This window comes from Brassica rapa, chromosome A01, assembly GCF_000309985.2.
Source record: "Brassica rapa cultivar Chiifu-401-42 chromosome A01, CAAS_Brap_v3.01, whole genome shotgun sequence".
Taxonomy (NCBI): domain Eukaryota; kingdom Viridiplantae; phylum Streptophyta; class Magnoliopsida; order Brassicales; family Brassicaceae; genus Brassica; species Brassica rapa.
Genome location: NC_024795.2, coordinates 18,528,331 through 18,651,500, shown reverse-complemented (window position 1 = coordinate 18,651,500; position 123,170 = coordinate 18,528,331). Strand labels below are relative to the sequence as shown.

The 123,170-nt window shown below is 33.0% G+C and overlaps 19 protein-coding genes, 2 long non-coding RNA genes and 2 other non-coding genes across 40 annotated transcripts; 11 read left to right on the top strand and 12 right to left on the bottom strand.

Annotated features, from left to right (window-relative positions):
- The first annotated feature begins 7,415 nt into the window (after positions 1-7,415).
- Positions 7,416-9,602, top strand: LOC103830009 (probable aldo-keto reductase 6). Its single transcript, XM_009105707.2, has 5 exons — positions 7,416-8,123; positions 8,210-8,413; positions 8,545-8,717; positions 8,798-8,900; positions 9,014-9,602. The coding sequence occupies exons 1-5, from the start codon at positions 7,902-7,904 to the stop codon at positions 9,350-9,352; spliced, it is 1,041 nt and encodes a 346-aa protein (XP_009103955.1). The 5' UTR covers positions 7,416-7,901; the 3' UTR covers positions 9,353-9,602.
- Positions 9,603-11,775: 2,173 nt separating this feature from the next.
- On the top strand, positions 11,776-13,626 carry LOC103829984 (probable aldo-keto reductase 6). The gene is made up of 5 exons (XM_009105678.2): positions 11,776-12,303; positions 12,393-12,596; positions 12,721-12,893; positions 12,974-13,076; positions 13,168-13,626. Exons 1-5 carry the CDS (start codon positions 12,079-12,081, stop codon positions 13,504-13,506), a joined length of 1,044 nt encoding a protein of 347 aa, XP_009103926.1. The 5' UTR covers positions 11,776-12,078; the 3' UTR covers positions 13,507-13,626.
- On the bottom strand, positions 13,627-17,186 carry LOC103829993. Of its 7 annotated transcripts, none has more exons than XM_033278215.1 (9): positions 16,587-17,186; positions 16,297-16,494; positions 16,059-16,158; positions 15,237-15,290; positions 15,001-15,106; positions 14,602-14,684; positions 14,370-14,431; positions 14,161-14,247; positions 13,627-14,011 (listed from the first exon to the last, which is right to left on the bottom strand). In XM_033278215.1, exons 2-8 carry the CDS (start codon positions 16,476-16,478, stop codon positions 14,178-14,180), a joined length of 657 nt encoding a protein of 218 aa, XP_033134106.1. In that variant the 5' UTR covers positions 16,479-16,494; positions 16,587-17,186; the 3' UTR covers positions 13,627-14,011; positions 14,161-14,177. The 7 variants fall into 7 exon arrangements, with proteins under 7 accessions (XP_033134106.1, XP_033134104.1, XP_033134099.1 ...); XM_033278213.1 differs by having other exon boundaries at positions 13,627-14,053; positions 16,587-17,178; XM_033278208.1 differs by having other exon boundaries at positions 14,161-14,257; positions 16,587-17,169.
- A 1,315-nt stretch (positions 17,187-18,501) lies between these two features.
- LOC108871859 (protein farnesyltransferase/geranylgeranyltransferase type-1 subunit alpha-like) lies at positions 18,502-19,926 on the bottom strand. Its single transcript, XM_033278365.1, has 3 exons — positions 19,557-19,926; positions 19,349-19,458; positions 18,502-18,850 (listed from the first exon to the last, which is right to left on the bottom strand). Exons 1-3 carry the CDS (start codon positions 19,653-19,655, stop codon positions 18,826-18,828), a joined length of 234 nt encoding a protein of 77 aa, XP_033134256.1. The 5' UTR covers positions 19,656-19,926; the 3' UTR covers positions 18,502-18,825.
- A 177-nt stretch (positions 19,927-20,103) lies between these two features.
- Positions 20,104-20,884, top strand: LOC103829964 (cytochrome B5-like protein). The gene has a single exon (XM_009105659.3). The coding sequence runs from the start codon at positions 20,296-20,298 to the stop codon at positions 20,659-20,661; it is 366 nt and encodes a 121-aa protein (XP_009103907.1). The 5' UTR covers positions 20,104-20,295; the 3' UTR covers positions 20,662-20,884.
- On the bottom strand, positions 20,559-22,951 carry LOC103829974 (glycine-rich RNA-binding protein RZ1B). The gene is given in 7 exon segments (XM_018658848.2): positions 20,559-20,768; positions 20,802-21,252; positions 21,340-21,494; positions 21,496-21,597; positions 21,629-21,817; positions 22,604-22,665; positions 22,668-22,951. Coding segments are annotated over 6 exon segments (804 nt in total). The 5' UTR covers positions 22,720-22,951; the 3' UTR covers positions 20,559-20,768; positions 20,802-21,008.
- Positions 22,952-23,154: 203 nt separating this feature from the next.
- Positions 23,155-24,763, top strand: LOC103829950 (histone H2A.Z-specific chaperone CHZ1). 2 transcript variants are annotated; one of them, XM_009105646.2, is made up of 6 exons: positions 23,155-23,480; positions 23,582-23,811; positions 23,949-24,032; positions 24,111-24,206; positions 24,287-24,352; positions 24,426-24,763. In XM_009105646.2, the coding sequence occupies exons 1-6, from the start codon at positions 23,282-23,284 to the stop codon at positions 24,501-24,503; spliced, it is 753 nt and encodes a 250-aa protein (XP_009103894.1). In that variant the 5' UTR covers positions 23,155-23,281; the 3' UTR covers positions 24,504-24,763. The 2 variants fall into 2 exon arrangements, with proteins under 2 accessions (XP_009103894.1, XP_009103885.1); XM_009105637.2 differs by having other exon boundaries at positions 24,108-24,206.
- A 626-nt stretch (positions 24,764-25,389) lies between these two features.
- LOC117127390 lies at positions 25,390-38,128 on the top strand. Of its 4 annotated transcripts, none has more exons than XM_033277574.1 (3): positions 25,390-25,400; positions 28,351-32,575; positions 32,828-38,128. In XM_033277574.1, exons 2-3 carry the CDS (start codon positions 31,730-31,732, stop codon positions 34,517-34,519), a joined length of 2,538 nt encoding a protein of 845 aa, XP_033133465.1. In that variant the 5' UTR covers positions 25,390-25,400; positions 28,351-31,729; the 3' UTR covers positions 34,520-38,128. The 4 variants fall into 4 exon arrangements, with proteins under 4 accessions (XP_033133465.1, XP_033133466.1, XP_033133469.1 ...); XM_033277575.1 differs by having other exon boundaries at positions 28,330-32,575; XM_033277578.1 differs by lacking the exon at positions 25,390-25,400 and having other exon boundaries at positions 28,228-31,287; positions 31,730-32,575; positions 32,828-38,045.
- LOC103829940 (inactive leucine-rich repeat receptor-like serine/threonine-protein kinase At1g60630) lies at positions 25,435-27,950 on the top strand. Its single transcript, XM_009105626.3, has 2 exons — positions 25,435-27,099; positions 27,167-27,950. The coding sequence occupies exons 1-2, from the start codon at positions 25,797-25,799 to the stop codon at positions 27,796-27,798; spliced, it is 1,935 nt and encodes a 644-aa protein (XP_009103874.1). The 5' UTR covers positions 25,435-25,796; the 3' UTR covers positions 27,799-27,950.
- Positions 28,283-28,499, bottom strand: LOC117129195. The gene has a single exon (XR_004452822.1). It is a non-coding gene; the product is annotated as a small nucleolar RNA U3 (small nucleolar RNA).
- Positions 38,129-38,251: 123 nt separating the features above from the next.
- Positions 38,252-40,322, bottom strand: LOC103838911. The gene is made up of 3 exons (XM_033276027.1): positions 39,777-40,322; positions 38,742-39,614; positions 38,252-38,617 (listed from the first exon to the last, which is right to left on the bottom strand). Exons 1-3 carry the CDS (start codon positions 40,320-40,322, stop codon positions 38,252-38,254), a joined length of 1,785 nt encoding a protein of 594 aa, XP_033131918.1.
- Positions 40,323-42,441: 2,119 nt separating this feature from the next.
- Positions 42,442-45,914, bottom strand: LOC103829922 (DNA-directed RNA polymerases I and III subunit rpac1). Its single transcript, XM_009105609.3, has 9 exons — positions 45,153-45,914; positions 44,884-45,075; positions 44,675-44,804; positions 44,512-44,592; positions 44,246-44,436; positions 44,075-44,170; positions 43,888-43,981; positions 43,617-43,769; positions 42,442-43,526 (listed from the first exon to the last, which is right to left on the bottom strand). Exons 1-9 carry the CDS (start codon positions 45,309-45,311, stop codon positions 43,423-43,425), a joined length of 1,200 nt encoding a protein of 399 aa, XP_009103857.1. The 5' UTR covers positions 45,312-45,914; the 3' UTR covers positions 42,442-43,422.
- LOC117129200 lies at positions 42,447-42,662 on the bottom strand. Its single transcript, XR_004452832.1, has one exon. It is a non-coding gene; the product is annotated as a small nucleolar RNA U3 (small nucleolar RNA).
- A 3,960-nt stretch (positions 45,915-49,874) lies between the features above and the next one.
- On the top strand, positions 49,875-52,259 carry LOC103829915 (BOI-related E3 ubiquitin-protein ligase 1). Of its 2 annotated transcripts, none has more exons than XM_033278140.1 (4): positions 49,875-50,253; positions 50,864-51,025; positions 51,116-51,471; positions 51,589-52,259. In XM_033278140.1, exons 2-4 carry the CDS (start codon positions 50,929-50,931, stop codon positions 52,117-52,119), a joined length of 984 nt encoding a protein of 327 aa, XP_033134031.1. In that variant the 5' UTR covers positions 49,875-50,253; positions 50,864-50,928; the 3' UTR covers positions 52,120-52,259. The 2 variants fall into 2 exon arrangements, with proteins under 2 accessions (XP_033134031.1, XP_009103847.1); XM_009105599.3 differs by having other exon boundaries at positions 49,877-50,259; positions 50,869-51,025.
- Positions 52,260-62,298: 10,039 nt separating this feature from the next.
- Positions 62,299-64,808, top strand: LOC103829906 (2-carboxy-1,4-naphthoquinone phytyltransferase, chloroplastic). 3 transcript variants are annotated; one of them, XR_004450546.1, is made up of 13 exons: positions 62,299-62,559; positions 62,642-62,740; positions 62,820-63,023; positions 63,106-63,209; positions 63,284-63,355; positions 63,437-63,575; positions 63,667-63,776; positions 63,861-63,960; positions 64,048-64,086; positions 64,157-64,279; positions 64,365-64,430; positions 64,508-64,708; positions 64,750-64,808. XR_004450546.1 is itself a non-coding variant. In XM_018655435.2 (12 exons), exons 2-12 carry the CDS (start codon positions 62,651-62,653, stop codon positions 64,601-64,603), a joined length of 1,143 nt encoding a protein of 380 aa, XP_018510951.1. In that variant the 5' UTR covers positions 62,302-62,559; positions 62,642-62,650; the 3' UTR covers positions 64,604-64,729. The 3 variants fall into 3 exon arrangements, 2 of the variants coding, with proteins under 2 accessions (XP_018510951.1, XP_009103842.1); XM_018655435.2 differs by lacking the exon at positions 64,750-64,808 and having other exon boundaries at positions 62,302-62,559; positions 64,508-64,729; XM_009105594.3 differs by lacking the exon at positions 64,750-64,808 and having other exon boundaries at positions 62,303-62,559; positions 64,169-64,279; positions 64,508-64,725.
- Positions 64,569-69,922, bottom strand: LOC103831350. Its single transcript, XM_009107255.3, is given in 3 exon segments — positions 64,569-65,470; positions 65,818-66,050; positions 66,053-69,922. Coding segments are annotated over 3 exon segments (543 nt in total). The 5' UTR covers positions 66,230-69,922; the 3' UTR covers positions 64,569-65,337.
- On the bottom strand, positions 67,630-69,088 carry LOC103829896 (MATH domain and coiled-coil domain-containing protein At2g42470-like). Its single transcript, XM_033276021.1, has 4 exons — positions 68,985-69,088; positions 68,715-68,875; positions 68,307-68,518; positions 67,630-68,214 (listed from the first exon to the last, which is right to left on the bottom strand). Exons 1-4 carry the CDS (start codon positions 69,086-69,088, stop codon positions 67,630-67,632), a joined length of 1,062 nt encoding a protein of 353 aa, XP_033131912.1.
- A 7,410-nt stretch (positions 69,923-77,332) lies between the features above and the next one.
- Positions 77,333-80,531, top strand: LOC103829887. Its single transcript, XM_009105575.3, has 5 exons — positions 77,333-78,141; positions 78,216-78,867; positions 78,947-79,146; positions 79,238-79,482; positions 79,573-80,531. Exons 1-5 carry the CDS (start codon positions 77,873-77,875, stop codon positions 80,316-80,318), a joined length of 2,112 nt encoding a protein of 703 aa, XP_009103823.1. The 5' UTR covers positions 77,333-77,872; the 3' UTR covers positions 80,319-80,531.
- Positions 80,532-82,201: 1,670 nt separating this feature from the next.
- On the top strand, positions 82,202-86,923 carry LOC103829868 (uncharacterized protein At2g29880-like). Of its 3 annotated transcripts, none has more exons than XM_033278182.1 (3): positions 82,202-85,278; positions 85,911-86,239; positions 86,327-86,923. In XM_033278182.1, exons 2-3 carry the CDS (start codon positions 86,024-86,026, stop codon positions 86,837-86,839), a joined length of 729 nt encoding a protein of 242 aa, XP_033134073.1. In that variant the 5' UTR covers positions 82,202-85,278; positions 85,911-86,023; the 3' UTR covers positions 86,840-86,923. The 3 variants fall into 3 exon arrangements, with proteins under 3 accessions (XP_033134073.1, XP_009103802.1, XP_033134072.1); XM_009105554.2 differs by having other exon boundaries at positions 82,204-85,278; positions 85,865-86,239; XM_033278181.1 differs by lacking the exon at positions 82,202-85,278 and having other exon boundaries at positions 85,297-86,239.
- Positions 86,924-91,997: 5,074 nt separating this feature from the next.
- LOC103829875 (uncharacterized protein At2g29880-like) lies at positions 91,998-94,086 on the top strand. Of its 2 annotated transcripts, none has more exons than XM_009105561.2 (3): positions 91,998-92,164; positions 92,654-93,016; positions 93,108-94,086. In XM_009105561.2, the coding sequence occupies exons 1-3, from the start codon at positions 92,144-92,146 to the stop codon at positions 93,630-93,632; spliced, it is 909 nt and encodes a 302-aa protein (XP_009103809.1). In that variant the 5' UTR covers positions 91,998-92,143; the 3' UTR covers positions 93,633-94,086. The 2 variants fall into 2 exon arrangements, with proteins under 2 accessions (XP_009103809.1, XP_009103816.1); XM_009105568.2 differs by having other exon boundaries at positions 92,648-93,016.
- A 2,526-nt stretch (positions 94,087-96,612) lies between these two features.
- LOC103829861 (putative dynamin-related protein 4A) lies at positions 96,613-99,725 on the bottom strand. Of its 2 annotated transcripts, XM_033277693.1 has the most exons (3): positions 98,386-99,725; positions 97,740-98,316; positions 97,614-97,692 (listed from the first exon to the last, which is right to left on the bottom strand). In XM_033277693.1, exons 1-3 carry the CDS (start codon positions 98,792-98,794, stop codon positions 97,614-97,616), a joined length of 1,065 nt encoding a protein of 354 aa, XP_033133584.1. In that variant the 5' UTR covers positions 98,795-99,725. The 2 variants fall into 2 exon arrangements, with proteins under 2 accessions (XP_009103796.1, XP_033133584.1); XM_009105548.3 differs by having other exon boundaries at positions 96,613-98,316; positions 98,386-99,713.
- Positions 99,726-111,194: 11,469 nt separating this feature from the next.
- LOC103829854 lies at positions 111,195-111,628 on the bottom strand. Its single transcript, XR_625626.2, has 2 exons — positions 111,512-111,628; positions 111,195-111,411 (listed from the first exon to the last, which is right to left on the bottom strand). It is a non-coding gene; the product is annotated as an uncharacterized LOC103829854 (long non-coding RNA).
- Positions 111,629-114,532: 2,904 nt separating this feature from the next.
- LOC103829848 lies at positions 114,533-116,577 on the bottom strand. The gene is made up of 2 exons (XR_004450751.1): positions 116,265-116,577; positions 114,533-116,053 (listed from the first exon to the last, which is right to left on the bottom strand). It is a non-coding gene; the product is annotated as an uncharacterized LOC103829848 (long non-coding RNA).
- Between the last annotated feature and the right edge of the window lie 6,593 nt (positions 116,578-123,170).

Below are 123,170 nucleotides of genomic sequence, written 5' to 3'. Positions count from 1 at the left end.
GGGCAAAAAAAAAAATTTACCCTCTAAAATTTATATACAGATAATGTTTAAAATATTTTTAAAATTTAATCAGTAATATTTTGAATATTTTGTAATGAAAATAAACTATATACATATCAAATAATTTTGGACCCTTTTCAATTTTATATATTATATTTATAATTTATTATATATAAAAATATAGATTTATAAAAAAATTGGGCCCCTTAATTAGTATTATACGGGGGACACGGGCTTGGGCCAACACTATAGAGCATACCGTAAAGATATCATTTCAATAATTCAAGATCTATCATTTTGGCCAAGCTTTTTAACAGAACTAATAGAGTTATCACTAATTCTAGGAAGATTCTAGGACTTCAAGATCATGCACATACCAAAAGCGTATAACCAGATATCAGATATGTTGGCTAATATCGCTTGAGATTTTTGTTGGAATCTAATTTTTATCAATTATTCTATTATGGCCAGGACTCTCATAGCACTTCAAGATTGAATAATAGAATAATCTTTTAATGTCACAAAAAAAAACCTCGAATAACCCTAACTTTTCCTTTTTAACACATTCTAAACCTCTATCGGTTATCGTTAAAACAACTTAATTCATATACTGATCTTTGATCATTTTTCACCCACATTATTGCTAGGTCTGATAATTGCACTTTAATATCCCACTGGAGAATTCTAATCAATGTTTGGAATAAAAATCATTTGATGAGTGGAATTGCCTTTTCTAGTAGTCTTATATAGATGTATAACAAAAAAAAATTATTCCAACTTATGCGCTTGTTTAATTTTTGTTTTGGAGGTCTAAATTTTTTACATTCCAAAACTAAAAGTAGAACTTCTATAAATTAATACTCGATAAATTAATAATCTCTATAAATTAATAAATTTTTCCGGTCCCAACTTGGACCGGTTCAAAATTTGATACAAATCGATAAAATAATAAGATAATATTTTTTTAAGAAAATTATATGTAAATATATGATCCCATTAAACTCATAAATTAATAATTTATATATACATATTTTATACAAGTAAGAACCTATTACTATATTTTTTTTTTATTGTCAATGGAATTATTTTTATATTTTTTAACATTTAATATATTTTTGATGAGACTTAGTAATATTATATCTAAAACCACATTTAAGTTCTATCCAATATATATTGTATACACCATATAATATAATAAAATTAATATAACTGTCAAATTTAAAAAATTAATAATTAATATATATACACTAAAATCAAATATATAATTTTTATTTTATAATAAATATATCTTAAAATAAAAATCTAAACAAGTAAACTTTTGTAAATTAATATTTCTATAAATTAATAAAATTTTAAAGTCTCAATATTATTAATTTATAGATGTTCTTTTGTAGAAAGAGGCTAAAAATCAAAAGAAGAATGCCGATACAGAAATCATCATGACTTCAGATTTTGGAATATAGTTTTTGGAAAATTTTAAAGTCTCAATATTATTAATTTATAGATGTTCTTTTGTAGAAAGAGGCTAAAAATCAAAAGAAGAATGCCGATACAGAAATCATCATGACATCAGATTTTGGAATATAGTTTTTGTTAAAATTTTATAATTTATATTCTCTTAAAATCCATAAACTTTAGAAACTAAATAATACTACAATTCAGTGTACAATTGAAAATCCTATAGAGACTCCAATTTGTGTGTTGTCCTCTTTGCTTTTTACTAGTAAAACACTGAAACCAAGGTAGAAATAGCGTGGTGGCGACCACTGCTTTATCTTTCATTACAAGCTGGTCAATTTTCGACGATTTAGTAATTTATTACTGATGCAGTGACGCTCGAATTTCTAACAGATTTTGTAACATATTGCTGAAAATTCATCGATAGTTTTTGTTTTATACTCATTTTAAGTTATTTTCGATGGATGGCTGTCTTGACCGACTCGCACGATGAGATAAGACATACAACCGTTTTAGAAACCAACTAGTATCTTTCCCAGATTTTGATCCGTACGTACATATAAAGTTTTTTATTTAATTTATAAATATAGTTTTATAAAAATATATATGAATTGCTGATACTGTTTAAACTTTATTGTTATATGTTGTTGACAAACTTATTTTTTTTTCATGAGTTTTAAACGGCTAGATGTTATATTTAATTTAATTTAATTTAATTTTAAGGTTATAATATCTTGGGTTAAAAAAGTTTTAAATTATTTTAACAAAATTCTAGAATAAAAGTATTAAGTTATAATATCATTTTATTTTTATTTATTACATTTAATTTTTCAACGAAGATTAAGTTTTTTATTTTATTTTTTCCATAGTTTGAAGTTTAACTATTTTTTTTACTATTTCATAAATCATTCACAGAATTTATACAGTTTCACCCAATGTTCTAAAAATCGTTAGCCGGTGGTTAGGCGCCTCATAGAAAATTATTCTTTAGACGGACGTTTGGACCAATTTTTTTAACGCCTAAATCAATTTTTTAATAAATAAGTTTGAAAAAGTCGTTTCGTTCAAACCCTATTTACGTCTGCCTAGACCTATTTTTAGAACATTGGTTTCACGTAACTTTTTTAAAATTTTGTTAAACACTAACTCATAATGTCATTTAATTTTTAATTGTATTGTAACCAACTTTTTAAAACATAAATGACAAAAATAAAAATTATAAAAAGTGCCTGAAGTATACCAAAATTAGTATAAATAAAGTAAGTAGTTATTTTTATAGTTTCAGTATTATTTAATAAATTTCAGTTAATAATTCATAAATAATTTTGACTATGCATGTCGTTGATTGGTTTTTGGTTTTAGATTTTATATACTATGCATCATGCTTATACAGTTTACTCTTATTTAGTTTCAATATTTATATTTGTATTAAACATTCTTCATATTTTATCAATTTTACTAAGTTATAATTTTATTTTTGATATGAAATATTTAGTTTCAACAAGAAAACTATATTTTATTATCGTATGTTTTTATTAAATATAAGTTTATCATATGAATTTTACTTTTTCGACAAAAACTTGAACCAATTTGCGAAATGTGGGATCGATCCTCCAACTAAATTGTGTGAGTAAAACTTTAAATTATTTCTCACATGTCTTTGTAAACCAATTAAAATAAATATTAAGATGTACTAACTGCTATTTTACTTTCCAAACTTTTTTTCTCAAAACCCATTTATTCTCTTTTCTTTAGTTTTTACAAAAAGTAATTCTTGCAAACAATTAATTTGTCTTATAGAGAGGTGTAGTGGTAAATAAAGTTAAAAATTCCTTTAGTTGACGCAGTTTTTGGGTATTGTCTTAATTTTGTATATTTTCTATAAGTATATTAATATTTTCATATTAGTTAAACAATTTTAAAATTTAAATTTAAATTAATATAAATACTCATATTAGTTAGATTTAAAAATTGGATGGAATGAAAAGCGGGATCAATTCTAGTTAGATCGTTATAACTTTTTCAATAATTCAAAAATCAGTCGATAAACAATTCTATTTTAATAGAATATAGATTCTAAACTAATTATGAAACTATAATAACCTTTGACCTATCATTAATAAATCAACGATAAAAACATCATGAAGACATGATTTTATATAATGTAATGATACAAATATGTCTTGTATTCCCCCAAAATCATGCATTTATATATAGTAACACATTGCAATTCTTTTAGAATTGTTAGTATATATATATGTTATGTACAAAGTAAGAAGCAAAAAACTGTAAGATAATATATAAGTATATTATATAAAATCGTTCATAGAAATTTTCTAAAGATTGTATATAACTAAACAATATTAAACATAACTTCATATAAGCCAAGAATTTTTTTTAATAAGTTGAACGTGGAAAATGAATCAAAATGTAATATGCTTAAGTGGACTAATTTTTACATAACCAAATTATAAGGGTACGTATAGGGCTGGGTAAAAAAACCGAATCTTAAGAACCAAACAAAATCTGATTCGAAAAAATAAACCGAATCCGAGCCGAAATAGATTAAACATCTGAATGAGTTCAAAATTTTGGTATCCGGAGAACCAAAACCGAACTCGACCCGAACCAAAATAATTCGAGTACCCGAAATAGATTTATATATCTAAATAGATTAATTATTTTAGATTTATTGTATATTATAAACATCAAAAATATATAAGATACTTTTAAGTTGTTTAAAATACTTGAAAATAATCAAAAATAAATGTCAAAAATAGCTAAAATATACTCAAACCACCTAAAATACTTAAAATATCTATTTATTCTCTATTAAAATATTCAAACCAAACCAATTTATATGTTAAGTTTAGGTATTTTGACATATGTTATTCAAATTTATCTGTAATATAATATTTTATTTATAGATTTTAAGAAATTAAAAGTATATAATGAATTTTAAAATTTTAAAAATCATTTAAATGAGTTATCCGAACCCGAACCGAAATTTAGAAATACCCGAACGGGGCTGAAATCTTTAAACCAGAAAAACTGAAACCCGAATAGACCTGAACCGAACCCGAATGGGTACCGAACGTCCATCCTTAAGTATGTACATGTATCAATAATGAAATATAGATTAAGTTCAAAAAGTGAAATTAAAGCGTTTGGTTGTTAAAGCTCCTTTGGTCCAGTGGTTTAACTAAGTGTTTATTAATGATTTTATACTAGAATGTTTGGGTTTGATCCCCAGAAAAAGGTGGATTTATGCAAATTAAATGAAAAATGTTTTCTAGACCAGAAACAAATCCCACGAAACTTTACACCTGAATACACAACTAATCCATCAATATGACATGGCTAAGTGGCCAAAGAGAATTGAACCTAGGGCGAAAGCTTCAACCAGGAACCTTTTACCACTAGGCCAAAACCATTTGGTTTAAATTATGTAAGTTTTTAGTTTAACCTGGGAGTATCCCGGATCTATGAAAGAGCTCAAACTGATTTTTAAGTGGAGGTGCAACCTGTAAATAAACTCTCTCTCTGAGTATTCAAATGGACAATAAATAATGAATCTATATCTGCATGACCATATATGGAGCTAATAATTTCGCAATAAAAGAGAATCGATTCCTAGCATGTACCAGTACGTCAACTCTTCTTCTAATGGAAACCTTTAAACCGTCACAATGTAGTTTATATATAGATCTTACAATGATCATATGCACAAATATTTAAAATTTAATTCTGGACAATGTAACAATATCAAAAGTAACACTTCTTGTTATTCCAATAGTAAATTAGGTCCAACAATTATGTAAATTAGTAAATGTAACATATTTATATTTCTTTATTAATTTTTTTTTACTTATTCAAACAAGTGAAAAAGTACTTAGCAGTTTTTTTTATATAGAAAATTAATTTAAAAATTAAAATTTAAAATCTTATATATTAAAACAGAAGTCACAACTTTGATTCATGTGTGATTTTTTAAAAAATGGACCTAATGGACCTATTCATAGAAATTCATACTACATTTTAATTCACACTAATAATAAATAGAATTTTTAAAATATTTTAATCATAATATCTTTTGATATCTTTTCATTTGAAATATAAATATATTTATTTTAAAATCTAACAAATCTGTTTAAAAAGATTTTTACAAGATCTTCATTTTCAAAATTATATTTAAATATTTTCACTAATTTTGAAATTAGTTTAAAATATTATTATACATTAATATATTCAGTTATATAAAATGAAAAATAAAAAATCTATAATATTTTATTTATCATATAATCATAATCAATCATATTAAAATAAAATTATTATATTGAGCTAAATATAATAAAATTGTATTAAATTTATATATTTTACTTTCGTAATTATAAAATATTTATGTTCAAAAATAAAATCTAATATGTTGGTAAGATGGGTTAACATTATCAAACTATATAATACTTGTATAAAAATTAACATGTATTTCTTTAAATTTAATAATATAAAATCTTTGTAACTACTTTAATCATAATATATTATATATTATATTTTAAAAATTCTAATAAATCTATGTAAAAATATTTAAACAATAACTTAATGTATTTTAAGTTATCGTTTAGAAATGAAAATAAATAAATTATATCCTATTTTATCTACTTTTATAGTCATGATCATGTTAAAATATAATTATTATACTAAAATAAATATGATAAAATTATATTCAATTGATAAATTTATAAATTTTATTTTCATAAATATAAACTATTTATTTAAAATATAATATGATGATAGAACGGCTTAAAATTAACAAACTATATAATACATGTCTAAAAATTAACATATCTTACCCTTTTATATATACAATAATTAGAGCTGGGTTGCGGGTCAAACCCGCCCCGCTGACCCGCCAACCCGCGGATAAACTGATTTTTTTTACTCAAAAAATTTGACCCGCTTGACCCGCAAGAAGAAAATATGAAATCCGCACCCGCCCCGCTAAAACCCGCGGGTGATCCGCTAGACCCGCGGATAATATTAATAATATTAAAAATTATTAATTTAAATATTTTTTATTAAAATAACAATAAAATTTAATATTTTAAATATTTTTTATTAAAAATAACAATAAAATTTAATATTTTAAATATTTTTTATTAAAAATAATAAATATTAATCTATTTATAATTAAAATTAAATTATTTTTTAAAAATTTTCTATTTAAAAATAATATTTTTAAAAAAAATCTTTTTTTTTTAGTTTTTGCGGGTTGGCGGATATCCGCGCTGAATTTTAGCTGACCCGCACCCGCCCCGCATAAAAATCACTCAACCCGCACCCGCACCCGCGAACCAAATTTTTCAAATCACTCGACCCGCACCCGCCCCGCAGCGAGTCAAATGGGGCGGGGCCCGCGGATAATGATTCATATTCCCAGCAGTAACAATAATAAATTATCTAAAATGAATAACCATAAAAATATTGGTAAAAAGAAATCCAGTTTTGAAACATGGATCAGAATTTAGCATAAAAATATTTTTTAAATATATTTTCTCATGAATATATTAATTTGCTTAATAACTAAATGCAAATACAATAAGATAAATATATAATAAGAAGTGGTAAATACATAAAGTTTAAAAAATTAATTAATTATAACATGTAAATTATAAAATTATTGTATTTGAAATAGTTATATAAATATTTAAGTATATGATTAACATTAAAAATATATACCACTTATGTTCTAAAACAATAATTTATGTATAGAAAAGTGAAAACAAACACCCGTGCGGTTGCACGGATCAAAATCTAGTTTTCATTAAGAGTCATAAAATATTAAATCCTTTTATAAAACAGTCATTTCTTTATTATAATGCTAGGTCATGTGATTTTATTTTTATTTTTTGAGAAAAAGTCATGTGATTATTTTTTACTACTATTGTCATTCTTTATGTATTTAAATGCTAATCAGAGTTTAGAAAGCACAACATTTGATAATGGGAGTCACCTTATCTAGTTATCTTTAGATGTATATTTTCAAAAATATATTTATTATAGTGTCAATGATTATTCCAACTAGTGTGTTTAATATAGTTTTCTTGGAGAGGTCCGTAATTTAAAATTATAAAAAGATGTTGGAAAATCAAACGGTGAGACGGTGAGTACTGATATGAAATCATCAATGACGTCAAAATATATAAATTTTTATTCCTTTTATCAAATAAATAACAACTCAGAAAATAAAACAAACAAAATGTACAGTTCAAAAAACCTAATAAGACTTTTCTTTGACTAATAATTAAGAAACTCCGAAACACACTTAACCAGCCCATAGCAATGCCACACCCACTCCACAGTCTCCACTCCTATAAATACCCCTTTAATCTGCTTCTGAATCCACCAAAACAATTTCTTCAAATCTTTTCCTCTTTGATTACACAATGGCTGAAGCTTGCGGAGTACGGAGAATGAAACTCGGGAGGCAAGGCCTTGAGGTTTCAGCTCAGGGACTTGGTTGCATGGGTCTCTCTGCCTTCTACGGCGCTCCAACACCAGAGACTAACGCCGTCGCTCTTCTCCAACATGCCATTAAAGCTGGCGTCACATTCCTAGACACTTCAGACATATACGGCCCTGAGACTAACGAGCTGCTCTTGGGCAAGGTAAACTCTTCGTTTTGAACTTGGGATTAGGTTTTTTTTAAGCTATGATTCAGGGATTATGGTGCATGCCCATACACTTTTTTCAGGCTTTGAAAGATGGGTTGAGGGAGAAAGTGGAACTGGCAACAAAGTTTGGTATCATTGCTTCTGAAGATGGAAAATTTGGTTTTAGGGCAGACCCAGAGTATGTGAGGTCTGCTTGTGAGGCAAGCTTAAGGCGTCTTGGTGTTACATCCATTGATCTTTATTACCAGCATCGGATTGATACCACTGTGCCCATCGAAGTCACGGTAACGGCTTCTTGGTTTCAACTTTAGTCTAAACTTGTGTTCAAAGTTATAGCTTATTCATGGAGAAAAAGGGCTCTTTATCTCTTTGTGATTTTGGTTTAACTAATGGTTTGATGAAACTATTTGAAAAGATGGGAGAGTTAAAGAAGCTAGTGGAAGAAGGTAAAATAAAATACATCGGTTTGTCTGAAGCATCTGCCTCAACTATCAGAAGAGCACATGCGGTTCATCCGATAACTGCTGTGCAGATAGAATGGTCCCTATGGTCAAGAGACGTGGAAGAAGATATCATTCCTACCTGTAGGTCTGTGAGGAATCAGAATCGGACATAACTCTTTTCTCTTTTGTTTACATGTTTTTTAATTCATATCTCAACTCTTGTAGGGAACTTGGGATTGGAATTGTAGCTTATAGCCCTTTAGGAAGAGGCTTCCTGGCAGCAGGACCTAAGCTTGCTGAGAATTTTGAGGACCATGATTATCGAAAGGCAAGTACACTAAGGATTCAATAATACTCTGTTCCATCTCGTTTAAGCATATTTCAAGATTTGGAGTCACCTTAGTATGTTCTGTTTGTTACTATTTTTTTATGTGTCCACAGGGTCTACCGAGATTCCAAGAGGAGAATCTAAACCACAACAAGATTCTTTATGAGAAGGTTCAGGCGATGGCGACAAAGAAAGGCTGCACTCCTGCACAACTTGCTCTTGCATGGGTTCACCACCAGGGAGATGATGTCTGTCCCATTCCAGGAACCTCCAAGATTGAAAACCTGAACCAGAACATAGGAGCTTTATCTGTGAAGCTTACTCCTGAAGAGATGGCTGAGCTGGAATCCATTGCTCGACCGGATTTTGTGAAAGGGGAACGATATGACAACAACATGGCTACTTACAAGGACTCGGAGACTCCACCACTGTCTTCTTGGAAAGCAGCATAAACCGCATCTTTGGACTGCAGTCTTTGCTGAGTTTATGATCGGTTTGAGGGATAAAGGAGTTTGACGAATGCCGTTTTATTGTGCTTTTGGTTGTGTGTGTGTGTGTTTGAATAAGTTTAGGTTAATGGATGGGTCTGCGAGTTTGCAATAAGAAAAATTCAATGCCTACGAAAGAAAGTTTATGTAATGTTTGAGGTTTCCTGTCTTGCAATTTAATAATTTGATCAAGAATATTTTGGTCGTTAACCAATGTCACTGTTTTTCTTTTTCTTTTTCTTTCTTATTGCTCCAATGTCACTGTTTTTCATCTTACAGATCTCATTAAAATTAAGGGAAATTGCACCCTATATACATGAAAAAACATAAATACACTAACTAACCAAAATTCCCCCCTCTCTCTTACTTTTTCTTCCTATCTCTCTCTACTCTCTCTCCCAAAATCTAATTTTTCATTTTTTTTGGTTATTTGGCAATTAAGCCCTTAAAATTATATATATATTTTTTTTTTTGTGGCTCAAAAATATATTTGGGTTTTCCGTTACCCAAACATTAATTTATGACTTGAAATGAACACTTTCTTTCATGAACTTTGTGAATTTAAACAGTTTGCACTATTAAAGATTTGCACAAAAGTGGTAATTAAGAGGATGCTAACATAAACAAGTTAAAATTATGAAATATTCACTAACTATTGATATTTTTATTATTAGTTTCATTTTTTTAATTTTTTTGTTAAAATATATCAAAATAAAGTATTTTATATTTCAAATATTTATTTAAAAATAATAAGGGTTCATTATACCAAGATACTTTCTTGAATTTCTGAGTTGATATTTTTCTGGCACAAATATAAATCAATACTTTTTCCAAAATATTGGATCTAAATATTAAAAAAAATATTTTAATAACTATAATACTAATAAATAATTCAAACAAAGATATAATTTTTTTCATTTTCTGAAAGTAAGAATTCTATAATTTTCATTTATATTCTACAATATTTAGTTAACATATCATTGATTGCGTATTAAGTATTTATTTAATATTCTCAAACTAACTATTTTAGAATATAAATTAAAATGATATAAATATTATTTTGAAGAAAATAAAGAAAAAAATTAATTTATTTAATATGTATTTATAAAGTGTTAGTTACTAAATAATTTATTTTAAAAGTTAACATCTAATATTTTGTTAAAAATGTTGATTCATATTTTTGCCAAAAAAAATCAATTTATAGCTATTTCAGGTGGATATGAATAAAATAGTATGGTCAACAAAAATTTATGATTAAAATGGTTTTTCAATAAAAATTGAATGTATTTTTGTTTCTTTTTTGATAAATTTATATAATGGTTTATTCCAATCAGATCTAAAAATTGATGATTTAGGTGACATTTTTTCCGGATGAACAAATGAAGGTTTCTTCTTACATTGATCGTGTTTCCTTTAGTCAAACGGTTACTGAAGTTTAAGCTACATTACATGGAATCGTTGTTTTATCTATGATTCCCGCTTCGGAAGCGGAAGCGGATTTGGAAGCGTCCGGAATCGTTAGGAATCGTGATGGAATCAGGATTCCTGAAAAGTTGAATATGGAAGCGCAGAGGAAGCTTTGATTCCGGTTTCGAAGCGCCTGATTGAATAAGTCGGATTCGTTCAAAAATATAAAGCGCTTGACAAATACTCGCACTCGTTAATTACTGAGATGTGTATAATTTTCGTGTGAAAAGGTAGTTTCCAAGGTGAGCAATGATGGAGAAGAAGCAATTATGGTTTTCAAGTTACGCGTATTCTTAAACTATAAATTTTATTTGAATTTTTCTATTAGCCAAAATTAAAGGAAAAATAAATATGGATATTATATTTTTCTCACCGGTCTAAATAAACAATAATATATATGCATTTTTATGAAAATAACACGAGGACAACTAACATTTGAATAATATACTGATATTTTTTTTCCTTTACTTGATAAATATAATAATATTCACATGATATATAATATATATATTACAAAAAATTAACTTAAATTTCAATTTCATTTTAGATTTTGTACATTAAAATATTAACACTAAAATGATACTTATTCAGATTAATAATAAATAATAATAATAAGTATTGTTACTATTATATACATATATATATATATATATATATATATATATATATATATATATATATATATATATATATATATATATATATATATATTAAAACGCTTTCAACATGTTTCCGCTTCCTAAAATTTTATAAAATACCGATTCCATGTTTCCAAACGCTTCCGCTTCCGCTTCCGCGTATCCGCTTCTGATTCCACGTAACATAGAGTTTAAGCGGCATGTTTACATATAAAAGCTGATATTATGTGGCACTGGGAATACAGTTTGTTAATCGCATGGAGTTGGGTTATTACACGTAGCAGATGATGTAAGCATGATCTGGAAGACAAAGTAAACATCAACACATAAACATTCTTGAAAAGTCTTGAAAGACTACAGTTTTGGTTTTTCTTCATACAGTCAGACGTACAAAACTGAAAAGTCTTGAGAGCCTACACTTTTGTTTTGTCCTCTTTGCTTTTTGACTTCGAACCTACAGTCTGGCGCCTATCCACTTTATAAAATTCCATTGGCTTCTCCTTATGCTAAAAAAAAAAACCTTTTTGTGTTGAAACACATATTCATTGAATCATTTTGCTTAGTCCTGGAAAGGTTCATTCATCAATGGCGGAAGAAGCTTACAAAGTTCCTAGGATGAAGCTGGGGAGCCAAGGCCTTGAGGTTTCAGCTCAGGGACTTGGTGTCATGGGTCTCTCCGCTTTCTACGGCGCTCCGACACCTGATACAAAGGCCGTCGCTCTTCTTCGTCACGCCATTAACTCTGGAATCACATTCTTAGACACCTCCGACTTCTATGGCCCCGAGACAAACGAGCTGCTCCTGGGAAAGGTAAAGAAACTAGTGATTTGATTTAGAGTTTAGGGTTTAAGCTTCATGCAAATCATCAGAGCTGTTTGTGTTTTTTTTTCCCTTGACAGGCTTTGAAAGATGGGTTGAGGGAGAAAGTGGAATTAGCGACAAAGTTTGGGCTCGTTACTTCTGAAGATGGAAAGTTAGGTTTTAGGGGAGATCCAAACTATGTGAGGTCTGCTTGTGAGGCAAGTTTAAGGCGTCTTGGTGTTACCTGCATTGATCTTTATTACCAGCATAGGATTGATACCACTGTCCCCATAGAAGTCACGGTAAGGGCTTCTTTTGGTTGCTCTCCTTTTTCTTTTTCTTGTAATTTGCTTGCTCTCGTTTATAATTTGTTTTTCTTTTTGCTCTTTTATTTGTTGAACTTATGATTTATATATACTTTTAAAGATGGGAGAACTGAAGAAGCTAGTGGAAGAAGGCAGAATAAAATACATCGGTTTGTCTGAAGCATCTGCCTCAACTATCAGAAGAGCACATGCAGTACACCCGATAACCGCTCTGCAAATAGAATGGTCCTTATGGTCAAGAGACGTGGAAGAATATATCATTCCCACCTGCAGGTGTGTGAGGAACCAGAAGCAGCTATAGCATTCCTCTTTGTTTACATGTTGAAGTCATATCTCATCTCTTTTATGTCTAGGGAACTTGGGATTGGAATTGTAGCTTATAGTCCTCTAGGAAGGGGTTTCTTGGCATCAGGAACCAAACTTGTTGAGAATCTTGAGCACGGTGATCCTCGAAAGGCCAGTACACGATTGATTCACTACTCTGTTCCATCTTGTTTCAATATTTGACTTAGTATGTTCTGTTTGTTGATATTTGCTGTGGTCACAGAGTCTACCGAGATTCAAAGAGGAGAATCTAGAGCACAATAAGATTGTCTTCGAGAAAGTCCAAGCGATAGCAACAAGCAAAAGCTGCACTCCTGCACAACTAGCTCTTGCATGGGTTCACCACCAAGGAGATGATGTCTGTCCCATTCCAGGAACCACCAAAATCGAAAACCTCAATCAGAACATTGGAGCTTTATCCGTTAAACTCACTCCTGATGACATGGCTGACCTTGAAGCCATTGCTAGACCGGATTTCGTGAAAGGGGAACGATATTGGGACGTAATAACTACTTACGACCACGCTGAAACTTCACCATTGTCTTCTTGGAAACAAGTATAATTACTGAACCACAGAGAAAGTCCCCAGCTTTGAGACCCAATAGTAGTTTTCATATCCCATGTAATTAGGGTTACTCATGCATATATATAATTATAATATCTATATACATTCGTTTCTTTACGCTAATACTAGGGTGCATGTATTGAAGTCCAAAACTTACAAAGATGTGTTCTTAATACAAACGTAAATAACTCTCATCTAAAACCTTACACAAACGGCTAATCTATACAACCAACTCTACGACGGATATGTGCAACGAATTCATATCTTGGAAAGGTGTTTTAGTTAACCCTTTCCACGCAAAAATTAGCCGACAGCACAAAGGGTTCTACAAGATAATATTCGTTCGATCTTGTGTTCTTCGCAGGTGATAAACCATCTTCTTTAAGTCCATGTCACATCTAACAACTGCCATTTCACCAGTTTTCTGTGCTTATTTCCTTTAGCATTGGTCAAAACCAAATCTCTCCCACCCACCCCACCTCCCCCATCAGTTTCTTGGTTCCTGCTTCAGATGGATACTCGAAGGAATGATATAAGAGCTCGGCTGAGAGACAGATAAGAATATTCTATTTTAACATCAAACGTGAAGTAAACCAAACTATTTAAGGGTCCTATCCACACCATCTGCAGAGTAAATGCAAGATTGCTTACCCGTCGTGTACTCGTCATTAACATGCCAACAAGATCATTGTTGATTGAAACAGGCAGTGGTGACATCCGGCTGATGATACCAGGCATCTGCTTCATGCTGTAGCAATGATAAGTAAGAGTATAACAATTCAAGCTTTTATAAAGAGAAGGAGAGAGACGACAAAGGAAATGTATCATTAGTGATTCATCGTGCAAATAGATCCACATACTCATTCAAGATGGAACTGATGTTATTTCTTGCAAGATAAAACAGACTGATGTTATCCTGTGGCTGTATGCATAAAATAGAATATTAGGATGACCACTGCATGTGAAAAGTAGGATCAATGATTTTTTTAGTCAATTTTTTTCTGCGCATACCAATGTTTCTCTACCGACTAGCATTAGGCTCAGATTACCTATTTACTGTTGCTAAAAAAAAAAAAAAAGCAAATCAAATACCTTGAACGCAGAAAGGTTTGAAGAAATTTGACTAAAAGCTTGAGCATTCTGCCGTAGAAGCTCCATAACTGCATCACTTGCACCTAAGAAAACAGGAGTTTGGAATAAATATGAAACCTGAAAATGTAACAGCTTTAGGATAGTGTAACAAGGTTGATTTTTCATTCTAAAATGACACAACTAACTAAGAAGATAAGACAGTAATCAAGAGAGACAAGGAACTCTCTAACATCAACAAGATGAATCACAAATTTCCAGTATATTGCTCGAAATTCTAGACAAGATGCACCTTGTCATTCTGAAATAATCTTTTTTTACGGTTATATCATTTGCAGGAAAGAGAGAAGATAATGATGCCGACAATACTGTGTGTCTATGACCCAAGTAGTACTTACTAACCTTCAAAAGGCACGCGTGCACTCTGGCACATAGGGTTCATGACATATGTAGCATTTTGTTGTGGCACGGTGGAGAACATGTTCAGTTTTGGGGGTAAATCCACCACCTTAATCAATTAAAAAAGCCATTTGCAGCTAATAAACTCTTCTAAGGAAAAATATAACATAGGCCATCTACAATTATTATATGTTTACTTGATTACAGAAAAAGATATACATTTGGTTAAGCAAACATACCTTTCTATAATTAACATTCGTGGCACTATGTTCTTCTCCTTTTCTTCGTTTTTGCTGTAAAAAAGGATACCATTCTTAGCGAAGACAATTTAAAGATCATAGATAGTTGAAAGATAAAATAATAGCAAACTAGCAATTATTATAAAAGTTAAAAAAAAAATAGTAATGTTGAAACTTTCTGTTTGAACGAGTCACAAAAATAAGCCTAGGAGGTAATCTTTAGCACAAAAACTTGTTTAACTCATTTTCCCACTTTATTATGTGAATCTAAAACACTAAACTGTAAGGCATACTGCAGGTAGCACAAATAGTACCCCTTAATTAAAGGTTACATGTCAAAATCAATTTCAGAAAGTTCGGAAAGACCAAGGATTATCTAACATAAAGCGATATAAGTTTAAGGGTAACTACATGAAGCTTAGGGTCAAATAAAGTTCCAACATGACTCCAGAGCAAAGAGAAAGCCAGATCTATCGTCAGCAATACATGTTATTTCTCTCCTCGCACACCCTCAACCATACTTTAGACAGACCTTTATGATATGGTAGGGTGGGTGTATTTGACCCATAGAGAAACATAACTTTTAAGCCTACCTTATAGCCAAAAATATATATAAGATCTTTTCCTGTAGGAATTTATCTTTAACAGAGCATACATATTGGTTCCCTTATACTTAACAAATGCTTTAACAGTTATAGAAATATCTCTCGGACCACTAATTTCATGACAGCCACATATCGTATAAGTTAGAACTGCTGTTTCTTTCAACTCACAAGTAAAAGGACAATAACAAGAAACTTAAACTTAATGACAAGGAGTTACCGTCATCCATTTACACCTCATTGCTACATCCCGTACGCTTTTATCTGGTAGAGTTGATGCGATCTTTACATACTTAGTAACCTGTGGCTCATCTTTAAACCTAAAAATAGCAAGAAAAAAGGTTTCATGCAATGCAAAGCAAAAACTGCAGATAACAGAACAGAATATGTGCTATATTAAAGTTAAAGTGAGAGGCAAAGTCAGGACCTTTATCAAAGCGGAAAAGAAGAAGACTTACATTGAAAGACCTTTCTCCAAAGTATACTGCTCCTCAAGAGACCAATCGACAGCTAAAGCAGCAGCAGCAGCAGCAGCTTCATGTTTGAGTCCAACCGGAGAATTCAGAGTCAGATGGAATCCAGAGGAAGCAGTCATGCTCGAACTACTGCTCGGCACGCAGTAATTATCCATCGGAATCATTCCCGGAGAGCTTGAGCTAAAGAACCACCCCCCAAAGACATGTTCGATTTAGGGTTTAGCTATTACACCGAGACGCAAGCCAAAAAGAAGAATTGATTAAAGACCCACCTCGTTTATGGAGATAGAGCTGGAGATTGTGGAGACGTGATTCGCGAAGAGCGTCAGCGAGATGCCAATTTTCGAATTGCAGAAGCCAGCGAAGAAAGAGAGAGAGAGAGAGAGAGAGAGAGAGAGGAGTAAAATGGTGGTTTTGTTTTGTTTATGGAGCACAAGGCACTTTTTATTCTGAGTGTGGTTTTGCTTTTGGTTTTGTCCACTCTTTGAGGAGAGAAGGTTTGGTTTATTCCTGAATAAATCTTTTTAATCTTAGGCAATTTGTGTTGTGAATAACACAGTCACCTACACTTTCGAACATTTTTTCCTCTTTATTTTACAACAACAAGCTATTACAAAATCATAAAGTTGAGTATCCATTTTCTCAATGGAATATGACATTTTCTTCTTCTTTTTCTACACCCTATATGCCATTTTTTTTGCTTTAAGATGTTTTACATGCATTATAATCTATAGCTAACATATCTCTATACTATTATTTAAGAAGTCAGTTTCATATGTGTCGATTTCACGTTAACTTTCACAATGGTTGATCACACTGTTACTTATAATAAATTAAAAATATTATATTTAAAATACTATTATTCATTTTTTTATTTAGTTTTCTTTTTAAAATTTTCCAAAAAAACATATACATATGATAAAAAAGGAAAACTATTATAAAGTTAAAAAAATGAATTGAAAAACGAAAATATATGTATATATAAATATGATTTCATAAAAAATGGAAAGTTCACAAAATAGTAATATTACATTTAAAAATATTTTTAAATAACATAAAATATAATTTTAAAGTAATAAAACACTTTCTTTATATCTATATTTTCTTAGATGAAAAATATAATTTTTATATAATGTGATTCCATTAAAAACAATTTACACAGATAATCCCGATATTAGAAAACATAATATTATTTCTTTTAAAACATAATTTTAAACAATACAAAAAAATCAAAGTAATAGAAATATTATAATTAGTATTACTGAAATGTTTTATTTATTTTTCATATAATTAATTTACTATAATATCTTTCAATTACAGCAAAAAATATCGATAAATTATATTTTACTTATATAATATTATTTTCAAATACAATCACAATTTTTTTTACTACTTATTTATAAGAGATATTAAAAAATAAAATAAAATTTTAAAAAATAAACATCATTTGATCAAATAGTTACAAAATAGTTTAATGAAATAGATATATTATATTTTATCATTATTAAAGTTATTTGTTTTCTTAGTATTAAATTTTCTTTAAAATTTTATGTTTTTATGTTTGTGGAACTTAATAGAACCATAATCAAAATACCAAAGCATATTTGAATTCTCATTTAAAAGATTATTTAAAATAAATTTATGTTTACATTCAATAAATCAAAAGTATAAAGTTATTTAGAATTTATAAAACATTTTTATTTTACCTAAAATTTTTGATCCATAAAAAAATACATTTACACCAACACATGGGTTATATTTTAAAAATATGGGTGTAATAATTGACGAATCAAAAAATAAAATAAAATTATTCACTATAAATTATAAAATTTATGGGTTTAGAATTATATTAAACAATTATTTAACACATATAAATTTTATAAATATATTACCATTTATATAAGATAATTAAAAAAAAAAAGAATATCCGTCAAGCTCTAGTTTACTAATTATTTAAAAATCTGGTTTAAGTTCAATCCGAACCTTAATAACCAAGATTACTAAGCCTCTGTTTCTCTTTTCACACTTTAAATGCAATCTCCATCGCTAGATTTGTGTGTACAGTTCTAGACTTAAGAGCAACTCCAATGGTGTTATTCACCATTGGAATCCTTAACAATAGAATAATAGTTTTTTTACTTTTTTGAATAGGTAAGGATCCTAATCAAAATAATAAGTCCAATGGTGTTCCATTATGAATTCTTAGAAATGAACATGTATCCTTGTCATATTTCTCAGTTCACTTAAAAGAAGATCATAATTATAAGGACAATAGCAAAGATCATTGTAATAAAAATTACCAGAGTGGTTGTAGGAGTTAAGGTTGCAGAGATTGTTGGCCTCCTTGCTGAACTGAACCTTGGTGTTGCCTCTTCCGAACTGTTTGACCAAGAAACAGTCCAGGACAACGAAGGTGAGCCATTAAGCCCTGCTTCATCCATCCTGCACGTTTCTCCCTGTTTTTGGCCAGTGAGATCCAGAAAACGGTTCTTGAGCTCCACAGAAGAACATTCAGTCCATTGGTTTTGTCCTGGAACTTACATTGCAATCAAGTGTTATCATGTTTAAATATCTTTGACACCCCAGCAACAACAACAACAAATAAACGTCATCTTTCCACGGAACCGAACTTCCAAGAGCAAGCTTTCATCTCAAATATACAGAAGATGCACTATGTAACACGTCTTTCAGGTTCTAATGAATTCCAAAAATGCAAAACATATACAGTTCTTGGTTCAAAACTATTCATCAGTCAATTTTACAGTATATATACAAACACTACTCATCGCATGAAAAAAAGAAACAAAGAGTAGGAACTTTCTTAAAGCAGCAGATATGCTTAACACTATGGACTTTAAAATGTGTAAAAGAGCAAACTTTCATCTCACATATAAAAGTTAAATGATTCCCACGAAAGCATATAGTAGACGTATACAGTTGTTGTTTCCGGTTCCAAAACTATATTCATCAGTCAATTTCACAGTGTAAACAAATGTTCCTTAATGAAAAAATCAAAAAGGAATGAACTTTTTACCACAACTTGTAGTTCTTAGAGTTATCCTCAGCAATGCTTTCGATGAACTTGAGCTCTTCATACAAGTCGTGATCAAGCTCCTCCAGTACTAAGCGCCTGAAGTGCCACACCTTCAAAAAGGAACAACAAGAACAAGAAGAGTTACAATCTAATCAAATCAAACTCTTTTAGAAGAGTAGTACTAGGGCAAAGAAGAAGGATCAGTTACAGTGTAGTTGCCGGAGTTTAAGCGGAGAGCTTCTTCCGTGAGTCGCAGCGCGCGAGGAGAACGCTCGTCGGAGCGGTAAATCGCCCGGAAGTAATCCATCGTCTCCCGAAAGTCTTCCTTGTAAGCGATCGGAACCACCGGGTTCGGACCATCGTCCTGACTCAACGGGACAACGTCAGACCACTCCGGGCGCTCACTCAGTGGCACGGTCGTGTCGGAATCCACTCCATGACGATGAAAGGATTGGGAGGCGATGGAAGGGAAGTGGGGGAGGAGAGAAGAGAGGATGCCACGTATTAAGGATTTCTCTTTTTTAATCCTTAACTAAGAATTAATTCTTAAGTTTTTTCATTATTTTAATCAAATTTAATTATAAAGCATTAAGGATTTTTGTCTAAGGATTTGTTAGGATCCAGCGTTGTAGATGGTCTAAGTCACATATATGAGAGTTCTTTTAAATGAGTTAAAGAAGCAAAGCATAAACAATACTATGTTCCACACAGTCACACAAATCTGCACCACACTCTTCCTAATTGAAATCGATAAATCAAAAGACTCATCAGTGTACCCACTAGAGAAGAAGACAATGATAATTATTGTTGTGACTTTTATGCCCTCTCATATTAAGAAACCCTAAATCCAATCATTTGTTTGGGTTAGCAATCTGGATCTAAGTATCATTCTCACTCCACTTGTAAACTAAAAGAAACCCAATTCATCCTCTCTCTCTTTCTCGAAGATGATAGCTGTGATCGGATTGCTTCTGGGTTTTCTAGTTTCAGCATTGTTCTTAATCCAAGGAAAGAGAAGATCATCTAATGGTGGTCAAGAGAAGAAGCAATCTAGTAATGATGAGCCTAAAGATTCGAAGCCAAAGAGTTACAGCAAAAGTGAAGTCGCAGAGCACAACAGAAGAGACGATTGTTGGATCATAATCAAAGATAAAGTCTATGATGTCACTTCTTATGTTGAAGAGCATCCTGGTGGTGACGCTATTCTAGATCATGCTGGCGATGATTCTACTGATGGCTTTTTCGGACCACAACACGCGACTCGTGTTTTCGACATGATCGATGATTTCTACATCGGACAACTTCGTGGGTAAAAAGATAAGAGATTGTGTAACTTTTTGTCTTGTGTTTCTTCCTCTATTTTTTGTTGTTGTTGTAATGCCAAATTTCCTCTTTTTAATTTTCATGAAAAATGAAAAATCTCGAATTTCAACCTCGCTTGAACTGTGATGACCTGTTTCAAGTGTTGTCTAAAACGTATGGAAGAGTATGTGATGAGTGTATAGAGTTTGGAATGCATTGAGTTTCTTGTGGGAATCAACAAGTTTATTAAGAACATAACTATTTTAGTTCTACAATTCGAGTTCCATCTGAGAGAAAACAATTCTGATACATCCCTAATCTCAAAAAGACAAGCATTGATATCCGTTACGCGAATAAACTAGCAACGTTCATATGAAGAAGATCGGCCTCCAGATCGGCTAGGACGGTCATAAGGACCTGCTCTGCTTCTATAGCCTCTTCCCTCATCACGTAACCGTCCCATAGCTCCATACCTATCACTTGAGTATATGTCCCTATCATAGCCTCTCTCTCCCCTGCCGTACTCGTCCTCAAGATGATGATGATGGCGTTCAGGCATCCCATACCTATCACTCACCAAACGGTCTCCTGGTGGACCATACCTGCTTCGGTTGGTTATGCATCAAAAGATCAGAACTTTTCTAAACCAGTATACCTGTAGGAACTAACTAGACCAGAGAGTTACAAACCTCTCCACTGGATATAAGTCACGAGCTTCATACTTGCCTCCACCTTCAAAGCAGTCTCTGTAGCTACTATACCGTCCACCATCACGACGATCATCCATGTAGCGGTCATAGCGATCTCGGTGTCCATCATATGAACCAATTCTAGAGCGGACGGACTGCAGAAGGATCTCTGTACCGTCCTCGATCACCACCAGTTGATGGGCATTCTCGTGCCCAATGACCACGACCCCCACACTTAAAGCACTCATCTTCAGCACCACCCCTTCCTGCTCCTCCATAATATCTTCCATTTCCTTGTGATGGAATAGCCTCCATCCTCTCCCCCACCAGCCTTAGGCTCAGCCTTGTTCACCGAGATGACCCTACCACCCAACTCCTTCCCGTGCATGTGTTTAATTGCATCATCAGCTCCTCGGCGATCACTGAATGTAATAAACCCAAAACCACGTGCGCGGCCAGTATCTTTCTCCACCATGATCTACAATGACACACAAAAAAAGAACAATAGTGTGTTATGAAATAGCAAAAAACTACAACCAAAAAAATGCACATGCTGGTGGAAGTGGCAAACAGAAGACAATCAGTAAGACTCGGAAGTGACATTCCATACACAAACAATACTAACATGAACAATATATTTTCTAATGCATACCAAGTTTCATAAAAAATCATGGAAATATATATACTAAAAACATTACCTAGAATCAAACAACAGAATGTTGAATTACATCCGCATACTTGTAGATAAACAAATCCACAGGGGAGAGTCGCATTAATGATTCTAGCAAAAAGATGTGGGAGATTAGCCTCTAGCCAAAAAACCATACTCTAAGCCTTTGCATCTGGGCAATGTTATACCTGATCACTTTCTCATTATCTTAATGTGACTACATCAAAACCTCAGCAAACTAAAAAAGGAAAAGGCTAATATGCTCTGATCAAGAGACCATTATTGACCAGAAAAGTTATCATCTTGGAGATGCTTCCATATGCCAAACAATTGTACGTGTTACAGAACAAAAGCAGCAGAAAATGAGCAAAAAGAGTGTCTTCTTGCTACTAATTTTATCCAGGGAAGCTTTCAACAAGTCAATAAACCTCATTTAGATAGGTAAACATGACAGATATTCCACATCTCTGAACATCAAATCAGTTCTTACTAAAGAAGAAAGATATCATCCAAACTAAATCATAAGCTCCAACACGAGAGTCTCTGTAATTTGTGATAGGTCACATAGCACAAGCAAAGAAGGAGACTGTAGACCTGACACTCGATGATATTTCCGTAGCGGTGAAAAGTATCTTGAAGCTGCCTCTCAGTGACAAGCCTCCCACGAAGATTCTGTTGTCAAGAATCCTATCGCTTTCTCTATCTTTCATCTTCAGCAACTCTCACTGGAGCAGAAGAGACAGTTATTAGCCCACGATTATAGAACTCAAAAAACACCTTAAAGAAGTCATCTTTTTCATAAGAATCACTCTCGACAAAACAAGCCTAACTCTCTTAAACTCACAAAAGTCGAGAGAACTTTCTGTGAGAACAAAGAATCAAGGTCAAGAATCCCAAGTAAGAGAAGAACGAAACGCTAAAGATTTTGCATTGGTAAACCCAAAATACTCACCGCTGAGTCAAAGGTAACAACTTTCTCTGCGTTGGTAGTGTGATGGTGTTGTTATCTGTGAAGAAGCTTTGGGTTTCTTTTAACACAGAAATACAATTTCAAGAAGAAAATAAATAACGAGCCGTGAATTACGAAAACACCCTTAGGAAAGCCTTTAAATTACAAGAATAACCTATAAACCCTAACAAAGTAAAGTATCATCGCCTACCTTTCAGTCTCCAAGCTCCTCTTTTCTTTTCAGTTTTCACTCGAATCCAAAGTTTGGTCCTTTCCGTCAGATTTTCGATTTCTTGATTTAGATCTTTCCAGAGCAGAAAAAAATGATAAAGAGGCGGTTTTACAAGCTAGAGCATGGTGATAAAGACAGTGGATCTGACTCCTCTTGCTTCTCTTCTGATTCCGATCCTGAATCTGAAGAAGAAGAAGAGTCCGAGCTATCCCAATCCCAATCCGAATCCGAAGACGCCGTTGCAGAAGGTTCTGAAAGTTCTGATGATGAAGGAGAAGATGACTCCCCAGGTTTGCTTGCTTCTTTTCAATCGAACCATTATTAGTGATAATGTTTAGAGACAAGTTAGAAAGTTAAAGTGACAACCTTTGGCTTAAATTTTCTGTTATAGCTAATGGGGACGATGCTGATGTTGATGATGATGAGTCCGATGGTGATGCCTATCGAGGGAGATATGAGAAGACGTCGATGGAATACGGTTTGGAAGAACCACCGGAAGAGGAGGAAGAGAACTATATTATGGGTTGTATGATTAAGTGCAAATCGGTTTACAAGTGCAGATATTGCCCAAACACCATTTGTTTGAACGAGAGGACTATGCAAGAGCATGTTTCATCCAAGGTACCAAATTACTTAGCTTTATGAGTATTGGGTTTTCGGAATGAGTCTGAAGGATTAGGTGTGATAAGCATGAGGTTTGCTTTGTTTCTATCTTGTAGTTGTTCAAAAGGTTTTATTTTTATTTTGACTCATTTCAGAAGCATGCTCGTTCTGAGAAATTAATGAAGGAAGAGAAGCTCAGAACCGATGATGATGATGATGATCCAGAGACCCCATCTCAGGTTTTTTCTTTTGGGCATTTGACTATTTGAGAGTATGCCAACAAGTTCTTATGATGAGTCCTAATCAAATTATAGCAGGTAAAAGGGAACAGAAGATCACAAAGAAAGGGTAAGAGATCTCAAAAACAAGGAAAGCTCAGAAGCGAAGTGGATAACCCAGAGACGCCATCTCAGGTTTGGGTTTTATTGAGAAATTGCAAAACAAGTGCTTTTGACTTCTTCAGATGAGTGCTAACCAAAACTCTCGACTGTAGGAGAAGCAGGTAAAGGGAAACAGAAAATCACGAAGACAGGGTATGATTTCACAAAAACAGGAAAAGGTAAGCGTAGCTAGCCGGGTCATTTACCATGCTTAGTCTGTCAAAAGCCTTACCCGTTTATTTTAACATCCAGGGTTCGTCGATCACAGATGGAGAAAAAGCACATGCGACGCCAAAATCTAGAAAGAAAATGCGTCAAACTAAGGATTGAGACTAGTGTGTAGCTCCAGCAATATGAAAGGTTCATATTCATCTTTTCTTCAAGGAAACATAGTTGGAGAGTGGGTTGGCTATGAGTCAGATCTTTTGACTTGCAAGTTTTTGTCTACAAAATATGTTGCTTGTAACTGATATATGGTTTTGATTAGTTGAGATTTTGGTTATATACAGTTCTTGTGTTTCTGTTTTATGCAATTTGGATCTTGTCTAGACTTTGTGTTGTTATGTTCTTTTGAACCTCTCTTCCTATTACCTGGTTAGTCGTCTAAACCTTTTCCAAGCAATCATGTTGGTAAACGGCTATTTCTTACCCATCATATCACGATATGTTTATTGGATATGAAACGGCCGTTTATCCGCAATCATTCAGGATCAAAATCTGTTTCATCTTGTGATTCCATCAACTTTTCGACTGAAACCTTTCCAAGGCAGAACCAGTAAGATTTTGCAGAGACAATGCTCTGTTTTGTGGCATGAGAACCACTACATGGAATCTAACCCCATCTCTAAAGTTAGGAATAATAGAGGAAACTAGTGACATGTACAAATATATAGCCAAAGAAAATGTAAGTCCAAACATACATTTAGCAGACTGGATTTTGTAGCCATGTGTAGTTTATACTAATGCTGCCGCCATGTTGTAAAGTGAGTTGTGAGATCCGTAAGTGTACATGTATGCTGAAAATGAGAAATAATAAAACGTGCTTATAATAATACAAGAGGTTAGGAAACATAACTCAATAATTGCATTAAGCAAGAAGCCAAAAACCAGATTACTTAAACTGAACACACAACACAAGTCTATGTTTTACTATAATATGACCATTGTAGTTTATTTGCTTCTCCTCTGCTTTTTACTCCAAACTTTGTGTCATTTTCTCTTTCCCTAGTCAGCAGTCAGCATTTGTCTCCCAACCTGCCTGAATCTGTAGAAAGTTTAAAGTTTAAAACACTGGAGACTCATAAAAAGACGAGAAACTTTACTATTTGTTTATTCCTTGGTCTCCACTATAAACCATTATTGAATGATGTACATTTGTAAGTGCATGTAGATATATATGCAAATACTGTATAATAAAAGTATTCACGGATGCATTGTAAGAAAAAGGCAGAGTGAAGAGAGAAGTGAGATTTGAATAACTTCTCCACCACTGCTAAAAACAGCTCAAAGAAGCATTGGCTTCACGTGACATCTTACCTGTTACTGTCCGTGACCAACAACTTGGATAATTCATGCCATTACTAATCTTGAGTTGCAAACTTTCTTCTTCGATTTGATTCGATCATGGTCCCTTCTTGTTGTTTCTATGCGTTCTTTTTACTGGTGATTACTTTCTACTTGGTTTCTCCCGTGAGATCAAGCGACGTTGAAGCTCTACTGAGTTTGAAATCATCCATTGATCCATCAAACTCAATTCCATGGCGAGGAACAGATCTTTGCAACTGGGAAGGTGTCAAAGAATGCATTAACGGAACAAGAGTCTCAAAGCTTGTTCTTGAGAATCTGAACCTCACTGGCTCACTAAACGAGAAGAGCTTGAACCAGTTAGACCAGCTTAGAGTCCTTAGTTTCAAAGGCAACTCTCTAAATGCCTCAGTCCCTAACCTCTCTGGTTTGGTCAACCTCAAGTCTCTTTTCCTCAACGACAACAACTTCTCCGGCGAGTTCCCTGAATCACTGACGTCTCTCCACCGACTCAAAACCATTGTCCTTGCCGGAAACAGGCTTTCCGGACAGATCCCTAGCTCGCTGCTCCATCTCTCACACCTTTACACGCTTCACCTCCAGGACAATCTCTTCTCCGGATCCATTCCTCCTCTCAACCAAACAACTATTAGATTCCTTAACGTCTCTAACAACCAGCTCTCTGGCCCTATCCCGCTGACGCAAGCCCTGAAGCAGTTCAATGAGTCTTCTTTTACAGGAAACATAGCTCTATGCGGAGATCAGATTCAAAACTCCTCATGCAGAAGAGTCTCTTCCAAGCCTTCAGCAATTCCAGCGATGTCTATAGCCAACAAAACAAAGACCAAAACAAAGCTCATTGTAATCATTGTCGGAAGCATCAGTGGGGGTATTGTGATACTTCTCCTGGCATTGCTTGTTCTGATACGAAGACAGAAGCTAACCAAATCCAAGAGAGAAGAGTGCATAAGCAAAGCAGTGGGAGAGTCAGACAGAGCAACAGAAGGTGACAGGAGAAACAACAAAAGGTTCTCATGGGAGAAAGATGAAGAAGGATCATCAGTGGGGACTCTGGTTTTCTTGGGGAGAGGTGAACCAGACACCACGGCGGTGAGATACAGCATGGATGATTTACTCAAAGCTTCAGCTGAGACGTTAGGAAGAGGAACGATAGGGAGCACTTACAAGGCCGTGATGGAGTCTGGTTTCATCGTGACTGTCAAGAGGCTTAAGGACGCGGCAGGGTTTACTCGAATGGAGGAGTTCAAGAGACACGTTGAGATCCTTGGGAGGCTCAAGCACCCTAACTTGGTGCCTCTCAGAGCCTACTTCCAAGCCAAAGAAGAATGCTTGCTCGTCTACGATTACTTCCCCAATGGAAGTCTCTTCTCTCTTATCCATGGTATGTTTTTGCACACACACTCCTATCAGTTTTGGTTTTGTGTATATAATCTATGTCTTGTCTATAGGAAGTAGAGTTTCTGGGAGTGGGAAGCCTCTTCACTGGACGTCATGTCTGAAAATAGCTGAGGATTTGGCAATGGGTCTTGTCTACATTCATCAGAATCCCACCTTAGTTCACGGGAACTTGAAGTCCTCCAATGTTCTGTTAGGTCCTGACTTTGAGTCATGCCTCACGGACTACGGTCTGAGAGATCTCCATGATCCTCAAGACACAAGCGCTTCCTCTCTCTTCTACAAAGCTCCTGAGTGCAGAGACTCACGCAAGGAAACGACACAACCCTCTGATGTCTACAGCTTTGGGGTCCTCCTTCTAGAGCTTCTAACAGGTAAAACTTCATCATTCCATCAACACGGGTCTGATATCTCCAGATGGGTGCGCGCGGTGAGAGAGGCAGAGACTGAATCCGGCGAGGAGATGAATTCTTCTGAGGAGAAACTTGAAGCTCTTTTGAGCATTGCCACGGCTTGCGTGGCTGTTCAGCCTGAAAAGCGGCCTGTGATGAGAGAGGTGTTGAAGATGGTGAAGGATGCAAGAGCCGAAGCAGTAGTGTTGTCATCTTACAGCAGTGATTATTCACCTGGGAGATGGTCAGATACGGTTCAGAGCTTTCCAAGGGAGGATCATATGAGCATATGAAGCAAAGTTTGTGCGCCTTCTCTCCATCGTTGAAATAGAACTAGGGGTTCATGCAATCTGCTTCAGTCTTTTTCATGCTTACCAAAAACAAAAGAAATGGAAGTATATGTATACATTCTATTGGATTTAAATTGCATGAATATTACACACTCTACAGTGTAGCTTTGTATTAGATATTTGCTCAGAAGTTCTAACATTAGATCCTCTTCCAACATAAACCTTCACACCTCTGGATCCAAAAACAAAACATAATACTAAAATGGAGCCTACTGCAGAACGTCCAAAAGGATCAATCTGCCAAGTGCCAACAGATTCTTGGAATCACATTATAATACAAGTACAATCACTGTTAACTTTCGTTCCCACAAAATACAACATTATAGTCAAACCACAGCTTTCATAAAACAAAACATTTTGAAGGTCAGAAACAGCTATAAGCTAGAAAATTGAGGTTCATAAGACATGGGGTTTTTTTAAAAAAGGGGACCTGTCAGACAACCGTGCGACCACTCCGGAGAGGTCAAGACCAAGCCGGATAGCGATCCTCTACAGCACGGAGAGTCCGAGGACTGTCGTAGCCGTTAATCACACTCAGATCGCACGGCCATGATTCATCAACCAGGTTTAGGGGCCTGTCTCCTTAGAAATCAAGGATACAGAGGTACGAGCCTATAGAACAGATCCTGTTCAAGTAAGGTCGTGACCACTACCTTCTTCTCTTCGCTATATAAACAACACAGTTTCTTTCCGTGTGTTCCGATGTGGGAGGAATAAACAACTTCAGAGTTCAGACATACGAAGCTCAAAACATCCATACGTCATCGTTTAGTTTATCTCAATGAACTGAAACAAAAAGGTTTCTTTCTCTCAATCACAATCGCATTTGCTTACACTCTTTTGGATTTGGTTTGCTAAAATATATGTTTGATCGGAAAGCTAGAGTCTTTGATTTCAGCTACGGATTTCCTTTGAAACTGATTTGGCTTTTACTTGAAGAATACTTTTTCCAAAATGAAACCATAACCGGTACAAAACCCGGCTGGTTACTCATGGTCGGTCGGTGGTCAGTCGGTTCTTTTCATCCAACATTAAAAGTTTCAGAAAGAAACCAAAATGGAGAAAAAAATGATACCAATTTTATCGGTTCAATTCTACGTAAGTCTCGTAGAAAACCAATTTAACCTAAACAAATTTCCAAGTTGGTGAAGATATTATAAATTTATAATCAAGATTATTGAATTTCAATTTGAACCCAAACGAACCGATGCTAGAAGCCTGGAACGTTGGTATCTATTCTGCCATTATACGCAACAAGGGTGTTGAAACAATGATTCAACTTCTGATTTAAGTGGAGTGAAGGTGTTGAAAAACAAATATGAGGTAGTTTACTTTGTGTTGCATTTAAGCTATGTTCGTTTTCATATTTGGTGGAAAACTCGTTTTTACTATAGAAAACACAATTTTATGATTTTGATGCAAAAACGTGATTTTATTGTTTTGCAAAGAAAAGTCAATATTACAGTGTTGGCAGGAAATTTTTATTTTACGGTTAAGCATGAAAAACGTGGTATTTTTCGTGGAAAAACGTAGTTTTTTATGAAAGTTCGATTTTATAGTTTTGACGGAAAACTTTAATTTTACTGTTTAGTTTTACAATTTTGGCGAGAAAACATGATTTTATGATTTTGGTAGAAACCCATGATTTTCGGTGTCGACATAATATATAATTTTTGGTTTTAAATATATATAACTAATTAATATAAAATTAGTTATTTTATACTTATACTTGTACTGGCGTATATTTAATTTTTTCGGATTTTAAAATGTTAATTTTGCATTCAAACTATACATTTTTGCATCTAAAATATCTAAATTTTCCATATGCAGCATTTGGATACATATGCAATATGTCCAAACTAGCAATATATGAATATTTGCATCCAACATCAAATATGAACATAACTTTATTCAACTAGTTGAAAAAAGAAATGGAGATCACATGTGTATATTATATTTAGTTTTAAAATTATTAGATATTTTTAAAATAATTGTGCTTTTAAAACATTTTAAAACACCAGTTATAAATTAAACTACCATAAAATTGAATTACCCATATATTTTTTTATCCAAAATATTTAAAGTTTCATGGATCATTCGAAAGTACTGAATTACCTAAATATTTAAATTTATATGAATTACCCGATATTTACCAGAAAATATTATCTGAACCGAGCTTGGTGAGAAACAAGTAAAGAGACGAAACTTGTCGGTGGGTAAGTTTCGAATGCGTTTTATTAGATCAGAAAAATGTTTGTTGGTTACAAATGAGAAAACGCCGATGCTTAGAGAGGTGGTTGGGAAAATACAAAGCAAATAAACCCTAATCCTAGCCGTCAACTTTGTATGGTGATGTTCGGATTCCGTTCTTATTGTCCCTTCCACTTCTTATATAGATGGTCTGCATTTCTCTTTCCCTTAGATCGCCTTGTTCTAATGGGCTTTATCTTGTCGGGCCAAGTAACCAGGTCGTTAACTCGAGCCGCTGAGCTGGATGCTTTTAGTCGCTTTTTTGGTCGGCTAAAAGTAATCACAAACCAAGCTAATGCATTGTTCTCGAGATTCGTAAAGCCGAACTGATTCCTAGATTTGATGGACAGACCTGCTATCTAATAGGCTTTGTGGATGGACATAATTCATCTAATAGAAATATATAAAAATCTAATTTTAAAACTCAAAATGCCTTATATCTACAACTCTTTCTGATTGGAGGAAACATGAACCCTCAGAAGAAATATTTTGATATGATTAAAAAAAAAGATTGTGGAATCATTTTGAGCCGAGCGAGCCAAATAAACTCAAAGATCAACAAAACTTGATGCTTTAAGGTTTGGTAATAACTAATCAGTACCAGTCCACATAATCATGTTCCCATTTCAGTTCGACTTGTGGTTAAAACAGTATTTGACTGCACTACTGCAGTGACGTTAAAATATAGAGAAAATTACTAGAATGTTACACATTTTATGGTTTATTACTAGAATGTTGTACATCTTTGTTTTATTAATAGAATGTTTTCTCTTTCCTAGTAATTTACAATAAGGGGCTTTTGTTATGTTTTATTTTCTGAAACTAATTTTAAAGATCAAAGCCACATCAGTTATTAAAAATCCACATCACATCAGTTATTTTCTGAAACCAAACCGTCTCTATCACTATCACTATCATACATACGGTTTTGTCAAAAAAAGAAAAAGAAAAGAACACGAAGAACTGTGTTGTGTCGAAGAAGGAACCGCAAACCGAAATCCTCTCACCCTTCGAAACCCTCGTCGACATTGTTCTTTACTTCCTCGAACTCTCTCTAACTCTCTGTCGTTAAACTCTCTATAACTCTCTGTCGTTGAACTCTGTCTCGTCGGAGTTTTTAGAAACCGTCGTCTGTACGAAATCGCCTTCACCGCATTCTCATCAACGAGTTCATCTTTTCCGGTAAGATGTCGCGACGTTATATATTGTATTTTGGTTGAGTTTGTGGGTCAGTTATATATTGCGACTGAGATTGTTTGTGTTTTGGTTGAGGCTGTGATATGGGTGTGTCGAGGTTTTTGTTGCGACTGAGTTAGGGTTATGTTGACTGTGCTATGGGTTTGTCGAGGATTTTGTTGTGTCTGAGTTAGGGTTATGTTGCGGCTGAGATATGTGATTGTCTAGGCTTTTGTTGTGTCTGAATTAGGGCTTTTTGTTGTGGCTGAGTTATGGTTATGTTATAACTGAGTAATTATTATGTTATGGCTGAGTTATGGTTATGTTATAACTGAGTAATTATTATGTTATGGCTGAGTTATATATATGACCTAATATATTTTAATATTATGATATGGCTGTGTTATTTTTATGTTGTGGCTGATTTATTGTTGTGTTATATGATCAGATGGATGTTAGTCAAGTCGAACCACGTGATTACCCTCCAAGACTTTACCCTTCTAACCTAGAAGGTAAAGATATCAATCATAATTTCCGTGCAGGACATTTCCCCCACATTAAAGAAACAATAGGACTCGATGTGTGGGAAGAACTGGTGAACTCTCCCATTGGAGTAGTTGCTAGGCTACTTTCACGCGAAAGCATTTGGTCTGGTAGGACCGTACACTATCTGCTATGTAGACAGCTGCGAGTGCATAAAAACGAGATATGGTCTGTTGTGGTTGATGATGTTATCAGGTTTAGCTTGCTCGAGTTTGGTGAGATCACTGGGTTAAACACAGGTCCATTGCCAACAGAAAGTTTTGAACCTGATCAATACAAAGAATTTTGGGAGGAGTTGAAGGTGCCGCTTGGGATGGGACCCAAGTATGATGAGCTGAAGGCAGCATTAGAGTTCTGTCCTGGTTGGAGTTTTGAAAAGCGTAAGTGGTTGGGGATGTTATTTCTTCAAGCCATGGGACTGTACTGTTTGCATCACAATTCAAGGATACCCTTTCAAAGTGCAATAAGGGTATTCGACGATGAAGCCATGAGGTCGTATCCATGGGGTCGGACTGCATACGAAGTTCTTGTTGACTCTCTGAAAACACTGTGTCCAGATGGAAAGTCATACACAGTAAGCGGCATGAAGGACGTTTTATTGGTTTGGGCGTATGAGTCCATCGTCTGTTTCGGTGAGAAGTTTGGGAGAGTGGTCAACAATGAAGACGTTCCTCTTTTGCGATGGGGTGGAAGGCGTACACGTTCAAGTTTTGATACTGTCTTGTCTGACGAAATCAAAGATCATGGCGAGGTAATGTTTAACTGCTACTTATACGACTGAGTTAACAGCTACTTAATGGTTGAGTTTATTTTATATTGTTGCCGAATTAGTCTATTTGATGGCTGAGTTTATTTTATATTGTGACCGAATTAATTTATTTGATGGCTTGGTTTTGTGTTATTTGATGGCTGAGTTTATTTTATATTGTGACCGAATTAATTTATTTGATGGCTTGGTTTTGTGTTATTTGATGGCTGAGTTTATGATAAACTGGTGTTGCAGGTCCGTTTGAGGAGAATGGTTATGAAGGAGTCAATTGAAGAGATGTTTCCTGTATGGTCGGATGAACCTGACGACCCACAACTCGTTAGGTTGGTAGAAGACATACACGCAGGTAGATACGTGAAAGGTTTCTGGGAAGTACAGAGGGATGAGCAGGGGAAGGGGAATGAGAAGAAGAAGAAGAAGAAAACGAAGGGAGTTTCATCAGAAGCTGAGCCATCAACAAAGAAGCAGAAGAAAGAAGCTGCTGAAACGAGAAAGGGTTCTAGCAAGGAGGAAGCTGTATTGGACAAAGCGACTCTGACGAATCTTGTGAGTGCTCTGCAGAATATTTCAGCAAAATTTGACGCTTACGATTTTGACCGGAACCGGCCAGTGATGGACGAGAAGACCCTAGATAACGTGGTGAAAGCTGTAGTGCAGCAGAGTCTGAAAGTTTTGGGGGAAAGGAAAATTACCGACAACGATGCTAAACTCTCCTCCGCCGGCGTAGAAAAATCTTTATCGGTGACATCATCACCTCGTAGGAGGTCGCCACCGGAAAAGTCGGACAAAAGTCCAGTGGTAGAACCGCAGGCCCAGGAGGAGAAGTCTGTAAAAACTCCAGTGACAGAACCGCGGCAGCAGAAAAAGCCTGTCAAAAGTCCAGAGCCGCCGCAGCAGAAAGAGAAGGCTGTCAAAAGTCCGGTGCCGCCGCAGCGGAAGGAGAAGGCTGTCAAAAGTCCGGTGCCGGCGCAGCAGAAACAGCAGAAGTCAGTCAAAAGTCCAGCGTTAGCTGAGACCCCTGCAAAGAAGAATTCGGAGCTTGAGAAGGATACAGTGGTGAGAAGGATTTTGGGTGATGATTTTAATGAAATTGATTTCATCAGTGTTTCTCCTGCAAAGATTACTAAGGATGCTAAGGATGGTAAGGATGCCAACGTTCCAGCCTATGGACGCGGCTTACGGGGCAAGGCCAAGCGTATTGTTACTGTAAAGGATAAGGCTATCGAGGATAAGAAAAAAGCACAGCGGGCAGAGGCTGCGTTGAAGAGGAAGGAGAAGCAAGAGGCTAAGAAAAAAGAGAACGAGGAGAAGAAACAGAAGAGAAAAGCGGCTGAGTTACAAAAGAAACAAGAGGCTGGGTTACAGAAGAAAAAGAAGGAAGACGAGGCTGAGTTACCGAAAAAAAAGAAGGAAAAAGAGGCTGAGTTACCGAAGAAGAAGAAAGAAGAAGAGGCTGAGTTACAGGAGTCTGAGGAATGTGTTGTGACCAACGACGAAGTTCTTGCAGAAGATAACGCATTGGCGGCGGAGTCTGATGTCGAGCCAGCTGAATTGATTAGATCTTCCGTGATAAAGGAACTTCGGGAGAAATCAGTTAAGTTATCTCCACAAGGGTTTTCATTGACGAACCTTGATTCAGCACCAGATTTTCTGTACATTGGAGACAATGGACAGACGACTTGCATGAGGAAGAACATTACGCCTTCATCAGTAATATACGACCCTTGCGCACCTGTTGATCCGGCGCGACTGGAAAAACTGAAGCAACACATTAAGGCAATTCCACCCAAACCACCAGCACCTAAAGATAAACCAGAAGAACCCTCAGCTGATCATGAGAGTGACTTCTACAGCATACTCATGCATGAAAGACCGTGGCCTGACAAAGAATATGGATGGGTGTTTGATAATGTAAGTCTTTATTAAGGCTGACTTATATATTCTATAAAGGCTGACTTATATATTTAATTCATTATATTACGGCTGACTTATTATTTTTCTTTGTCTAGCATATCGCTGCGTATATGAACGTCCTCATACAAAGGTCCATGCGAGATCCCACTCCATTCTGGTCCAAGCGGATTGGTTTCATAGACCCTTGGTTGTTAAGTTCTTGGGCTTCCCTCGATTACAGACAGTTCAGGATGAAACCTGCTTCGTTCAAGTTCAAAGACTGTGGTTATGAAGCGTTGGTAAACGGGAGATTCCCCGAAGAATTTACAACAAACTTGAAGTGGTATGCAGATGTGGATCACGTGTACGGATGTCTTCAAACCGGCGGTAATCACTGGGTGGCGTTTCACGTGGATCTGATCAAGGAGAAGATAGATTGCTACGATCCAATCTATGGAGAGTCAACACCCGAAAGTGAGCAAAAAATGCTAAATGCTTTTAGACCTCTACTGGAGATGCTTCCCTGGATGTTGAATGAGCTTATTCCTGCCGATCTCCGAAAGCATTCTAGGAAGAGGTTCGCATTCAGACGGAGGAGCAAAAGATACATTCCACAAAACAACATGTCAGGTGATTGTGGGGTTTATTCGTTGAAGTTTGTGGAGTGTCTAGCGCTTGGTGTAACCTTTGATGGCATAAACGATAGTAATATTCAAGGGTTACGGGTGAAGATGGCAGCAGATATCCTCGAGGAAGGAGGAAATGTTGGAATGAACAATTTGTTTTCATAATGAAACTGTGTTTGTTTGTGAACCTGTGTTTGTTGTTATGTTAACTATTTGACTTTGGATAACTGTTGTAATAACTCAGTCGTATCGATTAGTAATACTCAGCCAGTACTCATTGATAACTCAGTCATACCTCAAACATACCCTAGAATCAAAATAATTAATAATTTTTCATTCGAATGTTATATATAAAGTCCAATTATCAAAATAATTAATAATAACTCAATGTGTGAGCATGATCTTTGTTGACTATACGAGTTTGGAATCGATTATAATCTTGAGGTATATGTTGTCTCTTACGAGTACCTAAAACTCTAGGCAGTGATATGAGGTGTGTGCATGATTCAAAACACGTAAACTGTTATTGTGTTATTTATTATGAATTTGTGATATTTATCATATCTTGTGGTTCGTACATCATAAATCATAACCCTAAACAATCTTATTCGGAACCCAAACCCTAAATAACTAAACCCTATACCCTAAACGGCAAACAACAAATCAGCCGTAAAGGTCTTAATAACTCAGCCTGTTAGTGTAAGTTAATATTTACATATGGCGCGAAAATTTTAGATATTTTATCTCGCGACCTTTAATGTTCTATACTTCCCCTATATATAGCCCCCTTCTCTTGCACCTTCTCGCCTTATCTCACTAGAAAACCTAAACAATATCTCTATATCGCCTTACAAAGTTATGATTGTTCCTGGTTATTCAGAAAGGTTAGAGAACAGAGTCAATGAGATACTAAACTCTGAAAATCGTGAAAACCTTCCCGTTCTATACCCTGGCCCGGGTGTCTTGCTTGACAGCGTAATCTGGTTTAAATTTCTAAGCGATCTCTCCCTGGCCATCCCGTCGATTTTAGCAGAAGGATGGGTTCATGATTGGCCGACATGGCGCGCCATTCCCGATCATTTTAAGGAACACTGGTTTTTTCAACTCGCTGTAAGGACAACATCTTTGAATTGTTTTTGATATTAGACATAATAACAGCACTTACATTTGGAAATTGGTTTTTTGTTGTAGCGCAAACGCACATGGGCACGAAGATATAATTTTCAAGTTTGGACAAATTTTAATCTGGTGGCCAGAACGGTGTTTCGTTGTCAGATGCGCCTCTTGAAGAGGAGGTGGGCACATGGGGGTGAGAAGCCTGCGTGGATGCTAACTAGAGTTTGGCGTGATCTTGTCCACATGTTTGAAGAATTTGGTCCTGATAATTTTGGTTTTAGAAATTGATTTGTTGTTTTTGTTTGTATTCAGCCGTCAAGTTTTTGTAAAGTTGTTTAACTCAGCCGTTAAGTTTCTATAAAGTTGTTTAACTCAGCCATTAAGTTTCTATTAAGTTGTTTAACTCAGCCGTTTAGTTTCTATAAAGTTGTTTAACTCAGCCGTTAAGGTTTTATAAAGTTGTTTAACTCAGCCGGAATTTTTTGTTCGACATACATAATGGCATAGCAAAAAACATAAAAAAGATAAGATTCTGATGCAGAGACATCTTCACCACTTACTTGTGTCCCTAAACAGGCTTATCGGTTCAAAATCACGAAAGAACAAGGAAATCTCTTTGATCCAGAAACAGCGCTCACACATGTTGTCGTCCTTAGTCACATCAATGTGCCATAGGCAGAGACATTGTCGGTCCACAACATTTGCACATTGGCAAAGGTAGAAGGACGGAACATAAGTAGAAGTGAACATGGCCTTAATTTGACGGAACTCGTCAGTATGCCACAAACCCCATCCCCATTTCGCATCTCGAACAAGTTTCCCGATCCTGTCAACAGTTGCTCTTGGAATTCTCCGAAAATACTGCGCATCACCGTAAAAGATTGCTTGAGTCATAGCGTGTGTATACACTGCACGCTCATATCCTGCATCTGCTGCACGCTTGAGGAGAGAAAGGCCATAATCTTGCTCATCGTATAAGTAGAAAAACTGTACACCCTTTACATAAATTGTGCTTGGATTGTTCTCAGCGTAGCAAGTTTTCAACAACTGAGATGGCATAATGAGACCCCAGGGAAAGGATAACACATCGAAATAATGGTATACCCTACGCATCTCTGCTAACGCCTTCATCGACCTGGACGATGCTCTGAGGCGGTAGAGATCTTGGAAGGAGTTACGGGCCACACGTTCAACCACCATTGCCTGAAGATCTTCAGACAATTCAAGCAGAGGGAAATATTCCATTTTCTCTGAGAGGACAGTTGTGTAAAAGATAGAGAGTTGAAGATGTGTAATTGTTTGAGAAGTACCTTATTTATCTGCAGTTAACGGTTGTAGTTTCGTATCGCGGCGTTTCTTATTTCTTATTTTGAGCGGGAATTTAATCCATAACTCAGCCGTGTATTACAATAACTCAGCCTTAGTTGACTTCGCGACGTTTCGTGTTTCTAGCGGGGAAGTTTTTTTCAACTGCGTTTGAATAAAAGAGCTGACATTAGAAATCACGACAATTATTAGGCGTGTGAGTAACATTATCTCAGCCAATGAAGATTAATTTCTCTTAATTTAATTCGCTACTTTCGTATTCCACTTTATAATCAATAATTACGTAGGGGCTATTACGTAACGTAGGGCAATTAAGTACGGACATTTCGTTTTTCGATGTCTGTGTCTCTCTTGAGTAATGGGAAGCGGGCAAATCAATGAAAATAAAAACCCAACCACAATACAAAATTTGAAAAACATTAACGCAGCCGTCATAGAACATTAAAACAAAAAAACCCAGCCGTATTACAACACAAAACCCAGCCGTATTACAATTAATAATCCAGCCGTTGTGCAAATCAATGAAAATAAAACCCAGCCGTATTACAACACAAAACCCAGCCGTATTACAAAACAACATGAAAAGCAATTGCTTATATCGGACAAGTTCTCGCATTATGTCCACTTTGACTGCAACGAGAACATATGTGCTCTTTCCTAGGACGTTTGTTTGCAAGTGCAACTTCTAAAGCAGATTTCATCCTATTTTTTTAGGTCTTCCCGGTTGTTGACGAATAAACGGTGGAAAGCACTGTACGTTAGCCACGTTATCTGGAACAGGTAGCGCTGAGTCAACCGGTATGACCGATTCAACGTATGCGCTAGCTAAATAAGTGCTTTTATAGTAAGGACTGCACAGTGATATACGAGAAACATTTCTTTCCTCTGCAGCTGCGATTGCGTGTACACATGGTATTTTCTCGACATCGAAACGCCGACATGTGCACTTTCGCTCAACCAAATTAACAACATTCAAAGACTCGCCAGCAGCGCTATATTTAACTTCAGTGTGATGGTCATCAATCCTTTGAACCGTCCAATCCCGGGAGGCACTTACACATCCCTATTAACAAAACCCAATATTCGTGAAACGGCTTACTTATTATTTATAAAGCTGGCTTATGCAATATAACGACTGACTTATTAGATTTAAAGACTGACTTATTTTACTGTTACGACTGACTTACTTGTAATAGTTTCTCCACACCGCGCGTGAGTGTGGTTGACTGCGATCTGGCATCCACTCTTCGTTCAGCAAACCATCTGGTCATCATAACCCGTATCGATTCCAATATTCGAACAATGTTAAGACCTCTAGCATGCGATAATGCTCTGTTCATTGATTCCGCTATGTTCGTAGTCATCAAATTGTACCTCTCGCCCGGGAAATAAACACGTGTCCACAGTCTGACATCAGCTCTTTCGAGGTAGCCGTGGAGATCAGGATTAAGTGCTTCAATCTCCTCGAAAATCATATCAAAGTCAGACATTCTAAAACATCTCGCCGCTTTCTTCACCAGCCGAAATACATCTTTTCCTTTGTACCGTCCCAATATGTTTTTATACAAATGATAGGTGCATATTCCACGAGCAGCTAACGGATACACATTTGTAATTGCTTTCCCTATCGAGTTATGCCTATCTGATATTATCGCAAGACCCTCATGGTCAGGAATCAACACTTTTAGTTGCGTAAAAAACCAATTCCACGAATCATCATTTTCAGTGTCAACCACTGCGAAGGCTATTGGAAAAATCTGAAAGTTACCATCCTGAGCTAGTGCTGTGAGTAGCGTCCCTTTATATTTACCATTAAGAAACGTACCGTCGACGACAACAACTTTGCGCATGAAAGGAAACCCATTAACGCTCGCACCAAACGCAAGGAACACATACATGAATCTTCCAAGCTCATCGATTTGAAGACGCGTAACTGTATTCGGATTTGCCCTTCTTATCATGTATAAGTAAGAAGGCAAGAGTTCAAAACCACACTCAGGTGTGCCCTCATCGATTTCCCTTGCACATTTAAGCGTCCGGTGTGATTTCCAATATTCCATCTGCTCACATGAAAAAACAATTTACATAACTCAGCCACATCATATCATTAAGACGGTCACAACGTAAACATAACTCAACCATAGTTTTGTAACTCAGCCATTTCTAACATAAAATAACCGAGCCTATACTCTACCATAACTCAGCCGTTGTAACATAATTACCTTTACACCAAACTGCTTAGTGATAGCTATTCCGACACTCTCAGGGCGAACGGCCGGACCAACGTCGCCGAGAAAGTTCTTGTACAACTCTCCTAAAATATCCGGTGTTGCATTTCGAGATCGATTAGAACGCTCAGTTACAGAACATGCATGATCCGAGTCGTAAATACGAATATAAAACTGCGGGGACAATCCTTCGGTAGATGCACGAACTCTCCATGTACATCCATCAACCCAACACTTAACAACGTATGTTGTCAGGTTTGATATTTCTACATCAAAATCAAATTGATGCCTCACTGTAAAAAGTTTCAGTCGTCTCTTCAAATGCTTTTTAGTCAAGTATCGTTGTCCTACCGCAAGGTCTAACGACGACATCTCCAACTTCAAAACCTCCAGATTCCCTTTAGATTCGCTCATCAAGAAGTTCTGATATCTCTTCTTGGAAGGTAGCGTTGGTGAATCTTCGTCTTCTTCGATAGGAGACTCACCGTATGTGCTGAAGTTATCATCTTCAGATGACGCACCGTCCGAGTCATCGAACATATCAAATCGACTTTCAAATTCATCATCTTCTTCGTTTTCTTTGCCTATTTCATCTTCTCCGGCTACGTCGTGTATTTCAACGTTACTAAAGCAGTCATTCTCAATTTCATCTTGTTCATCCTCCAAACTGCAACCATCGTAACTCCCATTCTCTATAGACTCAACTTCTAAAGCTTCTTCTTCTAAAGCTTCTTCTTCTGAAGCGTCTTCTTCTGAAGCTTCTTCTTCTGAAGCTTCTTCTTCTGAAGCTTCTACGTGTGAGCTGTCATCCTTTTTCTCTGTAATCTTCACACAGAGACGTAGTTGTTCGCTTTTCTTTAAACTTAGAAAACATTGCAATTGTCGAGTGTTGGACACGTAAACTGGTGGAGTGTTGTGCGCCATTGTTTTCAATGTTTTATTCGAAAACATGTAGCTAAGCAGAATATGAACCTTCAAATCATTCAAACCGTAATCGTCGATGACAGACTTTGTGAAATCTTCAAGTTTAGTTTTCTCACCTAAATGAAGAACTCTACACCCTCTACTGTCGACGTTGAATACATATCGTTTTTTCATAATCCATTTACCGGAAACAATAATAACGGGATCCATTACCATATGAAAAAGATGAAGAGGATAGATAACTGAGATGATGAAGAAGAAAAGAAAGGCTGTGTAATCATTCAAAAATAAGATGAAGAAGACAACTGAAAGGTCTCGTAACTCAGTTGTAAATTGGGCGACCGTTAGTGATGACATGTCAAATCCGAGTTGATGACATGGCAGATGACATGGAACATCGATTAATCAGCCGACAAACAAATCAGTAACTCAGCCAAAATAAGTCAGCCATCATGTTTACACTTTGTCAGCCGATACATGGAAACATTCTAGTAATTAATCTTTTGACGGTAAGTCAGCCGCAATAAGGATGAACAACCATATGTCAGCCGTATCGTTACGTAAATCAGCCATCAAACGAGAACATTCTAGTAATTAATCTTTCGCTCATACGTCAGCCGCAAAGCAGCTGAGTTTACTGTTTATCTATGCTTTAACGGCTGACTAATACAAACCCAGTCGTAACAGCATCCCATAACTCAGCCGTGGCTTCAATAACCCAGCCCATCCATGTTCCTTTACTCAGCTGAAAAAAAGTTTCTCAGCCGTTTCTTAACCACGACTCAGCCAAATTTTCCAGAAATCAAACCGCCGATGTATAAGTCAGCCGTCATTTGTATCATTAAGTCAGCCGTGATCACATAACTCAGCCGGATTTCTGTAAATCAGTTGTATCGGCAAGCTGACTTATAGTTTTAAGTCAGCCACTTTCACTTAAGTCAGTCGTATGTATTAAGTCAGCCGTAACGTAAAGATAAATCGGCCGTAACTACGTATCTATCGCTTAACAGCTGACTTAATGAAAATACGGACGCGAATTCCTCCGTGGCGCCGGTTTTTTGCCTACGTGGCAGCGAAAAGTAATGGCATTCTCGTAAATACGTTTTTTCTCATAACGTAAAAAAGGTACGCTTGGTATCGAAAATATTCTAGTAATAAAAAAAAGATCTGTATCATTCTAGTCAATACACCTAAAATATGTAACATTCTAGTAAACTTCCCTAAACTATATGATCAAGAAGAGTGTACAAGGACCTGTACGAAACTCCCAAAGTATGTTTAACATATCACAATGACAAAAAAAACAACAAAAAGGTTACTTTAGCGAATCAAAAGAATTGACTCGGGTGAATTCTGTCTAGTCATATACTCATATGTCTTGCAACAATAACTTTAAAGCCATAGCTCAATGTGTTGTGAGAGTAGATAATCACCAAACGAACCTCAAAACTCAATACTCTGAAACTTAAGCGGTTTGATAAGTCTTTAAACTACAAAATTCACCGAAATTAAACAATCTACATCACTCTGATCCCATATAGTTTGAGCTTCGAAGGATACAGAGTGACGATAAGAACAAGCAAGTATTGTAAAATGATTATGATCTTCATTCTTCATTTTAGACTGTTCGATCCGATGGTAAATGGATTCTGGGTCGGTGAAGATAGGCAAAAACTGTTGAAGAAATAGAGGTGAAAATTTTTAAAATCTGAGAGGGGCTTTAAAATAAATAAAAAAAGAGGCCTGTCAGACAGCCATGCAACCACTCCGGAGAGGTCAGACCAAGCCGGATAGCGATCCTCTACAGTGCGGAGAGTCCGAGGACAGTCGTAGCCGTTAATCACACTCAGATCGCACGGGTATGATTCATCAACCAGGTTTAGGGGCCTGTCTCCTTAGAAATCAAGGATACAGAGGTACGAGCCTATAGAACAGATCCTGTTCAAGTAAGGTCGTGACCTACATCTTCTTCTCTTCGCTATATAAACATTACGGCTTGCTTGTAAACCAGCGATGTGGGAGGAAATAAATAACTTCACATATCCAATACTACGCCGTATTTAAACTCAACGCATTAATGCCTTATACGTCATCGTTTAGTTTTATCTCAGTGTATTGCAAGCCGTGCTTCGTGAATCCATCTCATGAGATAGGTATGGTTGGTTCTTCTGCGTCTTCGTTTCAATTCTCTCAATCGAACTGAAGGGAAAAGGGTAATGAGACACCTGTAAATAACTTAATGTATAGGACTTGTTTCATCCCCAGATGGATCTTCTCTTGCCAAGATTATGAGCCAGTGGTTTAGACAAGTTTGTCCTGTTATGCCATGACAGGCTTGATCAAATCATGTTCATGGAGTGTACAATTTCTCTCAAAACTTGTAAAAGCTTATCATATTAAATATAATCAGTATTTCTCTTTAATCTCTGTTCTACAAGTTGGAGCAAGAAATTTATATCGTTCTGAATTTAACGGTTCAATTCTACATAAGCTCGTAGAAAACCAAACAAACCCAAAACAAAGTTTCAATTTGGTGAACCTAGTTAGAATCAAGATGACTGAATTTCAATTTGAACTCAAACGAACTGATGCAACATGAACATTTCAATGTTCTTAGTATTGAAATCAAGGAGATGATTTGATGCAAAACCCAAAACCGAACTAAACCGGAACCATGCCAGTAGAGAACTAAAGTACTAAACCAATCAAACTTCTTTCAGGAGAGGTTAGCGATAACACGTTCACATTTATCTTCCAATATCTTGACAGCTTCAGTGAAGAGAACATCCGGAGGCAATGATCCAGTAGACTCAATCTTAACTGAAACAAACATACACAAACTCAATCACATTTTTCTTTCAGACAGATCATGAAATGAAGAGCAAAATGAAATGTTTTTTTTTTGCTTACATATAAAATGGTTCTTGACACGTCGAAGAGACACATTCTCTATCCATTCTTTTTCTTCTACTCCTTTGTTTACTTCCTCTCCATAATTTGGCCTCACGCATTGCCTACACAACGTGCAATCACGTGGCCGTGCTACTGTTGCCCTCTTCCTACCTGTGTTCCATTTCCGCAAAGTCAGTTAGGATAATCCAACAGCAGAGAGTGAGAGATAGTGGTTGCAGCCAAAGTCAGCATCCTCTCCTATTGTTTAAAGGAAGGATTTTACTTTTACCATTGCCCATGTCTTCAATGTCAAAAACATTCTCCGGGCAGGCTTTTACAAGTCGTTCAGCATCTTCATCCTCAACTTCCCCTAGTAGAATAACCTATAAGATATTTTACGAAACAAGAATCATTACAAGAAAAGACTAGGATCAGGAGGCAAGACTGAATGAAGCTGAAGTTAATAAATTTGTCACCTCAGGAAGCATTCGATACCAAGCCGTGGCTACCGGTGACCACTTTGCATGTGTTTTACCAATGCCCTTAACCGCATGAGCCTCCAGCTCAATCTCCTAGATAAAGTTTTACAAGTGTTTGATTCATCTCTCATTTTGCAAGTAAATTCCTAAAGATATATAAAACAGTACCTGACCAGGGCCGAGCTTTGCGATCAGTATGTCAGGGTAGCTCGGAGAGATAGGATTATCAGCGAATTCAGGGAAGGACTCTTTTTGGCTGCGGCTGAAGGAAGTGTAAGTTTTAGGCTTAGAGTTCGAATCTCCTGATTCTTTAACCAACTCACTCCCCTTTGGTAACCAAATCAGTTCCTTCGTTAAAACTATAGAAAGACAGCATTCTTAATGAGAGATAGGAACATTTATTTAGTAACCAAAGAATGTAATGTAACCATTACCTTTCTTACGTCCTTCACCTTTTGCGCATTTCGCATGGAGTTTGAAGACAATGGTGTTCTTTTCATTTGGCTGGTCGTTCTCTATGGACACAGAGATAAATAATTAAACATATATAATTGCCTACAGATAAAAGAATCAAATGCCGCATAATGTATGTCTTACCAGATAAGTACTCGAAGAGCTTGGGGTCTGCAGCAATGGGAACAAGACCCATCCTCTGAGCAAGAACTTCATCTTGAACAATAGATGTGTTGTTTGCTATAAACACTTTTTCAAAAGCCATCGTAGGAAACTGCAGCACAAGAATAACAAGAAACACCTTGAAAACAAAAAAGACTAAAGAATCAAAGATTTAATTTTGACAGAGAGACCTCAGCTAGAAGGATCCTTCGGAAGGCATTGGCGATTGCTGCATCTATACCGATCATATCAAATGTCAATTCCATGCCATCTTTTGAAAGTTGGATGACATCAACTTTGAAATTCTCAGAGAAGTTTTCAAGTTTCACACTGTTGTCCACTCCCACGGCGTTATAGGCACCCGAGTAAGTGACACTCGCCGTCTACGGGGAACACGCACACAAAGATTAAAGAGAGAGACCAAACCCAACTCAAAGAAAGATAAAGTAAAGAGAGAGACATGAATAGGAGCGTCGTTTTTACAGAGGACACGAGTTCGCTGGAGTTGCAGATGCGGAGGAAGTCCGGTAGGGATGTCGGGGTGATCCATTATGTTGAAATTCTTGGCGAATATCTTGTCTTCTTCGCTCACTATCCTCTTTTCTCCTTTGGTAGTCATCTGTTCCGAAGTTTTAGGGTTTCAATGAGGAGTGGGAGATGAATTTGCGGCTTCTAGATGCCTTCTTCTAGTCTTAATCCTGACCAATCTCTTGTTTTTTTATAATTCTGTTTACCCGTTTCTCAACTGAACTGGTGGAGTTGTGTGAGAAACAAAACAGTAGGCAAAACTCGAAAAAGGTTAAAACGGCGGTCTGTGAGATGAGAGCGACAAAGGAGGGGGAAGAAGTTAGCTAGGTTTATCGACACGTGTGTAATCCTTTTGAAGGAGGGTTCTCGTGTTCGTTTTTTTCCCAGATTGAAATTCATTTTTTTTTTATCTGGTTAATTATGCTATTACAAATGATGATGAGAAACATTACATACACGATATTACCGTCGACAATTCTATCTGTCTAATTGTCTGAGTATCCATATGAGATCCATTCCTAACGATACTCCTTGCACCATGCTGAAGATCTCTTGTAAACATTTTCTCTAATTTTCTGCATAATTTCGTCTTCTCCGGGAATTGAAACTCAAACTTCTTCATGTAGAAATTGCGTTGTCTGGGGTTTGAACTCCAGACCTGGGTGTAGAAGCCTTTAAACCTTGACCACTAGGCCACGGTGCTTCCACATGAATTGAAATTCATTCATAAACAAAATACCAATATTCATACATAAGATGGCGGCAAAACAAAATAGCCCCAGAACCAAGAGTCCATAGAAAGCGGCAACTAAAACCCACACTGGAGCTACAGACCCACACTGGGGCGACATAAGTAACATCATAAAAACTAAACAGACGCTAGAACCAAATAAACGATTAACATATGCTGGAGAAAGATCAGAACACCTAGCAGACTTTAGAACTGAGTAAAGACCAATGATCGGGAGTTACCGCTGCTGCCTATAGCCCGCCACCCAGTAACCTCCACTTCTGTACCAGACCATACTTATCGCTGCTGCCTCGCCCGCCAAACGATAAGACCAAGAACCGGAGACTTCATAACTCGACAAGGGGAACCGCTGCTCGGTCCACACGCCTTGGATACATAAACGTCTAAAATCCTAAGAAAGAAGCTCACCCAAACACCATGAAATGAAGCCTTGCCAACCAAACATCTCCGTGACCACACAAGGAAGATGAAACAAAGGCCAAGCAACCACCGGACACCTTACGCCCAGAATAAAGACTGCTAGATCACAATCATCAAAACGCTTACTACCTTGGCGCATATCGATCAATTCTCTCAAACCCAAAGATACAAGATCCCAAACATAACGCAAACATAACCAAAACTAAACAAGAATAACCCACAACATACTGAAACACACAAAAACTCGGACTTTGACGACAGCTGCAAACCCACACCATGTCTTACCTCCGAGAACCCGCCAGCACAACTCTTCTTTCAGGTCGCTCTGAAGGGGATGCTTTTCACCTAAACAGCAAAGTCCCATAGGCGAATCAGAAGCTCTCGCTAGACGGATAGCCACGTGTCGTTACCAGGAAGTCCCTTCGACATACGCCAACAGAGAACTTCCTACACGCGCCTCCGAAGCCATAGCCACCAGAGCCCTTCCCGACATAAGCAGGCAAATCAGAGACACCAACTACTCGTTTCCGTCCCACAGCTCCCAAACAGTCCCCACCACCGCAGTAGAGGAAGATCCATGATGGGAGAGGCTCCTCGCCAAGTCACGCGCTGCCGTCTTGACAAAACAAAGGAGATCTGAACAGGGAAAATCAGATCTGAAGATATCTTGAGTCCTAAAAGCCGACCCTCTCATAACTACTACTCTGTTCGCCTCGCCATCTCTCCAGAGACCACCGGGAACTCAACCCTTCGAACCATGTGAACAGATCTCCGGATGTAGGATCCCGACGCACCACAGAAACGAGCATGTCGGCTTGGGAGAAAGAAGCCAGAGCAGAGGGCAAAGGAAAAAGAGGAGAAAGGGGAGGAGAGACCTCCGGAACCGACTCTCGCCGGCCCGGAGAAGATGGAGGCAGATTAAGGGTTTGTTTTCTTCAGGGGAGAGTTTTTTTTCTCGTATCTTTTTTGACGAAATTCTATTGAAATAGTTTTTTTTTCCTTCTTCTTGTTGAAATAATTCTATTTTATTTTTATTATTACTAGTGATTTTCTCCCGGTTTCTTATATAAATTTTAGTTTAATTTTAATATATTATATTACTATTTGAATATATATAATGAATATCTATCAATTTATTAGAAATATAAATTATAAAATGAAGTTAAAATTATTAGAGAGCAAACGCTAATAATATTGAAAATAAATATTATATGACTTAATAACTATATGTTGTTGATTTACTGTTCTTATAAGTTTTATTAATGCTTTAGACGTACTTTTCAATTAATTTTATTTTCCTATTGCAATACTTTTTATTATTTAGAACTACTTGTTTCAATAAAATTAAATATTTTTATTGATTCGAGAAAGTAAAATTTGGGCTTTGTTAGTTTACGGTGTTTCATTCTTTTTGATGGCATTCTTCTGTAGGAATACAAACCTCTCACCCAAATGAAATAAGATGTAAATATATAGATTGTATTTTTACTTGTCGTCATTATTTTGTTTTGAAGAGAAAACAGAAATTTAATAGATACTAAAACTAAATGCTTGAAATTAATGTATGATGTTTCAGTTTTAAATTTTCAGTAAAAGAATAATTATTTATTTGAAAATATAATATATTTTTTTAAAAGTGTATTTCAAATTCTAATCCTTCAATTATATATAATTTCTAATTATATTCTCACTCTTTCATAGAAAAATCATATTCATGAAACAACTGAAGGTGATGATTTGGTTAAAAAAAGTTAGTCAACCGTTAATTAACAACATAAAACGACGTTGTTTTGATATAACTATATTGCTATAGAGTAGATACTTAGATGGCTGTCATCAAGGTTCTAAAAATCGGTCTAGGCGGCGCCTAGCCCCCCCCCCCCCCCTGTCTAGGCGGCAAATCGGTCCCATCCGAAACGATTTTTTTTAAATCCGATTTATACCGATTTATATGATTCAAATTGGTTTAAACTGTTTTAAATCGGTTAAAATTAGTTAAATCGATCTAAAATTGTTTATATATGTTAAATCAATCAATAATATTATTACAATTCTACAAATTTATCTACTTTCTTTTGTTTTGTATATCTAATTTTGATAATTCATCACAATAATTTTATAACTAAACTTAAAATCTAAAATATGTCATATAAATGTATAAAATATATAAATAAATCAATAATTTGCTAACGCCTAAGCTTCGTCTAAGCTCCGAATAATCCGCCTAGACGCTAGTCCTCTATAAAGTGCCTAGTTACCGCCTGTCGATTTTTAGAACATTGGTGTCGTAAATCCCTTTAACCAGCTCGCATTCTATTTTCACATTTAGTCTATTACATAACAAAACCTAATCATACCGGTTCGAGTGTGTCAAACTCTGAATTTATATGGAATTGTGGAAGGATTAAAAAAAACAGGTTGTTTCCATAATTTAAGATTAGATCTTGACCCGCCCGACCGGGCGGGTATTTATTTTATGTTTTTGGTTTTTTTGTTTATATTAAATGATTTATTTGTAGTTTTTAAACATAAATTTATATTGAAAATTAATCCTTGTAGTTATAATAAAAATTTAAATTAAAAGTTTTTAATAAAATATTCTGATATAAATTTTATCTTAATTAAAATAATATAGAGGTGAGTCATAATTTTTTTCCAATTTCAAAATCTTAGCATCCCTTAAAAACAAAGAAAATAAATTTATAAATACATAAAATATATAAACATATTTGGAACTATAATTTCTATTAAAATAAATTTGTTAAAGAAAAATAATTTTGTGCTATTGTTGTTTATTTCTAGAGCTTGATCCATGACTGTATAAATATTTGTTTTCACTTAAAATGTTTTCTTTGTACTAATGGTATAACATATATATATATATATATTAAATTAAAATTTATTACATAATTGTTAATATAAAATTTTAAAACATAACAATTTTATTTATTACTTTGAATAATTATATTTTGTGATTTTAATTGTCTAGTATATCACAATGTATCATATAAAAATCCAATATTATATGAATAAACTATTCATATTTTATTTATATGTTTTATAAATTGATTATCACGTGTGATTTTTTATTTTATTATTTATTACTAACAAATATTAAAAATATTTAATATGTTAATATGAAATATATTAGGAAATATTTTGGTTAAGATTTGATTAAGTAAATCTATTATTTAAATTAGGAAAATACATTAGGAAATGACAAAAATACTCTAATATAGGTTCAATAAATTTCTCAATGGCATTCTAATGTAAATGAATGGTAAAATTAAGGAGTATTTCTATTTTGTATTTCTCTTTTAATAATATAGATGTTACTGTTGTCATTTTGAAAATTTCCTTATTTTAAATAATGGACTTGGTCAAAAAATAAAATATTTAAATTAAAAAGTTAAATGAAAATGTTACTGTATCTTTTGTTCTCAAAAGAAAAAAAAAGATTTTAAAAAGGAAAAAGATTGAAAGATGCAGGAAAGTGGAGTGAATGGCGTCACGAGGCACAACTCACGGAGATATGTGCAGAACCAATACCCACCGGCACCAGTTCTTATCATTATCAAACCTTTTTATTTTTTTATTTTTGGGATTCTATTTATATTTTCTCAATTGCTATCGATTATTTTTTTTTAAATTATTATTATCGATTTTGGCAGCCAACTTCTCCCACTCCTTAACCATTGTGACCCGCTTTCTCACGTCCATCATTCATTTCATCCGTTTCTTTTATTCTTTCATTCATCTTAAATCATCAGATGTTGCGTTTCTGTACGTTTCAACAAACCCACCACCACCTTCTGAAAACTCTCAATCGCAATTAATTGCCTCCTCTCGATTCCTTGTTTTTTTGCAGGTATTTTGTTTTTTCTTTCTCTGAACTTAATGATCGGAAAAGAAGCAATCTTTTATCTTATCTAGGTCTCTGTGATTTTTTCTTTTCATTTCTTTTTGTGTATGGTGATGATGATAGCTGTGTGTACTGTATCATTAGGTTTGAAAATTTTATTTCTGTAAATTGGATGTATCTTTTGATTTGATGGGCAATCTCTAAAAGGCAACCTTTATTCAAAGTTGGCATGTTGTTTCCATGTTCGTGAGATTTGATTATTAATTTTAGTTTAATTATTCAGATGAATCTTTGACCAGTGCCAATTAATCAAAATCTGGTTCATGTATCCCTACTTAATTGGCGAGATCATAGAAATTTAAATTTAAAGATGCAAATTTTATTCTCCATGTATTTCGTTATATTTGGTTGACCATCTGTGTGTTTATAAAGAATCAACATTTACTATTTTAAATAGCTCCAGGCCTTGGTTTGAAGGAGAGTTTCATCTCTAGCTGGATTGTAATCTGTGTATTGCTTAGGACAGTCAAAACTTTTTTTTGTGTATGTCCTGGCTTATCATGTCAGGAACACAAGAAGTATAGCTTTCAGCTCATTATCTTCATTTGTCTGCAGGTTTCTTAACTGTTGTTCTTATAAAAATTAAATACTTGTAACGGTTAAGCATTAGAAAAGATGTTGGGAGGCAACAATGAGACCCCTTTACCGCAGGATAGCCAGTTTCAGTACCAAACAAACTCTTCATTGAATCAGCTTCACTTGCTTGGAACCAGTAAGTTTCTTGATTTTCTTTTGTGCTTGGAATGTTGTTACAAACTTTATTATAGAGCTAAAACTTTTTTCCCTTTGTATGTGGTTACAGTGAGAGCTGGTTGCACTATTGATCCTATAAACTACTTTGCTAACGATAACCTTGCTACAATGTCTCGGAATAATAGCAAACGCGCTAGGGAGACCGAGACCAACCATAGTATCCAGAGACAGCAGAAGCTACAGAGCTCTTTGAACTATAACTACAACAACAATAGTGTTGCTCAAGATGAAGCCCCAAAGCAGAACTTAGTGTCCACTGGTCTGAGACTATCTTATGACAATGATGAGAGAAACTCTTGTGCAAATGGAAGCATCACAACTCCAATGTTTCAGTCACTCGGTGACAGTATCAGATTGGACTTGGATAGACAGAAAGAAGATCTTGATCAGTTTCTCAAATTCCAGGTACTAATTCTTTCCGTTATTTCTTATATATATATATATATATATATATATATATATATATATATATATATATATATATATCCAATGTTGTTGAGATTGTACTTTCTTTGGAAACAGGGGAACCAACTGGCGAAAGGTGTGAGAGATATAAAACAGAGACATGTCACGTCCTTTGTCACGGCCTTAGAGAAGGATGTGAGAAAGAAGCTTCAAGAGAAAGACCAGGAGATTGAAAACATGAACAAGAAGAACCGGGAACTCGTGGAGAAGATAAAACAAGTGGCGGTGGAATCTCAGAACTGGCATTACAGGGCGAAGTACAATGAATCTGTGGTTAATGCCTTAAAGGTAAACCTGCAACAAGTGATGTCACATGGAAACAACACCAATCCATGTGGTGTATTTGCAGTGGAAGAAGGGTACGGGGATAGCGAGATTGATGATAAGGCAGCTTCATACAACTACATGAACATCCCGGGGATGCCAAACACTGGGATGAGATGCAAGTCGTGTAACGTAAAGGAGGTTTCTGTCTTGCTTGTACCGTGTAGGCATTTGAGTTTGTGTAAAGACTGTGATGTGTTCACTGGCTTTTGTCCTGTTTGTCAGTCTTTCAAAACTTCTAGCGTTCAAGTCTTTTTCTCATGAGTAAAATCCATGAAATAGAGTCAGTCTTCATACTCTTGAAATGTTGATTATGGAAAAAAGATGATCATATTTGTATGTGATGTTGATGATGATAAGTTAATTTTGGAGAAAGCTGAAAACTTTGCTCCAGTCTTTTGCCTTTTGCCACTGAAACCATGTATTAAACAATTTTTCAGGGAGTCTGGAAACTGATACAAATTGAGTTGGAGTGCGACGTAGCAAAGATGTGGATTTAGATTCATGATTCAATGCTGAAAGAAAAAAAACACTAATCAATGTTTTAGCTGGTTTCTTCAACTTTGTTGAGAAACTTCTTTCTAAAGTCAAAAGGTTTTGTAGACCTACTAAAATGATTTTGAGCACTCAGCTTTTTCCAGCTGAAGCAAAATCTTGACCTGCTAAGAAAATTGTAAAAGTTTAACCATTTAACAGCATAGTTTAATAATTAAACAGAAGTAGCAACTTAAAAAATATTTAATTTTTTGAACAAAAAAAAAAAAATATTTAATTTAAATGATTTTATTTATTTTTTTGCAGAAAATTAAATAATATTTAAATGTACATCATTTCTTTTTTTTCTCAGAGATGTTTTTACCACTTAAGCTTGATGATAAACAGTGTTTTTATCGATTTCTAACTTATGATTTTTATCAAATCAAATAGGTGTTTCATGACCACTGGAGATGGCTTTAAATATTTTCAGGTTTTAGATTGATATGGAATAAAATGAGTCAATTTGAATGCAGACGAGTAGATAAAGATGCGTAACTATACATATAAGTTATAAGTTTAGCAATGAATGTAACATTTTTCCACCGATGAATTGATCTCATTGTCACAAGATAGAAATTGAGTTAGCTTTTTACTTTCAGTATCACCGGTTTGAGGTCAACCTAACGGATGGATTAAACTTTATACATGTTTTATTGAAGATTCATGTATCTAGCAGTTTAATACGAGAAAATAAGAAAATTTCTGTTTTCCTTATTTAAGTTTGGTTTTGTCTAAAATTCAATCCTGAAATGATTTTGAAATATATTTGCTATTTGCAACCATTGTTTAGGCTATGTTTCTTTTTATTTGGCTTTACATCACTCTGGAAATTTGTTAGCATCAAGATACAGTTTCATACTATGTTCTAGAGAAGAATTCCAAACTCTTTTATTGATTTCTTTGGTTATCGTGATTTACTTAGTGATTTCATGCGCTTTTATTTCCATGTTTGAAAAGTAGTTAAGCCTAGGGTGGATCGAAAAAATCTATGGATTTCTGAGATTGATCTGTTAGATTAGAAAATTATCCACTCGGTTTTTCATCTGGGTTATTTTGACGCATGCACTTGGTTGTACACCAAACCTTAAAAACGAGATAATCTTAGAAAACATGAGTTGATTGTTTACGTTGTTTGAGTCAATTTAAGATTATGGATGCGGGCGGTTGCGGTTTCTAGCGGTTTTAAGAGATTTGTACGACTGGTACTGCGGTTAAAAATTGGTGCGTTTGCGGGTGACTTATGAGGTTAACTACCAAATGCGGTAACAGTCAAATAATAAATTAACAATATTTACATTTAATATAATTATAAAATATCAAAAATCAAAATTATAATAAATATAAAATTTATATTTAGAAAGTTATAATTTTAATTTTTGAAAATTTATTGAAATTGTTTTTATTATAAAATTTTATAATATTAATTAAAATATAATTGATATATTTTAATATTTTCATAATTTCAATTTTAAAATTTTTATTAAATATTTTTACTTTTGTATATATATTGTTTAAAAAAATAGAAAAAAATTTACCCTCCCGCAACCGCAAACGCTAGCTGAAGCCAACTTATGAATTTATGAGATTCAGAGCTGTTTAGAGCGATTTGAGTGATTGTTGCAAACCGCCGACGACCGCTACCAACCGCAAAAGTTGCGTTTTGCAGGTGGTAGTGGGAAAACCAGTCGCCCCCTTAACCCTGGAAGTATAAATGTCTTTTATTTTTTATTAAAAATGATGGTAAAAGTGGTTAGTGTAAACATGAAAAGTGGTACTATATGTGGTATTTGTGGTAATTTTCCATTTATCAATATATTTTTGATTGAATGATTAGAATTTTTGTTACAAACTCAACTCAACACTTCAATTTTTTAAAAAAATTATCAAAAACAGCATATATCAAATTATACATAATCTTACAAAATAATTTTTTCATCCTAAGATAAAAGTAAATAAAATCTAACGTAACAAGATGTTCTTATTTTAGTTTAATTGTGATCAGAAGATTGATACAATCCAGTATATACTAAAATATGAATAACCAACTATTCTTAATATAAAAATCAAATCAAAAAATTCTTATGATTTAGTGTATAGTATTGTTAAAAGAATTGTGTATGAATTTTCAAAATATTACAAGTTATCTTTATTAATGCAACTCTAATTTAACATTTACTAGATTTTCACCCGCACGTCCGTGCGGATATTTTTTCATTTTATAAATATATTTTATATTATTAAAAATGTTTTAAATATATAATTTATATTTTAGTATTTTGTATTGTGTAACTCTATAATATTATTGTTTATATTTATTATTCGATATTATTAATATAAAGTGATCTGTTTAATACATTTTACTTTGTTATTAATTTTTATTACTTACTAATATATTTTCGAGTTAGGTACAATAAAATAAAAATATGAAATAATCAAATAGATAGCCTCTTTCAAAATATGTTTTCTTTAATTTATACATTTTGCTATAATACATTTTTAAAATTTATTTATTTATTCTATAGAAAACAAATATGTTTAAGATAATTTATATTTACATGTTGTGTTTCAATAAATATAGTATGACATATATTATTTTAGTGTTTTACAGGATTTATAAGTTAAAACACTGTTTTGTTTAAATAATATACCCTACTATTTTAGTAAATTTTATACATAGTAGCATCTATCATATTATTTTAGTAAAATTTATTGATATTGGATATTTTTGGATGTTATAACTATTAAGTTTTCTTTTTATTCATAATAAAGATTTCAAAATATTAGATTGCTTTAGTTCTTACAACATTTATAGTTTGTTTTTTCGTGGTGCATTTCAAAAAGTTATTTTTTATTATCTATGAGTTTATATTTTGTAAATTTTGAAATATTATGATTTTAAGTTTGAATATTCATTTTAATGTTTTTATATCTTGTCAAAAAACTTTTAAAAATATACTATTATTTTTGAGTTTGAAAGATTACATGAATTTTGTATTTGTTTTTGTTACTATGTTCATACATTATTTTATATAAAAATATTTGAATTTTGGTAATAGTTTCTAAATTTTTCCAACTTATTTTCTTATAATTAAAATATAAGAAAAATTATAATTAAAATTTGATTTATCATTAAAATTTTTAATGAGTTACTAAAATTTCATAGTTTTCTAATAACATATTTTTAAATATTATATGAACTAAATGTTATTATTACTATTATATTTTTGCATATAAAAAATTTTAAACAATATATTGTTGAGAGTTTCAAAATAAATAAAAATATAATATATAGTTGTAGATATAAAAGTTTAACCTATGTTTATAAATTTATTTTTGTATAAAAATATTATATAGTTTACGAATTTAACCCATTTTAATGATGAGTGATAATTTTTTTGAATTTTTTTTTTAAAAAAAAGCAATTTGTTAATTTATGTTATAATATAATTTTGTCATATTTAATTCATATAGCACTTCTATTTTTATATAATACAGAATATAATTATAAACTTTATAAAAAATACTATACAATTTTTATTTTCTTGTTAAATAAATTTTAAGTTAACAATGATTTATAACAATATTATATTACTAATTACGAAATTAATTAATATGTTATTTATAAATCTTTTTTAATTTTAAGTAAGATTTTGTTAGATTTTTTCACAACAGATTTTGTTATAATTAAAAACTAAAATTTAAATTTATAGTTGGTTTATTTTTAATGCAAATAATCAAATATATCATATTAACTGATTTTTAAGTGGTCCTCATAGGATAAAAATAGAACTCTAAATTAATAGATTAGATGTTTCCTATTTTTCTAAAACAATAGATACCCATTTATACAAAATTTCAAATATATTTACAAATATAAGAGGATGAACTGAACTACATGAAATTAAAATAATAATAATCCAACTTTAACGTAATTAAAACTCATTGCTTAATTTAAAATAATAGATGTAATTTAACATATCAAAAATAAATATTTGAAATAATACAAATATTATATGTGAAATCACATATCGAATTAAGATGAGAAGATAATAATACATAATATATTTTTATTATACATAGAAATTACAAAAAATAACTTAAATATTATAAGTATAACTTTTTTATCAATTACTTTAATTCAAATATTAAGTAAATGTTTGTATCCGTGCATGAGCACGGAAGAATCATTTAGTCTATATTATATATTATATTAAATAAGTGATTATAGATTAATATAATACAATTATCATAAAATAAAAACATTTTTAGAAAAGATAATTTTTATATATATTGTGTTCTTGTCTGGAAATTGTATTTTTCTATCATAAAATTTTAAAAACTAAGATATAAAAATTTAATAATTTACTATTTATCAAGAAAAAATTTGTATAAGAGGTTAAAATCAAATGATATCTTTAATGAATTTATATATATATATATACACATATATATATAATTTATTATATATTTAAATAATAAATTTATAATTTATATTAAATAGTTGATTATAAATTTATATAGTAAAATTATCAAAAATAAAATAATTTTTTTTAAACATGATAATTCATAAATACTGTGTAATTATCTGTAAATAAAAATTTTTAACTGTAAAATTTAGAAAATTAAGATATAAAACAATTTAAAATTAAATATTAGTAAAAAAATCATTTGAATAAAGAGATTTTCTAAAATATTTCTAATATGTGAGTATTTTAAAAAATTTGACATGACAAGAAACATATATATTTTGATGAAAAATTTGTCATATATAAAATATTTGTTGAAATATTTTTTGAGAATATAAATAATAAGGTATTATGCTGGTTATTGAATTACTAAAACATAAATTTTTTTTTTTTTTTTGACAACATCAAACAAAAAATTAACTAGAAACTCCTACCGGTCTGACAAGCCAAACCGGTGGGGTTGAATCGACATAAAGCAAAGCAGAAGGAGAACTCCTCACACCGCGTGCAAGCTTGTCCGCCAAGGTATTTTGCGCTCTAAGAATATGTCTGATCCGGAAGTGTGGGAAGAAAATCTTACTGCGGTTGAATTCTTCCATGTGTGTAGAGAAAGCAGGCCATTCATCAGGTGTCGACACCATCTTCACCAACTGAGAACAATCCGTCGCAAACACTACGTCAGAAAATTGGAGGGTCTTCATGCATTCCATTGCCCAAATTAGTGCTTCAAATTCAGCATGCAAGGGTGACAAACTTCTACGAAGATTCATTGCCCCTATCATGACATCGGTCGAGTCACTTTTTTTACAAAACCATCCTTGTCCCGTAAACATGTCTTCCTCTTTCCAAGCACCATCAATATAACAAACTCTAGCGCCTTCCAGGGCTAGAGTCGCAGATTGTTGTAAACTTCCACTATAAGAATTCTCAATAGGACCATTCACGGTTAACTGTGCCTCCATCCATATCTTACATTCCACATCGGCCCTCCGCAATATCTCCTGTGGATTGCCATCCTTATTTGAATAAACCTTGTCATTTCTAGCCTTCCAGATATACCATAATATCCATGGGTAATAATTGAAATCCTCCTCCTTTGACATTCTCCAAAATAGATAATCCATATTGGTGAAAATGGACGACGAAGGAAAGATTGCTGGAGAGGAGGGAATCCTAGAGAGTGCCCATGTTTGTAAAGCTGGGGGACACTCGAAAAGTACATGATTAGTTGATTCCTTTTCTGCCCCACACATACTACACCGTGTATCACAAACAATCCCTCGAGTTGTAAGATTCTTTAAAACTGGTAGAGTACCAGAAAAAAATTGCCACACAAAATGTCTCAATTTTGGAGGACACTTCAATTTCCAAGAAAAAGCTAATAATGGTTTAACATTTGGTCCATAGAAAATACACCTCTGAACTCTATCTGGATATAGAGATTCAGTTCTGAAGCCTGACTTAACCGAATACTTACCAGACTCCGTAAAATTCCATCACTAAAACATAAATTAATAGGTACTAGATTTTGACCCGCGCTTTGAAAACGCGGAATTATTTTTTTATAAAATTATTAACCCGTTTGTTAGATCATAATAGAAATGAAAAATGTATATGTTAAACACATTTGTACTTGATACATATTTTACAGATTTAATGGATTAACCTGTAAATATTAATTGTATATTGATTTTGGAAAGTCAACTTTATTTTAAATTTTTAAATATTGATTTATAAATAATTAAAATTTATGTAAAATTATAGTTTTAAGCACATATATTTACTAAATAAACATACATTCTTATATTTTACACACGTTTGTATATCTATTTTGAATTATAGTTTTGCAGTGTATTAAATTTTAGGTAGTGAATGCTCTTTTGCCTGCACCATACATTAAATATTAAAAATTTAGAAGCAAAATATTTTTTTTTAATTTTTTATATCCTAATTCTATTATAACCATAAAATTTGAAATATTCAACCATAAGTTTGTGAAAATCTGAAACTTTGTTTAACGATGATAGATATTTAGTTTCTAAGTTCTTACTTATTTATTTTTTGGGTTCTAACACATGTGAAAACACAGAATCATAATTTTAAACTAAAATTTGTGCCAAAATGTTAGATTTTTATTTCAACAAAATTCAATATTGAAAGGGATTAGTTACACCTGATTTCATATATTTAATAGATTATTTTATTAGATAATTTTATAATATGTTCCAAAATGCAAGATCATAATATTTTAAGAATATCATTTTAACCCGTACCAAAACGCAATATCAGAATATTTTTTTATCAGAGAGGGGACCCTTGAGGGTATTTATTCAAAATGTTGTTATTGATTTATTAAGTTTCATTAATTTAATTAAAATGAAATTTATTGTATTTAGGTAAGATATAGGTGGGTGATAAAATGATAAATATATTTATTTCAACAAATATACCAAATAAACATATTCTAATGAATACATATATTTAATAACTATGAATTAGATTAAAACTACGTGGAATTTATTATATGAAATTTACTGACCCGTAAGACATAATACATTATAAAATAGTATATAATCAATATGGAGGGGTATATCTAACATTTTCACAAATAACAAAATAAAGATTGTTATTACTAAATTTTGGACAGGTGGAAATGGAACCAAATGCTCATGTAGCTAATTTGTAGACCAATACAATACAATATTCAAAATATTGTTCAATTTTAAATTATTTAAGGTTTTTAATATATTGACATTTTTGATATTTTTTATCTTATTAGATTAATGGTAATTACTATTTGTAGACCAATACAATACAAAAAAAATTGTATGATATTTTTTATCTTATTAGATTAATGGTAATTACTATTGTAAGTAAAAATGTATTTGTTTTTTTAACTACATATTAATTATTATGATCGATCTATATTATTAATTTAAATTGTCTGTAATTTTTTAATATTAAATAAAATATTCACTATTATGATCCAGATAAATGTTTTCGTTTCAAAAATAAAATTTGTAATCAATTCTATTATAAATCATTCATGATGTTGATAGTTTAAAATTTCAATTTTTTTTAATTTGCTACGTAATTGTAAGTGGGTCAAATTTAATGGGTCATATTTTAATGTGTTGATTTTCATGGTCAATAAAAATATAAAAATGGACTTTAATTTTAATCAAATTTTTTTTGCAAAGGTAGTAAGAAATCTAATTACATAGTTGGTCCAAGCCCAAACGTTAGAAACAAAGTAAAACACATACCTTTTTTTTTCTAACATGTTTCAGACAACGTTTCTGTCTTAAAAAACAAAAAAAATCTCGAAAATAGCGCTTTTGTTAATCTCGATTCTCTTCAGCGAACCTCTTCCCTGGTAAATCTTTTGATCTTCATTCTTCATCCTTCATAGATAGTTGAAGCTACACATTTTTCTGAAACAATTTATTGATTTGTTTTGAATTCCATGTCAGATGGCTTGGATGTTATGGATCCGAAAAATCAAAGCCGATCTGAAACAATCAAAGGTATATCCTTGTGAAATCGTCCGATTTGATGGCTTACCTGCATAAAGATGAAATCAACCAAGCGCTCGTAGCTTAGTGGTAAAGGAGGTACAGCTGTACTGCCCGCCACCCGGGTTCGAGTCTTAGCCACAACGGATTTAACATCCTTTCCGTTGGGGCGCTGGACACCTTTCGGGGGGATAGTTGAGAATGTGGCTGCCCAGATACCAGAGTTATCAAAAAAAAAAAAAAAAGAAAAAAAAAAAGATGGAGATCTACCATAAAAGCACTTCAACAGATCCGTAAATGTAAATCAAATTTAACATCTTTGTCTTTCTCTTGATCCATATATAGCTAGTTCTGTATAACGTTTACGAAGAACAAAAACAAAACCAGAGAAATTATAAGAATAACATAGATGTTAACTTACATGATTTCATGAAAACAAAACATACACACACAAAAAACAGATCGATATCAAAGCATATATGTTTTACTTTAATTGATTAACAAAACCATATAAGATTTGACTGAACATACTTTTGCTACAATAACAAAACGTACTCTTTCAAGATGATGAATAATATTTACCTTTTTATCTGCAAATATAATTTCCAAACTCTCACCAAACCCGGCATTGGATGGTTTCCAGGTGTGTAGACTTGGATCAACCATGTCCATTTCCATGGCGTAACCTCATCAAGGTATGATATCTTTTGCTTGGAAGACATTATAGCTATTATTCGTTGAAAACAACGTGATTGCTTTGAGGTTTAGAATGCAGTATATATAAGATTGGTCAAGGACGATAGTTTAGCATATTCCCATTCAATACAGTTAGCTAATATTTTGTCAATATTACATATCTTGAGTATCAAGTTAGTTTAAGTTATGGAAAATAAGATTTTCTAAATCAGCATATTCGACAGTTTTTTAGAAACTTCCTATCTATTTGACAAAAAATTATTTGTGGAAGATTGGTATATATAATGATTAGCTCCTAGTTTTCTGTTCTAGTATATTAGATTTTAATGTTAACGACTTTTAATTTTCTAGTTTATATTGTTTGTTATTGATTTGAAAAAGATTTGCAACTATAATAATAACTGGAACAGTATTTTGAATTGTTATAACAAATTTGGATAATAGCAAATTTGAATATATAATTTTTTTTTTAAACGCCCAGCTTTAAGTTAATTAATAGTTATCTATAATTGCAGTTTTGTTGTTTTTTCAATAGATGAGGAGTAAAAAATAAAATAAAAACATTAATATTTGGAGTATAGGGTTTGTGAATTAGGGCTTAATGAGTTATGATCATATACGTTAGGGTTTCATAATTATGAATACTGACAAAATTTATAGCAGGCTTTAGGTATATAAAATACCTGTCAATGTGAAAACCTCGAGACGTTGAATCTCATATGTTATTAGACCATGATAGTGTAAGTTTCGATACATAAAACCTACGTACAACCATCTACTTTATAAGCAATGAAAAACAAATGGTTATTGATTGGTTACGTTAATCGAAACTATAACAATTTTTTTTATGTACAGCGAAATAATATGGATTGGTGACGTTACGATCAGCTAAAATGATTCGGTTGAACGACAAAAGAGAAATGAGGCATGTTTGTTGGAAGAAAAAGAATATCGTGTAAATATATAATTTAATTAAAAGCATATGTTTAAATATAGTCAATGGCATGAGGCTGTAAATACTTTTAAATTTAAAGGGCATCTCAAAAAAGGGCATTCTGTTTTAATAGTATTGATTTGTAAGAATATTATGTTCCGTAACATTGCAAACTTGACAAACCTTTAAAATCTTGTTTACAATGTTAAATGCCCAGGCCCATATTCTATTTGCCGATTTATGAAAAGAAACACGTGAAGCTCACGTGATTTTATCTTCTTACAACAAGCTTGTCTTTGTCATCCACATGATCTCTCATTCTCTTCCTCAAAATCCGACATTCAAATTCACTGTATAAACAAATTCGAAAACTTTCTCTCTGCTTTGGTTAGATTCCTTCGCAAACTGAAGAATTAGCAAAACTGTAGCGAAGTTGTTTTGCATTGTTTATGGGTTTTTAGTAATAATCGAACTCCAAAGAACACTTCCAACCTCAAGGCTTACCGAAGATTATGACTCAAACTCATATTGTAATCAAAGCATTCGTGTTAGAAAGGTAAAGCTCCCAACTTCATATTTTTCTTGATTCTTGTTATGTTGCTGTTAACTGAAAACAACTTTTGGTCTCGTTTTTACAGACAGCTAAAATGATGAAACTAGTTTCTCTCTGTGACATTAGTAATGGGTTTGTGCCCAAAACGTCAACTGATTTGTTTGTGAAACCAAGAATCAGAAAGGTATGCTCAGTGAATCAGAAATCTGCTGAGACAATAGTGATTCATCTACTGTGATTATTACTAAAATTTCTTAGCTTAGCTTCCCAGAGGAGATATAATCACAAGGCTACGGGTGTTTGATTCGAATGCACGGGAGAATCTGAATGCTAAAAGAACAAGAATAAACTTTAGTGTTGGGCCAGTCTTTTGCAAGACTTATGAAGAAGAGGAAATTCCCAAAGCAAAATTGATATGGAGAGCAATCAAACTACCCATTTACTCTGTCGCTTTGGTTCCTCTCACCGTATGTTTCCTCGAAAACCCACTTTCTTCCCTCCATTTTCCATTATATGCTATATAAAATATTCACTATTCATATGCCACAGGTTGGTGCTTCAGCGGCCTATTTGGAGACTGGTTTAGTCCTAGTTAGACGTTATGCTACTCTAATGCTCTCATCAGTACTTATCATTACTTGGCTCAACTTAAGGTGATTTTATTGGTTCCCTCTCTCTAACACCATCTTTCATGTCTTCACTCTTTCTAAACATTGTTTCATGGCAGCAATGATGTTTATGATTTTGATACCGGAGCTGATAAGAACAAAAGGGAATCCGTAGTGAATATGGTTGGAAGGTATGTTTGCAACTTTGAAGTTTATGTTTTTTTTGTTTTCCTTATCTTATAATTTCTTTTCCACTTGTTTACTTGGTGAAGCCGGGCAGGAACCTTTGCAGCTGCAATCACAACTCTTGTGCTCGGTGTTTCTGGTTTAATTTGGATATCTTGGACAGCAAGTAATATCCGTGCAATACTATTGCTTGCCTCAGCTATATTATGCGGCTATATATACCAGGTGAATGCAACTTCCTCTTGTGACGAATGTGATACTATAATCTAAAACGTTTTTTTTAACCTGAACAATACTTTTGAAATTTTTGTTATAGTGTCCGCCATTTCGGTTAAGTTACCAAGGATTAGGAGAGCCTCTATGCTTTGCAGCATTTGGTCCATTTGCAACTACTGCCTTTTATTTACTTCTTGGTGGTGGCTCAAGGTATGTTGTTGAACTTCTCTTCTAAAGTTCTAACCCAAGTAAATACCTCTTTCCATAAGTTGGTTAAATACTGTATTTTGGCAGCGAGATGAGGCATCTTCCATTGAGCAGTAGGGTTCTTTCATCGTCTCTCCTTGTTGGTTTTACCACATCTCTCATCCTTTTCTGCAGCCATTTTCATCAGGTTGGTTTAAAGAAAAAAAAAGGTTGTTTAATGATTTCCAGAAAAGGACACACTCAACAATGCTGATTATCTTTACATTTGACATAGGTTGAAGGAGATTTAGCTGTGGGGAAATTTTCACCTCTGGTACCAATGTGAAAAACTTAGACCAGGTTTAGTAGGGGCTATAATTAATTAATGTGTGTTTTGATTTGAGTGTTTTACACAGGTCCGGTTAGGGACTGAAAAAGGAGCTTTTGTTGTGAGATGGGCTATTCGTTTGCTCTATTTTATGCTTCTTGTTCTTGGTTTAACCAAGATTTTGCCAGTAACTTGCACAGTAAGTTAACACACAGATTTGAGAGAACATGAATGAGAAACAACAACAACTAAAACCTCTACTTTTTTTGTTGTGTGTGTTTCAGTTACTGTGTTTTCTGACATTGCCAGTTGGGAATTTAGTGTCAAGCTATGTCGAAAACCACCACAAGGTAAATAAAAAAAAATGAAGAAGCAATAATATCTAAGATTTGAAGATTGAAAATACTTTGTTTAATTTTGAATGCAGGAGGATGAGAAGATATTCATGGCTAAGTATTATTGTGTAAGACTCCACGCTTTCTTTGGAGCTGCTTTGTCGTTGGGACTCGTTATCGCTCGCTAGATTTCACTTCGTTGTGTGTCTTTTGCCTTGTGTTGCATCTCAAATTGTTTATTTCATTTTTATGCTAAAATCAAACAGTTTTTAAAACTAGAAAGATATTCGTTAATTAACACATTAACATACACCTTTTTTTTTTGTAAACACACATTAACACACACCTGGTTTGTTTGTTTCTCTCTTTATAAAAGGGTCTTCATTTTGGGTTTCTTGTATTACTACAAACTACTGAAACCAGATATTTTGAAAAATAGAACCACATAAAAGGATAACAAAAGAAAAACAAAAGAGAAAAAGACCAAAATAGCACTAAATCAAGTTTTTGTTCCCAAACTAGCACTCAAGGCCAAAAATCACAAAAATAGCACTTAAGGGGTGGGGTTTAGGGTTTAGAATTTAGGGTTTAGGGTTTAGGTTTTAGGGTTTAGAGTTGAGAAGTGAGGTTTTGGGGATAAGATTTCAAATTTTGAAAAATAAAAAAATTTAAATTTTTCAAAAGATAAAATGCTATTTTGGTCATTTTAGTTTTTGAGTGCTATTTTTGTGATATAAACTTAGAAATGTGCTATTTTGGAGATTTGCCCAAAACAAAAACGAAAACATATTGCAGATCCATAATCAATCATAAATTGTAACCTCGAACATGGATTCATAATTCCATAATCATAATCACAATCATAAAGGATAGTTTGGAATTTCCAGAAAGCGAAAACATAAAGCGAGTCTTGAATCCAAAATCAACCTCGAACATGGTTGGATAACATAAACTCTAGTGGGTTTGGATTCAGAAGCCGAATCTTGCAGATCACGTAATCTTGATTCCATTTACTCGCAAGCCTATACTCTTCCATCACCCAAACCCTCTTGTCTCTGATGGTCCCAAATATTGCTTTCAAGAGTTAAACGTAAAAGACACAATGTTTTGTTGGTAGTATTGACATACCTTTTGTCTTTTTCTTTATTTGCTTAAATAGAAAACGTAAACAACGACAAAGATGGAGTCATAACTCCCACGAACATGGAAATGGGAAAGGTGGAAGAGTTGGTTCCTCAACACAAGGAGACCAAGTCTCTTCTTATCAACAATAACAAGAAATTAGACAATAGCTCAAATAATTAATAATTCAAATACTTTCGGTTTGGAATCTTCCTCCGGTTCGATGTGCGTTGGTTTGGTTCAATGATAGCTTCTTCTTCTTCTTCTCTTGCCACTGTACTCGCATCAGTCTCTTGCTCGTCTCTTCTCCTTCTCCTCTGCCTTCTCCCAGCTGAACTTAAAAAACGATTTTGGCTTCTTCTCGTTCTTTTCACAGAACTTGAAAACTTTCTTGAACCCTAGAATCTCCTCGTTCTTCTCCGACTTGATCAGTTTATCACGACCCATGATCCTCCAGCAACCAGAGTCACATCCATCGGTTTTACCAGAACTCTCTGTTCGGTTAACGAACGGAACAAGTATCGTCCGTCGTGTAGGATCAAAGGTTCTTGAGTATTGAAATGCGTCCGTGGGTTGACGCAGTACACGTCTTCGCTTCGGAGGAAGTTGCTAGGCCACTCGTTTCTTTTATCGATCATCATCTTCAGATAATAACCGACGATTTCATCCTCTGGTGGATAAATCATCGTCATGATTCTTCTCTTCTGCAGATATGTAGTGAAACTCAGATTCTCGAAGTAGAAGAAGAAGAAGAATTGTAGAAAGTGATGACGGTGAAGTGAGAGAAACAAGAAACGCAATAAACAAATGAGAAGGAGGACCTAAGAAGACTGAGTTTCTTGGTAAAGAAGTTACTTATATAGACGTTCTTTATTTCGTTGGTATTGACAGATTTACTTTTACTTGTGCAACGGATACTTGACGGAGTTCTTTATATTTCTGTAGTCTTTTAAGTAATAGTTTTTTTTTTACTATTTTTTTTTTGAAACTTTGATTTTTTTCTTTTACTATTTTACCATCTTCTTTGTTTTAGATGTCTGCACCATAATCATTCTAAAAAAATGATGATATGACTTTATTAAAAATAATGACATGATTTTATCTAATTATGACATGATTTAACATAATTATAATTATGACACAAAATTAAATTATAGAAATTTAAATATAAAAAATAAGCATACTGTAATTACGATAATTAAAAATTCTAAGCAAAATAATTTAAATCTTAGATAAAATTTATTATAAACTTACACAATAATTTATTTTAATAAAAATAAATTAAAATATTCATTTATTATATTAATATTTTATATATATATTTTCAATTTTTCTAAAGATAAATTTATCTATATGTGGTAAAATTGAAAGAAGATATTTCATTCATATACTTATATTTTATGATTAAATTGTTCTATATACTGTTTTTGATTTTTATTATAAAAATATAGTATATACAAGATAGTATACTTAAGACATAAAATACCAGAATATAAATGATGATATGTAAATAATGTTTTCTTTATATTTTAGCATTTATAATATTTTAAAATCTACAAATAAACTTTTTTTGCAAAATTATATGTGCTTCATATTACCAAAACTTATCTATTTTTACAAAAAAACATATTTCAAAAGATACAATATTTATTTTAGAAAATTGTATCTTTGGACCAAACATGGTTAGGCTTAAATATATTAAGTTTAAACATAGCTAAAACATATTAAATTATTCCAAAAATATAATATTGCTTCCATAGCAAATGAAAAAATAAATGAACTATAACTATGGAGTTTCCTTGACATTTGGTTTATAGTTAAGATAGAAGTTGTATTACTATTCTCCCACATGAGTCAATTCAATAATTATACGAATACTTTGTATTTAAATGAAAACAAGCATAGTAGCCCACACAGTTCATAGAGCTGACCTGAAAAAGAAGCGAAACGGTCACCGCTTCAAAAGCTATCGATTTGACTCAAAACAAATATCCAGAAGCTTTAGTAAGAAGACTTCATTGCCGAGACTCATGCCTTAGAAGAATAATTATCTTCATAAAATATCATAAACATTTTGTTACTGACTTTCCCTTCATTGACGAGACTCATGAGTACCAGAAACATATATAGTGCTAGTTTTGAAATCCCCAAGATCAGACCTGCTCTGAGTTCCACTTCTTGTTGAACTCAACTCAATGATATCCGACACGGTCTTTTCTAAGGCATACACTTTAGTAGCATAAGTGGCAGATTTTTCCTTCTCGATGTTCAGTTCAGCTGTGAGATTCTTGACTTGTTTTTCGAGTTTTTGGACTCTTGAACAATTATCATATGTTGTCGTCTTCCTCTCCAATGAAACTTCAGCTTTGAGATTCTTGACTTGATTTTCGAATTCTTGGACTCTAGAAACATTATCATATGATAACATCCTCTTAAATGAAATGTTATGAAGCTTTGTCTTCAACCAATCTAGCTCGAAGCCTGCTTCTGTAAGCACGATCAACTCGTTGCCAGCGATCCATATCTCAGTCTCAGAGATGCTATGTGGACGTTTTTTCAATGTCTCGATGAGATGTAGGAGGAATATCATGTATGTTGTCTTCACTTGTTGGTTCTTTGGTTTGAAATTTACCGCAATGTCCGGATGCTTCTCGAAAAGCCTACTTACTAGAACAGCCTGTCAACATGAGAAAAGTGACATTATGTTAACAATGAATGGGAATCGAAAAAAAAACGAAGACAACAAGAGGCATATTCTTGCAATCATACCTGAGAATGAAGAACTTTGAAACCTTGCACATCTAGCATCTTCTTCCTTGTTACTTCTTCTGCTTCATCAACGACTTCGATTACTTTTACTTCCACTTTAACGATCAGTTTTTTATTCTCCAGAAACCCTTTTTCTTGAAGCTTTTTAAGAGGCAAGGCCTTTGACCGACCCCATGCTGTGGTTAACTGATCGCAGAACAATGCGCACAGTTCTGCAAGAAAGATACAAAGGCTAATATAAATAACATATATACACACTTTACGTGTCTGACAAGTTAAAAATTCAAACTAGTTAAATGATTTAGTTATAAACATAATAACATAGACAACTTACTGACTCAAACTAGAGGATTAGATCAAAAGTAAAAAACACATACACACACTTTATGTCTGCCAAGTTAAAAATACCTTTTGTTCTATAGAGCTCTTTGCCTGATTGATTCAGCAGAAGGAAGGAAAAACTAGCTCGTCTTTTCCATCCAAGTCTCAATGATTCAGGATTCGCTACACCTAAGTACATAGACAAGTGATCATCAACAAGCTCTCCATTGGAATAAACTTGAATATACCTGAAAACAAAAGAAAACAGACTAAATGTTTTTGTTATAAACATAATAACATAGACAACTTACTGAGTCAACCTAAAGGATTAGATCAAAAACTAAAACACTATTTTACCATTCGCAGCCGCCTGCCAAGAATTGAGGTGACCGTCTCCCAGCTTCCTTCTCTGAAAAGTTATCTATCTCAAACGTGAAACTCGTCTGCTTTTTATCCTCCATTTGGATACACCTTTTCTAGCAAAAGGAAATTTTCTCACAAACTTCAATTGTAGACACCCAACAATTGCCAGAAACAAACAAGGTTTCAAATAACATATCACAAATCTGACAAAGAAATACATCTCAAAACTATGAAAGTAAAAAGACATACAAATATTCTAGCCTAACCTGTCATAGATCAATTTTGCATCAACTTCCAAAGAAAACAAAACATATAACCCAGAGCAAAACATGATTTATATTTTATACTGGGACTTTACAGGTAACAATTGATTACTAGTCCTCCAAACCACTATTGAAAGAACACATAAATAGAAAATCGGAACACAGGTAAAAAAAAAATTGAAATTAAAGACAATAAGAATACTTGAAGGAAACCCAAAACAGACGACTCACAAAGTATGTACTAGAGATCTTCAAAGTTTCAGAAACCGCCCAAGGGATCTCCAAAGTTTAAACCAGCTCAAGAGAGAGAGTAGATGAGAAGAAGATTTAGGGTTAAGTGTCTTTCTTAAATGGGAAGTGGAGGTTATGTGTCTTTTCTCACCGTCCTACTGTTGATCATAAAAGAAGAAGAAAAGGTAATAAAGAGAGAAATCTGGAAAAGAGAATAAATCTCCACTCGTCAGATTGAAATTTCTGTCATATCACCTCTGCATATTCAAGTTTCCAATGAACAACTAGGGATTAACCCGGGCGTAATTTACTTTTTTCTAATTTAAGTTGTTAAATTATTTATATTTAGGCTATGAAATATATTTATATAAATGTTAAGAATGCATGCCATACTTTAAATTTATTTTTAAATTTTAACACGTTAAATTAACATATTTTTTACTATTTAAATATTTTTTTGTAATTTTGTTGGCTATCTAGTTATCATATTTAGCAAAACTATTTGTTGAGTGTTGGAATAAATGTTTTAGATATTTAATTAAACTCCAGAGTATTTTCGGATCCACCACATGCTCAACAATCGATCGATCCGTAAAAAGATGGTTGATCTCCTTGGCCAGGTAAGTATAGTTTTAGCAAAAATATCTTTGATTTTCAAATATTAAGTATATAACTATTCTTTGAATATTTTTTTTTGAATTGTATTTTTTGATTAAAATATTGTATTATAATGTTTATGTAAAATTTTTTGTGATGTTTGAATTGTGATGTTCGTATACTTAACCTAGATGATATTGATGTTTAACATTATTGTTTTCTGGAAATAGAAAATAATGATATATCAAAACGTATCTAATACTTGTTAAATGATAGTATAATGTAAATTACATCCATTATTTGAAAATAACCATTTGTTGTTTTTATTTATTTATTTTAATCAGAAATTATTTTTATTTAAAAACATTATTCATATATAATATAATAGTTTAAGTTTGGAAGATTAATCTATATATATAAATTATGTATATTTTTTTAAAAAAATTAAGATATTATATATAGAGTAATTGAATAAAAGCTGAATTTCTTATCTTGAAAATCAAATATTTATATTTTTGTCTTCATGTTATACTTACCAATCCATCATTGATATTTATAACTCAGTATGTTTAAAAAAAAACTTAGTTTTAAGTAATAAACGAATTTAATAAATTAAATTCATCACCTATAATGTTCTGTAAACTATATTTGAAAACTCTCAAAAATTATATTTTAAGCATAATATTACTATTATTTAATTTAAGTTATTTTAAGCATAATATATGCTAAATCAAATTAAATTATATTTACAAAAGGACCATCCTAAACCGGTTAATAAACAAAAAATAATACTAAACCAACATGAACCAATACCTGATTCGGCGAGGAAGGAAGTGTTTCGGGATAAACGCTTGAATGGTTATTAACTGTAATGGTTTGATCATGAAAGAGTTAGTATGAATATTAACAATAAAATTATGGATTAGATTAATTTAAATTTGTAAGAATACTTTTGTGTCTATGAAAAGCAATTCAATTCCCATTAATAAGTTTGGCTTTTGGAAGTTGCGGGTTTTCCAACAATGAATCCAACTAACAAAAAGTTCGTTGTTATAAAAAATCTCCTTCAAGGCCATTAAAGGTTTTTGGGACCGCAAGAATTGATGGTGGAACCATTTTTTTGCTCGAGTGCTTTGAAGTTTTCCTTGATTGTGTGAGGTTGATGTTGATGGGATAATCAGTTTTATAGGAACTTTCTTGATGTAAAACTATACATTTTTTTTGTTTAATGTGGTATTTCCATTTTTATATAATTTACTACCATTTTAAGATAGATGTACATTTTAAGATAGATGTTTAAATCTTAATGTACTCTTTTCATTTTTTAAAATGTTTATTTCCATTTCTTATATTTTTACTTACGTAATATCTATATTTTATATTTTAAAATAGATATTTAAATCTTAATGTACTTTTTCCATTTTTTTTTAATTGTGTATTTACTTATATTATATATTTTACATTTTAAGATAGATGTTTAATGTTTAATGAACTTTTTCCATTTTCTTAAAAAATGGTGTATTTACTTGTTATTATATATATAATTCATATATTATATATTTACATTATTTACTTATTATTTATTTTCCTGTATATGTATTTCTATTTCCTGTACTTTTTATTTACTTAATATCTCTATTTTACATTTTAAGATAGATGTTTAAATGTTAATTTACGTTTTTCATTTTTTTAAATTGTATATTTCTATTTGTTATACTTTCTATTTACGTAATATCTATATTTTAAATTTTAAGATATATTTTTAAATCTTAATGTAATTTTCCATTTTTTAAATTGGGTATTTACCTATATTATATATTTACTTATTAATTATTTTTATTTATATTGTGTATTTCTATTTCTTATACTTTCTTTTTACTAATAATTTTATATTTTAAGATAGATTTACATTTTAAGATAGATATTTAAATACTAATGTACTTTTTCCATTTTTTTAAATTGTGTATTTCCTTTTCTTATACTTTCTATTTGCGTAATATCTATATTTTACATTTTAAGATAGATGTTTAAATCTTAATATATATTTTCCATTGTTTTTAAGTTGTGTATTTTTTTTTCTTATACTTTCTATTTACTTAATATCTATATTTTACATTTTAAGATAGATGTTTAATATTTAATGTATTCTTTCCATTTTTTTTTAAATTGTGCATTTACTTATTATTGTATATATAATTCGTATATTTATATATTTATAATATATAGTTATTATTTATTTTTCTATATATTGAGTATTTCTCTTTCTTAATCTTTATACTTAGTTAATATCTATATTTTAAGATAGATGTTTAAGTTTTAATGTATTTTTCCATTTTTAATGTAAAACGACAATGTTTAATAGAAGAATTTGGACAAATAGTCAAATAGTTATATTTATGTTTTTTTTTCTTTTTTTTATAAAATGGTAATGTTACATTATGGAGATAAGCCGTTTTTTTAGTGAAAAATAATAATCTTACATATGTTTAATGTAGATTTCCATTTTTTTATGTTGTATGTTTACATATTATTGTTATTTTTAAATGTAAAATGGTAATCTTACATATGTTTAATTTAGTATTTCCATTTTTTATGTTGTATGTATACATATTATTTATTATTTTCAAAATTATATATAATGTTTTTTTACAAAATAGTAATGTTACATTATGGAGATAAGCCGTCTTTTTTTAGTGAAAAATTGTAATCTTACATATGTTTAATGTAGTTTTTCTATTTTTTATGTTGTATGTTTACATATTATTTTTTAAAAATAAAAATGTAAAATGGTAATCTTACATATGTTTAATGTAGTATTTCTATTTTTTATGTTGTATGTTTACATATATTTATTATTTTCGAAATTATATATAATGTTTTTTTGTTTTTTTTTTATAAAACGGTAATGTTACATTATGGAGATAGGCCGTTTTTTTACGTGAAAAATGGTAATCTTACATATGTTTAATGTAGTTTTTCCTTTTTTTATGTTGTATGTTTAGATATCATTTATAATTTTTGAAAATTAGTAAAACTATATTTTATGCCACGTGTCATCTTTCGGAAGTAATTTTTTTTTGCTGATGTGGACGCTCTATGGAGCCTCAAAGTTGTATGTATACATATTATTTATTATTTTCAAAATTATATATAATTTTTTTTTGCAAAATAGTAATGTTACATTATGGAGATAAGCCGTCTTTTTTTTAGTGAAAAATTGTAATCTTACATATGTTTAATGTAGTTTTTCTATTTTTTATGTTGTATGTTTACATATTATTTTTTAAAAATAAAAATGTAAAATGGTAATCTTACATATGTTTAATGTAGTATTTCTATTTTTTATGTTGTATGTTTACATATATTTATTATTTTCGAAATTATATATAATGTTTTTTTGTTTTTTTTTATAAAACGGTAATGTTACATTATGGAGATAGGCCGTTTTTTTTTAAGTGAAAAATGGTAATCTTACATATGTTTAATGTAGTTTTTCCTTTTTTTATGTTGTATGTTTAGATATCATTTATAATTTTTGAAAATTAGTAAAACTATATTTTATGCCACGTGTCATCTTTCGGAAGTAATTTTTTTTTGCTGATGTGGACGCTCTATGGAGCCTCAAAAGCTCCCTTTTATTAGTAGAAATTAATACTTCTTTGGATTTAAAATATATGTTCCATAGAAAAATAAAAAAATGATTGAAATATATTTATGTTTTATTATTTATATTTATTCAATTAATATTAAATTTAAAATAATTATAAATTATCTTAAAATTTTAAAATGACATTTTTATGTAAAATGATAATATTTAAATGATATTTTTGTGAAATAGATGGAAAATTGTTTTTATTGGTCAGTTATAGATTATTACTCTATAACTACATCTAGGGGTGTTCAATCCGGATATCGGTTCGGTTTCGGTTCGGTTTTTTTCGGTTTTCGGTATTTCGGTTAGTAAAATATAACTACCATTCTAAATCCATATTTACTTCGGTTCGGTTCGGTTTATATACCGTCGGTTTTCGGTTTATTCGGTTTTATACCAAAAAACATAATTATTTTGTTTGAGATCATATTATATGAATTTTAGAGTCATATTGTCAATACAGTCATTTATTAAAAATATATTACATGTTCAAATAAATGAACAAAAAAATAAAAATGCCTCTACCATCAAATAAATAATCAAATCTATAACTAAAATCAAAGCTTGAAATTTTGAAAATAAAAATATGAAACAAAATAGAAACATGAAAGAAAAGTTTTTTCACTCTTCCATATTTAGTGTTCATTAAAGTTATACTTTTTCAATTGAAAATTTTCCATTAATTATTGTCCATCAAATTTATAATCTTCATATTAATTTAGTGAAGACTAAAATAAATCAAAAAGATCAAAAAAGACTTAGAAAATAAGATGTATGAATTGCGATGTATTGTTATTTAGTTATAGTTCAAGCGTTTTACAAATTAAGGTTTTTTATTACTATAAAATTATGGTAATAGTTATTAACACAAATTTAACTTATGTAACAAATAGATTTTCATGTATTGTTATAAAATAGATACATATTTACATGTTTCTACTTTTAATCGGGTTTGTTCGATTTATTCGGTTTAATCGGCTATATACCAAACCATATCCAAATCCTACGGTTTTTATAAAATTATATCCATTCGGTTTATATGGTATATACCAAAACCAAACCATATTGTCTATTTCGGTTCGGTTCGGTTCGGTACGGTTCGGTTTTACCATATTGACCAGCCCTAACTACATCTAATCACCTAAACAATATAGACTGACACAAATCTGACATAAAGTAATATGATAAGCTCTAAAACAATGTTTTGAAACCTGATTCGGACATTGAACAAACAATTTACTAGATAACCGGAGGAATCATGGGTTAATAAATTTTTCTTTTCGTTCTTTTTCTTTACAGTGAAACTGGAAGCTATGTTATGTTAGTGTTTAAAATTGATCTTTCTTCAAAGCTTATTGGACACATGCTATATGGCTTACAATAACTTGGTTAGTTATTGATACATTCTCATAGTCCCTACCGGTATACATGGATTGTTTCACTTCTTTATGCCATTTGCATTGTTTTCTTGTAACTTTGGTGTTGTGAGTTTCTTTAAGTTTTTGAGGCATCAAAGTTTATGTTCTCTTCGATTTCCACAACAATCAACACTTTGCTCTTTAAAATTGAGATATGGAGATTTGATAATGTTCACTCACTGCTGCAAGTGTAGTAGCATCCCGATGACATCTTGTAATGTCGAGCTTATCCATTTACAGCTAAAGCTTATTTTAAAGCTTTTAGGGTGCCTATTGACATTTTTATTTTTACTTTTATGTGTTTCTTTGCATGTTGTTAATTGGATCCAACAAACTACTTATTATGGGAATTAGAGATTTTTTCCGCGCTTCGTGCGGATTGTGTCTTATAAATTTATTTTATTTATAATATTATTTGTCGGTTTTTTTCTTTTATATTAACTTCTTGTTTTTCCAATGTTAGTTTTTCTTAATTTAAATTTATATGTTTATAATTTTTTATTTTTCTTGTCGTAGATAGAGAATTATATTCTTATTGATGGTTTTTTGTATGTGACAGTGACATAAACTTTTTGAAATTTTAAAATAATGTTATATATAGTACGATTAACACATTAAAGAAGAGAAACATATTCAGACACATTTTACACAGGTTTTATATGCATAATTTTAAACATTATATATGTATATATTATAAGTTTGAAACATGTAAATGTTTTCTAAAGCTAAATACTTGTTCTGAGTTTACATAACTTATCGAAAGTTTTATTTCTTTTTAAATTCAAATCACAGAAAAAATATTAAAAAGTCACTAAGATGAGTTTTTTGGGCTTTTAAATCAACACTGAAAAATTACATGAATCAGATAACAACAGTTTTATAAACAACTGGATAAAATTTGACCGAGCCAAAGATTTTCACACAATATGTTCTTTCTTCTTCAAATTGCGAAGAGCCTATAGGCACAAAAAAAAAATCATAATTTTTGCTTTCACTTATATAACATTTTTTCTCTTTTACACACGAAGTTTATTACACTGCTATAAGCAATGGAGAACTCTATTCATATAAGATTCACATCTATGCATTTTGACAAAGAAGAATTTTAGCCATCTTTAGTTTCAGAATGGACCAACTTCAGTCATATACACTATATTTTCTCTATGATTCAAAACTTACAATTTTAATATATGTGCAGATTTCCATGTGAAAAGACACGCATGTCATCTATTACTTTTTCCAAAGTAAACACTATAATCCTCGTTTGGTTAGCTCCACAAACTAATCTCTTTGGATCAGTTTACCAAAAAATATAGATACTAATGTCAGAAAATAATATAAACACTATCAACAATAAATATTGGCACAAGACTATTTGGTTCAAGGAACATATTCCACGTAATGCGTTTATATCATGGCTGGCTTTGCGGAGAAGACTGCCAACCAAGGATCGCTTGAGGCGTTGGGGGTTAAATGTCTCCGGAACGTGCGTTCTTTGTAATCTGGAAATAAAGACTCACCATCATCTCTTCTTTGAGTGCTCTTTCTCTCGCTTGATATGGGAGCCTTTTGCTGCTGAAGTTTGGATTTCTCCTCCGGCTGATCTACACTCTATTGCAGCCTAGATCAATCAACCTCGCGTCAACGCAGATGCACATGCTACTCCAGTCATCAAGCTCTACTTTCAGTCAGACATCTACCTGTTGTGGAAAGAGCGTAATGCTCGTGTGTTCACAGCTGTCTCCTCACCTTCATCAGTCATCCTTGTCTCTCTCGACCGTATGATGCGTGACCGTCTCCTCTCTTACCTGGTAAATTCTTCTTTCTCCTCTTCTCTACTTTTTTTTATCTTTCTTGTATAAGATTTCCTTAAGGCTTTTTTTACCTTGAGTTGTTGTTGGTTGTTTTTGTTTCCTTGATGTAATAAGTTGTTTAAAAACAACAGTGTAACCTTTCAGAAAATGATAATCTTAATATCTTACAAAAAAAACAACAAATATTGACTTATTTATGTGAATATATATTTTATTTTAAATCATTATAGTGGACGAAGAAAACACCATAATTTGTACAACAAATTTTCTTAGATTCACCTCATCATACTCACCATTTTACCATTTTAATTACATAATTTTACATGAGCTTCTTCATCATTCCCGGTTATTTTCTCTTTATTTATAACTACAATATAAAGTTATAAACTATATATTATAAATTAATAATTTATTTATCCTTGAAGTCTAACGATTAAAAATAGAACATAATTCAATATAGATATATGATTCTATTAATAAATTAGTAGTTACAAATTTGAAATTTCTAGAAATATCAAAAGTTGTATGTTAGTTAATTATCTTCTAAATGACATTTATTTCTAATTCTTTTTGGATGAGAATATTTTGGTTGAGGTGGATAGTTTCAAAAGTCTTGAATTTAGTTCTTTTATATAGTAGGATAAATAATAATACTCGGCATTAAAAAAGAAAGAAAAGATTCTCTTATACTATGGCGCGGGCAAAATTTAACAAATAGAAACAAAAGGGTGATTTTAAAAGAAAATAATAAGTGAAAGACCCTTTTTGTTATTAAACTTTGTCCTCTTGCTTTCCAGTATTCTACCGTTTGTCCGTTTCTGTTGCATCCATCTTCTTCCCAAATCACTCACCCCTCACATAAACCCTAATTTTCAGAGCCACTGTTTCCTCAAAACCAAAGACGAAAATGGAGATTATCGAGTCTCTAGAAGAGATTCCAGTACAAAACCCACAAGCAGAAGACTTTTCGTATTCCGATTTGACGTGGACCAAGTTCGGCACAACGGAGCATCACGACGAGGTAGCACTCATCCCTTACGCGAGGGTCGAAGAGTTCATCATCGGAGAATGCTCAAACCCAGAGTGCCCAACTCGATTCCACATCGAAAGAGGAAGGAAACGCTCTCGAGGCAGCCTCAGGGAGTACAAGCCCGATGAGTATCTCGAATACAGACTGTATGTCTCTCTCTCTTAATCTCCATTTCCTCTTTCGAATTGTTTTTTTTTTTTTAAACTTGTTTGTTATAAAGGTATTGGTGCTCTTTCGGCCCTGAGAACTACGGAGAAGGAGGCGGCGTGTTGCCCAGTAGAAAGTACCGTCTCAACACTAGGAACCGAGCCGCGAGACCTCAGTCCATGAGAGGATGCACGTGTCATTTCGTGGTGAAGCGTCTCTACGCTCGTCCTTCCCTTGCGCTTCTCGTTTACAACGAGAGACGGCATGTGAACAAGGCTGGCTTTGTCTGTCACGGACCTCTCGATAGAGACGCCATTGGCCCTGGTGCTAAGAAGATTCCTTACATATGCAACGAGATTCAGCAGCAGACTATGTCCATGATCTACCTTGGCATCCCTGAAGAGAATGTTTTGGAGAAACATATCGAAGGGATTCAGAGGTATTGTGGCTCTGATGCCACGGTTGACACTCTTGCCTCTCAGTATGTTCATAAGCTCGGGATGATTATCAAACGGTCTACTCATGAGCTGGACTTGGATGATCAAGCTAGTATCAAGATTTGGGCTGAGAGGAACAAGAAATCAATCTTCTCTTATCAGGAGTCTTCCGAGACTGATCAGTTCATGCTTGGGATTCAAACTGAGTGGCAGTTGCAGCAGTTCGTGCGCTTCGGTCATTGTAGTTTAGTTGCTGCTGATTCGACTTTCGGGATAAAGAGACTTAAGGTAACAACATTGATGATCTTTGTTTTCTTTCTTATGTTTAATGTGCTTTTAGTACTGATCTCTTCAACACTATTGGCAGTATCCTCTATGCACGCTTCTTGTATTTGATTCAAGACATCATGCTCTACCCGTTGCTTGGATTATCTCTCGTAGCAATTTGAAATCTGATGTCGAGAAGTGGATGAAAATACTGCTCCAACGCGCACAGAGTGTTGAGCCTGGCTTTAGGATCAATGGCTTCATCATTGACGATGCTGCAATGGAGATTGATCCCATAAGGTATGCTTCAACTCTGTGTAAAGTTCTAAAATAGGATCAGGAGTGTTGTGTTGTTACTCATTTCTGTCCTTTTTTTTTTCTTCCTTTTCAGGGACACGTTTCGTTGCCCTATACTATTCTCTCTCTGGCGTATTCGTAGATCATGGCTTCGGAATGTAGTGAAGAAGTGCGATACCATTGAGGTCCAAAGAGAGTTATTTAAATGTTTAGGAGAAGTCGTGTACAGCATTTGGGATGGAGTAGATACATCCAAGGCTCTAGAAAGGTTAACTCTGGATTTTTCTGATCAAACCGCCTTCATGCACTACTTCACATCCACTTGGTTGCCTAAAATAGGTTAGAACTTCTGGTATCACTGCTAACAAGTGATTCATGTGACTCTTGGTTTAGTGCTTAATGTGCTCTTTGATTATATTGTTTTGCCAGGAATGTGGCTCTCAACTATAAAAAGTCTCCCACTTGCAAGCCAAGAAGCATGTGGTGCTATAGAAGCTTACCATGTAAAACTCAAAGTGAAGCTGTTTGACGATACACATCTCAATGCTCTTCAGAGAGTAGATTGGCTAGTACACAAGCTGACAACAGAACTCCACTCGAGTTATTGGCTTGATCGGTATGCTGATGAAAGCGATTCTTTTCAAAATGTCAAAGAAGAATACATAGCTTCTACGTCATGGCACAGAGCGTCGGAGATTCCAGACTCTGCTGTTATACTAGACAGTAATAACACCGTTGTTGCAAAGGTTCGGTCTCAGAGGGATACCAACGTAGCACGAGTTGTGTGGAACCCAGGTTCGGAGTTTGCCTTCTGCGATTGTGCTTGGTCTTTGCAAGGGAACCTATGCAAACACGTCATAAAGGTTAACACAATGTGTGAAAACCGTGAAGGATATGGTGACTCAATGTCATTGCGTTCCTTCAAAGAGAAACTGACAAGCGTAAAGATGAAACCAATGGATGACTCTATAGCCTTGGACATTTCCATGGCACTGACGCTGCAGATGTTTGATCAGATAAAGCAGTTGGTGAAGTTAAGCGGAACAGATGATATCAGCAACATAGTCAATGATTTGCCGGTGAAATGGGGCTGTAAGAAAGGCAGAACAACTGTAGGCATTCCTGCTTCTATTGCTGCCTTTACAAAGAAGAGGAGTCAGAAACGGAAGCGATAGAGATGAGACGATTAATGGTTGCGTAGATCACTTGTATTTGTTCATTTAGAAACCAGCATGGTTTTGAGTAGCTACAGGGTTAAGAAATTTTGTAGAAGGTTAGTAATAGTTGATAAGTTCTCTTCTGCGCTTTTTTATTGTTGCCAATAATTTTACAAGCAGGCACAATTTTATTTTGGGAAAATTGATTTTATAGGACAAAAATTCACCATCTTTTTCCTAAGAGCATCCCAGTTGGAGGTGTGTGTAGTGGACAGGTTCTACTTACTAGGAATAAAAAACTAGAAAAAGTGGTGTCAGAGAAACAAACAAGTTCTTGGCTAAGAACCTGAAAAGAAAAGTAAGTTATCCTTTTTACACATGCTGTTTTTTCATTGGCTTACACTAAGGCCCTGTTCGTTTGTACATCTGGAAGATGCATCCAGATGGTCCATCTAGATGTCCTACCCAGATGCTCCATCTGGGTGTTGTTCGTTTCTTCATTTCGTCCATGCATCCAGATGAATCATCCGAATGCAACTATGTTCGTTTGATTTTCATTTTTTAACTTCCATCTGCATCCAGGTGAACTTGTTAATAAAATGACTAAAATATAATTTTTAATGTTTCGGCGGAAAAATAGCATTTTAACGGTTTTGGCTGAAAATATATTTGCGGTTTTTGAGGAAATATGTGTTTTTCGCGAAAAATGCATTTTTATGGTTTTGACGGAAAATACGTTTTATGAGTTTGGCGGAAAATACGTTTTTGCGGTTTGGATGGAAAAAGTGTGTTTTGAAGTTTTGGCGGGAAAAGTATTTTTTCACGATTTTGGAGGGAAAAGTTATTTTTTGCGACTTTGGCTTGGAAAATCATTTTGGCGGTTTTGGCGGAAAAGTATTTTTTTGGTTTTGGCGGGAAAATACATTTTTCCGGTTTTGGCGGGAAAATTCAGTTTTCCGGTTTTGGCGGGAAAAATGCTCTTTTCCGGTTTTCGCGGGCAAATGCGTTTTTCCGGTTTTGGCGGGAAGATACTTTTTCCGGTTTTGGCGGGAAAATTTGTTTTCCGGTTTTTGGCGGGAAAAATTCGTTTTTCGGTTTTGGCGGGAAAATGCGTTTTTCCAGTTTTGGCGGGAAAATGCGTTTTTCCGGTTTTGACGGGAAAATACGTTTTTCCGGTTTTGGCGGGAAAATTTCATTTTCCGGTTTTGGCGGTAAAATTGTGTTTTTCAGTTTTGGCGGGAAAATGCGTTTTTCCGGTTTTGGCGGGAAAATGCGTTTTTCCGGTTTTAGCGGGAAAATGCGTTTTTCTGGTTTTAGCGGGAAAATACGTTTTTCCGGTTTTGGCGGGGAAAATTTCGTTTACCGGTTTTGGCGGAAAAATTTTCGTTTTTCGGTTTTGGTGGAAAAATTCGGTTTTCCGGTTTTGGCGGGAAATTGTGTTTTTTCGGTTTTGGTGAGAAAATGCGTTTTTTCCTGTTTTGGCGGGAAAATGCTTTTTGCGGTTTTGGCCGGAAAATGCTTTTTGGAGTTTTGGCGGGAATATGCGTTTTTTGGTTTTGGCGGAAAAATGCGTTTTTTCGGTTTTGGTCGAAAAGTGCGGTTTTACTGGTTTAGCCGAAACATGTGTTTTTATGAAAATGTGTGTTTTATGTTTTTTTGCGGAAAACCGCATCTTGCGGTTTTGGCGGGAAAGTGTGTTTTTCAGTTTTTGCGAGAAAATGCATTTTTTGGTTATAGCGGAAAAATGTATATGCAAAAAATAGAATTTACGATTTGAAAATAATATTTTGATTTTAAAAGGTCATTTTTGTCATTTATCATTTTGGACTGAACTAGATGCATCTGCATCCAGATGCACCATCAAGACTCACCTTCATTTGGGTGAGAATTTGAGATGAGTTTTAAAAAATTCAGCTGGGTGATCCATCTGGATGTAGCATTATAATGCACAAAACGAACATCAATTTGCATCTTCACCCAGATGGATCACCTGGGTGAGCAAACGAACAGAGCCTAACTTTGTGATTTAAAATTTAACCTTTAACTAAATTACATTAAAAAAATATTAATATTAAACTGGCTAGAAACATACTCCCCTTAATGTGGGGATTAAACTTTTTGTTATCATTTTTTCTTTCTATTTATTAAAATTAATGAAATAAATAATTTTACAAACAAAAATTATATGAAAAATAAGAATAATTAAATAAATACCAATAAAAATATGGGAAGACGAGCTATTTCCCAACAAGAAGTATTGCATAGCACCACATGTCTCCCAGAACTATGCTTCGTTCCCGAGAATAAAATTTGAAACATATTTTTCCACCAATGTTGGTTTTCTCACGGTTTCTGTAAACTCAATATTAAATCCGGATTGTCTAATAATAAACCGACCAAAACTAAACCAAAACGAAATAAAATCCGACCTAACGAACTTAACTCGATCCGTCATTTTTACCCAACTTAAATACATCCGAGAAAACAGAATTCCCAAATCGATTTCAATCAAGAACCCTAAAATTGTTGCTCTCGATTGAAGTTGCAGAGAAGAAAATGTCAGGGCTTCGTCGAATACCTCAGGAGCATCGACCAGAGGAAACGCTTCTCATCGTCGGGGTGGAGTAGTCATGGGAATTTGAAGAAATGTTGTGGTGATGAAACTGTTCCTCTCATGTCCAAATCCGACAAATACCCATACCGAAGGTACTACCGTTGTGCTACTGCTGCAAGAAAGAAGATGGAGAAGGAGCTATGTGATAAGGTGGAACAGTTGTTAGCTGTGAAGCCAAAGGTAACATGAAGAGAATGATGGTAGTAGGTATTGTTGGATGTGTGGGTGTGCTAGGAATCATGGAGTTATGCATAAGAAAATGGTGACTATGATAAAAAGAAAATGATTGAGGTTGTTGGTTTTTAGTGCTAAGTAATATGTTCACGTGGTTAGATTATTGTGTTTGGTCGATCTTGTATGAACAAAATGGCTGAACTTGTTATGTTTCATTGGTATCCAATGTTATCCTAACTTTTTATGATTGTTGTGTTTTGTTGTCATATTCATTGAAAAGAGACAAAGATAACATAAACAAACCAAAGTTGGCCACTTTAAATGTTAAACAAACACACAAAGGCTTGTACAATTTCCCATCACCACGTTTGATGTGAGTAACCTCTGCGGGCTTCTTCTTCAAGCCTTTCTCTTCTTCGTCATCACTATCAGGAATCTGATTATGTCGAACGGAAGGCTCGTTGACGAACTCTCCGACCAGGTGCTCGATTTCAACATGATCTCTTTCTTCTGCTTCTTCATCAAAGGTTTCACCATCTCCAGCATCTGCATCAACGACCGCCTCTTCTTCAATCCCTGTTCTCAAACTTCAGTTTTCTTAATTCTGAATTGCGATTTGGGAATTAGGTTTTCTGATTTCAACAGTTACGGGAAAGTTTAAGTCTTTCAGGTATTAGGATCTCGGGTTAAAGGGTTAACTGGTTCTGGGTTTCCAATTATTGGTTTAGAAGAAGTAATCGAGTCTTAATCGGGTCATCAATTGGTCTAGTGCGGGTTTTATTAAGCTTTTGGTTTTAATTCAATACAGTAAATCGACAATTGAATTTTATAACATTAGAGATTTCTATCTTTCATATCATGGAAGTTTAAGTGTTCATCGTTACTTTGGTGGGAAAATAAGTTTCGAACTTTATTCTCGAAGATATATCGAACGAGACATAGTCTTAGGAGACATATGGTGCTATGTGATACTTCTCGTGAGGAAATAGCTTGTTTTTCCTAAAAATGTAGTAGTACTTTTTTTTTGGTTCTAAAGTTTATTAAATAAAATTTTCATATTTTGTTTTACGAACTGGAGATTTGATATTTTAATGAAAATGACAGTAAAAATTGAACTCCATGTAGTCTTAGTAAATCTACTTTGATACAAATTGTGTGTGGCATATGTAAGAATTGGAGCTTTTTATTAAGATGTGTATTACAAGAAATGCCAATTAATTATTTGGAGTAAAAGCTTTGAGTTATAAATTATTAAATCACAACAGAGAACCAAATGGTCTTGGCCTAGTGGTAAAGGGTCCACAGTTGAGACTACTGCCCTGGGTTCGATTCTCCTTGGCCATCCGGGGTACCTTAAATGGTAAGAAAACGTGGATCCTGCGGGCTTCGTAGTGATTAGTCCTTCGGACACAACATCTAGCAAGAAACATCTAAGTCTTTGTTTTTGTTTTTCTAAAACTACCATACAAAAGGAAAACTGTAAAAGACTACATTGCCAAACTAAAATTTGATCTATATAAGAGCCAAAAAAAATATTCACGCTGACGGTAGATGCATATGTCAAACTCTAGTTTATAATTATAGTTTAATATACATTCTACAATTCTAACAAAATCATACATGAATGTGTGATTTGTAAAAAAGACAAGAAAATATTTAGTTAATATGTTCTTTTAAGAGGATGTTCAATCATTGGTTTGAAATCTATTTTCTAGGTTTTGTGATCTTAGGAGATTTGATATTTAATATAAACTCTTGAAAATCTATGTTCTTTAAAAATGACTTTATATACAAAAATTTAAAATCACATATTTTTAAATAACACTAAGTTTTGATAAATTATTTGAAATATTAATTGAATAATATCAGATCTAAAATTTACTATACATGATTACAAATACAAAATCTAATCATTAAAATGTTTATTTTAAGTGATTAATTCAATAACACTAAAATATTATTTTAAATGATAAATTTAATAGCACTATATTATATTTGGATTCTTCTAAAATCCATGATTAAATAACACCCTTCTAATAAACTCTGATAGATTTTTAAAATACACACAAATGTATAAAGCAGATGGATAGCCGATTCCTAAAACTTCTTAAATACTAGGTCACACCGATCTAACAGTACAATCTTTCCAGAACCCATAACCGCCGATCTATATTCCTGTTTCACTGCCAGGTTTAGATCTCTCAACTCATCATATTATCTCCACTTTTCCTGTTTTTCTCAAAATTAACTGCTGATGATAATCATTTTATGTAACGTCTTTGGCGAAAATAGTAGTTTGATCAAAACACGTTTAGTTTTAAGTATAAAGTAAGTCAAAACCGTCTTAAAATTCTCTATCTGGTTTAATACCTCTCAATTCATGTCATTGTCTTCATCTCTTGCTTGTTTTATGAAATTAGATCATGTCCATCTTATAAAAAGGTATAGACAAAAGGAAACTCAATTTCTGGATTGTGTTTTGGTTTATGTATTAGTGGTTTAATCACAAGTTTTTAATAAGTTTTATGTGGTTCGGTTTTTAGTTATCTAGTCATGAATAATTGTCTCAAGTTTGTATATGATCAATGGTACCTTTCTCTATTTTCGTCAAACTATTCTTTCTCGAGGAATTTTATATTTTCAATTTCTTGTTTAATGGGCTGAATCTTACAAGCTAGAAACAAAACCAGTTGCATCTATATGTCTGAACTAAGTGCATTCCAACTTATTCGAAACACGTTTTATATTGACTTTCTTTGTTTTTCAAACACGTTAGTTATAGGTATTGGTGACTGTAAGTGTAACAATCATCATGATGGTAGATCAAAGACAAGGAAAAGGTGAATACATTCAGTGGAGACCAGAAGAGAGCAAATTGTTGATTGAGCTAGTAGCAAGCTGCTTCAAGGAGGGATGGGTTGATCCCAATGGAAAAATGTTCAAGAAAACCGTTGAGACAAAGATACTTTCAGTTCTTAACGAAAAATTTAATAGCAGGAAGACTTATAAGAATTTTATTAACCGAATGAAGATATTGAAGAACCAATACCGAGATTTTGTCAATCTTCTGCATTTTGATTCTAAGGTTCAATGGAATCCAATCACAAAGAAGTTCACGGCTCCGGATGAAGTGTGGACTGCTTACCTTAGAGTAAGTTTCTTTTTCCTTTTTTTGTTCTACTTCTTCGTGTAGTTATTCTATTATACATTGTTGCTAACACATCCTTGTTTCGACTAGGATTTTCCTAATCAAAGACATGTACGTAACGAGACATATGAAGAATATGAAAATATGAAGCTAGTATTTGGGGGAATGAGAAGATTTGCGAGATTACATTCTCAACCATCGAAAGTGAGAAAGAACGAGATAATGAAACAAGAAGTGGATCTTACTAATGATGATGACGAGGTTCATGAAATCCGTGAAACCGAAACTGATTTATTTGGTGATTCATCAGACTATGCATCCATCAAAGACAAGAATCTTTTGGCAAAGATTTGCACAGAGATAAGATCAGTTGAGTCGGCCACTAAACAGATGATTCACATAATGCAAGGAAGATCAATGGTTGAGGAAAACAAGAAGATCAATGTTTGGGAGGCTATAAAAGAGATTCCTAATTTGTCCAACCATGTCCAATACAAAGCTCTTTCCATGATTCAAAAGCTTGAAATGAGAGACATATTTGTTAGTATGTCTGTTGAAGATCGTCTTGGTTGGATTCAGTGGAATACCCAACCAAAAACTTAACTCCAAGCTACATGCATCAATTTGGTTTCTGTATTTCCATCGTGGAATATGATTAGTATTTTTTTCAATAAACTGGTTAAATTTTATTGAATGAATTTTTATTTTGCTAAAACATTTGTAGCGTTTTTATAAAATATTGAAAATATTGAAAAATACTGAAAGTTAACTTAATATATTGAAAATACATAAATTATTCAAAAAGGCAGATTAAAAACTAATAAAACTACCTAAAATGGCTAAAATTAGTTGAAATACCTACAAATCTGGTATAAATAACCAATCTTCGAAATTGCGCTAGGCGCGAGTCGGGCGGCGATGACGGACCTAGCGAATTATCAAAAATTGGTGATTAATCGGACTCTCATACCTAGCCTGATGGTAGGTTCTAGTTAAGCAAACTCTATCTGTTCTTGTTTCGAAGATTTATTGGAAGTAATTTTAATTCATAAAATATATTATAAATTTATAACACAAAACTTATGCTCCAAAATATATTGAAATTTCTTTTAATACACATCTAGTTCAAAAAACAAAAGCTAATTTCTATACACGGGATACACCAAAAAGATATTGTCTTGATCTTAAAAAGATACAAAAGTTAAGTTCTAATCTTCAAAGATCAAGTTAGAAGTTATATCTTGTACATTACACCTGCAAACAAAAAGAAAAACATTCGATTTGCTCTTAGGTTGAAATTGAGAACTCGTGATATAGGGTTTGTTCCACAAATAAAATCCCAAACTCAACTAAGGGGCGACTGGTTTTCCCGCTACCACCCGCAAACGCAGCTTTTGCGGTTGGTAGCGGTTGTCGGCGGTTTGCAACAATCACTCAAATCGCTCTAAACCGCTTCAAACAGCTCCGATTCTCATAAATTCAAAAGCTGGCTCCAGCTAGCGGGTGGTTGCGAGTGGTTGCGGGAGGGTAAATTTTTTTTTCTTTTTTTTAAAATAATATATATACAAAAGTAAAAATATTTAATAAAAAATTTATAATTGAAATTATGAAAATATTAAAATATATCTATTATATTTTAATTAATATTATAAAATTTTATAATAAAAAAAATTTCAATAAATTTTCAAAAATTAAAATTATAACTTTCTAAATATAAATTTTATATTTATTATAATTTTATGATTTTTGATATTTTTATATTTATATTAAATGTAAATATTGTTAATTTATTATTTGATTGTTATCGGATTTGGTAGTTAACCAGTCATAAGTCACCCGTAAACGCACCAATTTTTAACCGCAGTACCAGTCGTACAAATCTCTTAAAACCGCTAGAAACTGTAACTGCCCGCATCCACAAACTCCCGCAACCGCAAACGTAACCGCTGAGTTTGAACATGTCCTAAGTATAGTTAAAGAAAAGATCAGAGCACTTTGGAATAGGAAAAAAGGGTTTGGGCTTCGTGTTGTTGTTACAAAGAAATATGGATAATCGGCCTATTGGGCCTACTCAGATCAAACAATTATACGGCGATTTTCTTATTATTCGGTCACACTCAGGAATAACTCGTTGACCGCCTGGCCTAATTGGGTGTTCTCGCCACGACAAGGTAACTCCTAGCGAATACTCGGCCGGCCGGGTTTTTGAACATGGAAAAATAACGAACAAAGTCTCCAAAATACTCTAAAATATTTAAATAACCTTAAGTTACATAAGAGATTAAAAAAGTTTAATTAACTTTGGATATTGTTTGATATGTTTAGTGTTTCAGCTAGCGGGTTTGGAAAGTGGTGCAGAGAAATCTTACGGACCAGCTACACTACAACGAATTTTCGACGAACACAATTTTTCGAAAAAAAAATCATGTCAGGATTTGTCTAGACACACCCATGAATTCTCGACGGATTCCCAATGAAACCTTCCTTCGTAATTCATCGATGAAATTTTTTTGACGAATCAGAGTTTGTTGGGAAAATTTTCAATGACCATGGTCCATCAGGAATATTGTTGACGTCCATTTTTCTATCGGAATCTAGTAATGATGATGACCCTCGCCCAATGGTAATAATTAATGACTGTGGTCCGCCAAAAATATTTTCTACGACTTAGCTTTCATCAGGAAATTTGCTGACGAAAGGATTTTCAAAATAAAGTCTTTTTTAAGTTTTGTTAAATGTAATATTTAAAATTAAATAATTTATAAAGATGAAATTAATTAAATTTCATAACTAAAATTGTAGATAAGAGAAAACACTGTATCCTATTGGTTAAGGTTTAAAGGTTTCTACACTCAGGTATGGGGTTCGAATACTAGGCAATTTCTTGCATACTGCATATTATAGAAGGTTTATGTTTCAATTTCTATAGAAAGCGATTTGTTAAACAATTATGCAGAATACATAAGAAATGCTTACAAAAGATCTTCAACATTGTGTAAGTAAATCCGTTCATGCGTGGATCTTCATAGGACAGCTCATATGATGCAGTTAGTCGTAGATTCTCATAAAGCAAGTAGTATTGTCGGTTGTTGAATCGTTTATTTAATCTTTCTCATAATTGTAATATCATAATAAATCAGCCTTTAAAAAAACTGTAGATACATAAAATAATGATGAAACCAATGGATGACCTCTATAGCCTTGGACCTTTCAATGGCACTGGCGCTGCAGATGATTGATTGATGAGATAAAGCAGTTGTTGCAGTTAAGCGGAACAGATGATATCAGCAACATAGTCAATGATTTGGCGGTGAAATAGGGTTGTAAGAAAGGCAGAACAACCGTAGGCATTCATGCTTCTATTGCTGCGTTTACAAGGATAAAGAGTCAGAAACGGAAGCGAACGCGAAAGAGATGAGATAATAAGTGATTGTATAGATCACTTGTTTTTGGTCATTTGGATCACCGGAAGAGTTTTGGGTAGCTTACTCTTTCCGTATCATTTTAAGTGGTGTTTAAAAAAAAAATTGTTTCATTTTAAGTGGTGTTTTAAAAAAAAATTGTTTCATTTTAAGTGATTTTTTAAAGTTTTCATGTAAAAAGTAAATGCAATTTTATGTTTTTGATTATTTGTATTCTGCAGTACAATTTTTTATTGGTTGAATTATATGTACTTATTGTTGTTTTTATAAAAACGAGAAAGATTGAATAAAATTTTGTAATTTTTTAATCGGTGCGCAAAACCTTAAAACCCACTTATTTTGATACATACGGAGTAATACTTTGATATGTTCTGCACCAACCACTGGTGTCACTTTGTTTTTTTTTCCTTGTGTTGTGCAAGTGTAAATCTTTCTCTCACTTGATACCTATCATACATACCTAATTTACCTTTGTAATTGAACAAAATCAAATTACTCGAACGATAAGAAATATTCATGTCGTAATTTCCGTTAATAAAACTGAACTTCTCAGACCTAAAGTCAAAGCAAACTATCATAGAGGTTCGGCTGGGTGCATATCTGATATACAAAACACCATTTATGCATATATCACCAATCACCATGTATTCCAAAATTCTCCTCAGAACTGAATTTGCTTTCGATCCTTCTCCATAAACGTTTTCCAGTTTCTAGTGTCAAAACATGATGAGTATTGGAGGTGGTCTTACACAACACTTTGAACTGTCTGCCAATTGGATCATAGCCGAAATAAAACCTTTCAGTCTTCGTGGGATTACTCTTAGGCTCTTTCACTTTGGGTAAGTTTTTTTCTTTTAGAGGTACTTTGGGTAAGGTTAGGAACTCTCCTGTCACTGGGTTGTAAATCACATGCACCTTTCTTCTCCATTTAGATGTAAGAAATACTAATCCACATACCAGAGTGTGGTAACCACTTACCGGGTGGCTACAAGAGAAGAGTTCTCATTTGGATTTTGAGGCTGAGGTGTAGTGATAAGATCATGGCCAACAATGGGACAGGGATATGGCACGTTGGCTCATGTATTAGTGGGAAGTCTCCCACTTGTTCAACATGTTCTCTAGTTGTTTAGTTGGAAGTTATTTAGTTGATACTGTTATTTAGTTGTTGTTTCCTATTCGACTCTCCAGCCGGTGTAGCGGCGAAGCACAAAACAGACCCGGTTAGGGTTCTCCTTGTCGGGCCAGGGCTTCGTTTGGATCTTTGATTAGGTCAGTCGGGTTCCCACAGCGAGGAGACCTGGTGGGAAATTGGTCCTCCCAGTGCTTAGAAGACTATTGGTCCTTTTGAGCAGGTTAACCTCCATCTTTTTTTTGCAAGATTTGAAGACTTGATCTAGATGTTGTCTACATCGCAGTCCGTCTTTTCCCGAGTGGTTGGTCGCTTAGTGCTCTTGCGGGTCCATGCGACTTCTCATCCTCGGCCGTTGGACTCTAGTGGATTTTTAGAGCTTCATTATCATTGGAGAGCATAAAATTTAGGAAATCGTCAAACACCAGCTACTCCGCAAGGTCACGAGAATGCCGGTAGCCGATAAACGAGGTGAATGCCATCCTCTTGTGGTTACCATTAAAAGTTATGAACAAATGTTGAGAACTGTGTTTGATATTTTGAGGATTACAAAGCGGAACCCGCTGGTATGGTGGTTGAGTGAAGCTAGTTAGGTTAATTTTACTTGGATGGTTGAATCAAGCTGGTAATCGACATTTGAATTCTCAATTTCGAATTGATAAATAATGTAAATTATTAAAAGAGTATACTTAATGAAATCTATAATTGTATTATAGTTCCAATAATATTTCTTGTAAAACACATACTAACTAAATATTGTTTCTATATTATATTTTATATTAGATGAATACATGCATTCTAAATTTCCAATAAAAACATATGTGAATGTGTGATTTGTAAAATAGATAAAACAATAAGTAACTGATATGATCTTTAAGAAGATGTTCAGTCATTAATTTTAAAATCTAATTTTTTTAGGTTTTATGATCTTAACGGATTTGAAATTTAATATTATTTCTAAATGACTTAATGTACAAAAATTAAAATCACATAGTTTTAAATAACAATAAATTTTAATAAATGATTTGAAATATTAATTGAATAAAATGAGATTTAAAAATTTATGATACATGATTAAAAATATAAAATCTAATAACAATAACATTTTTACCAATAAAAATCTAATAGTAATAAAATATTATTATAAATGATTAATTTAATAACATTATATCTGGATTTCAGTTCTTTTAAAATGCATGATTGAATAACACCCGTGTAATAAACACTGAAAGATTTTCAAAATACACAGAAATGTATAAAGCAGATAGATAGCCGATTCCTAAGATCTTCTTAAATACTACGGCACACCGAGAATAACAGTACGATATTTTCAGAACCCATAACCGCAGCCGATCTATGTTCCTGTTTCACTTCCAGGTTTAGATCTCTCAACTCATCATATTATATCTGCTTTTCCTGATTTTTTCCAAAATGAACTGCTAATGATAATCATTTTATGTAACGTCTTGGCGAAAATAGTAGTTTGATCAAAACACGTTTAGTTTTAGGTATATAAAGTAGATGAAAACCTTGTTAAATTAGATCATGTTTATCTTATAAAAAAGGTACAGACAAAAGCAACTTTAATTTCTTGATTGTGTTTTGGTGTCTGTGTTAGTGGTTTCGTCGCAAGTTACATTGTGATGTTTTTAGCTATCTAGTTATGAATAATTGTCTCACGTTTGTAAATGATCAATGATACGTCTTTTTCTACTTTCTTCGAACTATTCTGCTTTATTGAGGAATTTATATTTTCAGTTTCTGGTTTAATGGGCAAAAATCTTACAAGATATAACCAAAACCAGTTACATCTGTCTGAACTAAGTGAACTCCAACTTATTCTAGACACTTGTGTTTTAGTTTTAGGTATCAGTGACTGTAACAATCATCATGATGGTAAATCAAAGACAAGGAAAAGGTGAATACATTCAATGGAGACCAGAAGAGAGCAAATTGCTGATTGAGCTAGTAGCAAGTTGCTTCAAGGAGGGATGGGCTGATCCCAATGGAAAAATGTTCAAGAAAACCGTTGAGACAAAGATACTTTCAGTTCTTAACGACAAATTTAATAGCCGGAAGACTTATAAGAATTTTAACAACCGAATGAAGATCTTGAAGAACCAATACCGAGATTTTGTCAATCTTCTGCATTTTGATTCTAAGGTTCAATGGAATCCAATCACAAAGAAGTTCACGGCTCCTGATGAAGTGTGGAATGCTTACCTTAGAGTAATTTCTTTTTCCTTTTTTCTTATTTCTACTTCTTCGTGTAGTTATTCTATTTTACATTGTTGATAACACGCGTCCTTGTTTTGTATAGGATTTTCCTAATCAAAGGCATATGCGTAACGAGAAATATGAAGAAAATGAGAATATGAAACTAGTATTTGGGGGAATGAGGAGACTTGCGAGATCACATTCTCAACCATGCGAAGTGAGAAAGAACGAGATACTGAAACAAGAAGTGGATCTTACTAATGATGATGATGACGATGACGAGGTTCATGAAATTCGTGAAACCGAAACTGATGTATTTGGTGATTCATCAAACTATGCATCAGTTAAGGACAATGATCTTTTGGCAAAGATTTGCACAGAACTAAGATCAGTTGAGTCAGCCACTAAACAGATGATGATTCACATAATGCAAGGAAGATCAATGGTTGAGGAAAACAAGAAGATCAATGTTTGGGAGGCTATCAAAGAGATTCCTAATTTGTCCAACCATGTCCAATACAAAGCTCTTTCCATGATTCAAAAGCTTGAAATGAGAGACATATTTGTTAGTATGTCTGTTGAAGATCGTCTTGGTTGGATTCAGTGGAATACCCAACCAAAAACTTAACTCCAAGCTACATGCATCAATTTGGTTTCTGTATTTCCATCATTGAATATGATTAGTATTTTTTTTTCAATAAACTGGTTAGATTTTATTGAATGAACTAGATTTTATATTCACACTACGCGCGAATCTATTCTAATTGCCTTGCTCTTTTATAATAATTTTTAAATCCAAAACGTAATGAATTTATTAAATTTTAATTTAAAAAATAAATAAATATATTGTGTTATTATTATTGTAATTTATTTTTGTTTGTAAAAGCGTACTCTTTAAATTATTATATTTTCCTATTTCTTTATTTGTATTTCTAAATGTATAAAATCAAATTTATGTGTATTTATATAATTTATAAAATTATAAATTTTATATACTATATTACTTTTAATGCATATAAAATGTTGGAACACTACTGTTAGTATTTGTATTATTCTCTTTAGCCATATCTTTTGATTCATACAAAAAAAAACTATATCTTTATTTAAATGACATAAGAAATAATGTTTTTAGTATTCAAGTTATAGTTTTAGTATCACAATAAAGATTTGATGAACCTTAGTTACTATTAAATACTTATTATTAAAAATAAATAAATATTTAGTGAATTGAAGTAATGGTAATTAACATTTTATTTATTAGGATAAAATTTTTTTTTGGAAATATTTTTAAAAGATAATCTTTTGTTCTTATTGTCTAAGTAATATGCTTTCTTTTTCGAAATGTAAGATGTTTCTAAGAGTTTTTTATATTTAAATACTGTTTTTCAATTTTTAGGTAATTTCAACTTTTAAAAAGTTTTTAACCAATTTTTAGGTATTTTCGAGTTAGGTACAGTTAAATATATTTTGTAACTCAATAGTATTATTGTTTATATTTCTTATTCAGAATTATTAATATATTCTGATTTTAATAGATTTTACTTTGTTATTATTTTTTATTACTTACTAATATATTTTTGAGTTAGGTATAATAAAATAAAAATGTGAAATAATCAAATAGATAACCTCGTTCAAAATATATTTTTTCTTTAACTTGTATATTTTGCTATAATATATTTTAAAAATTTATTTATTTATATTATAGAGAATAAATATGTTTAAGATAATTTATATTTTTATGTTGTGTTTAAAAAATATCTTCAACGTATATTATTTTAGTATTTTACGGAATTTATAAGTAAAACCATTATTTTGTTTAAATAATATAGTCCTATTATTCTAGTAAATTTTATACATAGTAGCACTTATCATATTATTTTGATAAGTTTTATTGATATAAGATATTTTTGGATGTTATGATATCAAGTTTTCTTTTTATTTTTGTTTAATATTTCAAAATATTAGATTGCTTTAATTTTTATAACATATACAGTTAGCTTTTTCGTGGTGCATTTCAAAAAAGTTATTCTTTATCATCTACGATTTTATATTTGTAAAATTTGAAATATTATAATTTTGAGTATGAATATTTATTTTCAAAATTTTATATTTTGTCAAGAAAACTTGAAAAATTACACAACCCGAGTTTGCAAGAGTATATGAATTTTGAATTTGTTTTTGTTACGACATTAATACATTATTTTATATAAATATTTGAATTTTTTGCAATATTTTTTTATAATTTTCTCAACAGGTTTTGTTATAATTAAAAAACTATAATTAAAACTTAATTTGTCATTAATATTTTAAATGAATTATTAAATTTCATAGTTTTATAATAACAGTTTTTTTAAATAGTATATGAACTAAATGTTATTATATACTGTTATATTTTTATATATAACCATTTTAAAAAATTTATTATTGAGTGCCTAAAAATAAATAAAAGAATAATATATAGTTGTAGATATAAAAATTTAGCCTATGTTAATAAATTTATTTTTGTATAAAAATATTATATAGTTTACAAATTTTAACACATTTTATTGATGAGTGATAATTTATTTAAATAAAAAAATTTTAAAAATAAAATTTGTTAATTTGCTTATTTAATTTAATTTGTCATATTTAATTTATATAACACTTCTATTTTTATATAATACAGAATATAGTTATACAATTTATACAAAAATACTATATAATTTTATTTTCTTGTTTAAAATTTTAGTTAACATTGATTTATAACTATATTATATTACTACTTATGAAGTTAATTAACATTTTATTTTATAAAAATATTTAAAATTTTAAATATGATTTTGTTAGATTATTTCTCAACAAATTTGTTATAATCACAAAAAAATTAATTCAAATTTATTGATAGTTTATTATTAATGTAAGTAATCAAATATGTCATATTAACTAATTGTTTAAGTGATTTTATTATGACTTGTTAATAGTAGATAAAAAATATGACCCTAAAGTAATATTTTAGATTCCTAAAAGTAACACCCAAATCCCTAAAAGTAACAATCAAATCCCTAAAAGTAATCACCTATCAATTTACTATAATACAATATAACAATGTACTTAAGTGCTAGTCGGGTTCCCTCGGAAATGTCCGGATTACCTGGATTATCAAAAAATATAACAATGTAATAACAAATTAAACAACTTACATGATTTGAAACTATGTAAGAAACCAAATGGGGAAGAAGATATGATTCAATGTAATGTGTTAAGAAAATTTGATGGACATTCCTTGGGATTTCGTGGAAATATTTTTACTTTTGGCGGTCAAATGGAAGTTTTGGCCTTGCTTTTCCCGGGTATATTTTTTTTTTTTTTTTTTTCTGACGAATTCCTAACAGAACATGCTATCTATCGAGAATCCATTAGGAATCGAATCTTATTTAAAATATTCAATGTTGTTGGGTTCCAAAAAAAATATACGGAACCATAACATGCAAAACAATATTCCAATCCCTTGAAAATCTGTTGAAAATTCGCTGGCAACCTTGGACGCACTACTAGCTCACTTCAGGTGTTTTCATACAATATATTTGTCCTCATTTCAGGTCCTTTTGTTTGTTTTGTTTACCTCACCGAACTAAAACATTTAAAAACTTAACATAAACGATAAACCAAAGTTCAAGAGATCACAAAAGCCACAACTGAAAAAAGAAACTGAAAAGAGAAACACTCTCGAAGAACACATGATCTTCACGAGAAAGAAGCAATAGCTCAACGGTCGCCTTACCCCGAGTTCCGATAAACAATGGCCGCAACAGCGTCCTTTGACTCCTTGAGCAGCTTGATACTGTTCTTCAGCTTCTCCCTTTTGCACGCCACGGACGGAGACTCATCAAGCATCTTCTCAACTTCTCCTCCGCCCCTAGGATCCACCATTTCCGCCACTATCTCCTTCTGAAACTGACTGTTGACAAGATTCTTCACAGTGAACTGAAGGTAGAGTGCAATGTTATCCACAACCCGTCGCACGACGATGGTCCAGTAGGCTGTAATCCTCACATTCATGTCGAACGCTTGGCTAAGCAGCTGAGAGTTATACCCCCTCAGATGCGAAATCCCCACATCACCGTAGTTTGAATAATTGCTCTGTACATGACTGACGAAGCTTGCTTGATTAGCAATCTTCTGTGTGTATGCTGTCATGTACTCAGGGTTACATGTGTAGTCCGTCTGTTTCTCCATCTCAACGATCTCAACCACTCGGCTCACAGACTGTTCCTTGATCTTGGTTATTAGCGTTCGACCGGCTCGTTTGATGGAAGGTTGAATCTGGGGAAAGTTGTCAGAGTATTTGGTGATGACTGACGAGAGAACAACTTCAACGTAGTCCCATATCTCTCTGATGAACTCCACCGGCTTAGCGTGCATGCCATCAACACGCTGTGAAAGAATAGCTAAAAAGGCTGTTCTAGGGATGAAATTAGGCAGTCCGATGCATTTGCATTCTTCTAGGACTTTGATTTCATCAATCAAGAACTCGTTCGCCGCCTCCGGCTTTGCTTGGAGGTTGTCTGAGAATTTGCTCAACATATCAGCCAAGCGAGCAGTAGAGTGCATGCTTTGATCATCTGGATATTCAGAGAAGTCTCCTTGGATAAGAATTCTCAGGAGACACTCTTTGACATAACCAATGATATTCATGAACGTCATCAGAGCTTCCCCTGAAGATGTCATCACCATTGGTAGCTTCTTCAACTCAAACTCGCTTGTTTCCATCTTCTCGTTAATCTTTTGTACAATGACCGGCAAACAACGGCCAATCATCGTCGCCTGGATTTGAATTAACTTTTGAGCTAAAACAGGGATGCCAACAATGTCGTGGTCGATCATGCAAAGCAGCGGATGAGTCTTGAAAAGTAACTCTTCTTGCATCCTAGCTTCTTTGTAGGTTTCTTCCCCTACACGGTTCCTGACGCAGACGTAACCTAGTCCAATGTTCACATCGTCTGCCGTTACCTTCTGCAGGAGACCTTCAGGAGCCATGTCGGCCTTTGTGACGACAGCTAGAGTCCTTTCCCCTGTTTTGTCAACTTGCCTAGACATACGGATGGACTCACAAGTGGTGAAGTCTACCGTAGCTGAGAGAACGTTGAGAATGATGGATTCTTGTGGCTCGATGTACTTCATGATCATCCCGGAGATCTGTTCATAAATGTTTTCAGGCTGCCCGTTCACAGGAACCCGGGTTATTCCGGGGAGATCCACCATCGTCAGATCAGGAACACCATTTTTTTTTACATGGAGGGTCAGGGGAGTGTCTGAGACACCTTTACCAGATCCTGCAACATATATAGTTTAGATTATGAGAATCCATTTCTTTGTCTCAAACATGTTAAGACACAACTTACCAGCAATTGCCTCAGTTGCGGTGCAAATAGATTCTGCGATATGCTCCTCGTCAGTGTCAACTCTTTCGTCGCCGAACTCAAGCCAGATCTCAGGTTCAGGGCTAGGGCTTCTCTGTAGTCTCATAACAAGAGGAACCCTAGTGCAGATTCCTTGCCCACGAGGCAAACTGATTCCTGCCAATGATTCAAGAACACTGGACTTTCCAGAGGACTGGTCTCCAACTACGACAATGGTCGGAAGCTGGATCCCTTCTTTCATCACATTCAGGTTCCTCAGCCGATCCACTGTGTCAAGCAACGGCCTGATCCGATCATTGTAAGAAGACACAATGGGTGCTTCAGTTGGGACAATAGTAAGAGCGGCTTCCACATTGATGTCATAAACTTCTGGCATTTTACTTCCTCCCATTTTTACTTCAGATGATTAAAGAAACAAAAAGACTCAGAAAATAGTAAAAAGATAAAGACGGAGGAGAGATGTTTTCTAGTGGGTAAGACTATGGTTTGTGGTGACTTATATAGAGTGCCTTGTACTTTGGTACAAGCTTGAAATTAAGTTGTTTTTGCTGCAAGAGATAAATGAAAAAAAAAATTTGCTTGGATTCTCTCAATCTGGTATCTAACAGCTTTCACTGCGACTTTAGCGCCACATCAGGGATTCCTCTTTTCCAAAAGATTTTAAATTGAGTTTGTTAGGTAAATGATAAATTTTGAATATATATATATATAATCATTTTCGACCAAAAAAATATATATATATAATCATTATTTTATATCTTATTATTTCAAAAATCGGCATTATAAAACTCTAATTGGTAAATATGTCGAAGGAAAAAATTATGCTGAATTCTTTGTTCCTCAAAATTTATACCAGTTATGTTAAAATTTTAGTCAAATTATTGAAAGGAAGATCCCATTTTTTTCTTCAAAATTTCCCATGGAGAAATGAATTTATAAGAAAAAATTTCCTATGCAATTTTGAGAAGGAACAAATTGAACAAAAAATTCATATTCTTTTTATTTTTCAATTCCTCAAATGAAATTTCATTTTTTTATTTTTTTCATATTTTTCATTCTTCTAGTCGTCACCAACTGAAGTTATAGTGTTCACGGATTAAACTTAAACTGGTTTAAAGTAAAAGCAAGAAAATTTGTTTCATACTCGGTCACAAGTTAAGTTATTATTTATGATTTTAAATAGTCAAATCAAACATCAAATTATTTATATATGTAAAAAAACGTTCATCAAACTATGTACTTATTATTGTGTTAAAAGTTTTAAAACACTCATATATTAGAATAGTTTAGAAAATATATTTATATAAATATTGTTGTTTGACTAATATTTAATTATAAACTGTTTTATATCTTAGTTTTTTAACTTTATAATAAAAAAATATTGTTTTCAGATAGCAACACAATATGTATAAGAATTCTCTTAATTTTTAAACATATTTTCACAATTTTATCATATTAGTTTATAATTAATTATTTAATATAATATATAAAGTAAATATTATTAAAATGAAATGCGTGTTTTATTATATATAAAATTAATTACGGGTTTTTTAAAAATTAATAAATTACTGATTCAACTAAAATTTTTTAATAAATCATTGACTAAGCTAAAACCTAATAAAAACATGACAAATAAGCAAAATTAACTAAAATCATGGAAACCATGACAAATAAGCAAAATCAAAATAATTATATATATAATTACTTATTTTATAGTTATATTACTTAAATTAATAAATTATGGACTCAACTAAAAACTATTAATAAATTAATGACTTAGTTTAAACCTAATTAAAACATAACAAATAAACAAAATTACCTAAATTCATGGAAATCATGATAAATAAGCTAAATCACTTAATAAATAATAGTATAGATATACATAAGGTATATTATCCAGTTAGGCAACAAAAAGAAAAACTAAAGGTAATGCAAAATTTGCGACAAAAATAAGTAATTGACAACTGAGAATCTAAAAGATAAAATTTCATTATTTTTGTTTTTATTTATCATTTATCAGTAGGGTAAGTATGGTTTTTCTTTTAACATGTTTTAATGTAAATATATTTTTTCTACTAATATTTAAATAAGTTCCAATCATTAATTATTTGTGCTAGTAAGGAATCATTATTTTTTTATGTCAATTCCTAGTCCTGAAATACAATATAATATCTTAGTCTAACTTTTATACAATGTTGAATTTGTCACATGACGACATAAACCCCTTTAAAACTAAATGTCAGATATGCAATCCTAAATTCTAATATCCATTTAATAATTTAAACTTTAAAGTGTAAAAGTTATCCAAACTCAAAAGAAAAAATATATTTTATTTACATTTCTTAAGCTGCAAGTAAATGTTTTAAAATAGAATGACCCACTTCGAAAGCATATTAAAGTAAATAAAGCTTGTGTATTTTAATTGGTTAACTTTGCTTTAGTTGTGTACGGACTTTATTTTTCTTAGTTTTACACAACATTTTCATCTTTGTCAAACGGATTTCCATGGTATACTTTATATGGTATAGGATTTCCATGGCTCAATGATGTCAATATTTATCTCATCCCGAAAAAAGAGAAATCGAATGAAATATCCGAGTTTCAATCCATCAGTTTTTATAATGTGAACTACGAAATAATATCTAAAATCTTATGCCAAAGATTAAATAACTGATAATGGAATGATAACACATGAGATGTTTTATTTCGTACAAATTCCAACGAAAAACCTAGAAAAATGGAAATAAAGACAGACATAAGTAAAGTTTGAAGAATGGAAATAAGGACAGACATAAGTAAAGCTTATGATCATTTGGAATAGGAATTTATCAGTGCGGTCATGAAAACATGAGTTTTTCAGACTTATGGATTGAGTAGATAATACGGTGTGTAACGTCAGTGAAATACCATGTCCTTTTTAATGGCCAACCAAGAAGAAATACAACCATAGCCATGTTCGTTTCTTAACCGCAAGACACAGCGGCAGCAGCCAAAAATTAAACATGTTATCACGCCATCACACAACACCGATGAAGCACCGACAACTTGTTATCCAGTCGCAGCGGCAAGTAACTACAGTAAAAAGGGACGCTGAAATTTTTAGCGGCATTGCGTCTAGTTTTTTCTGTCTCCGGACATCCATTAGCTTCTACTTCAGCTTTAGATTCTATTATTCTGGTCACCGTCGCAGTACTTTTTCTTGCCGCAGCCGCTAAACGCAGCTGTTAAGAAACGAACATGGCTCATGAAGAGGATTGCGTCACGGAGATCATTTGTCTCCTTTCATTTTTATCCTATGCACAAAAGTGCTTATTAGCCTTCTAAATCATACGGAAAATCAAGGCAAGATAACGGGGATGTGCGTCTCACGAACTAGCCCTCTAGTATCACACCTTCTCTTTGCTAATGATAGCCTGTTTTTCTCTAAGACGGAGCCCCGTGAATGCGATGGTCATAAAAGCGTTTAAGACTTATGGGAAAATTTCAGGACAGTGTATTAACTTCGAAAAATCATCATTACTCTTTGGTAAGAAGACACCTGGACATGTGAAAGATGCTGTAAAAAATTCAATGGGAATTGCAAATGAAGGGGAGAGATCTTATCTTGTATTACAAAGGACATCAGTGGCTCAAAACGGAAATTATTCGCGTTCTTGAAAGAGCGATTGCAAAATCGGGTTAATGGTTGGAGATGATGATGGCTTTCAAGGGGAGGAAAAGAATTGCTGATAAAGTCTATTCTTCTGGTTTTACCTACGTACATAACTTATAACCAAAAATGCATTTTCTCGCAAAAACGGAAAAACACACTTTCCCGCCAAAACCGTAAGATGCAATTTTCCGCAAAAAAAAACATAAACACACATTTTCATAAAAACACATTTTTTGGCAAAACCAGTAAAATCATACTTTTCGACCAAACCCCAAAAAACGCATATTCCCGTCAAAACTCCAAAAATCATTTTCCGGCCAAAACCGCAAAAAGTATTTTCTCGCCAAAACCGGAAACAACGCATTTTCTCGCCAAAACCAAAAAACGCATTTTCTCGCCAAAACCGAAAAACACAATTTTCCCGCCAAAACCGGAAAATGAAATTTTCCGCCAAAACCGGAAAACTGAATTTTCTCGCTAAAACCGGAAAAACGCATTTTCCTGCCAAAACTGAAAAACACAATTTTACCGCCAAAACCGGAAAATTCGTCAAAACCAGAAAAACGCATTTTCCCGCCAAAACCGGAAAAACTCATTTTCCCGCCAAAACCGGAAAATGTATTTTCCCGCCAAAATCGGAAAAACTGTATTTTCCTGCCACAACCGAAAAAACTGTATTTTCCCGCCAAAACCAAAATAACTGTATTTTCCCGCCAAAACCAAAATAACGCATTTTCCCGCCAAAACCGGAAAAACGCATTTTCTCGCCAAAACCAGAAAATGTATTTTCTCGCTAAAACCAGAAAAATGTATTTTCCCGCAAAAACCGGAAAATGTATTTTCCCGCCAAAACCAAAAAAAATGTTTTCCACCCAAATCGAGAAAACAAACTTTTCCCGCCAAAATCGCAGAAAAAACATTTTCCGCCAAAACTTCAAAACACACTTTTTCCGTCCAAACCGCAAAAACGTATTTTTCCGCCAAACCCATAAACGTATTTTCCGCCAAAACCATAAAAATGCATTTTTCGCGAAAAACACATATTTCCTCAAAAATCGCAAAAATTTTTTTGGCCAGAACCGTAAAAATGCTATTTTTCCGCCGAAACGTAAAAATTATAGTTTAGTCATTTTATTAACAAGTCCACATGAATGCAGATGAAAGTTAAAAATGAAAAGCAAACGAACATAGTTGAATTCAGATGATTGATCTGGATGCATGGACGAAATAAAGAAACAAACAACATCCAGATGGAGCATCTCGATAAGACATCTAGATGGACCATCTGGATGCATCTTCCAGATGTACAAACGAACAGGGCCTAAAAACCACACTTTTCGAAAAAAACCGTGAAAACACATTTTCCCGTCAAAACAAAAAAAAACGCATTTTCCCGCCAAAACCCAAAAACACATATTCCCGCGAAAACTCCAAAAAGCATTTTCCGGCCAAAAACGCAAAAATCATTTTCTCGCCAAAACCGGAAAAGCCCAATTTTCCCGCCAAAAACAGAAAATACAATTTTCTCACCAAAACCGGAAAACACAATTTTTCCGCCAAAACCGGAAAACACAACTTTCCCACCAAAACCGGAAAATGCATTTTCCCGCCAAAACTGGAAAACAAATTTTTTCGCCAAAAACGAAAAAACGCATGTTCCCGCCAAAATCAGAAAAATGTATTTTCCCACGAAAACCGGAAAACATGTATTTTCCTGCCGAAACCGCAAAAATGTTTCTCCCGCCAAAATCGCGAAAACAAAAACTTTTTCCGCCAAAATCGCGAAAAAAACTTTTCCCACCAAAATCGTGAAAAGAACATTTCCCGTCAAAAACACTTTTCCTGCCAAAACCGCAAAACACACTTTTCCCGTCAAAACCGCAAAAAAGTATTTTTCCGCCAAACCCATAAAAACGTATTTCCCGGCAAAACCACAAAACTACACTTTTTCGCTAAAAACACATTTTTCCTCAAAAACCGCAAAATATAATTTCCGCCAAAACCGTAAAAATTCTATTTTTCGGCTGAAACGTAAAAATTATATTTTAGTCATTTTAATAACAAGTCCACCTAGATGCAAATGGAAGTTAAAAAATGAAAAGCAAACGAACATAGTTGCATTCAGATGATTCATCTGGATGCATGGACGAAATGAAAAAACGAACAACACCCAGATGGAACATCTGGATAAAACATCTAGATGGATCATCTGGATGCATCTTCCAGATGTACAAACGAACAGGGCCTATGCTGCTATCACTAGAAACCTGTTAGAATTTAGCTAGCGCCATTGTACAATTCTGGTAGAGTTTGAACCTACCTGAAAGAGGTATATATTGGAAAAATGAGAAAATCTATGTAAATCAAGAGGAGAGGAAGGGATAGGACTCAAGATGATCCTTGAATTCAATCTTGCTATATTAGGCAAACAGTCGAGGCGATTAGTGCAGTTTCTTGATTCCCTATTAGCGAAAGTTTTGCAGGGAAAATACTTCATATGTAGTTCGCCTTTGCCTCTAAACAAGGCTCATAATTCCTCATATGGGTGGACGAGTACAATGGTGGCGAAGCCATTAATATCGTTGGAAATTAGACAAAAAGTAAATTTTGAGAATGAAATCAGGATTTGGGAAGATGTTACCGGCGAGACCGGCTAGGCACATTGCAATGGTGGTTCACACAATGATGCCAGTAAGTGAACTATTAATAGGAAGTCCAAAAAGATGGAACACTGAAATCCTAGAAAACTATGTCAGTCCGAAAGATATCTCAATCATTGGCCATGATACCATCGAGATGAATATTGCTGAAGCTATAAAAGAGCGGTATGTACACGGTTAAATCATGCTACTGGACAGGAACAAACTTGCTTAACAACGAAACGATGGATGCACAAACAGAGTGTAAAAATAACTCCAAACCTTTGCTGAGTGTAAAAAAAACTCCAAACCTTTGCTTGGAAGATAAAATCTCCGCCGAAAATCAGACAAAATTGAACTGGTTAACGAAAAAGTTTGAGTATTAAAAAACTTGACAAAACCTTGTTAGAATTTTTTTATAAACAATTTTCTAATATTTATATATAGTTTTAAATGTATAATTTGAACTAGGCACATACAAGTAAACTGCCATTTATAAATTAAAAAGAAACTAATTATATCATTCTATTGATGAAAATTTACGAATAAACAAACACATATAAATTTTCCCTCGACAAAATTGTCTCGGATTCACAAGCAGCTTTTATTCCAGGTCGATTAATCAATGATAATGTTATGATTGCCCATGAGCTTATGCATTCTCTTAAATCAAGGAAACGAGTGTCCCAGACATATATGGCTGTTAAGACAGACATCACTAAAGCTTATGATCGTGTTGATTGGAATTTTCTCGAAAGTACCTTACGAGCATTTGGCTTTGCAGAAAAATGGATATCTTGGGTAATGGCTCTGGTCAGTACAGTTGAATATTCAGTGCTTATTAATGGTGTTCCTCAGGGACATATCATTCCACAGCGGGGGTTACGTCAAGGAGATCCATTATCTCTATATCTATATATTCTCTGTGCTGATATTTTGAGTCATCTAATTGATGTTCAAGTTTGGCGTAAGAAAATAAATGGTATTAAAATCGGACAAGGGACTCCATCTATTACTCATCTATTTTTTGTGGATGACTCTCTCTTTTTCTGCATTGCTAATCAAAAAAATTGCAAAGCTCTAAAAGAAGTGTTTGATATCTATGAAAATTGCTCCGGTCAAAAAATAAATCAAGACAAATCAGTAATAACTTTTGGTTCTAAGGTTCATGGTTCTAAACAAGACTCCTTGAAACACATCCTTGGAATCTCAAATCATGGTGGTGGTGGGAAGTATTTGGGTCTACCAGAACAGTTTGGATGGAAAAAAAAAGAAAGGTTTAGTACAGTTGTTCAACGTGTTAAACAGAGAACGTCTCATTGGAGTACTAAATTTCTTTCACCAGCTGGTAAAGAAGTTATGATCAAATCGGTTGCAACAACACAAGAGATAGATGCCATTTTAATGAGATTATGGTGGGGTAAAAATGATCTTAAAGGTCTACCATGGGTGGCTTGGAAAAAATTACAGTATACGAAGAAAGAAGGAGGGCTTGGATTCAAAGATTTACCCAAGTTTAATGACGCTTTGCTTGCCAAACAAGCATGGCGAATCTACTCAAAACCAAACTGTCTTTTTTCCAAACTTTATAAAGCCCGATATCTTAAAGGAAAACAACTTCTAGAAGGGAAAACATGTCGTAAGCAGTCATATGGATGGAAATCTTTGCTTGCTGGTATTGATGTTTTAAAGAAAGGATGTAGCTACATTGTGGGAAATGGCAAAGATATACGAGTTTTTCAAGATAACTGGTTACCTGTTATTCCACCTCGGCCTGCTTCTACAACAATGAATTGTGATTTATTCGTTAGTGATCTGATCACAACTTCACCGTACAAACATTGGAATCCGGTGGCACTACAGTCTTATTTATGCGATGAGGACCAACGTCTCGTAAGCCAGATATATTTAAGCCAAACAGAAAAAGAAGATAAGTTGATTTGGAGTCATACACGAGATGGAAACTATACGGTGTCTTCTGGGTATAAGGTTGCTAGGCATGCACCAGATTATTTGATTGAAGCCCCTCCAATTCCTTATGGTGATCCTATTCTAAAGGATAAGGTTTGGAAATTAAATATAATGCCTAAACTTAACCATTTTCTTTGGCGTATTCTATCAAAGGCTATTGGAACAACTACAAGACTAAATTCAAGAGGAATGAATTTAGATCCTATCTGCCAGAGATGTGGATTGGCAGAAGAGACAATCGACCATTTTTTTTTTCACGTGCCCCGATTCAATATGTATTTGGAGACTTTCAAATCTACCTTTTATGGGTCCATTATTAACAAATGATTCTATGGACAATAAAATAGGGTTTCTGCTGAATATTCAAGGCGTACAATCTCTTTCCCTTTATCAATGGTTATTACCTTTTTGGTTACTATGGCGTATATGAAAAAAGAGGAATTTTCTTCTCTTTAGGAAACAAATACTGCAACCAAATGTCACAGTGGACAATGCTTGCGCTGACGTAAGAGAATGGATATCTCATTTATGTTCATCATCTCCTACAGTAAGCAATACAAGTGCAGGTTCTTCTTTGCATGCCTTATCGTCATGGAAACGTCCAGATCAGGGTTTTCTAAAATGTAATTACGATGCTGCATATGATTTAAATTCGAACCAAGTTCGAGGTGCATGGATTATCCGGAACTGTTATGGTCATCCTTATATGTGGGGTTCGGCTAATTTGGGGTTCGCTAATTCCAGTTTAGTTGCAGAGACAATGGCTTTACTTGTGGCAATGCAGAATGCTTGGATAGGAGGATATAGTGATATGATTTTCGAAGGGGACTCAGAAATCTTGGTTACAACGATCAATGATCATCTAACAAATTCAACCATTCAGAATCTTCTTGAAGAAATTAATAGCTTGAAGAATAAGCTTTCTACAACAACATTTACTTTTGTCAAACGTAATGGAAATCAAGCCGCGCATGAAATTGTTCGCCATGGTCCAGCAAATTTTATTTTTGAAAATTGTAAAGTTTATCCACCTAAGTGGTTAACTCCAACTTTGTATTCAGATATTATGCTTTCATATTAATAAAATTTAAGTTCGTCGAAAAAAAAAACACATATAAATATGAATCAATTAATTTAAAAATACATTCATGAATAAAAAGGTCAAACAAAATTCAACTAATTCGGTCACACTTTTTTGCCATATAACCAAACCGAAATCCCGCTTGGACCCTTGCCCCCACCCCCCATAGCCTAAGAAGATTTGTCGGAAGGGTCCATGATCTGACCAGCAAACAAAACAGTTCCAATTGCGTCTTCTCTAATTAAGAACAAAAATGGATGATCTGCAACAAAATCTATCATCTCTGGAGGCTCCCTACATAAACCCCCATAACCGCCTACAAAATCTATCATCAGTTGAAGAAGCCCTCAGGAAGGAGAGGATCTCACTGGAGAATGAAGAACCGTCGATGAGAATCTCACTGGGACCAGAGGCCGCCAAATTGAGCGCGTTGTTTATCGACGCTGGTGAAAAAACGGAGTTAGAATGTTTGGCTTTGCTAGAGAAGAGGTCCTTCGAAACGACCATCGCTATGTCATTTTGGTTCTTAATGGCTTCATCGACATCAATGGTTGATTTGGATCGGAAGCTAGAGGGATTCATTGTGCAGTTTTCTTTCCTCTATTGTGTACTTCTTTGATGATAACTAATGTTATAGGGTTAACGTTATTTATAGATTACAGTAGTCAGTTGTATAATTTTCCTTCTTTTTTTTATCCTTTTTTCTTATTTTAGAGAGTTTATCTTCTTCTTTTTTAACTTTAAAATTTACTATGATAATTATTTTAAAATTTTTGTCACAAAAATAGTCTTCAATGAAGAAAATGACCAAAATAAATTTTATTAAAAAATAAAAATGTATTTTTACCTTTGGGTTAATTAATCTAGACTTACTAGAGTTAAGGGGTAGAGTTTTGGAAATAAAGTTTCAAATTAAAAAATTAAAAACTAAAATTAAAATTTTCAAAACAAAAAAGGAATATTGGTCATTTTCTTTCTTAATGGCTATTTTAGTGACAAAAACTTTAAAAGTACTATTTGAGAGAATTGCCCTATAATTTTTCTTTTTAAATTTCTTTGTTCAAAACTTTTCATTTTTAAAATAGTAAAAATTTTATTAATATATTAGCAGATAAATATTTACGTTTTAGTGGATTCTAGTATTTTATATGAAGACCTACATCTAACTGCATCACCTGAGCTGTCCTATGTAGATCCACGCCTGGCGAGATTTACTTGCACCATGTTGAAGATCCCTTGCAAGTCTTTCATCTGTAGTCTGCATAATTGTTTAATAATCTGCAATAAATTGCATAGTCTGGGGTTCGAACCCCATACCTAGGTGTAGAAGCCTTTAAACCTTAACCAGTAGGTTACGGTGTTTCCACATGTTACACAATAGTTATTATTAAATGATACATGCTTTGTTTGTTAATACATTATTTTGGAACAGATAACAACCAATGAATTCTTTTATAACATCTAAATTATTAAAATTGAAATACATTTTTTACTTAACTCTAAATTTTTCACAATAATTACAATCACATACCACTGAATTAATATTTTTTTTAATTTTTAGAATAAACTAATCAAAATCTATAATATAATAGTATATTTCTTTTTTCCTGAGGTGACACGTCGGTATTTTGGTGGATCTCACTTTTAAAAAGTGTTAAAAAAGTGACAAGCTTATAGTTCGAACTCGGGTTATTGAAATATAAACACCAATATTTATACAACTAAACTAAATGATACTTTGAACTTTGATGGCCGAAACTAATATATATTTACGAAGGTCGGAAACTTTTGCTTCTTCGGTTTTCTCTGTGGGTCGGGCCTACAAGTGTATTATGAGTTTCATTTTTAAATGAGGTTCATCACATTTTATGAAAAAAAACAACAATTATAGTTTTTCATATTGTAAATTGTCTTCCTTTAACACGAGTTAGAGTTCTTTTCATCATTGTCTCAGACAAGTCTGAGTTACAGAGTTGCGCCGTGTGTCTGTTCGTAATCTATTTTTCACCGGTGAACTCTTCATCCCCCCATCTTAAATCGCTTGATCTTAAATGTTCCGATTTGTAGCCTTCTGTAAACCCTATATATATGATTCTCATCTTTGATGAACCCAATCTGCATCTGCACAAAACTCATTGATTCCTCTTAGCTTTAACGATCTTCTAGAAAATGTCTCTCTGCCTCTCCAGTTCCTCAAACCGGCGTTCCCGGCATCCGTCACTCAACCTTCGAGTCTCTCTGTGTTGGTCGTAGTAGTCAGAGCATAGCCTCTAACCTCCTCGCTTATGGGATTCCCTGAACTTCAAGAAAGACAGTGAGTTTATGGGAATCACGGTTCTATTCCTTGATGAAAAGGTAAGTTAATCTTCGATGTATCACGCTTATTTAATATAATTGTTTTTAATTAATTTCCTGATTCTTTGTTAAATAATATTTTTTGCAGATTCCGTGATTCATGGGTTTATTCCCGTCGGACGTGCTAATCATTACATGCCATCTTTGAAAGCCGGTTCTATTGTGAAAGTCGATCGTTTTGAAGTTGCTAGGTGCTCAAGCATGTACAAGATAATTGATCATCCATTCCTCATTCGTTTTATCTCACCAACTAGTATTGATGAAGTCGTCACGGGTGCTCATGAGATCAATCTCCAATCATAATTAGACTGTTTGATAATTTTCAAGTGATTGCGAACACAAACCTAGAACTCCCAAGTATATTATCATATTGCATATGGGTTTATAATATGTTTTGTTATCATAACTGATATTTAAACTCGCAGATGTGGTTGGACAAATCTGTTCTGTCCAAGGCTCTGACCTTAGCAAAGAAACAACTCGAGTCGTTATTCGTCTCCTCATTGAACCGTAAGAAACAATCAACACACAATTCCCTTTATATTATTATCTATATTGTACTAACATCAATAATCAAAAATATTTTCTACCCAAATTTCGTGGTCGTCTATTTATCTCCCTTACTTATCAAACTAATTTTACAAAAACCTTTATTTTACTGCTTAAAAGAAACCACAACAACCCAAACAATCAAAACACCAAAAAACTAGAATTTCAAAAAAGACGAATCATTAATGATCACATTTATTTTTTGTCTAATCTTAGAAATAAACTTCAAAACAAATATACCAAACCAATCACCCCAACTAAAACTCAATGACACATACATCAAGTCAACTAAACAAATACAAACTACACGGCCAGCTATTTAACAATTTACAAACTTACTTTCGCAACGAAGAAGACGAAGACGACAACCAAAATCAGTGAAATTACCTAAACAAAAAAAGCAGAGTAAGTTATGAACTCTCATAAATACAACTAACAATAATTTTTGTTTACATATTACCCATCAAATAAAGAATAAACAAACACAACCACAACATGAGATACAAGAGAAAATGCCGACAAACACAAAGGCGGCAACAACATCTCCACCTGCTCACTCCTCTTGTCTTATAAAAATAGCTCATATGCCCAATGTCAACATGCCAATGCTATTGTCTTCTTATAACAAATATATAAATTCGTTTAAAACTCATTAAAGCCCAATTACTCAGAACTGTAACTCATTTTCTCATTTTATAGTTACTTCTACAAGTCTATTACAAGAAATTTCTGAGCTTGACCCGTGCTCCCGCTGATTGATTCTATAGGATTTAGATCGACAGCTATCAATATATAAGAATACAAAAACTAAAGATTATCGAAAACTGAAATTGATTGTAAAAAAAAACACAAGGTCCAAACCTTTATATACTAGCGTTATTCGTTAACGATCTGCAAACATCTTCTCAGTTTTTAGTGGGAAACATAAGATGTCAGTCTCTATGCTTAACGATGGCGGAGAGAAATAGAGAGATAGCTTGGATCTTTAGCTATGTTTCGAGATAGCTTGGATCTTTAGCTTTTTATTTACAAAAAAAAATAAAAAGTTTGTTTTTACTTGGTTAACATGAATCTGTTTGGTTTCTTCCTCAAGAAAAAAAAGTAACGGAAGCTTAATAGGCTTTTTATTAATCATATTTAATTATAGCCCAAATCACAATTTTTAAAACGATCCAGCCCAAATCACAATTTCTTTTTTTTGTTGTTGCTGGTGATTATTATTTTGGGGATTTGCAAAAAATACTCAAAACTTGATTTGAATACAAAAATGTATCACAAATTCAATCAAATGCAAAACTAACCCAAAAACTTAGTGAAATTACATCAGCTCCCTTATGAACAAACAAAAACCATGTATTCAATTTTACCATTATAACCTTGCGTTAGAGAAAACTTCTTTGTAAGTCTTTTCTAAGATGACTTCTTTGTAAGTCTTCTCTAAGATGATTTTTTTGTAAGTCTTCTCATTTAGTAGATCTTAAAAATAATTTTATTGTTTTATAAAAAAATATTTTGATGGGTACAAAATTGAAATCATGTAATAATAAACATTTCTCAATGATGTAAATTTAATTCATCTGAAATTGAATTATTTTCAACATAGATGAGTGAATATATATTGGCTCATGAGTTATTGGTTTAGGGTTTGGTAACATATATTATAGCATTGTATGTATCTTTAGGGTTAGATTCTGAAATCTTACCTTCATTTTTTTTTCTTTTTCAAATTGACCCATATATGTTTAGTAACTATCTAATAACTTGATTTAAACATTTTCTAAGTTTTTTTTAAGTTTAAGAAAGTATTTTTTGCATAGTTGATTGGTTTTAGGGTCTGGAAGACTCACAAAAGATTTTAAAAGAAGTCTTCAAACACATCTCGCCTAAATTTTAGTAGAATTTATGGTTTCCGCCTAAATTTTGGAATAATTTAGGTTTTCCGCCTAAATTTTGGAATAATTTAGGTTTCCTGCTTAAATCAAAGTCTTTCATAAGTCTTCCAAGAATCTTCCATAAGTCTTCTAGGAGTCTTCCATAAGTCTCTCAGGAGTCTTCTATAAGTCTTCCAGAGAAATTCTTCTCATGGATTAGATCTTAAAAATAATTTACAATTTTTATAAAAAATATTTTCATGGGTTAAAATTTGAAATCATGTAATAATAAATATTTTTCAATGATGTAAATTTAGTTCATATGAAATTGAATTATTTTCAACATAGATGAGCGGATGTAGATTGGTTTAGGGTTTATCAACAAAAATTAATTAAGAATCTATATTATATCATAGATTACTGTGGCCTAAACTAAAATTATGGTTTAATATTTTTTTGTATAATTTTAATATTTTAGATCGATAAACATATTTTTCTAAAAATTCTAAGAATCATTATCGTGATGACACATGACATAGCTCACAATTTATCATGTTTCTTAAATAATATATAAAATATATGCATAGACGACCATTCAAACCAAAGTATGTAGATTATAACAAATACACAAAAAATTTCCAAGATCCTAACAAGTTCTATAATGACTAGACAAACATCAAAGACCATAGAAACATTACAATAGGACAAGAAAATTAACATATCAAGCTAATTCAAACGTTAAATGAAGAGCATAAGAAAATGTATAGTTGTTATTGATTCGTTTGGATAGATAAAATTTTCAAATTTTTTGTATTTCATTCTCATTTTTATTTTTTCAGATTATATTCGGTTTAGATCTTCGGATCTGAATATTCTTTCTACACCTTGGTACAAGTTAAATAATAACTCACATAGACACTATGATTACTAAAATATAAATATTAATCCGAACTAATGTGGGAAAAATGAATCCTTATTTATAAAATATGTCTCTCACACACACTACACGAAAACATGATATATCCTGACAAAATTCAGAGGGAAAAAATTTCGTTGGGAATTCTTTATCCGTCGGAAATGCAAACCCGTAAAGAATTGGGGATTTCGTCGGTAAAACCCGACGAAAATATGTTCCTTGGAAATTTGTGAGTTTATTTGTGGCCCAAATTATGTAGTGAAGTCATGTCCGAGATATTGTACTTGAGGTTATGCATTCACAGTTCAAAAGGAAGACTGTTTGAGGACAACTAATGATTCTGGTATTTCATCGTCATCTGACTACGATGTGTACTATAAGGCAATCTTCGCTAAATTTTAGAAATTCAGTTTCCGGAAATGATTGGCATGAGGCGCACTGTCCTTTATTGTGATTGGTACGACAATACTGTTGAGCATGAAGTGATCCTTGATTGGTACAACAACTCTGCCTTTTATCCACACATTAGGAAAAGAAATGATCCTTGATAGTTGTCACATGAAGCTATCCAAGAGGCCAAGTACAAAGAGTTTCTAATCCATTGCAGCCAAACTCTAGCAGCCACATAAGTCCAACTGATTATTTAGCAGCCGTTAAACTCGTTGTCGACTTAACCGGATTTGGACTAGGTGATGTTGTGCACTCAGAATCAGAAGCCGAGATTGGATGGTATGACAACAAATCAGAATCTTGTCCTTCTGATTATTTCTCAAATTCAGAGTAGATTGATTTAGGCTTCGAATGTTAACCATCATCCCGCCCCGCCCCGCAGTTAACAGTAACAAAAATCTCTACATATACTATATATTTATACATTTTTATAACTGTTAAAACTGCACCGCAGTTAAACCGCTTGTCCCGCACCGCTCAAACCGCAGTCACCATTCGGAGCCTTAATTGTTTTCATTTTTGTTTGTTTGAACTATGTAATCCATCATAACTTTTTTTAAGAAATTTTTTAATGTGTTTCATCTTATTATTACTAGGTAAGAAACCCGTGCGATATCGCACGAAACTCATTTTGTAAAAAATGAATATACCACATTTTATATAATTGTTTTGAAGAAATACATGTGTTACAAATAACTTACTACTTACATGCAGTTATATTTTTTATTAGTTAGTTGTAATAAAATTAAAAATATGTCAGTACCAATTAGTAAAGGCACACACATTAAAGTATCTATGCATTTTTAAGTTATTATAGTGAACTAATTTTATTAAAAACATATGCCACTTTGTATAATCTATACTTTTATAGAAATCATCTTATTTTGCTATCAAAGTATAATAAAATAAGGAGAAAAATACAGATCTTTTATTTTTTTCATGAATTTTAAAAATGTATAATATAAGTAAAATGAGAAAGAACCACAAACCATTTCAATAAAAAATATTCTAAATGAATAAGATACATAATTGCATATATCATATATAGTTTTACTGAAAATATTTTTGGAATACTTTATTAGTGACAATATTTATTTGTTTTACTGATTGTCATATCAACCGAATTAGAACTAAAGTTAAATGATCAAGTTTATACAATCTAAAAGTTGATATTATATCCATAAATAGCCATAGTCTTACCATTTCAGCTTTTTATTGTGTGTGAATTCCTCATATATTAACTTCTTTGAATCAGGTACGACCAACAAAAATGATAATAAACAACAAATATTCTGATTTTCACAAAGAATTCTAGCCCGGATACCGGAGAAAATCGTGTATATATTAAAGAAATAAAGCTGTGCCTACAGTGCATCAAAAAAGATATTCGCCTCAATCCTCCGATTAATATTATTTTTTTTTAGGTCCCAAATTAAATAATACTTTCCACTAGAGTTCGACTTGTTAACCTTTTAGATTCAACTTTACTTTTTCTATATGATAGAATTATATCATATTTACTTAATAAACTTATTTCTTTTATAATTTTACACTCTTGTATTTGGTGAAGATGATAGATTGTATTAAAAATAAGTTTTAATATAATTTTTTTAAACTTGTGTTAGGTTCCTAAAACCCTCCGCACGGTAAAAGAAAGAGTTATCCTTCCTCTTGCTGCCAATCTTCACATACTACGCGAGGGTAACCTTTCATGACAAGTTTCAAGCACCGCTGAATCTAAAAGTAACAACCAGATTATTTAATTTATTTGGTAACAACACAAATATATTTACGGACACATCGTTGGTTTCTTCATATCTTTTTTGGTAGTCTTATCTTGTAGAGGGACAAATGGCAAGATAATTAAATCCATCTTCTAAACACTCAAATCCCAAAAGCAGATATAAGCATTAAATACATAAGTACAACAAGCCTTCATTTTCTTTTTGCTATGGTTTTTGAGATTCTGTCACGTTCATCCTCTTTCCTGTTGTTGTTATAATGATGATATAGTTACACAGTAAGTAGGTTAGCGTCACAATTTATTTATTTATTTATTTGAAACCTTGTAAATATTGCAACGATGATTTTGAAACCTTGTAAATATTGAATTATCATCGAAACTTGGCTCACTTTCCACATGTTCTTCAAGTACAAGCTTCCCCACTTAAACTCATGCACAGACAAGTGTTGCACATGAGAATTATTTTACTGAATAAGGAGAATATATACTTAAGTTATTCGCAATTATCATATCAGTTTTCCAAAATGTCACGAACCAAATCATTCATAAAACAATGAAAATCGAGTAAACTGCAATACAAAAACTGGGAGAAAGAACCTAAATCAGAAAGGAAAGAGAGAAAAAGAAAGTTACAAGGGGTTCGTTCGTTGGCCAAATAATAAGACGCAATACACTCCATCTCTTTCCACACACTGCTAACCATTCAAAAAGAGATCTGATCACAAAGACATTCAAATAGCGACAAGCCCTGAAAATAAAAACTGCAGAAACAAATACGTATACTTAAAAAAGAGGACGATTAACAAAATTAAAGAGGCATAAATTAGTCAGACATACGACGAGCATGTAGAAAACAAATCTTTTCAAATTAGGGATATATTAAAACAAACAAATGGTTTATAAACAATTATGTCCGAATTTGTTCTGAGAATTGGATGTTAAAGGAAACCGGAGCGATAGAAAACGGGTGAGAGGACGTGATGAATGAACTCCAAAAAACTGCAAACCTGTACGGTCTATTCTATAAATAAGTTTGTGAAAAGAGACGACCCTTGGAGTTGGAGATGAAGACGGTTCTACAACTTGTCTAAGCGACGCCTTTGAGGAGCTGTGACACATCTTAAACAAAATTTTATACATTACATTATATATGCTGGAAAATTACCACCATTGGATATGATTTTTTTTCCTATTAAAAAGGTGACGTCAGCAGTTAGAAAAAAAAGGTTTGCTATCATAAGACACCTCTTTCTATATTTTAACAATTTAAAAAAAATAAATACAATGTTTAAAGAATAAAACACACAAAACATAACAAATAGAATCTAAAATTTATCTTTTGGATGTAAATTTACATTTTTATAACGAAAAGACACATTTAAGTTTTTTCACAATTTTTTTCAATAACTACATGTTGAAAAAAACACAACCTTTCAAAATTAATTAAAATTTTAATAAATGTGAAATGATGCGATTTTTCATCTTGAACATTGCATTAGTTATTATAGATTGTAAATATATATATCTATAAAAGTGTCTTTTCATATAAAGATGTGTCTTTTCATAAAAAAAAATATGAATAATCACAACTTTTCATAATTTAGGTAGTTATTTCAAATAGCACATTTTTAGTGGTAATATATAACCTTTTAAACAAAAAGTCAATTAGTCACTACAAGAAAACATCGGCATACTGAGGGAAAAAATCGTCGGTATGTCGTCGGAATAAAAAATAGGTACAAGAAACGCCAAACTAAATAAATGGACTTATTAATCTTTCAAAATAAAATAGATGTATTATCATAATCTCCCTGTTAGATTTATTATTCTTTTTGTTCTTTTTGTCTTCTAATAGTCATTAATAAAGAAAAAATTTTATTCCATTAAAATTTTATACAAAATTGATTGGAATCTGATCCACCAACAGGGAATTTTCGGGAAATGCAAAACGATGCAAGACTCTCTATAGATCTATATCTCTATTTGAATTATCCATCCATATGCAAGCAAGAGAGGAAAAAAACTTTGTTTTATTTTTCTAGTCGAATTTGAACTTCCCGAAAGCAAAAATTCACTTTTTATCTTGTTGATAAAGGTTTACTGAGTAGTAAACAAGAATATCGATAAAAAAATGATTCTAAAGAAAAATAAAATTTTCAGGGTTTTCGTTTAATTATGATAAACTAACTGTTTTATTTGATTTCATTTTTGTTCAAAGGAAAAAAAGCATGGAGCTGAAATAACTCACTCACAACACCTTTTAAAGGATTACGTGGTACAATTGCATCCAATTGTGAACCTTCAGGCACGGCTTTTTTCAATGTTTGTTCAATTACTCTTTTACCCGCAAATGCAATATAGGCATAGGGTTCGGCAATAATGATATCCCCCAACATACCAAAACTTGCTGTCACCCCACCGGTAGTAGGAGATGTAAGAATTGATATATAGAATAACTTTTTACTTGACTGATAATCACATAAAACCGAAGAAATTTTAGCCATTTGCATCAAACTTAAACTTCCTTCTTGCATTCGTGCTCCTCCGGAAGAACACACTAAAATAAGAGGTAAACATTGATTGGTAGCATACTCGATCAAACGAGTTATTTTTTCGCCTACTACGGATCCCATACTACCCCCCATAAACTGAAAATCCATAACCCCAAGAGCTACCGGAATACCGTTTAATTGACCTGTACCTGTTTGAATAGCGTCAGTCAACCCTGTCTTTTTTGAGCAGAGGCAATACGCTTTTTATAAGGTTCCTCCCTCGAATGAAATTTAATGGGATCCGCAGAGACCATGTCTTCATCCATAGGATTCCAAGTACCCGGATCAATCGAAAGCTCAATTCTCTCTGAACTGGTCATTTTCAAATAATGTCCACATTCTTCACAAACATTCATTTCGACTTTCTTATACATTAATCCATAACAATTGTCGCATTGAATCCACAATTGATTGTAGTTTTTAGTTATATCGAAAGCCTTAGAACTCATTAAATTATTACGATTACTATTAGTTCTTATCTTGTCATTTTTGCTTTCACGAATCTTTCCACTTCCACTTTCACTACAAATGAAATTATAAATGTAACTTTCATTGGAATTATTACTATCGCTTAAAAAGTGACTATTAATACAGATGTGAGAACGAAAATAAGAGTCAATACAACTATTAATGTGATTATTACAATTATATTTAGTATCCTTAATGTAAGGATCATAGTGCAGATCGTTGTCACCTTTAGATCTATTATTCAGATAACTAGAACTACAATAACTATAAAAAAAAATTTCTAGGCCACTCAAATCATTGTTAATCTCAAATTTTTTCTTTTTTATATCAAAATATATAGAATAACTATTTTTATTACTATCCCTAACAAAAAAGGTGTCATCCGATATGAAATTCCGAATGTCCTTGGAGTTAACTAAAAGATCAACATTATTGTAATAACTAGAACGCTCACCCCAACCATAAAAGTTTTTATCCATATCATATATAAACCGGTCTTTACTTATAGTAGTCTTTTCAATAGGAGCAAAACTATCCATTGCTTTACTTAGCTCGCCTCTGTATTCCAATTCTCCCTTAGAAAACATCAAATTGAACCACGATTTTTCCATAGAGCTTCTGGCCTCTATTTACATGAAAATAAAATAACAATAGATGAATAGTCATTCAATGAAAAAATTAAAAAATGCAAAAAAAAATTTGAATAGTTCATTTTCTATTCAGAGTAAGCAAAGCATGTCAATGCAATTGCTAATTGCTAAGATTATTAAGTAAAAGCAATTGAAATTAATAAATTTCAATTCTAAATGAAAATAAGGATTTTCTTATATTGTGTAAAATTCTCATTAAAAAAAGAAATATTTGTTCTTCGCTTATGAATATAACGATATGAAGAACTTTTTTAGTAAAATCTCGTATACTAATATAAAAAAAGGTTTTTATTCCAATACGGAATGAAAAGAAAAGGACAACATGCAGAATGGGTAGAAGAAGTGGGGATACTTGGTTCAAGCCCTGACACGAAACTTAAAAAAAGAATAAAAAAATCCTAAGAATCCATATTTCGTATAGAATTTCTTGTGGACACTACAATACAAAAGTGTAGTTGTGTTTAATCTTCTTTTTTTTTCAGATTTTGTATATCTAGATTAAGTATGTATCTATCAAAAACAGTATATACACTAGATAAACTCGGCTCAATCCTTTTAGTAAAAAAAAGATTGAGCTGAGTTTAATTGCAATTAAACTAATAAAACGGACGTGAATTACTAATCTAATTTCTAGTCTTGGCCATCTAATTTATCGATGGTTGGGAAGTTAAATGTGATCTCCTTCCATACTTCACAAGCAGCAGCTAGTTCAGGACTCCATTTCAAGCCTCACGGATAATTTCATTACCCTCGACTGCAAGATCACGTCCCTCATTACGAGCTTGTACACATGCTTCTAGAGCTACTCGGTTAGCTACGGCACCCGGTGCATTTCCCCAAGGGTGGCCTAAAGTTCCGCCACCAAATTGTAGTACGGAATCATCTCCAAAGATCTCGGTCAAAGCAGGCATATGCCAAACGTGAATACCCCCTGAAGCCACAGGTAGAACACCTGGTAGTGAGACCCAATCTTGAGTGAAAAAGATACCACGACTTCGGTCTTTTTCAACATAATCATCGCGCAGTAAATCAACAAAGCCCAAAGTTGACTCCCTGTCTCCTTCAAGTTTACCTACTACTGTACCCGCGTGATCCGAGGACACCAAGTTCGTCGGAAGGTTCCTCGGAATATACCGAGGGACGCCTTCCTCGGAATATTTCGATGGAATTCCGATGGTCCAATCCTCGGAAGTTTCGACGAAATATTCCTTGGAATGTTTATCGGGAAATTCCGAGGAACCTGGCCCTCGGAAAATTCCGAGGAACATCTTTCCCTCGGAAAATCACGAGGAACTTCTGTCCCTCGGAAAATTCCGAGGAACTTCCTTCCCTCGGAAAATTCTGAGGAACTTATGTCCCTCGGAAAATTCCGAAGAACTTCTTTCCCTCGGAATTTCGGAAAAAATTAATTTTAAAAAAAAATTATTTTTTTTTTAAAATTAAAATTTTTTAAATTTAAATTCGAAAATTTAAAATTAAAATTGAAAACCTAGTAGATAATATTCAAAGTTAAATAAAACATTCCGAGTTTTTGGTAAAAAAAAAAAAACTATGGGTCTTGAGTGTTCGGGAACACCTCGTTCGGGTACATCCCCCTCATCATCTCCATCATCTGCTCGTTCAGTCTCTTCTGTGTCTCATAGCCCGCCTGTTGAGCTGCCATCTGGGTCTCCAACGCAGATATCCGATCATCCTTGTCCTTCAACTGAGCCGTAAGAACTTCTGGATCAACATATGGCGGTGGTGCAGAAGAAGGAGCAGCCGACCGGGAGCGACGACCCAAACCGACCAAACGTCCCTTCTTCTTTGTAACCGACTGAAATATAAATAACCAAATTTAAATAATATAAATTGATGATAAAATAAAAATCAAGAAATAAATAAATTGAACTTAAAAAAAAAAAGAACTTACCGATTCAACGATTTCGTTGATTCGAACCCGGGACAAGTTGGTCGAAGCCGTCGAATCGGTTTGAAGCTGAGACACTTCATCATACACCTGAGTTTGGACCAGGTCGACCACGTCCCTCACAAGACCATCATCAATCTGGCCGGTCTTCTTGTTGGTATACGCCCTTTTCATTAGGGCGAGATCATCAACCGGCTCGCCCTCATTTTCTTCCGCCTTGAAAAAAAATAAATTAAACAAACATTAGAAATTTGAAGAAATGCACAAAAATAAAAATCTGAAATTTAAATAATTGAAGAAAAAGCGGTTGAACTTACCATGCGATCCTCCAGAGTGGCAATAGATTGAGCACCCAAGTTATGCTTGTAGATGCCCTTCCCTTTACGGTCGCTCCTGCGGTTGTTGGAGTTGGTAGAAGAAGTTTCTTTCGTCTCTTCCTTATCCCAATGCGCACACAACTCCTTCCAGACCGTGTCGTTCATCGACTTTGGGACCTTTTAATTTAAAAAAAAATAGTTTAATAATTTAAAAAATAGTTTAATAAATTAAAAATTGTTAATAAATTAAAAACTACCTTGTTTGCTTCCCACTTCTTCTTCCACTCGTACATCTGCTTCCCATAATTGTCCATAACTTTATGGACAAAATGGTGATAGATAGAGAGCGTATCATCGGAATTCCAGTTGAATTCTTGCTGAAATAGTTTAAAAATAGTTTTTAAGCACAAACATATAAATAGTTTAATAATTACAAAAAAAGGTTTTAATAAATAAAAAATAGTTTAATAATTAAAAAAATAGTTTTAATAATATTTAAAATATTTAATAAATATAGAAAATAGTTTAATAATTACAAAAAAAAGTTTTAATAAATAAAAAATATATGTAAAAAATTTGAATACTTACCGCAAACTGACGAAACCACAGATGCTGCTTCTCGAGAGGGAAGTCAGTGAAAGTCGGATGTCCCTTGTCGAGGGCCGAGTACATCATACGGTTGATCCATGCGCTGATCCCGTTCCCGGATCGGTTGAACCTAATAAAAAGAACAAATTATTAATAATGAATCAAATTTTAAGGAAAAAAATAAAAGTTTAATTACCATGTTTGACCATGTCCATGTGGATACTCAGTGAGATAGGGAAGATGGTCACGACCGGGCTGTAGAACCAACTGCGCAACACTCATCACTCCCGGAGGACCCGGAGGAGCAGGAGCGGGTGCAGCAGCGGGAATGGGAGCAGCAGGAGCAGGTAATGGAGAGGGAGATGTATGGTAGGAGCTGTGGGGCGAAACGGAATCTTGAACATGGCTGGACGAACCCCGAGACTGGCTCCCCATACCACCCCGGCTACGACGCTGGCGAGGCCGGGTCTGATCATCATTAGATCTGTAAATTAAAAAAAACATATTTAAAAACTAGTTCTAATAATTTTAATTAAAAAAAAACAGTTTAAATAAAAAATAGTTAAAAAAAAAGTTTTTAATCAAAAAAATATAAATAGTTTAATAATTAACAAAAAAAGTTTTAATAAATAAAAAATAGTTTAAAAATTAAAAAAATAGTTTTAATAAATCCCAAAAACAGTTTAATAACAAAAAATAGTTTTAAAAATATTTAAAATGTTTAATAATTACAAAAATAGTTTTAATAATATTAAAAATGTTTAATAAATATAGAAATTTATATTTTATATATAAAATACTTAAAACGTTTTATAACCACAAAAAATGATTTTAAATATTATATATATGATTTTTAATCACAAAAAAAGTTTTATAGAATTTAAAAATAAATAATAAATATATAAATGATTTTAAAATGCAAAAAATAGATTTTATATACAAAAAACGTTTTCAATATATATATATATATATATATAATTACAGATTCGATTTTTATAACCACAAAATTAATAAAAACCAAAAAAAAATCCAAATCAAGTGAAATACATAATCAA

Coding starts and splice junctions, on each gene's coding strand:
- LOC103830009 (XM_009105707.2), top strand. CDS start 7,902: ATGGCTGAAGCTTGCGGAGTACGGAGAATGAAACTCGGGAGGCAAGGC. Junction 8,124..8,209: donor ACGAGCTGCTCTTGGGCAAG/GTAAACTCTTCG, acceptor CACTTTTTTCAG/GCTTTGAAAGATGGGTTGAG. Junction 8,718..8,797: donor GATATCATTCCTACCTGTAG/GTCTGTGAGGAA, acceptor CAACTCTTGTAG/GGAACTTGGGATTGGAATTG.
- LOC103829984 (XM_009105678.2), top strand. CDS start 12,079: ATGGCGGAAGAAGCTTACAAAGTTCCTAGGATGAAGCTGGGGAGCCAA. Junction 12,304..12,392: donor ACGAGCTGCTCCTGGGAAAG/GTAAAGAAACTA, acceptor TTCCCTTGACAG/GCTTTGAAAGATGGGTTGAG. Junction 13,077..13,167: donor AGCACGGTGATCCTCGAAAG/GCCAGTACACGA, acceptor CTGTGGTCACAG/AGTCTACCGAGATTCAAAGA.
- LOC103829993 (XM_009105690.3), bottom strand. CDS start 16,478: ATGATTCCGATGGATAATTACTGCGTGCCGAGCAGTAGTTCGAGCATG. Junction 15,291..16,058: donor TGAGGTGTAAATGGATGACG/GTAACTCCTTGT, acceptor CCTTTTTTACAG/CAAAAACGAAGAAAAGGAGA. Junction 14,258..14,369: donor ATCAGTTCCATCTTGAATGA/GTATGTGGATCT, acceptor TCATTGCTACAG/CATGAAGCAGATGCCTGGTA.
- LOC108871859 (XM_033278365.1), bottom strand. CDS start 19,655: ATGGATTACTTCCGGGCGATTTACCGCTCCGACGAGCGTTCTCCTCGC. Junction 19,459..19,556: donor TAAACTCCGGCAACTACACT/GTAACTGATCCT, acceptor TCCTTTTTGAAG/GTGTGGCACTTCAGGCGCTT. Junction 18,851..19,348: donor TCTAAGAACTACAAGTTGTG/GTAAAAAGTTCA, acceptor TTGCAATGTAAG/TTCCAGGACAAAACCAATGG.
- LOC103829964 (XM_009105659.3), top strand. CDS start 20,296: ATGATAGCTGTGATCGGATTGCTTCTGGGTTTTCTAGTTTCAGCATTG.
- LOC103829950 (XM_009105637.2), top strand. CDS start 23,282: ATGATAAAGAGGCGGTTTTACAAGCTAGAGCATGGTGATAAAGACAGT. Junction 23,812..23,948: donor AAGAGCATGTTTCATCCAAG/GTACCAAATTAC, acceptor GACTCATTTCAG/AAGCATGCTCGTTCTGAGAA. Junction 24,353..24,425: donor TTTCACAAAAACAGGAAAAG/GTAAGCGTAGCT, acceptor TTTAACATCCAG/GGTTCGTCGATCACAGATGG.
- LOC103829940 (XM_009105626.3), top strand. CDS start 25,797: ATGGTCCCTTCTTGTTGTTTCTATGCGTTCTTTTTACTGGTGATTACT. Junction 27,100..27,166: donor TCTCTTCTCTCTTATCCATG/GTATGTTTTTGC, acceptor TCTTGTCTATAG/GAAGTAGAGTTTCTGGGAGT.
- LOC117127390 (XM_033277574.1), top strand. CDS start 31,730: ATGGATGTTAGTCAAGTCGAACCACGTGATTACCCTCCAAGACTTTAC. Junction 32,576..32,827: donor AAATCAAAGATCATGGCGAG/GTAATGTTTAAC, acceptor CTGGTGTTGCAG/GTCCGTTTGAGGAGAATGGT.
- LOC103838911 (XM_033276027.1), bottom strand. CDS start 40,322: ATGTTCGATGACTCGGACGGTGCGTCATCTGAAGATGATAACTTCAGC. Junction 39,615..39,776: donor CTAAGCAGTTTGGTGTAAAG/GTAATTATGTTA, acceptor TCATGTGAGCAG/ATGGAATATTGGAAATCACA. Junction 38,618..38,741: donor GTGTGGAGAAACTATTACAA/GTAAGTCAGTCG, acceptor TTTTGTTAATAG/GGATGTGTAAGTGCCTCCCG.
- LOC103829922 (XM_009105609.3), bottom strand. CDS start 45,311: ATGACTACCAAAGGAGAAAAGAGGATAGTGAGCGAAGAAGACAAGATA. Junction 43,982..44,074: donor GGTATCGAATGCTTCCTGAG/GTGACAAATTTA, acceptor AATATCTTATAG/GTTATTCTACTAGGGGAAGT. Junction 43,770..43,887: donor CATTGAAGACATGGGCAATG/GTAAAAGTAAAA, acceptor AATGGAACACAG/GTAGGAAGAGGGCAACAGTA.
- LOC103829915 (XM_033278140.1), top strand. CDS start 50,929: ATGTTGGGAGGCAACAATGAGACCCCTTTACCGCAGGATAGCCAGTTT. Junction 51,026..51,115: donor GCTTCACTTGCTTGGAACCA/GTAAGTTTCTTG, acceptor ATGTGGTTACAG/TGAGAGCTGGTTGCACTATT. Junction 51,472..51,588: donor ATCAGTTTCTCAAATTCCAG/GTACTAATTCTT, acceptor CTTTGGAAACAG/GGGAACCAACTGGCGAAAGG.
- LOC103829906 (XM_018655435.2), top strand. CDS start 62,651: ATGATGAAACTAGTTTCTCTCTGTGACATTAGTAATGGGTTTGTGCCC. Junction 62,741..62,819: donor TGAAACCAAGAATCAGAAAG/GTATGCTCAGTG, acceptor TTCTTAGCTTAG/CTTCCCAGAGGAGATATAAT. Junction 64,280..64,364: donor TTTTGCCAGTAACTTGCACA/GTAAGTTAACAC, acceptor TGTGTGTTTCAG/TTACTGTGTTTTCTGACATT.
- LOC103829896 (XM_033276021.1), bottom strand. CDS start 69,088: ATGGAGGATAAAAAGCAGACGAGTTTCACGTTTGAGATAGATAACTTT. Junction 68,876..68,984: donor TTGGCAGGCGGCTGCGAATG/GTAAAATAGTGT, acceptor TTTTGTTTTCAG/GTATATTCAAGTTTATTCCA. Junction 68,519..68,714: donor AGAGCTCTATAGAACAAAAG/GTATTTTTAACT, acceptor TCTTTCTTGCAG/AACTGTGCGCATTGTTCTGC.
- LOC103829887 (XM_009105575.3), top strand. CDS start 77,873: ATGGAGATTATCGAGTCTCTAGAAGAGATTCCAGTACAAAACCCACAA. Junction 78,142..78,215: donor GAGTATCTCGAATACAGACT/GTATGTCTCTCT, acceptor TTTGTTATAAAG/GTATTGGTGCTCTTTCGGCC. Junction 78,868..78,946: donor TCGGGATAAAGAGACTTAAG/GTAACAACATTG, acceptor CACTATTGGCAG/TATCCTCTATGCACGCTTCT.
- LOC103829868 (XM_009105554.2), top strand. CDS start 85,901: ATGATGGTAGATCAAAGACAAGGAAAAGGTGAATACATTCAGTGGAGA. Junction 86,240..86,326: donor TGTGGACTGCTTACCTTAGA/GTAAGTTTCTTT, acceptor TGTTTCGACTAG/GATTTTCCTAATCAAAGACA.
- LOC103829875 (XM_009105561.2), top strand. CDS start 92,144: ATGTTCCTGTTTCACTTCCAG. Junction 92,165..92,653: donor TGTTCCTGTTTCACTTCCAG/GTTTAGATCTCT, acceptor TTTTAGTTTTAG/GTATCAGTGACTGTAACAAT. Junction 93,017..93,107: donor TGTGGAATGCTTACCTTAGA/GTAATTTCTTTT, acceptor TGTTTTGTATAG/GATTTTCCTAATCAAAGGCA.
- LOC103829861 (XM_009105548.3), bottom strand. CDS start 98,794: ATGGGAGGAAGTAAAATGCCAGAAGTTTATGACATCAATGTGGAAGCC. Junction 98,317..98,385: donor CGCAACTGAGGCAATTGCTG/GTAAGTTGTGTC, acceptor TATATGTTGCAG/GATCTGGTAAAGGTGTCTCA.